This window comes from Hippoglossus stenolepis, chromosome 5, assembly GCF_022539355.2.
Source record: "Hippoglossus stenolepis isolate QCI-W04-F060 chromosome 5, HSTE1.2, whole genome shotgun sequence".
In the NCBI taxonomy this organism is placed as follows: Eukaryota; Metazoa; Chordata; class Actinopteri; order Pleuronectiformes; family Pleuronectidae; genus Hippoglossus; species Hippoglossus stenolepis.
In genome coordinates, this window is record NC_061487.1 from 14,721,449 (window position 1) to 14,843,344 (window position 121,896).

Sequence of the window (121,896 nt, forward strand, 5' to 3'; positions counted from 1 at the left end):
TCAGTGTTGTATTAGCAGCTTGTCACACTGCCCCCAAGTGGCCAATCAATCAGTTATTCCAAGACAGTCCCTATGAGGAGCGGTGCTGGTGTGTTGGTGTCAGCCTGTTCATCAAATCATTTCTGGGTCAGACTGGAGAACTGGGGAGGGACCACTGCTGGAAAAATTTAAATTCCAGTGGCTTTTTTTAGAAATACTTTTTTTGGGCGTGCCTTAAATATCAGTGGGGAACATCAGATTGTTGTATTGCTCTGACAAATGTAGAGTTTTGTTGTTACTCAGGGGCCATTGATCCTGGCTTATAAATTAGTAAATGAATTAAACTAAATCATGTTTTCTTCTTTCCCCACAGCTGTCGCCAGTGAACGCCACTGCAGCCGAGAGCCCAGTCCCCGTGAGCGATCCCCCAGTCGGTGCCAAAGCCCTGAGAGTCACCGACCTCACTCCTGGTGGAGCCTACTCCGCCAATAACCTGAAGTGGCTCCACACGTCACCCATCTGCTCCCCCACAGCAGAGCAGGCCCAGGCTGGCCCCAGGCACCTGCTGCCCCCCAGAGACAGAGACCTTACCCAGGTTAATGCTGTGTCCTCCAGCACAGACGCCCACACTAAGACAGACTCTGTGCCGCGGGGCCTTCCGCCTGGCAAAATCAACGCGCCCTGCCTAGAGAGGCTCCTTAAATCGACAGAAAGCATCATCACCCGCAGGGAGACACGGGGTTTGATGGACAGCAGCTGGTCCTAGTCCACACAGAGGGCTGGGTGTCCAGCTGTTAGCACTGCACAGCCCGGCCTTGCCTTGCCCACCTTGCCTGGAGCCAGTCAGCTTGCTTAGCCCATTCCAGCCTTCAGGGGAAAAACGGTAGCCTTCAAAAGGGACGTCACATTTTCCTCTTTAATGTGGAAGGAGTGTCGACAAACACGTTGTGCTCTCTGTATGGGAATGTGCCCACTGTGACATGACAAGTGTCTGCTTTAGTTCCCTTTGGTTGACTTCTCTTTGTTTTTTTTGTTTTTTCCCCCCCCCCGTTTGCACTCTTGAATAGCGTGTGTTAGAGTGGGAAGGATAGATTTCACCATGGCGGGATCACCGAAGCTTGTGATTTCACGAGTGAATTGTTCCCACTGGCTTGTAGATGCAATAATACAGCTTGACTATCTGTGAAAACGCCATTATGTCAGAAAGGGAAAGAGCTGCAGGAGTAGATGGTGCTTGAAGGGAGTATTTCAGATATCCAGACATGTCAGTGGTCTACATATTGTTGTGCTGAAAACATGGGTGAAATGTGATGTAATCCCACCCACCCACCACCCACTCCACTTTTAAGTTTATTGATGTGACTGTTACTCATTTGTATACTTTATAAATAAGTCTTTTGGTACAACTGTTCTACCTCAGTGGGCACCACGTCATGGTTATTGAGTAGGAATGTGAACGCTAGTTATCCGCAGCAGTGAGCCCGTCAGCCCCTGACAGCGAGGTTTGCCGTACGAGCCGTCCCGCTTGTACAAACAGAGGATGCTCTCTCCATGGGGACGCTATTGTGGCCTGACTGGTGCCATTGTAAAGAATGTCAACTGCAGATTTCGTTTTTTGAGTTTCCCAGTCGAAGGCAAACAGTGCCTGTAATGTCAAGCTGTGCCTGTAAGCTGGTTTGATAAAGAGAGAGAGACTTAACCGAGAGAGACTTAACCGTTCAGAATACCTGCTCCTCTGTGGGATGTACAAATCAGGAATTCTCACGCTCCTGCCATTTTCCTGTATCGATTAAGTTATTCAGATCTTGCCAACTACTTTCTGTGGTGGAGTAGAGCGATTTATAATTATTTTGCCACAGAACTGGGCAGTATGCTAGACCAGCAGAGAGCAACAAGGTGTTTCTCTGTGTAAATCTTACAGAAAGGTTGTCGATTTACCCTGAAAAGTGGCCTTTATAGTGTGAAATTTTATACTTTCAAAATAAATGTGGTTATATTTGTTTGATGCAAATTGCCTTTTTTTTTGTGTGTTTCCCGTGCGCAGCCTGGTCGCAGTTACCATCAATGTAGAGAACCTGCAATCGTGTTGCACTCAAGCTCTTTCACCTTTACGTTAAGCGTCGTGTTCAGCACCACTTTGTTACAGCATAAAAGGCACAATTCAAAGGGTAAGACACAGGGAAAAGACCCAACTGTGTCGGCAAAGGACATGAAAAAACCCCATTGTTAAGTCTCAACTATAAGATCTAAAGCCAGTCAATCCACCATCAAAGAACCCCTACCTGGTATATATCACAGGTAGAGCAATTATAGGGTGGGCTGACTGGGAACACTTCAAGCGAGGCTTAGTTCCCAAATGAATAATAGGATTTATTGTTGGTGAGGAGGATGTAATTTTCAGCACAGTTCTGCTGTAAGTGAAATGGTTTTACAGAAGTGCAGTGAAATATGCCAGCGTGGTATCACTTCATGTTTCTAAGAAAGTGTTGCCACTCGGGGGAGGTTGGCTTCGGTTATTTCCATTCTCACACAGGAAAGTACTTTCGTAAGCCTGCAGTCAAACCAGTCTGCATAGCTACAACTATATTTTTTAATTTTATTGCTATTTCTTTATTAGATTTTTGGTTAATCTGGGCAGAGTCATTGAGATTTTTTCTCTCTTTTTCAAGAGAAACATGAGAACAGGAAAGATTCACAATCAGAAAATAAAAGCAACACAACAAGGACTTAATTAAAACATGAATCTTGTAAAACATCAGATAACGAAGACTTAAAATCCACCAAGGGGAATGTTAGACTGTAGTCTCCAGTCTCCGTTTTATTTAAACGGTGCATAACAGCTGAACACAGCTCTGCAGACATTAGAGTGAGCGTGGGGGATGTCTAAGGTGCTGTAGTTACTGGATCATGTGCTGTAGTGACCAGATTTAAATGAGCGAAGAGAGGTGAGGTAGTTTGGAAGTCTCATCACTACACCTTTATAAAGGAATAACATGAGATGACTGTGAAGATGTTCAATCAGCCGAGTGACGCAGAGAACAATGATGAGTGGGAAATTTGTGATAAAACTTAATGCACTATAACTATATTATCTCCCTATTGAGATACAACACATTCATTTCTCTCATGGAATAATACAAATAGTAGAGGTAATGACAGATAGACAAGCATCATTTTCAGAGAAAGAAAACATTGGAAAACCTCTGCATGTATAAAACATGATTTAAAAATGTCTGCAGATTTTCTTTTGGAGAGAAGTGTTGGACTGTGCTCTGTGACCTACATTCGTTACAGCAGCAGCTAACTTTCCAAAGTTCAGTGTGATGAAAGAGACGACTCCCGCTGCCTGGAGCTGCACGATAAACTGCGCCTCAAAGAAATTATACCTTCACTGCCAGAAGAAGAAAAAAAGGGTATTTCTGCAAAATAGTCTTGAAATGACTGGTGTCCCCAAATCTAAAACCGAACACTGCCATCTATAGGTGAAAACCTCACAAACACAGAGTCCATCCTGTGTGAGAATACATTAGCATGAACTATTTTCTTCTTTTCCCAAATGAAGCTGCTTTGGAGTCACTCTTATTCTGTCAGAGGTAATTTGAAAAAAAAATTGCAGGACCATCCGTCAATGTCAGATATCTCAGGAGCTATGACTGAAGTTTGAGGGGGGGGTACCGTGGTCTGGGAAACAATTTGCGATGTCATTATGGAGATAGTTCAGGTCTTCCACTTTTTTCTTTCTTGATGTGTCGTTCTCTAAATTGCAGTGTATAGTCACGTGTCTCATTTTCCAGATTAAAAGGGGTGGCTGACTGGAGGTCCATTACCCGGGCAGCATTGTTTCCCTGCATTTCTGCCCCAGATTCCCTCTCCCAGGGCAGGGCTAATGGCACTGGACTCACGTGCGCAGTCGACCTGACAGCATCTGTATCAGAAGGCGGCTGGCACAGAGCTGCATCACTCTCGCCCTGCAAAGGGAAATTGTAATGAATGATAGAAAGAGCTGCAGCTACAAAAAGAAAAAGACACCTCTCTCATACGGCTCTGTGAAGGGAGTTGTTGTAAAATGGCTTCCAATGGTTCAGATGTGATGTGGAAATTGCACAGAAAACAAAGGGCAAGGGATCTTCAGATATGCAAATATGGGTGCACTTAAAAACACTCTAATTGTGAAAGATATCCAAAATAAATGCATTACCAGAAGCATGTACACCAAAAGAGGAAAGTCGGGCACAGAAAAAGGGCTACAAGGCCAAGCTCTTTAAAAATGCTCTCCAGAGGATACTTGTCATATTTTGTGAACATAAAAATACTCTGCATTACTAGAAGCATGCCCCGTGCACAGAAAAGCCAGCAAGTGCCAGAAACCCCCATAAGTGAATGTTTTTAATTTGTGAGTGGTCTCAGAATCCAGAATTATCTGCCGATGTTCCACCTGATGACACAATGGACCAGAAATCACATCTCCATTTTAAAGGTCCAGGGAGGTCACTGATTGATGTCAGCGTATTGTTACCTCGAGGCCCACATGTGGGAACAACTACAAAGCCTAATCACCACTGGAGGAGCAGAGATGGGAGTCTTTTGTTTGAAACATTGAAAGGCGAGTGGGAGAGAGAAAAGGGGAGAGAGGGAGGAGAACAGGTCCGCTCTTCCAAATTGCAAAAAAGCCGGAAGGAATAATAAATAGAGCTTAATTATCTCCAGCTACTCTTTCATTGTAAATCAGCCTTGATTCGAGCTCCAGCTGACTGTGAAATGACAAGGCAGCGCCACGCTGAACAGGAGCCAAGGTGGCGGCGCTTCTCTCTGCTGCAGTTATTTATATGCACTGTATCTATGTAATTCATTTTCTTCAAGTCCTCGCAGACAGAAAGGGGCAGATGTGAAGTCACCTCCCAACCACCAAGGCAAAAGAACGTTAGGTGTCACTTCAGGATGTAACAGGGTCTAATTAACCTCGGTTCAGGTAGTGAATTACAGGGAGATAATCCCAGCATCTCCCCTGCAGACCCTTATTCCTCAAGCTGTAAGACCACATTTCAAAAACAACATCCTCCTGTGATTCAACACTTAGACGCACATGATTGTAGTCTTTAAACCTGCGCTATGAAAAAGCATCACAAGCATAATTAAATGCTTGCGACCATAACTGAATTGCCATCAGCAGATTGTCAGCATTGAGGTTTAAAGCTTAATAACCACTTGAGTCGTTGGACGCAAAATCAAGGCCCATCGACTAATTTCTAAACGTTTCCACCAGAACAACAAATACTCGGCCTCCTCCACGATTTACCGGTTGTCAGAGCAGCAGGAGTTGCAGGGGAGAAGAACGTGTTTCAGAACACCCGGCAACTTCGCATGAGAATGTCACACATTTCCATCTGATCTCAAAAGTAAAGAGGGAACTCATTATGTTGTTAGGAAGCGTGAGGCCAATTCATTCACACCCTACAGAGATAATGGTCTCTCATCTGTCAGAGGACTGAACACCTTTAATTACGAGAGAGCCGTGAACCCAAAATACCCCCCGCTCAATTATTAGAAGAGCGGGTTACACAAATGATGACACAACCACCGCTGCAATCTGCTTCCCACTGAGGGAGGGGCTGGTCGCGTCTCCCATAAAACTTCTGAGCAGTTTGCATGAACACTGGCGAGGTCTGGTCTTGCTTACTTTTATGGCTTATTAGCTAAATTGTACAATATATTTATTAGGGTAAATCAATGCTACTTAAAGGAGGCTAGTTGCTGCTTCATCCTAATATTGCAGCAGGAATATCCTGGTCTCTGGAGCCAAGTGACCCCCCCCCCCATTGATCCCTGGTACAGACAGCAGTGGGCCTCTCCTCAATAGGTTATCCTCAGCCCTTTTAGCAGCAGAGATGTTCAAAGAGCACTGTTGCTGTTTCTGCGTGGCTCTTCCCAGCAACATTGAATTTGGATATATCTTCAGATCTTAGGCTTTTCATATTTCAAACAAATGCATTGCACAGAAAAAAGGTATGAGAAAAAAGCTTGATCATATGTAAGTGGATGTCCGACTATACCTTGAATACAATTTTAAACAATTTAGTAGCACTTAAATGGCACTTACTTATAGCACTTTGTAGTTTGGCTTTCTTGAAGAAATTGTACTTTCTTGATTCTTGTTGTTCTGGGTTTGTACCCTCATGGTTGAATGCACTTATTGTAAGTCGCTTTGGATAAAAGCGTCAGCTAAAGGAAATGTAATGTAATGTAATAATGTCCATGAGGCTATTTAAAGGCTTGTTGAATTTTTCACGTGTTCGCGGCAGAGATGATGATGATCACATTGGAAATTATTCACTTTCTCAGTGTGCTCTCATTGTGTGGTCAGCTGTCCCTGATTCAACATTGTCCACAAGCTTCATCTTCATCATGGGGTTTAATTTGTATGCAGTGTTTCAAGCTGTGCACCGCCGGGGCCTCGGGGACCAATTATGGGAGTGTGGCATCGTCAAGCCCCCCCACACCACAACCTGCCACACACTGCTGGCTAATTACCTGCACTTACTCCTGTAGCAGAGGAGCACGACCCGCTCTCCTGAGGCTTTTGATCTTCCTGGAATAAGCAAACTATCCCTTTTAAAGAACCTACAAGAGGCATTTTAGCTCGGTGCATCTGGCAGATCTCACATCCCGCTGGGTGAGTATATACAGGAGATACTCCGTCAGGACCTGGATGTCCTGAAACATGTACTGTATGTGCAAAACAACTACAGCATTAAAGCCAGTGTATGGACGACAATTTCTTCAACAACGACTTCACACAATCAGATAAATAATCAGACAATATAAGAAATCTACTGTTATGCTGTGATTAAGACATGTATACGTCTTAATCACAGTTACGTCCTGTTGGAGTTTTCACAGCATTTTCAGACATCAACATAATCAGTTACTAACAGCTTGATGTCAGAATCAGACTCTGCTCTGTAGGATGTAAACAGGAATAAGAATGGAAGATTCTTTCATAAATATGATAATTGAAATAATAGGACTAACAATAGTCAGATTGTATGTGTCCAGACAAACAGTCAGTGTTGCACTTTAAAGCTTTGCCAGATCCACAGTTGTTTGTAAAGCTGCAAAACATAACTTTGATGTCATCTAATGAATTTAACTGAAGGGGCGTCCTCCATTCATCCTCAGCATCCTGAGGTGCACCACCTGTCCCCTCCCTGGAGTCTCATCAGCAGGTCCAGGGGGCGCACATCGCTGAGGATGAAGCACCGAGGGGGCGATGAGACCCCCGATACAGACACACCAGCCGGTGACATATCAAGAGCCCAGAGCCTAAATATGGCCCCCCTTCATTAAATCTCATCTCCAAGAATAGGGAGCAGGCCGTGCTCTCGTAGGTATGAATAATGGAAGCAGCCTCCAGGAGCTCATTTCCAGAGTGATCATGGAGCTAAAGAATGGCCCGATGATCACACAGATAAAGTGAGAGGCTGACATACAAGATTAATGCCTCCAGGTCTGTTTCCAGAGATTCACGGCCTCCGCTGTCAGATCTTCTGACGCCTGTGTTCCCAGAGCGCCCAGGATCAGATGCTCATAGAAAACAAGATCCACTATGAAACACTAGAGACGTATTGTTGACATTTGTCAGTGTGCACACAGCAGCTGTGATATCAGACGTATAATATAATTACACAAAACTAAAGGGACGATCATGCAATAATAATATATGACATATGGTGGATTGTTGTACATAAATGAGAGCTTGATCTCACAGTTTTGTTGTTGTGCTGTGATAGTTGCAATATTTATGCAATGCTTTTAATATTCATTCATACACAATTAATATTTAGTTTGTCACATGTTTGAACAGGATTCATCTGGTTAGGTTGTGCTCAACTGTTTAATTACTGCTTCTCTGAACATATTTCTGATGTTCATTTAATGTTGTGGCTCATTGATGTGAATCCTTTGTTACTTAAAAACACAGAAGAAATGGATCATCAGCTCTTCGTATTGACCACTAGGTGGCACTGCTCTTCAAGGAAAACAAACTCACTGCTGTGCAGCTTGTAAAAATAAGATTAGATAATCCTTTATTATATATTATATAAACACAAGGAAATATAAATATAGGAATAGAGCAGAAATAATAAGTGCAGTGTGAACAGTGTGAGCAGAATATATACAATGTACCTGGGTTGCACATGAAGGCTTTAAATTCCACACATAGAAATGAACAATGAACAGTTACATGACTTCAACCTGAGTGAGTTAATGGTGCAGTTCCAGAAGTGATGTGTGTGGTCTACTGTGAGTAGAGCTACTTGATAACCCTCAACAGCTCAATGATAAGGAAATATAAATATATTGAATCACTTGTACTAATGGTGTGGTGAACAAGGGAATCCATTTTTACAAATAGGCAATCAATACGGTTATCAATACATTCCTACATGGACTGCCTAATGTTTATGATCTGTTTTCAGAAGTGACTTTGACAGCTCACTCTTCAGATTTACCTGTGTGAATATTTACTGAGGATCATCGTTGTTTGTCTGCCTCCTGCAGACGACATCACATGTTCCCGTGTGGCCTCCTGTCTGCTGCTGCTTCAAAGACATCTGTATCTCTGCTGATGAAGGACACGGTTTAGTGTTGCAGTAAATACATGCAGCGTCTGATATGTGACTGGACGCCTTATTTGTCTGTGTCAACGGACCACGCATCAGGTCATCTCACCGCGAGCCCGCTGGAATCTCATAAGCCCACAGCCCTGTGTCGCTGGTCGACCACAGAATTGATCCCAGCATACCAGCGGCGACTCTGTTACACGAGATGCTGCTCAGACCGATCTGTAATGACTGACTGGAAGGCATCTCACTTCACTCTCTGCCCATGACAAAGCTGCAAAAGACTCGGCTCATGTTGCAGTGAGACATGGCTGAAATATTTACAGTCACCAGCCCGGGGACTGACTCCATCAGGCCCATGGCAGACAAAGTGACCAGAGCGTGCTCTAAATCTTTTCCCTCATCTCATCCGGTGCCAGTAACTCACGGGTTGTCATCAAACAGGAACAGACTACTGTAGAGATGTAGTGTCACTATGCTCTAATAAGGACTTGAGATCCAGCAGTGTGATACTGGCCATTACAGCCTGACAGCTGCGGATTTAACACCTTCAACTTTTTATGAGAGAAATATTAATCCAAAGAATATGCAAACATGCTAACGTGTTGCAACAGCCCAGGCTAAAGCAGGCTATTACCAAGAGCCCCTGAGAACAGCTGATTACCTTGGTCCATAACAGCGTTTGTGAGCATCCCCTTAAATTCTATGATTGGCTACATACAGCAGAGAGCAAAGACTACATGGTTACAAACCTCCGTAACGAGGCCTCGAGTCAGTATTTTTCTGTTTTGAAAAGCATCATAACTTCAGAGATTTGGTTAAAGACTAGAACATTGAAATGCGTGTGTGATGTGTCCGGGGTTGGCAATCATTCAATTTACTACTTAACTATTATTTCCATGTACACACAATAAGTGCTTTGCTTTTTACTTTTGATAATAAAAGAACAGTTTGAAGATTCGATGATGTGTATTATGTGTTTCTGGGGTGGGGGTTCGCTATGGTTTGATGTAGGGCCAAGTCCCTTTTGCCCGGGGTCCCCCAAGTCCCTTTGAAACGCTCTTGATTCCATGACATGTATCCGGCTGTGTGTTCATTTTTATTCAAAATGTGAACATGAAAGCACATCTCTGAGGGGCCATTCGGGGTTCAGCATCTTGCCCAAGGACACTTCGGCATGGGCTGGGCTTCGAGCCGCAGACCTTCTGGTTGGAGGAAGGCCGCTCTACCCCCTCAGCCACAGCCCCCGCAATAAAGTTTTATATGTAAATCTTATGTGTGGGGGGGTTTTTATATTGTTTCTTAAACTCATGGCGACACCACCAACTTTACACACCTTGTCAGTTTAGTCATCACCAAGAGGAAAATGACTCAGCCTGTGAAAACGATTGTTTCTTCCATCACAACGGAGGAGCTTTTTCATTTCATTATTTTGTTCAATTTTTTAAATTTTTTGTGTATCAACACTGAAGCTACGTTGTCTTTAAAAATGATCTACTTGGCCCTGAAGACATTTTAACAGAAAGCCATATTGTTGATTCTTTCCACAGAACTTCATGAAGCGAATCATCCATGTGGACCCCCAGACCCTTTTCAAACTTTTATGTGCAAATACAGTGTATAAATGAATCAATGCTGTCATGGATCACTGAAGCACAAACAGGCCTTCAGATTTCAGACTGACCCACTTGTTGATCACTATACTTCTTTCTTGCAGTCTGTGGAATTGACCTATATTGTGTTGCTGCCAAAAATCTATTTAGTTCAGATCAAATGATGCCTCTGATCATTTTCAGCCCAGCTGAACTCAAACAACATCGCTGTTGTGAGACCAAATAACGGAACAGCGGCCAGAGGAAAAATTAGAAGAAGAGCCCGACTACAATTAGAGCTCTTTGATGTCCAGAGAAGTAATAATGAATTTATTGTCAGGAGCAACTGGTGTCAGTGCAGAACACTTTAAAAAGCCCATGTGAACATAATCTTTATTGTACCGTGATAGCCCCACTGATTCCTTATTTTATAAAAACTAACAGAACAAACAGTCACGTTTCATTAATTTATTACACAAAAGCTCCATTTACAATACATACAAGTGAACAGAAATACGTGTTTGTGACAGTGAACGTTCCTTTTGAGCTAAGATATGAGTAAAACTGAACTTAAGACATTTGGCTTACATTTATGTATATTTACACCATAAATATATAGATGTCAAGAAAGTCACAAGTGCATCATAAAGGTATTTATAAACTGTCTTATAATGAAATGCAACTATTTTCCCATTGGAAAGTAATTGACAGTATTTCAAATGTCCTATATTCAATACAACCTACAGATATGTCTGTATAGTGAACAATGCAGGTAATTATGATGAGGCAAATACAGAGGTCGACAGTAAACACTGTGTTCACACAGACATGGCTGTAATTTAAGCAGAACAACATGTAAACATTTGTTTATGAAGACCTGCTAGCATCTTGTCTTCCCACAGCAAGACAATGTGTCTATATACGTTGGACAATACAAGTCTTTCAGATCCTCACATGCACCCGACAATAAAAAGAGAGAAGGACTTTTACTGAGGCGTCAAACAACAGCCGAGGGACTTTTAAGACTGCAGTTATTAGAGGAAGCTGCCTACGCTCTTGTGTACGCGCCAACACCGGCGTCTCGGCTCCTGTCAACAATGACACATGTTACATCTTTAAAACCTACATTTGAATTTAGAAACAGCAGGAGGTCGTCTATCGTCTGCTGGTTTTTATGAGTGGAAAAAGACAAAGTCGCCTTGACCAATAAAAATGCTGCCTATTCAGCTGTCACTCAAACGGACACTGTGTCGGGCTCTTTGAGAAAACGTCAGCTGCAACGTAAAAAAAAAAGAAAAAAGATGCTAAGTCACTACTTGCAACCGGAACATGAACCAACAGACTTGACACTTGGGCTTGAACACGCTGGTTGTTGCTCTCAGGAAGTGTTACTTCTCTTTCTGGATCTTGGCCGTCTCTTCAGGACGTCTTCTTCGTTGTCACTTTCACAGTCACGCTGAGAAAAATAAAAGTAAAATCTAGTGTTTGAATTTAGAAACATTTCTGATTAATCTATGGGCTCATAACTGCACAGGTGGTACAGCTCTATGACTCCACACAGATTCAACCTCTGCTGCAATTATCACGGTTACATTTACAGTAACAGTTTAAAATACTATGAAATATGCTCTCTTGTTTTATTGCTGACAGTTGGATGATGAAATTAATTTGATTTTCACGTCCTTACAATAAATTAACGATGTATAGCTACAGCCAGGATCAGCTAATTTTAGAGTAAAGAAATATTTTGCCTGCTCTGTCCTAAAGTAACAAAATCCACCTACCAAACATCAACACCTTACATCTTGTTTGTTTCATTCAAACAAAAACTGGGGTGTAAAAATTAAAAAATTACTTAGCAGTGATTTCCAGATGTCTCAAGACAAGTCATCTGGCAAATAGCCCTCGTAAAAACACAACTAGTGGTTTTTATACTTCAGTTTTGCACGATTTCAAGATCCATTATGCAACTATTTTACCTTCAAACGATGAATGTTTGGTGAGGGGGTTGGGAAATACTCAGCAGGTTTACTGTCGGCATTAGGCCCAGTAACTTCAAAAGTAAGGCCAAACTGTCAAAAGCTACATAGTGCTTCTTTAAAGTAAGAAAATACAAAGTGAAATTGAATGAGCTTTAGAGGTGCTGGCAAGAAAGTTGTGTAAAATTCATGCAATTTGACATTTTACTCAAGTTTCCAGATTTGCCAGAAAGCAAACGAGCTTGTTGAACTATTGTTTTAACTCCTGACTGAGTCGTGGCTGTTACTTTTACAACAGTGTGTTCATACCCCGTCCTGCTCAGGCAGCTTGTTGCCCTTCTTCATGATCCGCGTCAAGTGGTTGCACAGAGCCACAATTCTAAATGAGAACTGTTGAACAGAACAAAAAGAGAATGAGTTACACCATAAACCAATGATATACAGAACTTTGATTTACTGTAAGGTCGTAAATACTGCACTTCACCTTCCACCTGCGTCGGGCGTACTGTCTCCTAAAGTTATCCAGGTTCACCACCGACAGCCTCTTCACCATGGCCTGTCTGGTATTCAGAGGCTACAAAGACACAAGGAGCTTTCATGTTAATTTCAAATTTGGAGAATGCTTGTCAAAGGAGAATCTCAGGAAATAAACTAAAATTGCTGAAAAATCAAAGCAGATTGGAAATGGGGATATGTAATAAATAATGAACATTTATTTCAGAGGTTTTGACAACAGTTAAAAATGTCAGTGTGCACATCAACGGCGAGACCAAAGATCTGTGAACATCTGTTGAGATGATGAAAAACACTGATAAAGGTGAAAAACTGATAAACTCACAATATCTCATCATAGATGCTGTTGTAACATCTCCAAGAAAGAAATCAAAAGGATTTTACATCAAATAAATAAATTCAACCTTCATTAAAAGTGCCCTTTGTTAATTAATAAGATCTATAAAAAGAAAGAAAAAATAACATTTATGACTACAAAAGTTATTTTACACATTTATAACCATTGTAAAAATATGTCTGTATAGTCTAAAAAAGAGACTGGGATAACAAAAACAATAAAATCAATCAGAAAATGTGAACTTCTAATACATTCAATTGAAAATATCTGCTGTCTGATTCTGTATTCATGTAAACATGACACAGTAAAAACATTCAGAACCATTATTGTCTTCATTGCTACAGTATGAGACACCAAACCTGCTCCATCAAAAAGAGCTGTGCGTAAATTTAATCAGCTTCTGTTAATAACACTTCAAGTTTAGTATCATTTTTAATAGTGTACCACATAAAATAAATGACATTTTGTGAAATATGAATATTTGCTCTCTAAAAAACTAAATGTAAATGTCGAGTTGGCATTTTACAGGAGATCTTCAACTGAAAAGTTAAATTATTTTTGTTTTCACAAATAAAGAAATCTAGAAATAAATTCAAAAAGGAGACTACACAGCTATACATTCAGAAGTTTGTGTCTCCGAAAACAAAAACCAATGTGTAAAACACGTTAAGATCTATAAGTTCAATGAAAGCGTGTCTTCGTCTGTGCGTGTTAACCAGACTCGCTGAGCGGCTGCTGGGCCTCTGGGCACAGTTCCCCCCCGCAGGACTGACTCAGCAGCTCCTTCAGCGCCTGCTTCACGTCCATGTTCAGACTGCTGCTGTGGATGCTGCCAGCGCCCTCTGGATGCAGGGAGCTCATCACGTCCTGCAGCCACTGCATTTCAGAATCCAGCTCCAGCCGCAGAGCGTCCATCTGGCTCTGCCTCTGGTTGTATTTCCCGCTGATGCTCTCCAGACCGGCATCTACGGCCTTCACGTCCTCCTGCAGCAGCCTCCTGGTGGCCTCCACTTTGCGAAACTCATAGCGGACCTGGGAGAGCTGCTTCCTCGCTGCCTCGCTCTCCTCCTTGTACCAGGCCTCCTTGTCGTTGTAGATGGAGAGCAGCCCCTCGATGTCCCCCTGAAGAGTGTGGTGGGCCCCTGCCACCTCTGACAGCCCCGTCTCCATCAGGCTGATGTCTTCCACCACATGGGCGAAGCGCTCAAAGTTGGCGTACGTGTTGTTCTGCGGAATACTGGAATGCAGCTGGATGGTGTACTCCTTCAGACGCTTAGTCTTCAGTTGCTCCGCTTTCTTCTCGGCCTCATGGGCGGCGCTGTCCTCCTCCGTGTGACCGCAGGACTTCAGACAGAGGGGTGGAGGAGGGGGAGGACACTGAGTGAGAGTCTCATTGTCTTTGAAACACACGAAGCGGGGAATATCCCAGCAGATGTGGTACTGTAGGATTAGTGTGTGACCCTACAGCGAAAGCCATGGCAGTTAGGAGCACCAAAAGGGACAGACATTGTTGTTGAGTGTGTTAAGTTTCCTGGTTTCATGCTGATGCGTCCAAACAGGATGAAGACTCCACTGCAGACACTGCTCCCATGCATTTCAGCAGCCGACACTGGAGTGGAGTCCTTTGACGTTACGGGTTGTTAAATGTCCATGCCAGTAAAAAACACGATTAGTGACATGTTGCTTCACCTTGACCTCCGACTGCGAACTACAGATCTATTAGATCTGTGCTGCTGTGATGATCCCTATTTAAATCTAGTTACTATCACCAATGCGAGAGAGAAATATAACGACAATCATATAAGCTCTGTCTTCTCCTGACCTAGAAAAGCTTATTCACGCCTTCGTCCTCTCACACCTGGATTACTGCAGTGCAGTATTTACTGGTGCCAGTCGATCCTCAGGGTCTTTGCTTCAGCTGGTGCAGAACGCTGCTGCTCGCATTTTAACCAACACCAAGCACAGGGCCCATGTGTCTCCTATTCATGCCTCCCTTCATTGGCTGCCAGTTCATTTTAGGATTGATTCTAACAACCCACTGTTATGTTATGGATCTGCTCACACCCTATGCTTCGGGCCATAATTTAAGATCTTCCAACCAGCACTTACTGGTAGTTCCTCAGTCAAGACTGGTAACTAAGGGTGACCAGGCTTTTGCCATCAGGACCCTGAGGCTCTGGAACTCCTCGTCTGAAGAGATGAGAATTGCAAACACTTTACATGTTCAAATTATTGCTGGAAACTTATTTTTGTAGGAATATGTTGAGTTGAGTTGAGCGTGAAACTGAAGCACTTCGTCAGTGAAGTGCAGAGAATCCTGGGATAGGTTGGGCTGCGAATGATCGACCGGTTGGAGCCTTCGTTTCTCGGGGATGGAAGGACGCATTTGTCGGCTGCATTTGAAGGAGACTTTGAAGTGGGACTGTCTATTTGTGCCACTGTGACAAAATCTGTTCTTCAAATGCAGCCTCAGAAGAATGCGGCCTCTGAATTGAGACACAGCTTATATAATGTACAGTCACTGTGATAAACTACTGTATGTTCCCAGAACATATAGAGTGAAGTTAGTGTTTGAACTCTCATGAGCCTGAAGTCACATTTTATTTTGTTCAAACAAACCTGCTTCCCTGTTTGACATGAGCTGTCTCGTGTTGTTTCACGTGTGTGGGTGGGGAGCTGACCGTAGTTATTAAGAACACCAAACACATGCTACAACATGGCACACATGTAGAGCATACCTTGATCCAAGGATGATTGAGGGTTTCTTGTATGGTCAACCGTTTTCTGGAAGAAGAAAATGCAGCTGAGTAAATACAGGAGGGGGGAGCGGGACGTCAGTCACACATTCTGCTGTGAAACATTCGGGAATACGTTCAGATGAGTTGAAAATTCACAGGAATATTCAGTTTCTGGGAGGGGGCGTTTTAAATGGAAACACTTGTTAAGCAACAGCACAGGACCACACGGTGCAAAAAAAGACAAGTATTGCACAATGGCTCGCCTGAAGTAATGAGGTTCCTTTGTAAATAATGTTTATTCAGCTTATCTTATTTAGTGTAACACAGTGTGTACCAAAAACAAATGTGCCCAAATCCTTGCTCTAGATTTCTGTGGACTGGCTGTGCTTTCATTTCCATTTGGATCAGGACTGCGTATTTAACGCACTTAGGATTTATGGCAGTGAAACTGAACTAAAGCCGGGCTTTGTACTGGCATTGTCGGGACTTGACCTTTGGCTTTCAGCTGTTTGCCAGCGACCTGTTTGGTTTACCTCGTGTCCTTCTCCAGGAGCTGTGTGATGAAGCTCTTGGCCAGCTCGCTCGTGTTGCTGAAGAACTCCTCGTCGAAATCGTAGTTCATCGCTGAGATGTTTCCCATTGTTTCCTGCTTGGTGTCACCCAGGAAAGGTGACGCGCCGCTTAACCTGAAACAACACAGCGATCGTTCACACACTGACTAAGACCCTCCTCGATAATCTCCAAAATTCCTATTCATAATCACGAATCGTGGCAACTTACAGTATATACGTGATGACTCCGATGCTCCTGTGAATAACAGCACAAGGTTAATCCCAAGTTCTGCCCTGCAGCCTGTTGTATGGAAGGCAGCAGAGTCAGAGGTAATTAAAGGATCTTACCACATGTCTGCCTCCAATCCCAGTTGCTCGTAGTTGACTATCTCTGGAGCTGAAAATAGACAGGACATGGTTGTGCACCACAATCAGGCCACCAGACACCACACTGTCCTGCGGTGAAAACAAATCTCTTACAAAACACTTACCGACGAACTCAGGAGTGCCAAAAATGTTTTTGAAATCTGCGCCAGCTTCTATTTTGTGTGCCAGGCCAAAGTCTATGAGTTTGATGCGGGGTAGAGGAACGTTCCTGTCCAGCAGCATTATGTTTTCAGGCTGAAGGGTGAGGAAACAAAAGAGAGACGCACATTTGTAAGCTGATTTGCTCTAATACAGAGATTGATTAATACATAAAGACAATAAATAACTCACGTTGCCTCTTTAAAGCCGTCTTTTGTGTAAGCATTAACGAAAAACATTGCAACTGTTATACTTGTTAGACATCTTTAGTGGTTTCAATTTTCTTATCTAACTCATGGCAAGAAAGTGAAAGTGCTTAATTTTTGCCAATTTAAGTTTAGACTTGTGTTTGCGTAAAACGCATGAAGAGAGAAGAGGTAAACAGGATGGTGGTTTTCAGAGAGCAGCGACGATGGCGACACTGCTCTCTGAAAGGGAGGAGATAACCTTGTGGTGTTTGTATCTGAGAATCTGGGCCTCAGCCAGAGCAAACAGGAAGGAAGTGTGATTCAGAAAAAGTGAGACTCTACTGACATGCACATTAGACACCTGCTATATATATTATAATGTCCTTGCATGTACAGTATGTAATGGTAGAGTTGCTGCGGAGGGAAAGAATTTCATCTGCAACCCCGGGACAAATGTAGTCTTATACGTGTGATGCACAGATGGAGCAGTTTGTACCTTCAGATCAAAGTGTGCGATCCTCTTGGAGTGGAGGTACTGGACTCCGTTCAGGACCTGTTTGATAAACTGAGTGGCCTGCTCTTCACTGAGAGACTCCTTCTGAGCCAGGAAGTCAAACAGCTCTCCTCCAGAGACCCTGAAACACACACACACACACACACACACACACACACACACACACACACACACACACACACACACACACACACACACACACACACACACAAACACACACTTGAATTTGATCTAAAGTGTGAATGGATGCCTTGTATACGTTTGTTTGTGGTACCAATTTAGCTCAGCTTTGCGTCTGTTTGACCAACTCATAAATGTTCCCCATTAACTTCACAGAGCGACATAAAGCATCCTTTGACCAGCTGGCATCCCAGAGGCATGATATTCTTTCACTGTCATACAAAGATGACATAATGGACGGATCACTGGATTACGCACACAGTTTGCGATCCCGCCGCTAACAGTCACAGTAACAGTTCACCCCTGCTTTAATTGGACCGAGCTTTCAATTAGTCCCAGTTTTCGGGTTCTCCATGTTCCCATGCAGGGGCTGGCTGGACACAGACAAGGTCCTCTCAGGACTCTTTTCAACACAACTATTACTGTCGCTGAGAGACATTCAGTTCTTTTCTGGAACAATGCTGGACAAAGGATTTCAGCAAACAAAACGTGGACAAAACTCTCAGGGAGCAGGACACGTATTGAATGTTAAAAAGTCTGTAAACACTGCTCAACATATTACACTCGATGTTAAACAGGCTGTGATCATGTGACTGCAGAAGAAATGGATACAAATCTCTACTGTGTGCAGATGTTTGGGGGGTTTTTAGGGAGAGGTTTTTTATTGTGGGAGGCGATTCTCCCAAAGGAAACAGTTTCAGGGGAGACTCAGTTCAATGAAAGTAAAAAAAATATTACATAAGTACGGTTGCTCTGAAGTGCAAAACACAAAATACGACAACAAATTACAAAACACTTGCAAACGATGGCGCTCATCGCTGATTGGATGGATGCACTGTCCACATGTGTTGTGATTTGTTGTTGTGTTTTCTTATTTGCTGTTGTGTTTTGTGATTTGTTGTGTTTTATTCTTTGCTGTTGTGTTTTGTGATTTGTTGTGTTTTCTTCTTTGCTGTTGTGTTTTGCCTTTATTGAATTAGTAACCGAAAGGATTTCAGCCTAAATGCTTGTGATTTGGTAAAGTTCAGAAACACAGCGTTTGTTGGGGAATGTTTCTGTTTTACAGAAACTAATAAACTCCTGTCTTTACTTGCTTGTACTTGTTAAATTCTTGGTTGGCCATTGGATCAAATAAAATAACCATGGCCACAGTCGGTTAAGGGTGTAGGGGGTGGACTTTATCCGGGTTGTTGAATCATGCGGCGACTCACAGTTCGAGGATAAGCACCACGTCTGTGCGGTTCTCGTACACATCGTGCAGGGACACGATGTTTGCGTGCTGGAGCTCCTGCAGGATGGTCACTTCCCTCTCGATCTCCTCTCTCCTCACGCCTCGTCTGCTGGCCCGACTCTGGCGCTTCTTGATGAACTTGGCGGCGTATTCGGTGCCCGTGCTCTTCTCTGTGCACCGCTTGACTATTGCAAACTGTCCACTGCAGACACAAAAAAAGACACAAAAAAAAGGACACTGACATTACTTAACAACGTTATTACTGGGTTTTTTTATGTGGCAAATGATAAAAACCTTGTACTATCATATATTTGTGTAAATTTCAAAATAAGATTCTTGGTAATCAACGACAGGATATAGCTGCAGGTGAAGAAAGCCAGGGAAGAAGCCGTGTATCACAACCAGATGAAATATCGTGGTAGTTCATCATCACTTCCTGTTTCCCGACCAGACAAAGAACAATCACGCCTGTGTGGACAGAGCTGGTGTCCTCCCACTTCACCAGCATTCCTGCCAAATCTCAAACTATCCTCCAGTGATCAGTCCACAGAGAAAATAAAATCCCAGGAACTCTGAATATTTCACAACAGAGGCGTGGCTCGGGGGGGAGCATCTCTCAGAGGACGATTGTTTCACTTTTCACTGAGCTCTTGTTTCGCGTGTTAGCCTCTGACATGCTCCTTCAGTGTCACTCTCCTCCAACATAACTACACGGTACTTTCACTCATAATTGACTCACTGACAGACAGATTGAAGAGTGTGAAAACATTTTCCAGCGTCGTCGCCCAGTTAAATATATGTGCAGAGTCTCTGTGATCAGAGCAGCACATGTAATCTCAGGCCTGACTAAGACAGATCTAGGACCTGAACTGCCAACACTGTAAATTCAGACGTCTTAGTCACTGATCCGAAGGCGACAGAGACATGAGGGTGAGTCCTGTGGTGGCAGAGATGTCGTTCTGCTCAAGGAGGGCGAGCATTGTGGCGACTTCGGTTAAGGAGGTAGAGCGGTTCATCCGCCAAACAAACAATGAAGTTGATGGTTTGATCCCCGGCTCCTGCAGTCAGCACGCCAAAGTGGGCAAGATACTGAACCCCAAATCGCCACTGATGATTTTTTCAGCAGAGGGAAGAGTTTGATAGAAACAATATATAGTATCGCTGTAGGAATTCGTGTGTGGGTGGGTGAATGAGGCTGGTCGATGGCAAAAGTGAGACATAAATACAGTCAATATACCTTTGTCTTTGAATAATAGAGACACTTTGTATTTTTAGACATTGTGAAAAAACGCCCAGAGGAGGAGAGAGATAATAACTGGCATTTCATATATTTCGGACATAACTGTCGGAGATTCCAGGGTGGCTGTGAGAAGCTGTCCAATCTGTATCCACTATCATCATGGTGTCTAGTGGGGCTAAGAATAGCTCAGCTTCCAGGCTCATTCTGCTGCTGTGGAGAAAGAGAGAGGCGTCCTGCTGAGCGCGGAGGAGTGGAGAGCGGGGATGAGTGGAAAAGAGGAGTGCTAAGAGGAGCTGCTGGATAAAAGACAAGAGTCTACAAACGCATGGATGCCCACTCTGCTCCTGCCACACTCACTTTCCACTTTCACTCTCAAGTAGCACTCACACAGAGCTCATCACAAAACAAACCTCCGCCAAGGCCCAACAGTCCCTTTCAATTCAATCAAGCTGCACCACATTTCACGCAGTCATTGATATCAGTCCACTTAACATGCCTGTTTTTGTTTTTCATAAACTATAATTAAAATGTATATAATTAATAACAATTAAGTATTTGCTCGGAGATTGGTGAAAAGGACCCCCCCCAAAAAATCTCGCAATGTTGAAAAAAATGCCCTAATCTGGATCCGCACCAAAATTAAATGAGTTCTTCCCTGACCTATACCACGTCCCCCCAACCAAGGTTTGTTGTAATTCATCAAGTCATTTTTGTGCTATCTTGCTTATAAACAAACATACAGACCAACAAACAGGGGTAAGGACAAAACCTCCTTGGCAGAGATTAAATACCAACCAAACAACAGTTATCCTCTTTGTGGTTTGAATCAACCCATACAGTGAGTTTAACCTTTCCTTAACCACATAAGAGCAGGACGGGTGAGCCCGTTTGCTCTTATGAGGCACACCCTGTCCTGCGCTCACTCAACAGTCACATCTGGGAGCAGCTCCACTGTACACGCTAAGCTCCCTACTAGATTTACCTCACTCAGAAACAATGAAACAAGTCACTGAGGTTTGCTTTTCATGCAAGCCAACAAAACTGTATTAAACTGAAGGGAAAACCCTCCGTTATGAAATGATAAATAGACGTCTCCCTGACAACAAAAGGTTAAAACTGAAAGTGGACAGAATTTTTTTTATGAGTCAGTATGCCTTCCGGATTCCAGAGCAGTACGTCGTCAACTGTAAAGCACAAGGTAGTTATTACGATTATTTCATTCATATCGGCGCAACTAAACGCCATCGGAGGGTGTGAACGTGTCCCGACAGAGAATGCAGAAGAGTAGGAGAGAGAGAGAGAGAATGGGGGAGAAAGCATCTTACATCATAACAAAGAGTCTCATGCTGCAGAGGTAACAACAGGGAGGGTGGGGTGATGAAGCAGAGCAATGTGGAGTCTCAAATTCTCCCCCTCTCTGTTCCATTCGGGCGACATCTACACCTCAGAGACGTCCCCGAGAGGCTGACAATGTTAAAGATGACGATGATAATGTGTGAACTGGAGAGGAGGGTAAGCCGTCCAATGAGATCTCTCTTGCCAAAAACAGGCACCCCAAGGGGAGGAAGAGTCAAATGGCAGGAGCGGCAGCAGTGTCCTTGATTTGCCTGTTAGAGCAAGGCCGAGCAGAATAACCCTTCGCGTTGATGGTTGTCGCCAAAATGTGAGAAAGTGCCCGACACGAAGGTCTGCGGCAGGCTTTGCTTTAGTGTGGCTGCGAAAGTCGTGTAGAGTAACAGCAGAGAGCAGTGATGCTGGGAGTGGTATTCCACAACGGGCCAGGCGTGCCGGCTGTCTTAGCCTCTAAGCCGGGGCCGGTGGGGCTGAAAGTACCATCTCTCCGCAGAGTTTCCACTTCCAACAGCTGAAGGTTATTATCCACAGCCAAGGTTGGAGGAATGCTCGGACAAGTGGCGCCGGCCCAATATTTAAACACATTTCTCAACTGAACAAGCTCGGGGGGGCTGCGATGACAATGAAAGCCAGATTCATAATTGGCCAAGCCCTGTCCACCATCTGTAAATCGACGGCTGGAGGAGCAGCTCGGACTTCTAAAATAAGGATCCTCACACTGCAGAAAACAACAATTATTTTGTATTTAACAACTTAGAATACAGCTTTGTCAGCCACCATGCTTTTGTTTTGAAATACTTCGACTTAAATGCCCTTTAAATTGTTCAGGATACTATAGATCCCCACTGGTTTTGAAGTGGTCCAATGTCAACAAATCATCTCCGGCTCAGCGAGGCTTTACGAGTGTTTGCTGACAGTAACGGGAGGACCCCTGTCAAACGGGAACTCCGGGAATGTCCAAGAGGTCAACGCGGAGTTCCCTCTGCCAGGCTGCGTTGAATAAACACATTTTTCTACCCACTCAACAGCAGGAATGCGTGTTCCTCAGAGCTGACTACGTGCATTCCCGACCTGCTCCGTGCACACCCTCCCTCAAAGCTATAGATAAACCTCGTACAGTAGATCCCATTGGAGAAATTCTATCACTTCACTGCATTCACCAGGAGCACCTGTTGCACCTCGCACTTCAACACATCCCAAGTGTGAGCGCTGCGGCCCCCACCGAGCATCGCCGGCCTCCCTGCGTCCTCGCCAAAGACAACAAACGTCTGCACATTTCCCCATTACATTTCCTTCTGCATTCGTTTTCATGTGTTTCTAGAAATGACATCAACCAGAGAGGAATAGGGAAACACCTTTGACGTCAGGTGTGGTGAGATCAGACCTCGTCAGTGTTTCTGCATTTGAAATGTGTCTAAATGAATCATGAGCATAGGGCTCTGGGAGATCCAACAAGATAGCCTGCTCATGTTTAGCCTTATGTTCACCATCTTAGCCATTGACTGTAAATGAGGATTAACGACATGACAGCTCCCCCCCCCCAACCTCCCTCGATTAAGACACCCTGCCTCTTCCATGTTAGTGGGTGAGACGTAGACCAAACTAAAAAGTCAAAGTACATGTCAATTAAGTTGTTCTCAAAGACGGTTTCTGTAATATCAGTTAGATCTCATCACACTGATGTTTGATCATTTTTCCAATAAGTTTTCAATTAGTTATTTGATGCCATATAAAAGGAAGGAAACATCATGATTGACAGCTGACACTGACTCTTGGTCGAGCATGTGACATAACTAATCCGCTGCTGCACAGACTGTGGATCCAAATGCACAAAATGGCAGCGTTCATATCCTGGATATTTTGGCAATTCATTTCCCGATAGTGGGAAGAAGTGGAGACATGTCGTCCATCTTTATTCACAGTCTATGATCTTAGCTTAGCATGTTTGCTAACATTAAGTGCAAAGTACAGCTAAGGCTGATGGAAATGTTAATAGTTTTGTTGTTGTTTTACTATAAAGATTTTACCATATGGTGGTGCTATCATGGAAGTGATTATAATTCATCTTGACGAGGACATAATAGATGTCATGGCACTCCATCTGTGGTTCAGTAGTTTTTTAAACAAAATGGTCAAATTCATGGTGGCACTAGAGGAACAATCTTTATGATTCAGCATCTGGGGACCATGAATGCAGATTCAAAACTTCTTGTCAATCCATCCAATACTTGTTGAGATATTTTAGTATGGACCAGAGTAGTGAGCCGAACAACTGACACATCAACATCCACAAAGACATGCAGCCAGTGTAGATAAACACCACAGACTCAAGGCTGTGAAACCTGCGTAGTAGACATCATACTCACATCCGCCATGGTGTCAGTGCAGTATTTACACATTTCAGTAATTAGAGGAAGTTTACAAGTCTTTTATTTGTGTTCAGGAACGCAAAGACAATGGCACTTCCTACCCAACGGTGCATCCTGTGAATTTTTGTCGTTACTTGCTGATGACTTACAGAGATGGTGTTTTGTTTAAATCAGTAAGCGCTGCATGACCAACACGGAAATAACATCTTGTAAATGTACTAAGGTTGTCAGACCGAACATGGTGCTGGTCACGACCAAACATGGACAAGAACGAGTCTGTTGTTGACAGGTAGAGTTCACATTCTTCAGCACCTTGCCTTTATGGTCACTTGCACAACAGCTCACCACAGGTTCGTCGGGGGGGCAGTGGCAGCTGTGGGCCAACACTCACACACTTCCTACTGTATGTCATCATCAGTGTCATCAATCGCATGTTAAGACTGGTACAGTTTCCGGTGAATGCCCCGTGTCTCAAGCACAGGGTTGTCCTACAGATAGGTTTACCAAACGTTCTCCATCAGTGGAAAGAAACAGCGAGTGCAACCGTGTGGGGTCCTGTGACTTTAGAATTTGTCAACAGTGGGGGGGCTGATATGATGAATGGACTTTCCTCTCGGCTCAACAGTTCCACAGAGCACAGAACATTTAAATACACCACATCGATCAATGTCTGGCCCCACTCAATTTCCCCACTCTCTTGAGAGGACGATTGAGCAACAGTTCCACTGTGGAGAGGTCTGAACCCATGAGGTCAACACAAACTGAGGGCGAACTCAAAACTCACCATAAAGCTGTCTAAACAACACAGAAGAGCTACGAGCGAAAGACTCCGGCTGAATTTGTGATTAAATTCTCAGATGTGACCTGTGACTGAAAAAACAAAGTTTTGTGGTTTCAGTCACAAACATCTGCAGCGTTAAAAACCACAGTAGATGTGAGTTTCTGTTTCTCACGATGGTGAAGCTGAACACGTACAAACCTCAGGTCTCAGTTCTCCTCTCAAGCAACACATTTCAGCTCAACCACAACTCACTGACGATTTTCCAAAACATTTAAACAGTTGCCAGGTTATGACGTGATTAGTCTTTAATTAATCAGGAAGCTACAATATTGGAAATTCATCTGCAATTATGAATCATAATTTGTCATTAATTTGTTGCAGTTTATAAATAGTTAATACGTTATTAATAAGTGCATTCAGATCTCTGCAGCTCTTCTCATAGAAAGTGGTCAACAAGTAATTTGACTGACTTACAACTAATCGATAAAGCATTTATGAGTAAAATCCCTATTTCCACCTAGTAAACCCTGAGTAATGGATGCCTTTTAATAATTGTGAAGTCATACCCAGTTTACGTCCAGTAAATTTCTGCTTTTCAATGCATTTGCATTTGAATGTTTAAATAAAAGAGGAAATATGTAGAATCTCAATGTAGCATACAATCAAAGTGCTGGACATGAAACCTCTCCTGAAACGCAGCTGAAGCACTTCCAGAGCAGATGTTGGTCTGTGCTGTCAGGGTGTGTCAGAGAGTCGGGGGCCAGCAGACACTGGGACACAGTGTGTATTTTGACAGGTAGCGAAAGGTCACAGGTCAGACGCTTTCCCCTCACACCCTCTCCGTCTGTTAACAAGTGCTGCGTAGGTCCGAGCTGTGCGTCCGTGCAAAAAACGACTCTGCAGCTTCCTCAGGCCCCAATGCAGTCTGCCAACTTCCTTTAATTTATTTCCCCATTAGACGCTGTTTCCTTGATGTCTGCTCTGAATTAACACCCCTCCTTAACGTATAAACTTCAACACATTGGTTCCACCACCGCCCAGAGTCACCTTTGGCAAAAATCACATTTCATTCTCTCTGCTGGACTGAACCCAGTTGGAGCTTGTTTTCATAGAGAGCTTTCACTTTTCAGACTTTATCTCTGGCTGTAAACTTCCACCTAGTTTTGACACCGTGACACTCCCAAGTCAAGCTTAAACAAGCCAGCTGTTTGCACACATAGAGGCAAGCAGGGGGCTCCTCTCACACTCTGACGCACACAAAGTTTTTTGAGCATTAGTAATAAATATTTTCTACTGTACTCACCTTCCTAGTTCCTCCCCAATTTCATAGAAATCATCCACATTCTGTTGCTTGAAAACCGCCATGCCAAGTGTCTTCATTGATGTGCTTTATCTGATGTGGTCTGTCTGTCCAGCCTGTCTTTTCTCCACCAGTCCGGCCCTGTGGATATACAGTAAGAGAGCATTCACATTGATTTCTAACAGGAGCACAGAAAACCCTTATTACGTGTTGCAGCTTGCTGTGGAGCATTCCATCTCAGAGCTGTACCTACTTTCACCTTCCTGTTCAGAAAGTCTTAACAACACTAGAACTTGACCAGCAAAGCAGAAAGTGCACTTGGTTTGTCTTTAATTTGTCTAAATACTGATTTACTGGCTTAAGATGCAACTGTGCCAAGCTGAGCCGAGTAACAGTGTTTCCTTCTTGTGATTATAACAGGATTACAAATTAAAAGATAAGAGCATTTGGGGTATTGAGGGCAGGGTATCTGTTGTGAAACATTTTTGTCTGACACAGGCCACAGCATATTCTTTGTATTGCTATTATTCCCTCTATGAATAGGAATGAATGAAATGAATAATGAAGTAATAAAATAGAATATAGAATAAAAGGCAATCTCATCTTTTTCACAATCTTAACTAGAACCAACTTCCCATATGTTAATCTTCATGTCCCACATTAAACTGAGCAGCAGCCACATCTTACCTCAGTGTTAAAGCTTCTGTCTGCTGATGAACTCACATCTGTCCCCACGTCTCCAGCAGCTGCTCTGCTCTCCTCATGAAACTGGCTCCTTCACCGTCTCTGTTGTTTTCTGTCACTTGTGGCTGCACCATCAGGCTTTTGAGTCTGCACAAGTCCCTCCCCCTGATGGCTCCACTATGAAACTGAAGCATGAGAGGGACAGGCTATGAATAAAGATGACTGACATGTCTGCTGTTTGGTCTGAAGTGAGGATTACTAAAGCGTTCCTTATAAACACCTACAGAGGGGACGACAAACTCAGTCAACCATTTTTTTTATTGAATGTGTGCTACGAAAACATAAGAGTGGCGTACGCTGACTTCAGTGACATAAAAGCTTTGCACTTTATACTGAGTAACAATGAACAAGGTAATTTAGAGATTTACAAACAAATCAATGGACTGCACAATAATATTCTGACACTTTAGGGATGTGAAAAGAAAAAGAGGACGAAAAGAAAAACTGAAGAGGAGAGGGTAGCTTTACATGTAGCTTATTCAATGTGAAAATAAAATGACAAAAACATGAAAAATGCTATTTAACAAGCATCAGAACAAGTGGCTGTGCATTGAAATAGAAGTGAACATTGACATTCATTTTTTAGCTTAAACTGAACAATTGCTAGAGAGACCTGCTCTCATGAGGATCATTTCATTTCATTTTAACATAGTTTTTTAAATCTACATTTCTATTTTAATAACAATTTTAACAAGGAAAAGAAAACATGGTCAATTTTGATGCAAACAAATGCTCTGTAAATAAAAGTAAAAGAAAGATAAAAGTTGTAAGTTGTAAACAATACATCAGCGAACAAGGGAAAAGGCTACGTGTCCAAACCTCGTAGATTTCAAACAATAACAAAATGTTGTTTAGCCAAATGAAAACATGGTTCTTTGTGTTTGTAAAATATTTTTTGACTGTAGTTAGTTGAACACCATGAATCATAAACCAGATGGTCACAGTGCTGGAGAGGAAACCGTCATGTCCTAGTACCTGGATGTGGAGGAGAGACAGCTGTTGCTCCACATGTTAAACAATCTCCATAGATGACAAATCATATCATCACTTCATTCTCACACAACAACCACACTGAAAAAGTGACTTCTCATCCTGAGCTGAAATCCAGCACAGTGATCGGTACCTGTGGACGCGTGTAAACACTGGACAGAGACCAATGTTGTACTGCCACACTGTGGACAACGAATGCAAATACATCAGCAATTTGAGATGAGGCTCAGAAATCCCAGCATTGGAAAGAAGTTGGGGTCAAATGTATGAAAAACACCCGAATCTTTGGGGAAAGAAGAATTACTGAAACCTAAATAATACATTAAGAGTAGAACTCTGAGGCAGAGGTAAATTACAATGCACATGTTTTAAAGAAGTTATGATAAAATACTCAGGTAAACAGGAATCCACTAATATGGGTGATACTATCAAATGTTCTCCTGACAAGGTCCAAAGGCTGTAACACAGTTTCACACAAGCTTAAGTGCAAATGTAGATGCACATCACTTTGACCTTTAAGACTTTTCTTTGGAATATGTAAATATTGAGTTGTATTTAATAATAAAGTAATTTGCAAGCATTAAAAATGAAATAATTCTGCCAAATACAGACAGATGATATTAAATGGACTTAACAATATTATCTCTTGTTATTTGAATCCAGAGATAACAACATTCCACCTGATTTCAAACTGATAAGACAGGAGTAAGATTTTGTTTTTGATCACAAGAGCTTCTGGACCACACACACACACAACATGGAATGATAAACACCCATTTATGATTTGAAGGCTCTAACACTTAAAGTTTAAGTTTTAGCAACATATTTCAGCATCAATAGTTCAAGTTCATCAACAGACAAAAATTGTGTTGTTCAGAACAAGTGGAAAAAAGACATTTCAGAGGAAATTTGAGTTGCGATGAAAAGAAGAGTAAACAATCATTTCTTCGACAGGTATAAAAATCTCCAACTTATTACAAGTTCACAGCCATGATTTCGAAAATACTGATTTGGACTGAAGTGAAAGTTTGAACTTGGCATTGGAGGATGAAGAGATAATAAGACAAACACAGTTTTGGCCGTCAGGTAAACACACAAGCATCCAGCAAATAAAGTATTTAGGAAATAAGGCAGGAATACTGATAGTAAGCCACACGGCCTTCAATGTTTTGGTCCTTTGACACGATTCCACCTCGACTTTGTATGAAGTCGATTGTTCCAGCATCAATGTGGAGACCAACTCCAACAGCTCTTTACGACAGAACATCCCTTTTACAACAGCGACACATCACTGGTGTGTGGAGGAGGTCTCTTCGTCTTCAGCTTCAGGTTAATTATCCTCCTCATCGTCGCTGACGAAGCTCCGTCCGTCCTGACTCGACTCCCTCTCCCTGAGGAAGGTCTGTCTGATGGCCTCCAGCTCCGTCAGCTCCAGACGGACCTTCTCCAGGTGGAAGGAGCGGCGGTTCTGGATTTGCCTCATGGGGAACGGGTTCATGTCCCCGAAGGCGATGCTCATCAGCTTCCTGGAAAAAAACAGAGACGGTGGAAAAACTGTTGTGTCAGTCTTGGATGTTTCATATTGTTGTGCAGACACTGTGCTGTGGATAGTACTGAATTTGACATCCTGTTGTCCCTGTGTTGTGTATTTGTTTTAGGTTACTAAGTGTATTACTTAGTCTAAAAGTGTATTAGAGTTAGAATTTTTACCTCTGCCAAGAAAGTTGTGTTTTTGTTTGTTTGTTTATTTATTTGTTTGCAGGATTACACAAAAACTACTCAACCAATTTCCATGACATTTTCTGGAGGGGTGGGGCCTGGCCCAAGAAAGATAACAAATTTTGGGACAGATCTGGATCAGGGAGTGGATCCTGGAATTCTTTTCACTTTGTTCAACATTGCCAGACGTTTTTCAAAATTGTCCTTGATCTCTAAGAGAATAATTCCTGGATCTTGATGAAAAAAATCTGGCACAAAAGAAAAAATATGAGATTGATATATATGAGTGTGCAATTTGGAGCAGTTCCAAATAAAATTCAGGATCTAGTGAATTTAAATGTGGTTTCATAAGGAGACTGTTGGGCCTTGGCGGAGGTATTCAGGCTACTGAGTGCCCTTCTGGTTGATTCTTGATTATTTAATGCTTAGCTACAGATGCAAACTCATACTGTAGATGAGCAGTATGAGTTTATATGCTCAGTAACAGAGCATGAGGACACAATCAGCTACTCCAGTGTAAATGACCTTGCTCCTTATTACTGCAGACACAGTGGTCTGTGTCAGGCTGCAAATACCAAAACAAACAGTTAGCAGTGACTGTACCTTGAATCCAGGATTGTTCCTGTGAAGTATCGGAGATATTTGAAGATGGTTGTGGAATCCTGCAACTTCAAAAACTCTTCCTCCTTGTACTTGAAGAGAGCGAGGGCGGAGCGAAATATGATCTGTAGAGGGGAAAGTATCAGAAGCTGTGAAATCGCCACTGGACTTTCCTGTGTGAACATAAACGATAATCCCATCATCATCTTTAATATGCAAGGTCCATTTAGAAGAATGGAGTTTTTATGACTTTTAGAGGAATGTCTGAAGGTAACAATATTTGATCAAAAAGTGAAGGTTCGCCATTGTTGCATTTGCTTAAATGTGACCGAACCTTAAAAGGTGGAAATACTCAGCTGTAGTGTTGACTGCTCATTTTACTCAAAATGTGTCTTTTATCATATAAAAGGTAGAAACTTGACATGTTAATATGTTTAAAAAGTCTCACCACGGGACTTTAACTTATTCGTTTTTTTGGACTTCAGTGTTTTGGGCCATTCTCACTACTCTGACTGCTTCGTTTTCAGTCAATGGAAAAACCCACTGGGCACTACACAGATATTGCCTCACAGTGGAGACTGAAAATGAAACAAAAATAAAGTGAATACTAAACATCGGGGAGCAAGAATTACTCCTAAAGACTGCTAATGTTGTCGTATATGCTGGATGTGTGACTATCAAACTGTGACCTAACAAGTTTACCATACAATACAAGAAGATAATAATAATATGCATGTTGGTGCTCTGTCCACAGTTTGGTTCTGTTGCCACCAAAGGGCCAAAACAAGTCCAGGTTTAATGTCGTATTCATTTATTGTGTTTAAAAACTGCAATGTAAAAACCACAGTGCCGACATGTAGCATTGATTTAGCCTGATACCAAAACTCCTTTTGGTTGGGGTTTTTTTTGGTGCTTTGTCAGAGCTTTTCTAACTGAACATAGATGTGTGATGTTGTCGAAAATGAGAGTATATTTAACTTGTAGATAATAGAACCAAAACAAAAAGCTAAAATAGGCTAAAAAGCTCAGCAGCTGGATAGTTAGGGGATAATTTCATGTGGGCTCCTCATAAAACTTTTTAATAACACAAAAGCATTTGACCCACTGTAAATAAATAAAGTCTATAAATAGATGTCTGGAGCTATACAAACACAAATGATTTTGAAGTTTTGAGACACAGTGAATTAATATGACAAGCAACTAAATATGCACTTGTGGGAACTTGTTTACACCCCAACAGAAAACATGCTATATATAGAAGGAGCATAATTTAAGCTCACACAAATAAACAGCTGCATCAGAAGTTCCAAGACGCTCACAGCATGCCCGGACAAATCCCAGAAATAGAGCGACAGCGTTTGAAAACGGAGACTCTGAGTTTTACTTTCTCTTTTGCCTCTTACCTTTGGACCTTCGTACAGGAAGGCGTCCCAGATCTTGAAGAGGATGTCGCCCACCACGCTGTCCACGAACACCACCAGGAACCAGTTGAAGGTGATGAGGGAGAAGTCGACCTTGTGCTGCTCAAAGTGGGCGTGAAGCCGCGGCAGCTTCTCGAACATCAGGTCCTTGAACACGCGCTGGTCAACCTGCAGAACCAAGAAAACAGAGGATTTTATTTTCACAGCAGGAGGAAAAACTTCAGAAAAAAGTCCAGCAGATAGAAAGACTGATCAGTGCACTGCATTCCTGCTCTGGTATGTCATGAGCAGCAGGCTCGGTCACATGAATATGACATCACCATCACAAGAAAAGAAAAAAACACTCCTGAGGAAGCAGCAACTTGTCCCGTGTTCTCCAGTATCACAGTATATCATTTCAGCTTGTTTACCTGTGAGCCAAGCAGAGTCTTGGTGTAATAGTCTCTCGGCATGAACACTTCCACAATAGCTATGAGGCTCCAGAAGGCGTCCTCTTGGTCCAGATAGAGCAAGGCAATGGCAGCCAGCCTGAGGAAATACATGCAATAAAAATGAATGGTTACAAGGCATAAGAGGAGAGAGGGAAGAGCAGGAAAACCAAATCCCCTCCAGTACCTGTTCAGTCCCTGACAGTAGCCAATATCTGGGTTCCTCCAGGAGAACGCCATCAAGACGTTCCTGAGTTTCTGGATGCCGCCCGCACTCGGAGAGGAGTAGTGCTTGTTGTTGGGCAAAGTACGCAGCAGGTCCAGCTCGATCTGCTTCGAGGCTGGGTTGGGCTTGTCCCTGGCTACATTCAGTAACGTCTCATAATAGTCCGGCGCCAGATGGTCCCGAAATTTCTTGACGTGGAAGGAGACACACCAGCGCCACACCTGGGACCGGTGCTCGTGCGGCACACCGCAGCGAATCAGGGCTTTGAGCTCAGGGGAGTGCACCAGGTCTCTGTTCATGGTGCTGGCCAGGTAGTTCTCCCACTTTACTCCTACGGACACCTCCTGGTTCGTCATGGACAGCGACTTCAGCTCCAAGGCTCTCACCTTCGCAAACAGCTTCTCCTCCTCCTCCTCTTCCTCAGGCACCGTCTTGAAGCCAAACACGTCGTACTCACTGAGGTTGATTCAAAACAGAGAGACAAAGTAGAAAAACTGTCAAGAATCAGTGACGCTCACTTTAATGCAAAAGATATTTAAACTTAGGCAACTCTGTTCTATCCAACATGATGTAAGGATTTCCTGAATTTATAATAACGAGTGCAGTGCCTGTTTGGAATGGGCTGTCCTGTGCTAGTGCTCCAGAGCTACTTCAGAATTATGAATTATTCCTTGTCATACGCGAGTCCTCCCTTAAACATGAAGTTTTTATAAAACAGTCTATGGTGCAGAGTGAAGTTAGAAAAATTGCTTTATCTGCAGTGAAGATTTTATAATCAGTGTTTTTCATCAAAATGAACCTGAATTTGCTTTAGTCCTGTTCACATGTGTGGCTTATATATAAGTTTGAAGTATTTATATAACATCATCCAATGCATGACGACTATTTCAGAGTCTGTTAAACAGTTGGCACAATCTTCAGTTCCAAGTTCTGTGGATGTTGTTGCAATGATGAAGCGTGGCACCTGTTACTTGTCAGATCTGTGTGTGTCTGATATGGTGAAATAAAAATTATCAAAATAGTTTGGTGTAGAGTTTGACCCAGTTACAGAAGTTTGCTTTAGTTTATGCAAGGACATAGAAGAACTTGATCCGTGGACTGACTATTAGCACACTGCCCCACCCCCACCTACTGCTACAGGGGCTGGTCGCCTGTTTAACTTTTTATTAATAATGAACATATCGCATGTACAAACTGCACCAGATCAAACACTGCACTTCCCTGGACCATTAAGAATACACATGTCAAGTGTGAAGTTGATAAGACGAATGGTTCTTGAGATATGCTTTACACCAACAGAGAGAGATTCATAGAGCACTAGATATATTATTAGACCCATTCAGCAGAGCCTGTTTTTCTGGTTTAATAAATGGGTGTCGCTGTTAATCAAGGTACAACAGGTCTTGTGACTCTCATGCAACAGTGTCTGTTAAGACTACTGGGATAATATCCGTCTCTCCTGAAATAGATTTTTCCATGATTTGTGAAGTCTACATATAACAGCATGTCCAGGGACTGACACATTTGCTTCTAATGTTTCCTAACATTTAATGTCCATACCTGACAGTGCTTGGTTTGAAGATGGGGTGCTCGTGCTGATCGGAGCCCTCTACCTGCAGAGCATCCTCTAACAATCTGGAAATGACGTCACAGGCAGGGCTCTGCTCCGAAGACGAACACACCGGGGTCTTCACTTCTTGAAGCAGCACCAGATATTTACTCTCCACCTGACACAACTTGGCCTCCAGGGCCGTACACTGCAGGAAAGGAAAAAAGCAGAGGATTACAATAAAGTTTCTGATTGTTTTGCACTTTAAGAATTAGGGGGCACCAGCCAAGCTCAACACTGGACTTCCCCTACCACTCAGACTTCCTGTTTCTATTAACAGGAAAATGCACCATTAACCACCAAAGACAAGGCAGTACCTTTGCTTCTAAAGCCTTTTCTCTATTCTCTGCATTTCTGCGCAACACTGTCAGCTCCAGGATCTCTTTGTTCAGGAACTTGTTCTGGGATTTGTAGCCTTGAAGACTGTCCTGAAAATAAAAAACACATAGTTTGTCGGGTTAAACAGTGAGAACCTAAGCACAAAAAGAAAATAATAATTGTGGATCATACACTGAAGCTAAAGAAAAACAAACTTTTCCTGGACTACCAATCAATTCCCACAGAATCAGTGCTCATAATCAGCAGCTTCATTGTCTCTCTCTAAAAATCAGGTTTAAGTGTTTTCCTCTGCACCTTCAGGATGTCCAGCTCCGGCTGCTCTTTGATTGGAGACAGTGAACTTGCATCATTTGGATTTCCACTGTCCTCAGGGCTCTGCTGCGACAGCTTCATGATGACTTCATCCTTAGCCTGGATGGTCTCCATCATCATACCCAGCTGCTCATTCATCTCCCCTACTTTAATCTTCAAGCCTTTCAGCTCCTGTTGCAGGCTCTCCTTCTCCAAGGCAAGACGCTCCATGTGGCCACACAGGGCCTGGATCTGTCCGTCTCTTTCCTGAAGCAGGTTCTCCAGCTGGGCGATTTCTTCCTGGGTTACTTCAGAGGCCTGGGCCTGGGCATGGGCCTGGTCTGAGGCTGTGGATGGATCAGGAGCCGGGGCTGGACAGCGGACTGTTGGCCGCTCGCTCTGAGACGTCCTGAGAGTCTGCTGCAGAAGTCTAACCAGCTCCTGGGTGATAAAAGGCAAAGTCAATTTGTCAACACATCAACTTGTAGGGTCAAAATTATGTTTTGAAATGACATTGCCTGGTTCACAGAAAACATGCATTTGAAGTCATAATATTACAAGAATAAAGTCTTAATTTAACAAGAAAAGAGTCATATTATGAAAATAAAGAAAAAAAACTATTTAGGAGAAAACCACCCAGAACACCCCTACTTGGCAGAGTTCCACTCTTTCTGGATCCAAAATCTTGATTACAGATCTCACTGTTTACGAAACCCCTTTGAATATCACTCAGAGGTAACCAACGATAACGTCACAGTCAACCACTAACACAATTTCCTAATATAGTGTGTAAATATAATACAGTTGCCTACATTCCTCATTTTAACACAGACGACAGGCTGTTCTTCTAATATTACTCCTTTAAAATTACACTTAACCTAATAATAACAACTTAATAATAAATAATAAACTTAATAGATACTAAATGTAATATTGTGACATTTTCCTTGTAATATTACATCTTTATTCAAAAAACTTAATTCCAAAAACATAACATAACTAAGCTTGCCAAATATTAAGGGTGTAAGTATTACTATTATGTAGTGTAATAATATGTAAAGTCCTACATTTTGCTCCACATACTAGTTGTATTCTAAATTAATCGCCACAATCTTGCAGCCTGTTACTGAAACTGACAACAAAACTCACGGAACAAGGAAGTAAATCTTAAAATGTCTTGACAAACATCAACTTGTTGTTCTAACCAAGCAGCCAAGTGTGAGTTAGTTCCATGAGTTTAGGGGCTGAAACGACCATCGTCTAATATGCTGCACTGAGAAAATGTGGCTAGTGTGCTTCCACAAACACACCCACATGTGTGCTCACACAGATGGAGACACAATATGTCACATGCAACAAATTTGTATTGCATTTCCAGTTACACAGAGACAACAACCAGTTGTCTCCAGAGTCAGTTAGAAATTCCTGCCTAAGTTGGAGCTGCTGACTCTTAACTACCTCCCAACTGAGGCGCACACACACACACACACACACACACACACACACACACACACACACACACACACACACACACACACACACACACACACACACACACACACACACACACACACACACACACACACACAAACAAACACATACACAAGCTAGTCTCTTAACACTAAAAACAAGAACAGGGAACAGCTCACCGGTGACTGTTTTGAGGAGAACTGTTGTTCCATCAGTTCTTGCTTTAGCATGACTTTACATTTTTTGTCTTCCTGTGTCAGTGAGAGAGTCAGAACTACTCATAGCTCTAACTCAAACACCACCACCACAGGCTCCAGCTAAATTCACTGAAATACTATTTCAAGCACTAAATTCTGTTGGGTAATCCCTCTGAAGTGGATGAGTCAGACATTATGAAGTCCTGACAATCTATCATTGTGAAAACCAATGAATGGAAAAATGTACACTTGATGTTTAATGATAAGAACTACTTAAACAAAAGAAAACATCTTTGAGAAAATATATTTGACATGTTATTGGACTTTTTAGTTTGGTCCATGTCCCATCCACTAACATGGAGGAGGAGGGGGGTTTATGATCTATATTGCATCCAGCAACCAGGGGGCGATCAAGATGATTTGGCTTCATAAACAGTCATGGCAACATGTTGATATAAAGCAATCAGAATGTTTACATTGATCAACAGAAGTTTTGTGTGTTTAGCAAACACAATAAACAATAAAATTCTAATACATTCCATACTCATTTGATTAATCACACTCCTTTTTGAAATGCTATTACATTGGGAGAGATAATGACAGTGTGTACCTTCTGACTGGCGAGCTCATCTCGGAGTTTGGCCTGTTCCTGCTCCATGCGGCTCAGTTCTTCCTGTTGGCTCTGGAGGCGAAGCTGCATCTCCAAAGGTTTGCTGCCGTTACACTCCACTGGCGAGCTCTCAGCACTGCGCGTCTCAGCACTGCGCCCAAACCTCCCAGAGGCCATCATGTCCCGAAGCAGCGGCTTCTTAGGCCGGGCCGAATTTCGCACAAAGTCAAATGTAAATGCAGATCCAAAGGAATCTGAGAGAGAAGAGAATTTTGTTACTTGTTGCCTGTAAACACAGTTTTGTGTAAGTTATGAAAGAGACTTCAGGAGCTGGATGCAAAAAATTGATACATTTCTTCTATGGGGAATGTAAGCAGATTATGAGTATTAAACCAGAAGTGTTTAAGGAAACATGAAGTGGACGTACGTCTGAGTGTGTCTGGGTGAGATTTCTGTTCAATGAAGTCCTTGGGCGGGGCGTCCACCAGCTCCCACTCCTCTGTGCTGTTGTTACCAGTGTAAAACACACTGCGCCTGTTCTCAGCTCCCTTGCCCTGCCGCAGATAAGACATGGAGTTCCTGACAGAACAAAAACCAAACAGCAGGGTGAGTAAGACCAGGAGTGGAGCTATAGTGACTGCTACTTTGTGCAAGCCGTTCAAATCCACAGACATCACGGACTAACTGCAGGGAACATGAAGTTCTACTCCTTGGTGAATAGTAACATAAGCACAAAGAAATCCTTTGTTAATCTATTAAGAGTATTGCCATAAATTCTGCTGCTGCTAATGTCTTTTTAAATTAAATACTAATCAATTATTTCATCGCATTGGAATAAATGGGAAGCTATGAATCATAGTTATAAAAGCATTCTTTAAAGTGAAAACAGCTGTAAAAGGCCACGACAAGTGTGACACTCAAGTTGTCGCCTGCCTCACACCTCGTCAGCAGACACATCGACCCCACAACCGTCACACATTAAGGACACAGTTTAACAAGTGTAGCTGCCCACAGAGCCCACATGATGAATCGCACTTCACTTTAGGCCTCAATAAGCATCTTTTAACCTCAGGGCTCTGCTGTTACAGTAAAGGCTAATTTATGCTCAACGTTAGATATGTGTACTGAAATGGACGGAGCCTAGTGTCTATCCTCGGCACTCATTTTGTGCTCATCTGTGCACGTCTTCTGAAAGCTTCAGGACACAGATGAAACAGACGAAATGTAGCAGTACCAGAAGTAATCCTGGGGGGGCAGTGTAGCCAATAGTTGAAAAGAGATGATCATAGGACACGAAGAAGAAATTTCAACAATGGTGGAGACTTTACGAGTTGGTAAATTGAAACATCGCTGCTTACAACACGGCAGCATTTGCGTCTTTCTTAAGAAGCACATTATCAGAACCTTCTCCACCGTCGCCAACATAAAGGATACATGGAAGTATGTGGGCAGCGACAGTTTGAAACCCACGTATCACTGTTCGTACGTTAAGGCAGCATAAATGAGCCTTTACACTTTTTAGATTTAGCCGCTTCTGATCGCATCATTAGTTCTACTCGAAAATAACACACTGACAGACACAAAACAGGTTCAGTTAGCAGCTCTACGCACCCCATTTCATAAACATTTTATTAAATTATCAGGACACAACTAGTTGCTCTGTATGTGTCTCAGGAAACACATTTTGCCTTTTGAAATACAGGAGGCTAAATCATCTTAGAGCAGACTGGTATGGAGGGATGTCGTGTGGAGTCAACAGCATCGCAGCTGAGTTGCTCCAAGATTACCAGAAGGGGAACTCTTGATGTCTCAATACTGGAGCAACTTGTGAACTGGATGTAACCATTTCCTCTCCTGCTGACAACTTCAAGAAGAACGGAGGAGGTGTTTTGTTTCCTCACTACAGCTCTCTAGGGGCACACGCTGCAGCGGACAAACTAGCTGCACCTGTTCAGCAGGGACTCGAAACAAAGACCTGATATGTGATATCTTTTTTCAAAAACTGTATGTACGATATAACTGAGCCTTACTTGAGTTCTGTACCAAGGTTTTTGAGCGAGAAGTTGAGAGGGTTGGTGGACACAGCGGAGGCTCCTCTGGCCGTCTGAATCCCCACCATTGACCCGCCCTCTGTCTCCGTCTCCATGGCAAAGTCGCTGCGGACCTTCTCCATGCTCTCGCTCAGCTTCTCAAAGATGAAACCATCTGAAGTGCAACACAGAGACGATGAGAATAACATCGGATCAATACGACAGCACTCGCCTCACCACTACTCCTTCTTAGGATCTTGGATTCATCTTGTTATTTTTAGATTAAATGACACCAAAGGATTCCAAAATAAAGCAAAGAAATACCCACAAAGCTATTTACAGCAGGATACATGCCTGTGGGTTCATGAGCAACTCTCTAACAATCACTGTGTTGCATTTCTAAGCCCAGCATGCTGACTATACATTTTCATCTTTGTATGAAATTAACTCGGAAGATGTGGGAACGTTGTATAAAAGGGAAAAGTGGTCGCAAATGTGTTTCACATGATCTACAAATGTCAACAATGCTTTGTATGTACTTGTGTGTTATCACAAATGTGTGTTTGTAATTTAAGCAATTTGAACACATTTAAAATCATTTCACAAATGCACACTTCCAAACCTGAATACATTTTTACCTACAGCCTTTTTTAACTTGGCTGCAACGCTGTTTACCCCCGAGACTCCAAAAGTGTTTTGTGGACTCAAACACTTCACCCACCCCTCCATCGGCACAGTGGTGAGTAGATAATGAAAGAATTGGGTGAACTATCCCTTTAAGACATTATTCTGAATAAGACATCATGTGAACAGCATGTTCTGATCTTATCCCAGATAAACATAATTCAATTTAGACATGTGGAATATTCTAATCTTAGATAATAACGTCCTGCTGGAGTTTTCACAGCATTGTGCGACAACAACATTCAACAGTTGCCAACTGCTTGAGGACGCATTGTCCTGAGTTCCAGTGTAAACAAGCAGTAGCCTGATCAGACTATGCTATGTAACATGTTGCTCTATGAAGCTCTATAAATGCACTGTACTGTAAATGCTAATGGCCTGGATTTATTCTGACATGTTTCAGCATCAGATGTTTGTGAGTAAACGTTGCAAACAGCAAGCCTGATCCACAACAGAGCACTGAACTCCCGAGATCCTCCTCCTACCCCTCCTATATGTGGACGCAATTTTCCAAATGAGAGCCTCTGGAGTTTCTGCGGACTTTCTCCGCCTGGCCTCCTAGTATAAAGTTTGCAGAAACTCAATGTGAGAGCACAGCAGGGGATCCTCCGCAGGATTCACCGCTCGATAAAACCACTCCTACATTCTCTTACTGTTAAAACTTGGGAACCTGGCAACAAAATAACTCAACTGGTGTTTGCAGCAGTTGTGTCAACATCAACCCATCAGATACAGGTGTTTACTTTCAGCTGGTGCCCGGACATGATGAAACAGAGCAGTGACGCGAGTGTCGTGTCCACAGCGTACATTCACACTGTGTGTACCTGTGTGTGTCTGCCTACCATTGTCTTTGCCGACAAGGCCAGTGGGAGGGTAGGCCAGGGTCGGGGAGCTCCAGCTGTCTCTCTGACCGGAGCTCCGAGTGCTGCTGTACTCCCAACGTTTCTGCTGCAACTGCTGGAGCCAGAAGTTCATCACCTGCCTGCTGGGGGCCTGGAGACACAAACACAACAACACGAATAAGAGCTTTCAGACGACCTGTGGATAAAGTCCAGAGAATTCGTTCCGCACTTTACTCGCCGTTTGCTTTTCACACATGCACAACGCAGCGGGGGGCTCTCAGCACCGACGCGTTCACAACAGCAACAAATCCTCCATATTATTCAGGTGAGAGGTCGTGCAACCGGGTGCAGCAGACAGGGGCAGGAAGTAACATTAATTCTGCTGTCGCCTCTTATCACCACAAACTCTCTAGACACCTTCGTCAGTGTCTTCTAGGTGTGTCACCGTTTTTTCGCCAGGAGAGATTTGTTTTCTTGTTAATTTTTCATCTGTTGCGTGTAAGAAGCGTCAACAACCCCCCACAGAGAAAGTCTGCAGATAATCCGGAGGCTCTCACTCGGACATTTATGCGTTCACACATGCACCTCCTGCTGAGAAAGTGCTGAGAATCTGCAGAGTTCAGTGCATGCCTGAAAGCACAAAGGGTGATTCATTTGCATGGATAAAAAACAAACACTTCCATTAGTCTCAGAGGGCCAAGTGTTTGCCCAGGAGGCGTTTTGAGTTCAAAGATTAAATGACAACTCACACATCAATAGTAATGGAACGACACCCTGTCTGGATGCAAGATAACAGCTGTGGAGGCAAATTAAACATATGAAACAGTTTAAATATCAGGTTACTAAAAAGATCTGTCAAGTGAAAGAGCGCAGATCCTGGTTTCAGTCTCTGTTCCTGCCTCAGGCCATGCAGGCGGGCCTGGTGTTAACCATTCACTCCATCTGCTTCAGCCTAGGCAGCAGCCAGGAGGAGTGAGACCACAGGGCCCTGGTTTGGCACTGACCCCGGTCACAAGTCACATGACAGCAGCAGAGAGGGCATCACATGAGACACTTTAAATACAGTCTATAGCTGTGACACTTTTATATAAAGCCTATGGCTGTGACACTTTTATATACAGTCTATGGCTGTGACACTTTTATATACAGTCTATGGCTGTGACACTTTTATATACAGTCTATGGCTGTGACACTTTTATATACGGTCTATGGCTGTGACACTTTTATATACAGTCTATGGCTGTGACACTTTTATATACAGTCTATAGCTGTGACACTTTTATATACGGTCTATGGCTGTGACACTTTTATATACGGTCTATGGCTGTGACACTTTTATATAGAGTCTATGGCTGTGACACTTTTATATAGAATCTATGGCTGTGACACTTTTATATAAAGTCTATGAGCTCATGTGCACTTAAATCTATGTTTAAAAGTAAACACACGGATCTGGAAGACATGACACTTGCAGATTTCCTTCACAGTGACTAAACAGTGTGCATGTGAGACTAGATGACTGTGTCCAGTGTGAATGGGTGTGTCTGCCTCCCCTCACTCAGAGGAGGAAGTGAGAAATCACAGCAACACAGCCTCAGCGCAGCCAGGAGTCATCACACCTTCAGCTCCTACCTTCAGGAGGAACTCCTTCCCGGCGGTGCGGATCTCAAACTGACCCTCTTCCCCCTCCACGTCGTAGCAGAAACACGCGTCTCCCACCTCGATGTGTCCGAGCGGCAGCCTGTCCTGCGGAGTCTTGAAGTAGTACAAGTAGCACTTCCTCGGGTCGTACACGAACCACCTCGGCTTGTAGCCCCTCAGTGGCCCCTTGCCGGACAGTTTGTTCAGGTAGCCGCACAGCCTGGAGGCCTGCTCCTTCGCGCCCTCCACCTCGGCCACGTCCATGGACCTGGCGGCCGTGATCCGCGGGGCCGCCGCGGGGCTCGCGTCGCTGCCATCCTCCTCTTCGTGCATCTTTCCCCAACTTTCCTCTTCTTCTTCTTCGACTTTTCTGTGCAGCGGCGGATGCCCACTGCTGCTTCCATCCGCATGACTGTCTGCCTCCTGCCCCGGGGGAGCACGGGAGATGTAGTTCACTTCAAAGTGTAGTTCATGTGTGAGGCAGGAGCGCCGCTGGGTGGTGCTGTTTCACAAGGAGAGCAGCAACGTGACTTTTTCTTATTTTTCTACTTTTGATTACAACCATGTGCAAAAAATTTGTACCAAAATAATAAATTCAATATAAATTAAATTAAATTATAGAAAAATATAAAAAAGAAGTTAAGTTATAATTAAATTTGTATAAAATATGTTCTTCCTTGGGTCATGGCCCACCCCTCCACAAAACGTCATGGATATCAATTGAGTATTGTTTTTGTGTAATCCTGCTAATAAACATACAAACGCAGGCCCAAACATGATCTCCTTGGCGGAGGTAATAATACACATAATACACAAAAAGTAAAAAAGAAAACGAATAGACTACATTGTGATGCTAGGGGATAACTGAAAGTGAAATAAAATATAAAATATTTATATGAAAATATTTAACTTGTTACCTGCTTTTATAGGTTTGATAGCTTTTTGTTTTGTGGGATGTCAAATTGAATCAGCGTATCATCAGAAATCCCTCCTGAGTGCTACAAAGTCTCCTACAGTTTGAGAGAAAAGTACCACTAATGTTAAAATGCATTGTGTCATTGGGCTGAACGAGGGATGTTTTTTATTCTTTTCAGAGTTTAACAGTTTAATGATATGAGATCTAACATCATCAAGACTTTGTAGTGTTACTGCACCTTCTCTGTGATAAAGTCTCAATCTGTAAAGTACCCCTGTAACTTTACAGCTATAGATAAATGTAATAGTAAAATTAATGTATGTATGATACTGGATGCTTTATAGTTGCACTCTTGTTATAACATGATGCATGTGGGAAAGAATAGTAGATGGGTGGTCTATGTTTGGAAGTGCACCTATACATTTTTCCCATGTAAACTCTTTTATATAACTGCAATGCAGTTTTACCCATGGTTTAAAGGAAAGTGTAAGAAAAACTGATGTGGTGCTTTTGCACTGACATTTAACAGGCATCAACACACTTGTGACCTTCTAAAGACCCACATCCTCCTCTTGGATATGTCGCCAGAAGACTTCAAAACGATCTTAAACCGCCTCCTGGCTGGCAACTGTCTGATGAGACAAATCTGCCTCTTTTTTCTACATATATCAGAAAATACTGTACTGCACTGCAACTGTTGAAAAACATGTACGTCTATGTTCCTTGAGCATTGTTAACAATTCATTATGTTCACATTTACATAGTATGCACAAATAGTGATTATATGGTAATTTACAAACACAACAGAGAAAGCATTTGACCCCAAACCTGTTCACACCCCCAGAGGAGCAGATGGTGACTCACAGAGACATTTAAAACCAGAAGACGGCACCGTTAAAGATGATGTTGAAATTCTAGGCCCTGGTGTGTTGCAATACTTAGTCATAGAGGGGAAATATGTACAGTATGTACTTAGTGATAGGGCTGGTATTTGTTTCCTCTTCATGTCATGATAGCATTGACAGATGAAGTCGTCTGTGTCCCTCGCAGGACTGTAATAAACTAAATAAATCTTTAAGTGTTATATGGCCTTAGCTTCGACGAGGGGGCCGATGGGAGGAGGATGGGAAGTTTTTTTCAAAGTGTGGCCTGCTCTTGACTTTTCCAGGATTACCTACCCTAGCTTTAATGCCGGCTGCATTGGTGGATCACGAGCCTCTAACTTAATTTGATTGTATTTTGTAATAATATAAACATAAACAAAATCCAAACCACATTGATCGCAGATGTTTTATCAGTTGAATTTACAGTAATAAAATCCAGTCTCATCCCGCTCAGTATGACACAGACTGTTTCTGGTCATTGTTCTCCCCCACGGGGGGTTCCTATACTGCTCCTCGCCATGGAGCTGGAACTGCTGGAGGTGACTCATGACGACTGTCTCAGCAGTGGAGGGTATGAGTATTTATTTATGACAAACACGGCTGGGAAATATCTGATTTAATTTGGGTTACGACTTCCAATGTCTTTGCAAGTTTTCTCAGATATTTCCAGTCCTTCATACCTGCCTCAACAACTATAACCAGAATGTATTGTAAAACCAAATGAGGAAACACAAGAGATCAACATGGTGACGCAGCTCAGCTCCCATTACTACAGTAAATCAAACAGTCTGTGGGTAAAACAACCTCCTCCTGCAAATGAATGCACCCGTGTGCACAAACCACATTTTCTGTACAGTTCTTTTTCCGTCTCTCTTCAGGAAGCTCTTGTTTGTTCAGCCGCCTCTTTCATGCAAATGAGACGTACAAACTGTTATTGTGTCGTTGCCGAGCATCACTGCTTTCCAAGCTGGTGGAAAAAAGTATGTAATTCTAAATGTCATCTGTCTATATCTCCTCATGTCTGGGAGTTGAACTCCCTCAGAACACCTTTGATAGCAGATCACAGGCTAATGAGAAGATGAGAGAAGGGTTTTTAATGTTTGCTGAAATGGCTCCAGGTTCAAACCCCACACGGTCAGTCTCAGGGGAAGGTATGAACTCTATCAAGAAACAACAGCATCAGAGCTTTATATCTAAACAAGAAAGAATCAGTGTTAATTTCTTCTCTTTTCCTAGGGGTTGAGAGGTGCGCACCGTACGGGAGACAGAAACCCAGATTGGAAAAGATCTTCTCAGGGTCGAAGGATCCAAAATCACCCTCCTTCAGGAATTGTCTGAATCTTTTCTTCAAGGTAAGAACACTGCTTTAATGAACACTCACTTATCTCACCTAAAGAAAACAATTTAATAACATCAGCAGGAGAGAAAGTCTATTATTACTTAAATTTTACTATTTTAAATCTACGATTATCATTTAAATTTAGATAGTCTTTGAACGAATAGGGAATACAGCATTATTTTTAAAGTCAGAGAGTTCTTTGAACATTTTGGATTCCGCATGGATCTGTGATTAAACAGTTAATACATGTTATACAGTATTAAAAAGTTGCACATGTGAGTAACAGTGAACAGTTTTTCCTGCAGCAGTGATGATATCATCGAGCTGCTTTGAATTTCTGGTTGACACCTCCTGGAAAATAAACAAATGAGTTCTGGATGTTAGGAGACAATAACAGTCTGTCGTCACTGAGTGTCTGTGTGGCTCTGATTAGGACCGAGCGAGGATGGAGCCCAGAGAAAAACACAGGAGTTCTCACGCTGAAGTGACCCAAGGAAAACTGAGGGAACTGGCATCAAAGTGGTTCCTAGAGACTCAAGTGCCCCACATCGTCCACAACGGTTTATTCCCCACCTGGTTCCTGGGCTTCATCACCAGAAAGTAAGTATCGATTGAGGAAAGCGTGTTAAATATTAAACTGCTCGAGACTACTCACTTTCTTTGGACATAAGCCACCTTTCTTTCTCTTTTTGAATCTACCACTCTGTTCCTTTAAACCATTTACATCATGCATGTGTACAAAAAAGTATTGAGTATTAAGTTTTGCGTCTTTTCTACTTTTATCTACAGGGATGCTGAAGACATACTCAGAGAAAAGGAGCCGGGCTGTTTCCTGGTGCGTCTCAGTGATAAGGCCATCGGGTACATACTCTCCTATAAGTAAGTAATGACTTAGTATGAACATTGTGTTGTGTTGTGTGGGTTGTTGTGTGTTTCTGTGTTATTTCAGTAATTTCCACTAAACTCCAATTCAAATTGTTATCATTTTACAATCAATAGAATCCAAGAAATAAGCATAAAGTTTTTGACGCAAAAATTTGATCAACTGAACAAGGATGTATTGTGCAGAGACTTGAGGCTTAAACAAACTGTTTTTTCTTGTTGCAGAGGCATAGATCGGTGTCGACACTTTGTGATAAACCAAAATGAAGAAGGGCAGTTTGTAGTCTGTGGGGACAGTAAGGGACATGACACGATACCTATGCTAATAAACTTCTACATGTCGAGCCCCATCGAACCGTTTGGAGAATTTCTGACATCTTCCTGTTCTGAGGTGAGTTTAAGTCACTTTATTGGGGTAAAATTTATCCAGAATGAATAGGTCTGACTTTTTTTGTTTTTTGCCTTCATGCAGGTGCTGAACGAAGAGCTTTACGATACCATCCAGCTCTCTCAAAAAGAAAAACCTGTGGCTTCCGACAGAGCTGGTAAGAATGTGCCAAAACAACGGATTGACTTGCCCGCTGAGCGGCCACACACTCAGCCAAGGCAGAGCAACAGGACACTAGAGGTGAGTACAGTTGAAGTAAATGTAGAAGAATCAGTATCTCTGAGCAGATTTTAACAAGATGGCTTGTTGTGTCAACCAGGAAGTACCACCTTTGCCTCAGAGGAACAGGCACTTCGACAACGGCCCCCTGCACAACCAGGACAGTGTTTTGTACGCTCAGCTCAGGAAGCAGTCACCCAGGGAGAAACCAAGATCCCAGCACGTCTTTCAGGGCCATTTACCCGGAGACAATCCAACGAGGCCCGAGAGATCCACCAGCCAGAATCAGACTGTCAGTCGGTGTAGTCCTCCGTCAGGACAAGGACCGTCTCTGTACCCCCAACTCAGCCTGCCAGAGAGCAGCAATAGAAGGTCTGGTCCGGACTACAGCTCTGACGGGGAGCAATTTTACAGGCTGACTACACCCCCACACACCCCACCAAGACTTTCCCCCAAGCCCGTCAGACAAGCCACGCGCAGTCTCCCACAGTCAGACCCATGTGGTCTAGGCCCTGCCCTTTATTACCTGGCTGGTAAATCTGGCAGCCCACACAGTGCAGCGCCTGAGAGCAGCTCACTGACATCAGAGCAGAGCAGTGAGTCACTGTACGCTGAGGTCCCTGGTGTGGCCCTCTTCAATCACCCCTCTGAAGACAACACATACGAGCTGATTCCTGTGCACGAGGACTCAGTTCATCCGAAAACCAACAATAACACTTACGAGCCTCTGGAGGACTTCAGACCCAAGGTAGTAAAGGTTAGCAATGTATTCAAATGTTTTTCATTCAAATTCTGAATTCTTCACATATAATTGTCATTCATCATATTTAATAATGATAATCTTCTGCAGAATGAGAAACGCAAATGGCATTTCCCTGAGGCCAAGTGGAAATGGTGAAGAGGCTCAGTAACCAGCCGCTGAAGGACATGTTGACTCTTGCCACTCTGACACTACTGTGCTACTAATATACAACCTGTGACAACTTATTTTATATGTTCAACGTAGACTTACGTGTTCATAGATATTCAAATGTCTTTTTGTTTTGAATGTATTTATTTAAAAATGATGATGCATTTGCATTTTCCAGATGAGCCAAATAAAATGCACATTGTATACCGAACTTTCCCAAAACCACTTATTTAACATAAATCCATACATGGATCAATAGGGAAATTGTGTTTCCTCAAGACCTATTTTATTTCAACAGAAACCATGTGGTCAGATAAAGATGACAGAGTCTGCCAGGCAGACGAAAAGAAGAGTTCAGGCTCTACAGTTTAATCACTGCCTGCTCATGACCCTCATTTCATTATTATTCAGCTGATACAGAGCTGGGTTCACTGCAGGGATTTAGGATTTGGGATGTGATCATTTGAATCCTTCTTGAGATAAAGGGAAACGATGTTCAGCACAGACCTAAATATGGAAACTTAGTGACTGTACAGAGGGAAAACATATGCTGTTTACCGTGCACACTATTGTGCAGTGCAATGTAGTTTTTGTTTAGGGAAATTTTCCTCATCTGCAGATACAATATTGAGCGTATTCAATGTGCTCTATGATTTTCAGATTTCTCCGAGTTTTGGGGATAAAAGGAGACATGTTAAAAAGTTAAAAAGACATCAGTATAAATATATTTCCTAGTAAGAAACAAAAATTCAAACCAGCTGCACCAAATTTCACACACTTATAAATTGCAGTTCCATAAACATGCCTGATTTTTTTCAACAAGATGCATGAATTATTCCCTGGGAAACTGATGAAATGTAAATAACACTGAGAAATAACAGCCTATCTTGCAATTCTAAAGAAAGTTATGCACCTACATGAAAAGTATCCTAGTAATACATGATTATGTCATGATGATAAAGGGGGAAATGGGGAAATTCTACAAAACCCTCATGTTTAGGTCTATTGTATTTACCACTTCACTAACGGGAAACTTGATTTGCATACAGTTTTCAAATGTCTGTATATGACAGCAATGGAGAGAAATGAGGCTCAAATGTCATTTATTGTATTCATCATTTACTGCTCTTTTCATTTCCAATTACAGTTTTTGTGATCTCAGTAGAATTTCCGTGAAGATAAAACTTCAATGACAATATTTAGATATTTCTGAAACTTTTCACAGTTGAAATCCTGATGATAAAGTATAGATGGGAAACAGAAGTTAGTGTTTCTTATAAAGACAAAGAAGATGCCATAACTACCTGATTATCTATAATGAGTTTGTGCGATTTACACAGTTTAATGCAAAATAAGAGAAACACTGAATCATATGTGCTGTGATGTGGAAATGTGAATTACAATAACTCAAGAGATTACAAACACATCAAAAAAGCATTTCCCCTACTGGTAACACTTAAATCCCCATAAATGTACCATTCACAAGGACATAAACATGTAGTTAATTGTGTTAACTCACTCTAATATTGTTTTTAACAGATATAAGGCTAGTTTATCAAAGTGAGTTAATAAATGACTGGTAACACATTTTACAGACTATTCTTTAAAATACTCATCCTCTATAATAACTTGATTTAAACTGTTTACAAATGTGTTAAGAAACTTGTGAAGCCATGTTAAGGTTGATTCTTGGTCTCAGAAATAGTAACACATTCAACTCAAAGGCCACTTACTGGTTTTCTCTCTGCACTTTCCATCACATGGCATGGCCTTCATCAGCGGGGGAGTTTGCTCAGTCATCGTGGAGAATGAAGAAGTACTTACGGATGAACTATCGTGGCTTTCAGCAGAGAACATACCTCCACCACATCCAAAACAAGCCTGCACATGATTACCTGGTTCTCATTGAAGAACTATAAACCTGATCATCTGAATGGTTTATTTGTCATAAAACATAGTTTAAAAAGTGAAAAAGAAAATTCTGTATCCGCCCTTTAATCTGCACCAAAATCCTTTTCTTTCTTTCTTTCTTTTTTCTTATTTGGTTCTAAACCAACCAACATCACAGACAGTGGTAATAAATATTTCCTAAATACTTCCTTCCTTCCTCCACTGTCGTCGTCACCATCTGAAGCAGCTCAAATGTAAATAAACAAGGTCCCGAGAAGAGAGACCAGCGTGAGGTTCACTCAGTTTCCTCAGAAAGTGTTGCTTACCGTTGGGGCTGCTTTACTGCCCAAGTATCACAGCGAGCCAGAAGCTTCTCTGCTGGAATCATAATTAACAGATGTTCTCGGTTATTTAATGAGGCCACACAATCAGCACTGCTCAATCCTTGATACTGGCCTCATAAAGGGAACTGGAGATAATGGAGAGAATTAACTGGCTGCCCTGCGGATTGCACACTATTTAACTGACTTCAACATCCGCCCTCCACACTTAGTACCAAGTCCTCTCTGTTTTAGCTGGGACGGTCTTTAAGATTGAGGCTCTGTTGTGTACACTTATATTTTGATGTTTGCTCAGAAGCTGCTTGTTTGTTTTTTTGTCTGCTGCCACATACAAGGTCCATCTAGCTCGCCATCTAGCAGGGATAAAGACAGTGGTACTATATTCCTGAATCTGCTCCCTGATCCAGATCAGCGCCAAAATTGAATGGGTTCTTCTCTGACCAATAGTGCATTATTCCATCAAGTGCTGTTGCAATCCCTCCAGTCCTTTTTGTATAATCTTGTTCACAATCCAACAAACATACAGGCAGGGGTGAAAACATAACCTCCTTGGCTGAGGTAACAATAGATCATCACAATCTGAGTGAACACAGTAGAAATGTTTTAATTATTTATGTATATGTCTTGTTGCAGTACATATTATATATAATATATTATTACAAAGAGCTTCAGGCAACTGGAAACAAACCTGAACTGTTTCCTCCCAACACACACCGCTGACATGTTGTTTGTCATATGTGTTTTTTTTGCTGTAGCTTGCGACCCAGTTTCTACTTTGTAAATCTGTCTGACTCAGCACCAACTAACCAGGTCACAGAAAGACAACTACAGTCAGACTCTAAGCAGATGCCTGGTCTGACCATCTGAGTGATTCATAATGAAATATTCTGCATGTACCCAGCGTCTGACTCCTTCGTGCATCCTGTACCAGAATCCTCCGCTGCACAACGACAACACTGTGCACTGTACCTGGTATAATATACCTGATGCAAATCTGCAACCAACAGCCTGGAAACCAGATCCCATTAATCATTGACCCACATGACAGAGGCCGTTTCCTGCAGCTTGCACTGAGATGAGGTGTGGGTGTGTGTGTGTGTGTGTGTGTGTGTGTGTGTGTGTGTGTGTGTGTGTGTGTGTGTGTGTGTGTGTGTGTGTGTGTGTGTGTGTGTGTGTGTGTGTGTAATGCAATCATGCCTGTGAATGCTGAGGCAGCTGGCTCTTGATCACATCCTGCTTAACAAGTTATTACGGCTCTTATGATGGGGAGGTGCACTCATTCATTTCCTGATCTTTACTGTGCACTCTCCTTGATCATCATGGGCGGGTGGGTTGAGGCAAACTGCTCGTAAGGACGTGATGTCGCTGCCAGTGTGGGCTCCTGGATTCAAACTATTCATTCATACCTTTTTTTCAGTGACAACAACAAATCCCACAGATGCATTGACACAAATGCAATTCACCACACAAACTACCAGTACACACAGGAAAAAAAGCATTTATCAAAAATACCTGAAGTCACATAAAAATACTGTAACATGTGTAGTAACCAAAGGATGGCTGTAACTACCATCTCATGATAATGGCTGAGGCAGATGAAAGATACCACAATGAGTTCAGAAGACAGAGCCCTTCATTTAACCCGGAGAACAGGAATATATGATTGTCAACGTGCTCGAGAAACACAACCTAGCATGACTTAAAGCAACACACCGCATGTACAAATATTGCATAGCTCAATTAGAGAATATCTGTATGCCCTTAATGCCAATGCTGTGCTTTCATTCACTTCAAGCTTTAACCTTATATCTACTGTGTCATTGTAGGAAGACATGTGCAATGTAGGTAGATAAGCATTTTAAGTATAAGCAGCAATCCGGAGACGACTGGCTCATTTTAGACTCGTTTCATTTCCCATTTTTCAAACTTAAAATGTGGAAGAATTAAGTTTTCTCCCAATGAGAGACCGAAGCAGGTCAAGCCCTTAATAAGTAATAGGAGGAAAATACATTTTCATCTACAGTCGAGAAATCCAGAGTCCTGGGAATCCAGCTTTACCCAATATCTTGATTTCTAACTCGGCAGACTTCGATGGAGCCAGAGAGAACTGATGTGTGATTTTCTTTTTGACAATGGGAATGGAGGACAGGCACTGTGCTGTGGCCAGGATACAGTTCAGGGTAGAGTCCTGAGGTTCATCACGCCGTCGCCCTTGGAAAGCTTCCACTTAGCCCTCTCAGATTCGTATATGGAAGGTACTGGAGTAACAAAAGAGACAATATGAGGGACATTGAAACAGTGAGGTCATTGCACATGGAAACTGATTTACTGGATATCTGAGTATAAAGACACCAGAATCAGGAGATGTGTTCAGTGGAGACAAACAGCGGCGAGGTTATTTACATATAAATAATTAGTAGTAATTAGTAGTAATTAGTAGTAATTAAGTAGCGAGGGACACAGAGCCCACATTGCTGCAGCATGAGGGGTAATGCATGCTCAGCCCACTTTCAAAATGCCACTGCTTTTCCTATAAAATGAGTTGTAAACAATATATTGCCACATGCTTTTATACATGCAATCTTAAAATGTTACTTTATGGTACATTTATTACCTTAAAAAGTCAGGTGCCCTAGATATCATATTCTCAAAGTCAGCAAAGGAGAGTTTGCTGTCTCCGTCCAGATCGGCCTCCTCGATGGCTTTCTCACACACCAGCTCCACCTCCTCAGGAGTCAGCTCCTCCTTTGTCAGCCTATTCAGAGTCTTTTCCAGGTCCTCTTTGCACAGGTAATTGTCCACATTGAAATCTGTGGGTAACAGCGGTTACAGCAAACAATGGCTGACTTTCATTTTACACCGTTCTGGGAACTTTGAAAGAAAATGAAAGAGTATCCTTTAGAAATGCAGCAATACCATATATTTTGAAGGCATATATGGCCTTGAGTTCTCTGGGAGCCATTTCACTGAGGACTGAGAACATGTCCACGAATTCATTGAAGCTGAGATTGCCCATCCCGTCTTCTGAGAAAGACTCGACGATCCTGCTTCGAAATGGATTTTCCTGCAAATGAGTGCAACAACAATTAAATATACACCAGTGCAAATATTAATGCGAAGGTAAGACTTGCTGCAGCGAGGAGCACATCACAATATAGAGCTCAGAGTCTGGATGAGAAAAGAGTCTTCCTCTAACGAACCATAGGTTTCATGACCATGTGGTTTTATATGCCGTTGTTTCACATATGAGCTGCAGCGGTTTTCTGCTGATCACAGGGTTCTTCTGAAAAAGGCTGACTCCTTCTCTTTGCAGATGTGGCCAAGCCAATATTTTCTCCTCTATTGCTCAACCGTTGCGACGAGTGGTTTTATATCCCAGGTAATTAGCTGATTTGGCACAATCTGCAATAAACTGATGCTGTCGTTGAGGCCATCAAAACAGACCTGTGTGTGATGTAAGGAAAACTGTTGTCCTGATCACAGATAGCATGTTCGAGCTCACTGCAAGCTCAGCCGCCATTTAGATAAACAGCCATCTAAAGCGATGCCATTTTTAATAGGATATGCTGAGACACGTCAGTGGAGCATGAATCAGGCCAATCGACTCAACACAGCTCATAAAAACCTAGTGAGACAGGAATGTATTTATGGGAATGTAGCTGCCCAGGACGTTGGGTGAGCATGTCTGGCCGAGGTCACATCGATCCTGCCTTGACTGGACTCCATCTTCTTCCTGCCACCCTCACACCCCTGTAATCACACGACAGTTTCACAGGAAAAGGTGCTAATTATACCCAGAGCAAGGACACATTTTGTCTGAGAAAAACCCTGGGTGACAAAATGCGACATGGCATTTCTACAATTTCTGGATGTTCTTTTTCAAATGGCAGGTGCTTCAAAATAGGGAGGGAATCCATCTGTCAGGAAAAAGAGGCAGAGCATTTCATGGCACGTTAGCTTTCATACGCTGTGTCATACAATCAGATGTGTGATGATGATGATGGTTAAAAATCAATTCTGGCTTCTAGAAGAGAGTGTGTATTGATTCGGTGTCGGCCCACGTGAGTAGTGGGTGCCACGTTTGTGTCCTTTTGGCATATGTGTTGTTTAAGGCCCAATGAAGAGCAGTGTCGAATTTGCTGCGATTTGTAGACAGGTTACTTAAACTTTGATTAAACATGCAAAGTGCCTTGCAGGCAGTGAGGGTCAACAAAGTAAAAGAAAAACATTTGTTTTGTTGCTGCAATGCTTTAAAATCAGGCTGAATTACGGAGCTTTTATTTTGACAGTAATAAAATATACTCAGTTTAATTTGATGAAAAACATTGACTGCAAAAAGACCAAAAAGTGGTTGATCCAGATGGACAACAGCTTCACCGTTAAACCAGGTAGGATGAACACAAAGTTTTCTAACTTCACTCTTCACCATTGACTGTTTATAAAAAGCTCTGCACACAAAGTCCAGCACAGAAGCAATAAAACAGTGACAGTATAGTAGAACTGTCTGAGGAGGAGTCACTAATAAACAAGGAATAATTCTGAAGTAGTACTGCACTAGTCATCCAAGTTACACCACAGGACCAAAACCTTACTGAGGTATATAAAGGATTATTTTACCTTTAACTCTGGCATGTTGACTATCAAGGCTAAAGGCACTTTGCAATCAGGCTCCTTGGTGTAGTCCATTGGTACAAGATGTGGAGCCAACTCATGGTATCTGCCATGTAACCTAGAATATAAGATGGAGACCAATTAATGTGCTGAAGTTTTTTACTCAACATAGACAGGTAAACACCTGAGACACAGAGAAATGTGTAGCATGATTGATTTACTAACATGAAGTTATCTTTTGATTTATAAAAAGCACAGGTAAGAGAGTAGCAATTAGGGAGTAGACAAACTAAACACACATAGCAAGATACACTGAAATGCTCCAGTGTTAATGCTGGATTTGTCATAAAGCCGAAAGGCTGAAATCAGTGACCTCATGGTTACCAGTGATAACCTGATGTTACATAACTGTGATGTAACAGCTGCAGCCGGAAACACAGAAACAAGCAGTGTTTTATGAAGGTCATAAAGTGCGGGACCCTATTACACCCCCTGCTGATTGTCAATTTGGTTTCCAGTCCACCGCTGACCACAGAATCAAGGTCAATTCAATATCACAAAGGAGAAACATGTACATGCATATGTTGATCAGTGATAAGAGGGTGAACAAATACTGAGTCACAAGAGAGAAAAAGGCATCTTCACCTTTCTTTCTTTTTTCAACATTTTCTCTGTTTCTTCCAGAGATCTTGATGAAGACAATCAGACATAATAAAGGGACTGACAACTATGACTGTGTCTAATATGGGGAACCTTGATGGAACTTAACGGTTCCATCAAGGTTCAAAAACCTTTATTGCACATTAGGGCCAAATCAGACCCTAACTCCCTGCATGCCTGGAATCACATAACCTTTATCCTTAACTAATGTTGCCCCACAACATTCTTGAGTATCTGCATTTAATTTCTTTAAGTTGCTGCTTATCTTCCAGCATCAAGAACCTCCTGACAAAAGACACTGAAACATGAGCATCACTGGTCAATTCAATTAAAGAGAAAAGCAGGCGTCTTTTTTTAATTTATGCACATGGTCCTGGGACTGAGTGACAGGTAGAGAGGAATGATGCTAAACCCAGTGAGCCATGATACCCAGTGCAATCACTAAGCGCACGTTCATATTTATTTCATTTTTTAGGTGTTGAGGATGCACATGTTGACGGAGGTAGAAACGTGACACTTCATCGGGCGGTGCTGAAAACAACACCACAGTCAAAAGGTCAAAGTCACTTTCAGAGGTTTGGGTAACATCCTGATAATGCTGCAGGACGACATGGGGAGAAGATGGAAAGATATGAGAAGATCATGAATGTATTGGAGAAAAGAATCATTTACTTGTGATTCTAAGAAATGTAGCAGCCACTAAATAATCATTGACAGTGTTTGACCGTTTTGCTTTATTTATTTTGCACATACACATTGAAAACAATGTAATGTTGTTAATTTGATTGTACCTTTTTGTACAATTTTTTTTATTAATTCAAGATTAATTCCAAACTATATTTAGGATTCAATAACACATGTAAATCAGTTGAATAAGCCAGATTGAGACATGTGACATTTGTGTGACAACGAGTCAGTGCAGCTTTGCTCTGTATTATTAAATTCTTCGTGAGGTAAATCTATAAACAAACCGGGAATCTTCTTGCTATGAGGCAACAGTGCTAACCACACTTTGCCACCCAAACATTTAAAAAATATTACACATAGTCTGCATTTATGCGAAAAAGCAATATTCAAGATGTAAACTACATAAAAACTTACCGCAAAATTTCTTTGCGGGTGAAAAATGTACAGTCCTGCAATGAGAAATACACATATGAGTTTGATAAAGAGCTGAACTGTACAACCTAATGTAGAAGGTACATGGATTACATACTGTACTCTCAGTGACACGTGTGTGAGTCATATATAATAACATTACTCTTCCTCTGACAGTCATGTTAACAGCCCTTACTGTAAAAGCGCTCATTGAGGTGTCCAGTTTCTCTTAAATGAGGAATGTGTGTGGGTGTTGTCACCTGCCACTTACGGTAGGAGCGATGAGGCAGGGAGGAACATGATCTGCCGTTGTCTGACATGCATGTACTGGCACACGCATTATCCAACAGCCCGACTGGGAGCACCTCAGTTTACATTTTCCCTTGTGCCAGTTGTGTCTGAGCTGTGTCTCCTGAGTGTGAGGCCAGCTGAGCTCCAGAGACAATATATGTATATAGGAAGAAATAAAAGGAAGGAGCCCTATTCACTGTGGCAGCTCGAGTCTAAAACAAGCCTACTGAGGATATGTGGGTTAATTAAAATGTGTGAGAATGTTTATAGCAATATCTGACAATGATATCAAAGACAACTGGTCTCCCTGATACAATATGATACAGTAATTGGAGCCTATACACATAGAAAAGATAGAAAGTGTAATTACAATATCAAGCTGTGAATTTCTTAGAGGAGAAATCTACAAAACATTGGTCAGTTGATTATGTATCGGGTGGTATATCTAAAACATTTGATTCTACAAAAATAAGAAGTCTCATCGGTCGATGTTGAAGTGAGGCTTAAACAAGAAGCAACAGTATTATAAGGAGGACTTTTAACAACCAGGAGTAACCAGAGAGGCTCTTGAGAACCAAACTGTCTCCTGAGAGTAGAGTTTCACAGCATATCACTCTGACTTGGCATCAATTATTGAGTCCACACCTAATCACATGATAAACCTGTGCAAATGAAGATGCGTTTCTTCACAGGACAAACCTGGATTATTGTTCCATTGAGAACAGAAAAAGGTCAGATGTTCTCAGATTATAACTCGACAGACAGCAGATCCTCCACTTCGCAGGGAAATCAAGACCTTCAGCTGTAAGACTTGATTTCATCTATTTAAACAGTGGAGTCATAAATGATAACACGTCAACTGGTATTTGCCTTTGATATCATTTACTTATGTGAAATACAGGACCACCTTCTTTCATTAGATTGATGTTAAGCGATATTGACGACCAATGTTGAGTAAATTCTTTCCCTTCTTACAAATTGTATTCCTGGTGGGTTGAACATGCACAGTATATGTATGATGCACGTACAGACCCAGACATGCACGCTCACCTGGTAGGCATCAAGCTGCTCGTCAGTAAATATAGTTTGTTTATTACCCATCTCGATCAAGTGATCTGCTGCTTGAACATCCGGAGCCTTTTCTCAATGAAAGGCATTTAGTCTCCTCACAGGACAAGTCCAGGACGCTGGATAAGTCTCACTGAAATGTCTCTGGTGTCCTTACAGCTGATGTCCTCCTTCACTGCTAACTGTAGAGCATGTAGTATAAATGAAGAAAAGGTCAGAAAGAAAAAGCATTGTACCGGATGTGTCCAGCTGTGTCAGTGGAGCGAGTGGAGTCTGACAGCGGAGTCCAGGGAGAGCAAACTGATCTGCTTCTCTTTAAGCCCCTCGGCTGCTCTGCACCGGAGTCAAGACTGACCAATGACAACGCAGGTAAATAAATAAATAACCAAACAAATAAATAAATAAAGACACAAACTGCTGCTAAAAGGAGAAGCTGTCCATATATTCAGGCTGAAGTATAACGTGGATATATAATAATAATAGTAATGATAATATTAATAATAATGATAATAATATATGATTGTTGTTATTTTATTATCTATTATTTGTATTCATAATAATGTGTATGATAATAAATAATATTATATAATAATATGTATAATAAATAATTGTAGTAAAGTAGTAGTAACAAAAAATAATTATAAAAAATATTTTAGATACATATATTTCTGTATACTATACTGTGTATTAAATCATTTATAACATGTAACACATTATTATTATTACTGCTATTATAATAAGCATTGTTACATTTTTATATCCAGTAATTCCATCTACATACTCTATTATCAACTATGTATATGTGTTTTGTTTTAGTACGGTAGTATGGTAATTGAAGGTATTAAACACATAAAGGCTAATATTTCCATCTGAGATGACGTTATTCTGCAGTGGATATATGTTCAACACGATAATAACATAATGTCTGATTCTACAGCACCTTAAAGACTATTTATAATAATCAAATGTCTAATTGTGCCTTTTTCCTCATTTACTTATGATCATTTTGATGAAGTCCTTATTTACAACCACAGTTTTCTGTTGTTGTTCATGCTGATCCTCACAGGGATCCTCTCAGTCAGGGCTCCAAGTTTACAAGCTCCAAACTTCCCAGTGACACAGAGGAACCTGTTGCTCCGAGGCAGCATCTCACTCACAGACTCCTGCAACACTTGCTCTCTGCAGACGTGTCTCCATCTTGCAGCGGCCTGGTGAACACAGAGCGTCCCCCTCCCCGTGTGCTCATCCCGGGCTGAAGCGCCGCAGACACCGAGGTCCGTCTCACCCAGCATCCACCTGCCTGTGACTGGCTGCGGTACAGTACCAGTGAGTGTGTGCGTGTGTGTGTGCGTGCGTGTGTTAGTGGACACCCCGGGACAGATGCATGTTTCACACTCACACCAGCACAACCACAGCCTCGTCTTGTCCCCGCGCTGCTTCGCACCCTCGCCCACCGCCTCCACAGGCACATTTACAGGCAAACTTTCCCGCGATGGAGTCGAAGCGCGATAAAGACCAGGGTGAGTTGTGATGGATGGAGCTTGTTGCTACGTGGCCATGCTAGGCGCTAGCGGCGTATGCTAAAGGCTTATGCTAGGGTGAAGCTAACATGGTGACGTTTGTTCCACAACATGTTTTTAGTTTTTTTTACGCGTGTCGCCTCCAGAGAGAGAAACAAATAATTAAACCGAACAAGCCCACGTTTCATCAGCTGAGTCATCCTCGTGAAAGCACGCAGCGTCACGGCGCTCTTAGCTGGGACACAGGTAGCTAACCCAACACGAACCGGTGGCCACTTGTACGGTGTCTGCAGCTGTCAACGCGATGTACTTGTTGTTTCCTCCATGTTGGAGTGACGCAAACGGTCGCCAGTGCACCTGTCATTGCGTTATTTACATGCAAAGTGAATGCAATGGAGTGTGAATCTGTTAATGTGACAGAATGGATAGGAACTGTGGAGCTCCGGCGTCGTTCCGTGTGGTTAACCAGATGAGTGTGCTGCTGCTGCTGCTGCTGTCTGCAGGCTGGTTGAACTCAGCAGGCTCAGGCAGCAGCATTCATGTGCACTCAAGAGTTATGGACTTTCTCCGCCTGAGGAGAAATAACCCAAATATAACCCCCATGCAACTGTTGAGACCGTGCATCACACAGTCATCCCACAGAACAGCACATCAGCCTTGTTTGTTTGTGACCCTTCCCCCCCACCCTCCCTGGAACTGCACATTTCCACTGTGCTGCCACATATGAAATCCACGGATTTGCTTGGATTGGTATTTGCCATTTGGAGAAGATTTGCACGAGCTGTTTTCATGCGCCACCATAAACGGAAGAGACACTGCGCCTCCAGCATTGAGCTTCTCCAGCGCTGACTCACAAAATAAGATTTCTTGCATATATAAGAATAGAAATGTGAGTGCTCTTCGCTGTTCCGCAGATGCCGACTGTGAGAAGATAACCGCTGTGCTGCTCAAGGGACGTACGGGAGAATTTGATCTGGAGTCCATACTCTTTCTCAAATTGAGAGGTCTCGGTAAGATGAAATTCGTATTTCAGTATTTTTTGTCTTTCCAAATTGCATCAATGTTTTCGTATTCTTATTTGTTTGGTTTGTCTTACAGGAATACATGATCTCGGATGCATTGGGGAGTGTGCAAATTTGGAGAAACTGGACCTCTCTGGAAATAATATCACAAATTTGGCTTGTTTAACATCGCTGCGGCTTCTTTCTGTGCTCAATTTGTCTGCGAACAGGATTTCTAATTTAGGTAAGTTTTCAGGAGCAATAGTTTTATTGATCTTTACTGATCAAGCAACATTCTTTCATTAATATAATTGTATTTATTTATTTTTATTTAATGTGATTACTTTTGCACTTCCAGAGCCCCTGCGCAGTTGTGACAGTTTACAGAACTTAAACGTGGCTGGGAATATCATATCCAGGTACTGCTGTAACGAATACTTTACCTAAATGAATGAGTCAACATGGCACTAATTACAATGTGTATTATGTACTTTAAAAACAATTGAATGTTTGGCATGAAAATATTAAGTATTGTATTTTTTGGCCCTGTAAAATGATCTTGTGTGTGTTTTGTTTTTCACCAGCATTGAAAGCTTTCACTGCCTTCAGTCTTTGAGAAAGCTAGAAAATATACGTTTTAAAGACAACACTTACAATTACACTAATCCAGGTATGTTATTCAGTGATTTTATTTATTCAGTGGATTGAAAATCTTGATTAGTGAACTCACATTGACTCTCCTTGACAGTGTGCAGGAACACATCATATAGAACCATAGTTCTGGAGATGTTCTCCAACATTAAGGTGCTGGATGGTAAGATGTTTTTTTATTTTTTTTATTCTTATGCATTGCAACTCTTATACTTGTGAATGTTTCCCAAGGTCTGTGGATTTGTTTGTTTGAACTGTAGGTGAACGAGTGGTCGGACGTGGCAGTGAATTGTACCAGTTATGCAAAGACATTGATGACACCATCAAAGGTACATTTTCTATAAACACTAAGCAAAGCAGCATTTTAGATATTTAATTTGCAAATGTATTAAAAAGGAATAACTAAAATATCTTCATGGGGGGCCTCCCATTTCTCTTGATCATTTTTGATCAAGAGAAATGAAAAACCAGATTGAACATCTCTGGAGACACATTAATGTCACATTAAACCTTATCCCAATGCAGCGAGAGCGCCAGAGGATTTGTAGAGTAGAGTGGCAGAACAGCTTTATTTGTGCCCTGAGGGAAATGCTAAGGCACATAGAGCTTGAACAAAAACAAGAAAGAAAACAACGAGGACATCAGTGCAATGTCCACGGACAGTTAGAGATCAGTGCAGTGTACTAACATTATAAAGGGAGAGTAGTGTATATGACTCTAAAAGGACGGTGAACAGGATAACGGCTATGAAACCTGATTGTAAGAACGTAGATAAAAACTGAATGATTAAATTGATCAGAGTGCATTGAGGTAAGTAATACAAACATAAATTATGTACAGTTAAGGTGAATGAAGAATATATGTGCAGGACCAGGTAGTAGCAGATGAATAAATACTGTAGCTATGAATAAATATATATGCAGCAGATAAATATATATACAGATTCAGTTAAGTTGAATACTAATGATGAAGAATGTATGCACAGGATATATTTAAGCATATGAATATTGTATGTATGTTTGTATGTAAGAATGCACTGTAACGTGACAGAGTCACATTAGATGTAGTATTTATATTACATACCTACTCTACAAGCATTACCAGCCTGTGATGTTTTCCTGGTAGAGTAAGATGTTATCAGATTTTAAAAAATGTTTTTATCTCTCTCTATGAATCTTTAGCTGGTTTATATAAGAATGGACAACTTGTTGAACGTCCTGATTGCAAGCCATGGGTGGAGGATAGTTACTGGGAGATAAAGCGATCAAACAACGCCATTATTGAAGAAGCCTACAAACAGTTTAATGGTAAGATATTTCCTGGGTGACTGTTTTACATGTGATCCAATCACCTGTCAACTCAACCTCTCTGTGTTTGCTGTATTGCAGTCTATGTACTCATTGTCCTTCATTTTAATCTACAGATGTTCTTCATGAATGCAGACTCCTCAACAACAGAGCCACACATGTCATTTCTCAAACTGAGAGATCAATGAGCTTGAAGAAGCAGCCAAAGCAGTATGCCATCTAAGTTGGGCTAACTTCAACGACCTTCCTTTGTATGATTTCCTATGTCTAATGTACTGTAGGCTTTTTAAATTACTAAGCTATATCCAAATGCTTGATAAGTATGTTTGCCAGATTCACGTTCTCTGTGTTGCAGTGCAAGCATTTGTTGAAACTTTATCGCATCCTATGCATTGGGTAGTGGACAATACATGCAAGTGTTTTAAAAGCCTTTATCCATACTGACACCCCTCAGTTTGGTTCAAAGATGTCTTTACTTGCACGGTGTGCATTTTGTACCATGTTGTAGCCTGAATTTATGCTGAGAGCTAATGCTGCTCAAGAATTAAGAGCTCTTTTCCATTTTACATTGCTGGATAAGTTTGGGAGTTAATGTGTCCCATGCTGTATGCTTTCTTTGTATGTTTAACTTTTGCAAAAAGTGAATGAATGATTGTTCCAGCTGTTTCTACTTGTTTTATACCATAGACTTTATTATGTGTACGACCAACTTGTAGAAAATACAGTGCTTATAAAGGTGTTAATGTGTACTTCACTATTTTTATTTTACAAATTTTTACAAACTTTACTTTAATACTTATACACACACTGTGTACACATCCAGAACCAAAGAAAGTGTATTAACAATGTGTCTTAAGTAAAGAAAGGAGCAACACACTGAAAGCAGCCATGCATGCTGGAATTCATAGACTCTCAGTAACAGTCTACTGGCGCCACCTGTTGGCGGTAATGTATGCTACAAAATTGTCAGAGGCACTCATATATTTGAATGCCACAGCTGCAAAGGACAAGTGTTTTGAATAAGTGCCATTCTCATAGATGAGTTAAATGACCCACAGACACATTAAACAGGATCAGCGGTGGCAGTGTCCAATCAACAGAGACCTGTGAACCCCAAACTGTTAGTATGTGCATGCTGTAGATTTGGATGCAATACTGGTTGTTGTATTGTGTGCTGGACAGACACCACGTTAGGTATATGTGAGGATATAATTTTTTCACATAAACATAATGAGTTAGGCACTAACAAAAGTCCCCTGATACATTCAAGAGTATCAGTCAAGCAGAGGAGGTCATGTTCATGTGGATTCCTGCACATTAAAAAATACTGAAGTAAACAATCTGCCACAATCTGAGTGTAGAAAATAGCCTTTTGGTAGCTGGGCTGTTTAAAGCATCAGGACTGGAAGAGAGACGTTTGACAGTTTGTTTATTTTGCAAAGTTAAGTTGGATGTTATGGATGGTTTAAAGTGGTGAAAGACAAATAAAAGCAATAATCAGTAAACAGTAAGTACTCTAAAAGGAAATCATCTAATCAGAGCACTTACTATTCAAAAAGAAAGAACAACAACTTAACAGATATCAGTGACCTACTCAAATAATGCATCTGATGCACAGTCAACTACAGGTAACAAAACTCCAGGCGGCATCACAAAACCGTTCACGTGCTGCAGTAAACACAGGGATGCAGGTTAATGATTGAGAAGACCTGGAGTCCTGAGGCAGGGCAAGATATAAGGTTTTCAAAAGACAGGGGAAATCTTAGTGAGGAGGTAAACTAAGAGTGGTGGCAGAATTTGGATTATAAAGCCAAACAAAGATATTATAGTAATAATAATAACCCTTTTATTATATGAAAACGTCCCAAAGATCATGTGTCAGACTCAAGAAGGAGAAACTGTACATGTCATGTCATGTCACACTGCTGAAATTTAGGAAATTGTTGCAGAAATTGGGGTGATGAAGAATTAGTTGGGGCAAAAAATGGCAAAGAATACAGAAGCAGTGGGCAGGAGGGAAGATTTCAGTTTTAATCCTAGACTTACAATTATTATTGTCATTTTTAATATTATTATTATTACAATTTTTTAAAGATAAAACATTATTAATCCTACCCCGGGGAAATTCCCTTATTACAGCAGCAGATAGTCAGAAGGATATAGAACACAGAAAAGTATAAAAATAGAATAACATTTTATGAAAATACAGAGAATGTGTATATGATATACGCATAGCGGCTAACGGACTAACACCAGCAGGTGGCAGTAATGTGACACTGAGGCTGCAGACAGTGAAAGCCCAAAGAAGAAGAAGCGGCTCCTCTCCTGCTGCAGTACAGGATCGACCTTGGTCTGTAAATTGATGATGGCGGGGAAAGCGTGGAGGTCAGGGGTACGTACCGTCAGTCTGTCAGTCTGTCACATGTGTTGTACCAAACCTCTGCGACTGTGTCCCAACAACGGTCAGTTGACTTCAGCCTGTTTGACCGACGCTCCTTCATTCACAGACTGACATCTGCTACCTAGCTAGCCATGCTACTTGCTTTTAGTTACTATAGCAACCTGATTCCTGACCGCCAGCCTGCTACTACGACATGTTTTCTATTGTGTGACAATGCATGTGGTGACAGTGTATTGCTGACTGCTCAAGTTTGACATGTTACTGTAAATCTACGCTAAGGCAACACGTGTTCATATCATCTGCAGATTCTTAATCTACTAAGAAAGTGGGGTTTATCGGTCAATGACAAGGATAAAATCAAGGCCCAGGAAGTAAGTTAAACATGTAAAGTTGACTGTCCCCGCTGGGTTAGCACGGTAGCTAGCTAGCAACGACCCTCAGTAGAAATGCTACTCAGATCAGATCTGAAGTTGACATGTTATTGAAACTCGGCGCGGCTAAGACACGCCCTTCCCTGTAAACTGACAGCTCCTCTACAAAATGAAACCTCTCTTCACTGTTGTTCAGCTACAATAGCAACGTTACATTTTCTATCTCATCTAACCTTTACCTTTAATATAGGTATTTGTGTGGGTCCTTTATCCATTGTCCTTCATTAAGACCAAAACATTGTATTTAAGGAGGCCTTGCAGCTCCTGCTGTAATGAGTATCCTCTCCAAGAGAATGTATCTATCTATCTGTCTGTCTGTCTGTCTGTCAATCTCTCTGTCTGTCAATCTCTCTGTCTCTCTATATCTGGCTATCTGTCTGTATATATTAATATCTGTGGGCTGTAAAACACAACAATGCATAATTTTTGAGTCACCCTTTTCCTAGTACGCTCGCTGCCCCAGTAAGTTCACTGTGCCCAGTCTTCTTCAGTTCTTAAAAGTTTCCTCAGTCAGAAATACACAGCATAGTATTCGGGACATATTTCTGCAATATAAGTGAGACGGTAAAATAAAAAGTATTTGATTTTTATATTTCTGATTGTCAGGTGTCGCAGGTGGTTGGAGTTTTGATGAGAGAGACTCCACAATCCAGGACGTTCATGCGTGGGGTATTTATCTTCTACTTTAGGGATTAAATACATTTTAAATTGAAGACTTTTTACATATAACTCATTAAATTGTGACTCTGAAGTGAGTAATTGTTCTATCATCACTGAGTGTTATTTGTCTTTGTTCTGCCTCACAGATGCAAACTGTCACTTTAATCCCTGGTGATGGAATTGGTCCAGAGATCTCCAATGCTGTCATTAAAATATTTGAATCAGCTCAGGTAAATACTTATATTATAAGTCGGTATTTTTTAATTTATTTTTTAAATGGCTCTGTTCAAACTAATCTTCTGCTGCTGTACACTTTTAAATTAGGCACCTATTCAGTGGGAAGAGAGAAATGTTACTGCCATTCAAGGACCTGGTGGCAAGTGGATGATTCCTCCTGATTGCAAAGAATCAATGGACAGGAACAAAATTGGCCTGAAAGGTACATATTTACAAATATTTATTAAAAGTAGGATAATTTGCCAATAAGTTATTGCTAATGGTGTTGATGATATTGGTACAAATTTTTTCTAGTGAGTATTAACTGATTCCTCTATACCTGTAACATTTTCCCCATTAATTCCTACAGCAGATGTTAGGGATTTAGATCATTTGCCAATGACACTACAAGATCAGTTATTTTATCCTTTGTGTCAGAGAAGGTGCTTTAAAGTAAATAACTGATACATTTCTGTAAATTGCTGTTAAAAATAATCATGGCACATAAATATAAGATCTTATCCATCGGATAGGTGTTTGTGTTGAAAGATGAACAAATAAATATTATTGATTTATTTAACAATAAACAGGTCCTCTGAAGACACCAATAGCTGCTGGTCATCCCTCTATGAACCTGCTGCTTAGGAAAACCTTTGACCTCTATGCCAATGTGCGTCCCTGTGTGTCCATTGAGGGATACAAAACCCCCTACACTGATGTGAACCTGGTCACCATCAGGGAGAACACGGAGGGAGAATACAGTGGGATCGAACATGTGGTAAAAATCTTCACACATTACTTGTCAAGTTTTCACATTTAAATTTTTTTTTTAAACTTGTTTTCTGTTTTGACCTTTTAATTTTACATAGACATGCATATAATCAAAATATAGGCAGTTTTCTTTAGCTCAAAACACTTATATTAATGTCTTTTTTAATTTAATTTCTCAGATAGTTACTGTAATTAATCTGTAGTGTGGTATTCACATTCACTATTGATAATATTCATTTCAGATTGTCGATGGAGTTGTACAGAGTATTAAGCTCATTACAGAGCAAGCCAGCCAACGCATTGCAGAATATGCTTTTGAATATGCCAGAAACAATCAGAGGGCCAGTGTTACTGCTGTTCATAAGGCCAATATTATGTAAGTTGTTTTTATTACAAATTAATTTTAGAACTTTATTTTAAAGCTGTTTGCGGAAATTAAAAGGTTGTCCTCTCTTTTTTCTACAGGCGCATGTCAGATGGGCTTTTCCTGCGAAAATGCAGAGAGGCCGCTGAAAAGCACAACGATGTGAAGTTCACTGAGATGTACTTGGATACTGTGTGTCTTAATGTAAGTCCCAGTAACTTGTATGATGAATTAGTTTTAGATGGATTCAAAGCAATATTTCACTGTAAATATTGTATATTTAACATCCAATTATGTTTTTACAGATGGTGCAGGACCCCACTCAGTTTGATGTGTTAGTGATGCCAAATTTGTATGGAGACATCTTGAGGTAAAACAGATTGTGTATGCATTTAAACACAACTGTGCATTGTGTCTTTTTGTTTTACTCTACATGTAGAAATGTGTTAAAACCAGGAGAGCAGTGCTGACTAGGTTGAATCAAGCAAACAATATATTAGCAGAAACTAATAATGTGTAACAATGACAAAAACGTTACTGTAGGAACAAGAAATCTAAAGGTAAACCCCATGTGTTTACTATTACAGTGATCTTTGTGCTGGACTTATTGGAGGTCTTGGAGTGACTCCGAGTGGAAACATTGGAGCCAATGGTATTGCCATATTTGAGTCGGTATGTTGTTTTTATATCCAGAAAATCATGGTGTGGGAGGAGTTATTGAAGACACATGAACCTTTTGTCTGCATGTTTTTTTTAATCTTCATCATGATGATTGATTTTGATTAATTCCCTCTCTCAGGTTCATGGAACTGCACCAGATATAGCAGGACTAGACATGGCCAACCCCACTGCCTTGCTGCTTAGTGCCGTCATGATGCTGCGGCACATGGGTCTGCACGGCTACGCCAAGAAGATCGAAGCTGCCTGCTTTGACACCATTCGAGACAAAAAGGTAAACTTCTTCTCAAGACATTAAAGACACACATGTTCATAAGTTCCCTTTCTGACTTATTATGTTTTTTGTCATCCAACTTCAAGGTTCTCACAAAAGACCTGGGAGGAAACTCAAAGTGCTCAGAATTCACAGATGCTATATGTCAACGGGTGCGTGATATGGACTAATAGGATCCTCATGTGGCTCTGAGTCGATCATTAGTGTTGAAGTCTATAAACTTAATCATGGCATGTTGTATCTGCACATTTTTAACTGAAATATGTATTTAAAAAATACTCAAGATTTTGAGATCCTATATGTTTTATTTTTTCCGCACTTTCCAAAGCATTGTCTTAAAACGTTGGACCAACATTCAACACTGTATATGTTATATGCATATACTCTAAAAGAGATTTATCTGTGGTGGACATCGTCTATTTATTGGCTGTATTTAGCCTCCTGTGTGATGTATTGGACCCTTTTATTTTATCATTGAAGGCACAATTTCAGCTTTTATAATTTGAACATTATCAGGCTCCTTCACATGAAACTTGAAAATGTTTTGCACTCGTCTTGTTGTTCAGGTCTTAGTGTTATTTGCTGCAACTATCATGAATGTACAATATAAAGAAAATGAGTATTACATCAGAACATGTCAGACTCTTTATTTAATGATATGCTAATGACTATTCTTGGCTTTATTAGCGCCCTCCACTAACAGCAACAATCACTATGATAACTTATATGTTTTTGGGGTTGTTGTTTTTCATTTGTTCACATTGGTAAAAACCATGTACTGAATATTACCAAATAGCAGCACAAAATATGTACATTTTTAAGATCCTTTCAAGGAAGCACCTGTTAAGATTTTGACTGAAAAATGAATTATATGTCAATCAGGACATTTAAATTGAAAGATGAACAAAATGTATTGCCATGCTGAATAAGAGATTGAGTAATGTGATATGCACGAGTCTATTTGATGCTGAGGTCTAGACACTGGTGGTGGTTGATGGAATCTAGAGAATGTTGTGGATGTGAATGAGATGAGATTAGTGAACTCAGTCGAGCTTGACCAGACTGCACATGAAGACTGGAGGAGGCTCACAGTAAGTCACTGAAATTACAGCTGACAGACGCAAAGAGGAAAACAGATTTAAAGTTTGACTATAACAAGACGATTGGCTGATTAAGATCATGGCAAAATCTGATTTGATTACTATAAACATCCAACTGAAAAGAGAAAATAACATTTGTACATAATAAAAACATTTCACTGAGGAAATATTGTTTGTATCAAAATGTAATTGAGTAAAGTGCAGTGGCACAGGAGGATTGCACCAGGATGTTGGTTGATTGCACAAAGCAGGCATGGCACAAAAATTAATATGAGTATGCAATGATATGTGAATATATATATATGAGGAATAATATAATGTAATATGAGGTTAATTTTGAACAGTTTCCTATTATTTGCCTTCAAATTTTTTATGGTAACTTGTAAAGCACCTTGTGTTATATACATAAATACAGTTTTTATTTGTGTTTGTATTATTATTGTCATTGATTATAATTATAAATGATTATTGTTGATATTGTTATAATTGTTGTGACGTTAATATTGATGAACTCCCATCTGAAGACCTTGAGGGGATATTTTACTTGTTTAAACTACTTTTAAATGAGCTGCCCGTGTCCCACTAAATGCTTTATAAGCCTCGGACCCTGGCACCACGGCTCCAGTGTAATTTAACCCGAGGCAGAGAGGCAGAGTCCCGGCCTCCTCTGACCACACCTCCTTCGTGTCCCTGCGGCCTCAACCGACGAAACATCCGGCGCCTCTCCTGGAGCCCTCCAGAAAGTTCTGCACCGTGGAGCGGTCATAAGAGCCGGCCATCTTCCCCCAGCAGCCTCACTGTGCACCGAGGGAAACACGGAACCGTAACACCACAAGGTAAAAATATGTGAATTCATGTGTATATGTGAACGAATGCCTTTGCTGCGTGGCTGCTAAACGCTGGTGGTTCAACGTAGGAGAACAAGAGCGGAAGGAATGAATGGTCCCTGAACGCCACATGTCCTGCAGCTGTTACCGTGTTTTTCATATTTAACGTCACCTTTGTCGCAAGGTAACATCCGCAAACGGTCATTTCACATTTACTGAAGAGCGATATTGATTTTGTTTCCCCCTTTTTCTTTTGGGGTTTGTTGTAGAGGAGCTACCATGGTTCACGAAACCGGCTTCTACGACCTCCTGGGTGTCAGCCCCAAATCCACGCCGGAGGAGATCAAGAAATCGTACAGGAAGCTGGCCCTGAAGTATCACCCCGACAAGAACCCCAGTGAAGGGGAGCGGGTGAGTGACACACGCGGAGCCGCTGCAAATGTCTCTGCTAATTTTAAACACTTGACAGCAGGAAGTTTCTGGAAAGACCGACGCCATCTCTGGCACTGTGTTAAAGCCAGGGGTCGATATGGTGACATGTCCTCGTCCTGACTCATGAGACCAATCCATCAATCACATTTCTTTGTGTGGCCCATATTCACAAATCACCATTTGTCTCATAGGGCTTAAAGGGATAGTTCACCTAAAAATGAAAATTCACTCATTATCCACTCGCCACTTTGCCGGTTGAGGGGGTGGGGGAAGTGTTTGAGTCCACAAAACAATTTATGAGTTTCAGGGGTAAACAGCCACTACTCAACTTATAAAAACCATGAAATGCCTCCACACTGCTGCTGTGGTGTCTGTAAGGCCCGACATTCATGTTTGACTTGAAACAAGGTCATTTACACCAAGTATTCGGCTTAAATGTCCCCTGTGATCCTAACCCTGTGTTCGCACATGGATCACAGCGGACATTTACTTTAATTGTATAGACTTTGGCTGCATCGCTGTTTACCAGAAGTGTTTTGTGGACTCAAACACTTCTTCACCTACCCCTCCATCTACATAGTGGTGGGTAGATAATGAGTAAATTTTCATTTTTGGGTGAATTATCCCTTTAACAAGGTGTGACGTCCTCTGTCCTTAACCCTCAACAAGAGTAAGGAAAAACTACCAAAAAAACCTATTGACAGGGTAAAAAACATAGAAACCTCAGAGAGAGCCAGATGTTTAAAGTATTTGTACATGAGAAAATGTCTGAAAGAGATAAAGGGAGCAGCAATGGCCGATGAATTGAGGAGTTATTGTCAGTAATGGTATGTGAGTAGGTAAATCCTGCACTTAACTTTTTTTTAAAGGGCATTTAGTATTCTTCCTCAGTAAGACGGCTATCGAGATGTATCATTATCTTACTGTCTTGAAAGGTATGGATATTGCAGAATCTCTGTATCGTGATATTATTGAAAAATTGCTAATTGTTAAAAGGGAAGATTGTTTCTTTTTTTTCTTTGCAACTCGTTTTCATTAAGAGTGATTGTTGGAATGCTATTACAGTGCGAGGCCAGTAGAGGGCTCCAGCACTATTTGCATAGAGGGGATTAGATAGTCATGTGCAGAGTGTATGTGACCACAGCAAGGAGAGGCTGTACTCCTATGTTGGTCAAGTTGTATGGTGGTACTTGCAATGAAGCCAGTTCACTAGAGGTGGAAGTCTCTGCATCTGAAGATATCACAGGTAGTTAGTCTTTCTGGTGTTTATTTGTTTGTTTTTCTTCCTGGTGATTCATGTTCGACGTCACAAACTCACTGGAAACCGAAAAGCTCTCTCACTTTGCTGTCTTGCCAGTGTTGCATCTTGCATATATTGCAGATATTGAGTAACAAAATCACACATTATTACCAAGATGTAAAAACACCAATTACACAACCATTCATTCAATGCACGTTATAATGTTGCGCTGGGAAAGGTGCAGCATCTACACTGCCAAAATAAAGAATAGGTAATTTGTGCGTTCACCCGGGGCCTCATGGCCTGTGTCTACTGCAGAGTTATTTGAACTGGGAGTGAATCCTGATTGCATCTATTGCCATGGCAGAAAAAAGTGAGGCGTAAGTGGGTTTTTGTGGGATTTTGGCTATATAGTGGAAAATAGACTTTATTGATGAGCGTGTAAAGAACTTTACACTGATACCTACACATTTGTTTTGTTTTTAGTACTGTCATCATGAAGTATGCTAACTAGAACAGCACTCAGTAGAGTGCATACCTTTGCCAAACCACATTTTTATATTCACCAAATCAACATTTTTGATCATTTTTATCTTAAATATTAGTCCGCTAAAGAGGCCTGAAATTCACAGTCAAATTTAATGGGTTCTTCCCTGACCCATACTGCAGCCCTCCACCAAATTTCATAATTAAACTCCATGTGTACATCAAATAAATCTGAAAGATCCTATTTCAGGAATAATGAAACCATTATCAGTCATTAAGACTTATACTGAAGTATGTCAATTATTTATTTATGAAATGAATGCAGTCCTGTTTTCCAAAGTGAGGTAATGTTTTTTTTAAATTTTTAATCCACAGTTCAAGCATATATCTCAAGCATATGAGGTGCTGTCCGATCCAAAGAAGAGAGACTTGTATGACCAAGGTGGAGAACAAGCGATCAAAGAGGGAGGCATGGGCGGAGGAACATCGCCAATGGACATTTTCAACATGTTCTTTGGAGGTGGGGGACGGATGCAGAGAGAGAGAAAAGGTAAGATTTGTATTGGCTTAATAAGTAATCTACTTGCAGACTGTTTAAGTTTATATATTCCAAATGCATAATGTCTTTTAACCTACATACACCTATTTTTTTTATATTTTCCTACAGGGAAGAATGTTGTTCACCAGCTTAGTGTTACTCTAGAGGAAATGTACAATGGCGCCACCAGGAAGCTTGGACTCCAGAAGAATGTGATTTGTGAAAAATGTGATGGTACGTATTGGTTTGTTGTTAATCTTGTATCCAAACAAGTTTGTTCAGAAGTAACAAACTGTCATTATTCTCTTTATGGCAGGTTATGGTGGTAAGAAAGGTGCCCTGGAGAAGTGCTCGACTTGCAAAGGAAGAGGAGTACAAATTAAGGTGCAACAGATTGGGCCCGGCATGATCCAGCAGATCCAAAGCATGTGTTCAGACTGCCAGGGACAGGGGGACAGATTTAACGCCAAAGACCGCTGCAAGACCTGCAATGGACAAAAAGTAGAACGCAAGAAGAAAATTCTTGAAGTTCACATTGACAAAGGTTCATTTTCCTTCCATCTGAGATATTCTTATTGCTTTAAGAATTGTCGTTAGTATTAAATGTGCAAAGCAAACCAACCGGAAGATAAATGTGTTTCGCAGGTATGAAAGATGGTCAGAGATTGACATTCCAGGATGAAGGCGACCACGAACCTGGACTGGAGCCCGGGGATGTGATCATTGTGCTGGATCAGAAGGAACACTCTGCTTTCCAGAGACGAGAGGATGTTTTGACAATGAAGATGAACATCAAACTTGTTGAGGCCCTGTGTGGTTTCAAGAAAACCATTCAAACCTTAGACGATAGAACGCTTGTCATCAGCTCACAGCCAGGTAACTGATCAGCGGCTCTCCAGTCTCCCTAACCCTTAAATGGAGTATTTCAAATTCAGAGTTCATTTAAATGTCTTTTTATCAACAGGTGATGTCATCAAGCACAATGACATCAAATGTGTTCCGAATGAGGGCATGCCAATTTACAAGGATCCCTTTGAAAAGGGAAAGCTTATTATTCAGTTCCAGGTAAGACGTTGAACAGTTTAACCAGTGTTACACCGGACTCTGGATTCAAATCTTTCTTCGGTTATCTTGTAGGCCAAAACATTCAGATCAGGTAATTGTAATTTAACCCCTCAGGTGGCATTCCCAGAAGAAGACTGGCTTCCAGAGCACCTCATGTTCCAGCTGGAAAGACTGCTTCCTCCCAGGGAGGACGTGATGATTACTGATGATGCGGAGGAGGTGGATCTCTGTGAGGTGGATGAGCGGACACAACAGAGAAACTACGGCAGGGAGGCTTATCAGGAAGATGAGGAGGGTCCCAGAAGCGGAATGCAATGTCAGACACAGTGATTGTACACTATGATATCATAGGTTGTAGAGCATGTGGGGTTTTGTTGTGAAATGTTTTTGTTTCTTTAAAGTTATGATTTTGAAGTAATGCACAGCAGATTGTTCACATTAAGTTTAAAACAGTAAACAAACCATTTGTGTGCTTCTTTCCTGAAACACGAACATGCAACTGGGGTTTTTGTATTTCACATTTTAATTGTGCTCCCAACGTTATCAAGTGTATGTTGTTGTTGTTGTTATCTCTTTCTCTTTTGTGGACGTATGCTTCTGAAGAAAACCAACGCACAAAAGATTTCTTTTCACTCAAAAGCTGAAAGGACTACTTGTATGCTTTCTGTGAAGGTAATTTCAGCCATGACAAACATTTTATTATTTCCCAATAAAGGTCCCAGAATGCCTAAATCTTTGGTTTTGGATTTATTGAGATCTCGCATGTCATATTTAACATTTTTAAAACTTTGCTAGCAAGTTAAAACATTTGCACAGAAACAGAACTGTGGAAAAATAGGGTATTTATCTTAAGCATTGCTGAATTACAGACATGATTGGGTATACAATCCCTTTTTATGTGGCTTCCTCCTGAAAGGGCAACCTGAAAAACAAATGAATTGGACTTCTAAGCCCCCCAGTTCCAACCCAGGAGATGCAATATGTCAGCTATGTGGCTTAATGCTCACCAGTGTTCTAAACATGCCTGTTTGGAATGAGCAGTTAGCTTGTGGTAAAGCTGGTTGCACAGTTTACTTCTGAAACTGTAAATGTGATCTGCGGTGATTGAGCAGTTGCAAGCAAAGAACAGCTGCACTTATCGGTTCACAGAAACCTGAAGCTATGCCACAAATATTTGTGACCGATTTTTTTTGAAATAATGAGACTATTGAAATGCTCTTAACAATGTCTGTTTATCCCCCGCTTTGCATATTGGTTCATGTGGGTTATGATTTCAGATCAAAACGACAGCGACACGGGTTCAAATTTGCAAGAATAAGTATGAATGTCCCTCTTGGCATTTAAAATGCGGTCAGGAGTAATTCACTGCTTGTAAAAGCCTTTAAAAGCCTCTCACAAATTTCTTGTGAGGTGTCTATAAAATGAGGGGGAACATTTCTACTTTGTTTGCAATATGGCACTGGGGAAACAGATTTAAAGTAGCTAAAAGTCCATCTCCAGCGCATGTATAAATAGCCTATCTGACATTAATAAATGGATGATTAATCCTAATTAATGTTTCAGCATTATTTTTAGAGAAAAACCTCTACTATCACACATTATCATGTCCTGTTTTACCTAAGACATGAAAGCATAACAGCCATAATGATTTGAATATATTTTATTGAAAGTGAGAATGGCAAGAACATTTGGAACTGTTGGGATTTATTATACAACATACGTATAACCATAATAAGCATTAAAACACGATCAATCGAATTACATTTTCATTTTTAAATTTGACCTGGAACAGCCTCAATGTACAAAAGTTTCTATCACCTGTACGAAAAGTATAATATATATATATCAAATTTCAGGCTAAGAGAAGACATTTAGAGTATTTTTACTGCTGTCAAATGTCACAACGGGACAAATCTGACCCGAACAGTATGTAAGGGTTAAACTGATGACTGAGAAACACACACAGGCCTAACTCTTAAATCTCAGAAGTGTGGCTTTGTCCAGGATGTCCTCTCTAATTCTTGTATAATTTGGATGAGCGGCCAGAACCTTATGACACACAGCTATGGCATCGTCATGCCTCTTTGCCATTAAGTAGTTAAAAGCAAGCTTGTATCCAATAGATGGGTTAGTCTGAACCCCATATTTCCAAGCCAGTTCATAGTTGTGTGCTGCATCATGGAATTTTCCATCTTTTTCCATCATATAGCCCAGATATTCATAAGCTTTACAGCATGACTTGTTATGCTTGAGGCATCTCTTCAGCAGGTCCCCAGCCAAGTCATACCTCCCTGAATGGATGTAGATGTCTGCCAGGAGCAACCAGCTCTTTTCAAACTCATTGGCATCAACAAGGCTCCACTTCATCTGAGCTACTGGTTGGAGCTGGTTCCTGGCCCGCAGAGGTTCTTTGAGCATCATATAAGCTATCGCCACGGCCAACAGTGCTGGGACGTTGTCTTTCTCATTGTTGGCAATCTCCATGAAAACTCTGAGGGCTATTTCCATGTTGGCCTTCTTTTTGGTTGCCAGAAGGCAGTAGTTCTTCAGGATGCGGTGCTGTAGGTGTCCACAAGGTGTGTGAGGCTTTAACTTCTTCAGCAGTTTCTTAGCTGTTCTTATAGCAAGGTGCTGTGCTTCCCGCTTCTTTGTGGAGTTCTTCATTTCACTATCTAGATTCCCAAAGATTTGTTCTCCCATGGAGTCAATGTCATGGTTAAGGTAAATTTCAGTCATGTTGTACATAGCGTTTTGACCCCAATCGTTGTCTGTCCGAGCTTTATTAAAATGGTGTAGGGCATCATTAAGTTCTCCTGTATACCAAAGATAAAGTCCTTTGCAGTAGTTAAACCCAGGGTCAAACGCAGTCCTGGAAGAATTTTTTTCTGCCATATCAAGAAATCTGGGCCCTTCTTCCAACTTCCCAGCCCTCCTCAACAAGTCAATAAGACATGACAGAGTTTGGTAGTTGTCTGGTTTGCACTTCACAAGTTTTCGACAGTGGAAAACGGCCTGTTCAAAGTCCTGCTTCCTTAACATGATGTCAGCCATCATCATAGTTGCGTCCTCATTAAACTGGTCATTCTTCAGAATGAGGCAGCATTGCTCCTGGCACGCATCAACTTCATCCAGAGTAAGGTGCAACCGAGCCAACTCCAGCATCACCTTGCAATCATTCTCACAATACACAAGAACTTCTTTGTAGAATTTGACTGCTGTCTTATAATTCCCCAGACTTGTGTAGTGTTTAGCGATCTCAGCGCAGATCTCTGCAGCAAGCTGCTTCTGCATGGGGACAGTGTCAGGCTGCTCCAACTGCACCTGATTAAGTACCTTTCCCTGCACATTCCGGGCTCTTTTTAGGCAAACTAAAGCTTCCTCATTTTTGTCAACCTTGTTCTGGACATTTGCTAATAGGAGAAGATATTGGCAATACTCTGAGAGTACCTTAACTTCATTCATTGGTTGATGGTCCAGCGCTTCATGCAATACCCTCTCACAGTGCTCATACTTCTTCATCCTTATCAGCAGCACAGCCAGGTCATAGCGTAGGAAGTTCTGTTGCTCAGTTTTCAACGCAACTTCATAGTAATGTATTGCCTTGACATAGTTATTAGTCTCAACCAGTGCTTTTCCAATTTTGCCGGCTAAAGCACCATCTTCTGGGTTTTTCTTCAGAACATGGTCATAAATCTTGATGGCTTTCTCGTGTTCTTGAATCGTCACATAGGCATCACCTAGCAAGAGATATGTGTGACAGCTGGGCATCTTCCTCACTATTTCTTTATAACAGCTTGCATACAATTTTTTATCTTTTCTGTGGTTCAGATATATATCTGCCATTTTCTCCTTTGCTTGGATGTAGTAGGGCTGCTTGGGACAAATACTTCTAAGCATACTAAGCGCCATCTCAGAGTCACCACGGAACAGGGCCAGGTCTGCATCTGCAATAATGACACGTGGCTTCTCAGGGGTCCCAGAGAACTCAATGATGGCATCTTGTATCACCTTTGCTGCTTCATGCTTCATTCCCTTGAGCCTCAGGGCCTCAGCCAACTCCAAGAAGACAGAGACACAGTCAGAAATGCTCAGCTCAATCTTATTACTCTTGGACTTGGACAAGGATCCAGCTCTGTGAACACCTGGGAGACTCATGGCCATCTGCAATGTTTGAATAGCCTCTGTCAGTTTGCCCATTTTCTTCTGACACTGAGCCTGGATCAGGTGGCACAAAAGATGTTCTTGAATCTCAAAGTTATGGTTGAGGCAGGGTTCAAGAGACTGGGAACACAATGTGAAGTTACCCTGCAGCAGATGGATCTGTGCCATTAGTAGATGAGCTTCTGCATGAGAAGGGCACTTTTCCAAGCAATGACGGAGAATCCTCTGAGCAGCGTCAGTGTCGCCAGACAGATATCTGACTTTGGCTAACAGGAAGACCGCTTGGTGGAGACCTGGCACAATCTTGACAACAGTATCCAACAATTTGTCACATTGCTGGAGTTGAGGAGCGAGAGTCTGGCCCTGGGCCAGAGGCTTAGCAGGACAAAGTGCAAGATACTCTTTGACTATCTCCAAAATGAAGTCAGGGTTGAGCTTCTCCAAGTACTCTACTCCCAGAGGCACACCTTGCAGTTTGGAGAGGTGTATGTCCACTGCCTCGTTCAGCAGATTGGTAACCTCTTCTTGTGGTCTGCACTTTTTCACTGCCAGTAAAGCATGTAGGTACAGCAGCTCTCCTGATTTTTCAATAGATTGTTGATTCTCTGCGAGAAATTCCAATTGTTGTTTTGCATCCTCAAGGTGGCCCTCGATCAGCTGGCAATGAATTATGCCAGTCAAAGCAGAAACACTGGTCTCATCCAAAGTCATGGCAATCTTGTACCATTTCATAGCCTCCTTTATACTTCCCTGAAGGACCATCTGGTAGCCCAACTCTGTGGCTAAATATGAGTTCCTGGATGCCACAGAGAAGGCTCTTTCGACCATCCTGGACGTTTGCTCAATCACTTTCTCATTTCGTCCACAAACACGAGTGAAGGCAAGAGACATTCTGTAGATTAGCTCGGGGTTGTGGGGTTCCAGATAATCCAAGTTTCTGATTAGGGTTGAAAGCTGTTTCACTGACTCAGTAATATCTCCATCTTTACATAAAGAATGCAGAGCTAACATTCGTACTGCCTCCAGGTTATTTCTATCCTTCTCTAAAAGCCTGCGCGCTACCTTTATGGTTTGATCCCAGTCTTGAAGGCTGAGCACCAGTTTCATCTTCTTGATGAGCGCAGGCACAAACCCAGGGGAACTCTCAATGACCTGGTTGACCATTATTAATGCTCCAGAGTAGTTCTGAAGATATTCATGGTATTGTGCCTTCCCCATCAGGGCAAAAACATCTGCTTTCTCTTTCAGTCCCTCATCAAAGTATTTTCCAGTCTTCCTGGCATAGTCATCTTTACCAGATGTCACATCTATCCAGGCTTTTAGGATGATCCCCTCTCTAGAGCCATTGGAGAGTTTGATCATTTTCTCTGTGTACTCTCTTGCCTTATCATTTCGCCCATATAGCCAAAGAAACAGTCCAGCATAATAAAGACTCTTGGGGGATGCACTTTTACGATCCTGTCTGATCTTAGCAGTAAGTGCTTGAATGACTTCCCTGTCTGGGTTTGTCTTTTTTCTCTCAGCATAGACAAGAGCCATAACTGTGCAGAGAGATACATCTTGACTATCTCTTAATGTGTCCAACTCCACTGAAGCTTCTTGAATTTGGTCTTGCATCATGGAACCATATGCATGGAAAAAACTGTAGATGGGGTCATTGCCAAACTTCCTCTGAGCACCTTCTGCTGCATTTACAGCGTGATTGAAATACTTTTCATAGCAATAGAACTTGATCAAAGCCAACATTGTCTCTTCATCCTCTATGTTAGCCATCTTCCAACAACTTATTGTCTGGTAAAATGCAGCCAGTTCTTCTTCTTTGTTCGGTTTATTGGCATAGGCAACCAACATCAAGGATCTGCCCTTTCTTCATCTGTGTGGAGTCATATGCTTATGATGCCTCTGATCTGACTTTGAAGTTTTATTAAAGGTCTTTCTCAGATTTTCTAGAAAAACTGTATTCTCTTGTAATATCCTTTACTTCACACATATGGCTCATTTTGTAGATAAATGCACGCATGCACTCTAACACTGTGGTACTGAAGTAATAAGACTTGTAGTTTTCTCACAGTGACACTAAACAACCAGATCAGCTTTTAAACCACCCATTTCAATGTTAACAGACCTCTGCAACTTCAACTTCTATCTCTCTATTTCACATTATTTACACAAATCTTGAATATCTGTGTTAGTTTTAGTTTTTGTGTAAAGTCTAGTTGTTTGAGGATTTCCTCTGTGGTGATTTATCGGCTATTAGTGCTTCCGTAAATGAAGATGACTTTAACAGCTGATTCAGTTCATTAAATACATTCTTTACTTCCCCCGTGGAGACAACCCATTCATATAATACATATACACAGTGTCATATTTTGTGTGGTTTATTTATTCAATAAATGTTTGCACAAAAAAACCAACTGTTAAAAGTGCCAGTGCCTGGCTGCCCATGCCCGCCAACCCATATATATATAAAATCACCGGGTGCCAGGTACCTTTAAAACATAAGCATAGACTACCAAAGTAGATAAAATAATAATTATATGGGCATAATTTAAATAGCTGCATTACACAAAACAAAAACAACAATACAGGAAGTTGCTCCAACACTGAATTAAAAATAAATTTCAGCAAAAGCCATGACAAAAAGTGTTTGAATTCTCTAAACGATAAGGAAAGAAGCTTCCATGATTCCCATCATAACTCCTTTAGCTGAGTAAACAATTGACCATACTTAATGAAAGTAAAGAACAAAATGCTGAACCACAATTCACTGCGGGCAGCAACATTTAAAGCGAAGCAACATTGTAGTTGTACCTGGGAAGAAACATAAAAATTATAAATATTTAAAATAATTTAAAAAACCTGCAGTTTTGTTCTCGTGACACAACACAGACCTAAATCTCCCATGAATGAGCTCCTGATTTCTCCTCTGTCACATCTGTTTATTCAGGAGTCAAGTTGAACAACATGTGAAGAAGAAGTTTTCCCAAATATGACCTGTCATTTGAAGTAGTTCCTTTCACACTAATGTTAGATATGTTTTGGTGTTCATGTTTCCATAAGGTTTGTTTTTAATTAGTTGAAAGATTGTGAATATGTAAGCTTCCTGAAGGTAATGAATATCATGTCACTTGTGCAGGTAGTTTGCAGGGTCACAGATCTCCTAGCTGGTGTCCAAATTCAAACACCATTGAGCCATTGAGGTCACAATAAGTGGGTGGATGGATGGATGATTCTTCTGAACAATAAACATAAATTAATTAATTACCTTGCATACCATTACTTGACAAAATATTAACATGTACACAAAGTTGCTTTCATAAGCTATGAATCCAGTAAGCCAACAAAACATCTCGTCTTCATCAGGAACACATATTTCCCTCTTTTGGGGGCGGCTGTGGCTCAGGGGTTAGAGCGGTCGTCAGAAGGTCAGTGTTTCGATCCCAGTCTTCCCTTGTCCACATGCCGAAGTGTCCTTAGGCAAGATACTGAACCCCAAATTGCCCCTTCTCATAGAGAAAGTGCACATAGATGCAATGTATGAACGCGTGTGTAAATGGGTGAATGTAAAAATGTACTGTAAAGCACTTTGAGTGGTCATCATGATAAGAAAAGAGCTATAGAAAAACAGACCATATATCAGCTATGGTCTCAAACACAGGAATGGGCCTTGGTTGGTATTCTTTAACATTAGTTTTTTGACGCTATGAAAATGAGGTGAAACATTATGATTGACAGCTGAGACTGACTCGTGGTTGGATGAGTGTGTATTGGTGGGCTCTTGCTACGGCTCCATCTCCGATCCCCTCTGCACATTCTCTGGCTCCAAATGTACGAGATGGCAGTGTTCAAATCAGGTTGGTTCCAGGAAAGTGGGAGGATTGGAGAAATGTGGCCCATCTTTGTATCCAGTCTTATATACAACACCGCAGGTTATTCACATAGTTTAAAACAGTTAGTAAAGCCATTTTTGTCTTACTCTCCTAAAACATGAACATGCAAGTAGAGTTCCTTTTATGTTCACATATTTAAGATACATATCTTTGTTGATGTATGCTTCTGAAGAAAACAAACAGTGAAGATTTCTTTTCACTCAGAAGCTGACAACTTGTATGCTTTCTCTAAGGGTAATTCCAGCCATGCCAAACATTTATTCCGCAATAAAAGTCCCTGAAGGCCTCAGGTTTTTATAACAGCTTTATTTATTGAGATCTCTCATTTCGCATTTTAAAAAACTGCTAGCAAGTTTAGAAACTCATCTTAAAAGTTGAACATTTGTACAGTGACAGTATCATTATTGAATGAACTACATTGTAATCAATGGAAAATGTTATCAACGCCATGGCTGAATTACAGACATGATTGAGTAGGCAATTCCTTTTTAATGTTGCTTCCTCCTGAAAGAGCAACCTGTAAAACAAAAATGAACAGGAGTTAGAAAGCCTTCTAGTTTACAACACAGGGGATATGTCAGCCAACTGGCTGTTGATTGTGACTGTTAACAAAGTAAACAGCTCTATCTGTACACTGGAATTAGGATGTTTTACCCTCTGTCAGTCTGGCCTTTCCTCCTTTTGGCTGGCACAACACAGTTGAGCATCCCACACAGAGAACCACCGTCTGTGCATGGCTGAACACAGTGGTGATCTTGTAGCAGCCTGCAAAAAATATGGTGTTAAAACTGTGAACAATAGATCAAACATGTGCTAGGTAATAGGCCCCTCTTAAGGGCCGCAAGATATATCTGAGGGGTCCTAAGGTTATAAATACTACAGAAATTTGAAGCCAGATCTGGTTAAGTTTCTTTTTTTCGTGAAACATTGGATAATTTTACCTCTTTGGTTCTTGCAATAATACACATTAACCATCTGAGAAGTTTAAAGTGGATAAAAGTAAATATGATGGAAAAAGTTCATATCACATCATCAAACTAAATAAAGAGTTGTCTTTGCTAACAGCTAAGACAACAAGACAGTTACTCTGTGCAGTTAAATTCTGCATTTTACAATGATATAACCGCTTACATGCGTAGGATACAAGCTATTATTGGAGCAATCTGCAACAACTCCCGTGTCCAGAGGGATGGGCTTGCCTTCCTGTTTCCACAGCATGCGCATGCCCAGTGTATGTGAGGGGTCATGGACGGAGATCGTTTTAGTTTGAAAAACGCCATTTTCAAATTAAAAACATAGTAGTATGGATATAGCCTGAATGTCATATGTAATGTTATCTACACAAGGGTTAAATCTGTGCATAACAATGACAGGCAAACGAGTCACAGTGTGACTTAACAAAAACACAATATCTGACCTACAATGAAACTAGTCTTGTGAGTAATGTACTGTATAGCTGCTTTTCAGACATGGCCTCGGGAGGATGTCCGGAGAATTGGGTCCAGACTTTCTCCACAGTTTGCCTTTCACACATGCAAAGTGAAGCAGGAGATTCTCCGCACAGACACGTTCTCAATAACACAGAAATCTCTGGAGCGTTCAGGTGAGGGGTGGTGCAGCAGGAAGAGGCAGGATGTCATGTATAAATTCTGCTGAGGTGATGTTTTTGTCTACACCAGCGTCGGCCCTTCTGACCAAACTCTCTTAACATCTTCGTCTTTGTCTATTACTTTTATGGCTCCGCTTTTTCATCGTTAAATAATTTTTAATATTCCTCACTTGCGGAGGATCTCCCCTTCTGTGTATTCACATCTGCTCCTCCGGACTTTCTGCACTTTCTACAAGGGAGCCACATGTAGAAAGTCCACAAAAATGTCCAGAGGCTCTCAGTCGGACATTTCCGTTCACACACACATACACGACCCCTCCACAGAATGTCTGGAGAATCTTTGGAGTTCAGATTATGTGTTAAGACCTGAATCTATTCTACCATCACTCACCTGGACACTTCACATCCATGAAGTAGGAGTTAGGACTCTGAACAAGTCTTTTCTTCTTGTGTTGTCTTCTCTCATAGTCGATAGCAGGGTGGAGGAGGTCTTTGGCCAACTAAAGTCAACGACAAATACAAATCAGGGGACACTTGACAGTTTTCAGGACATCCAGACCCGGTTGGTCAGATAAAAGTAAAACAGCGGATTTCAGTGGATTTGTAATGTACCAAGTACTTTTGTCTGGTCTCGCGTTATATACGGTTTATGAAGATGACTACATCTTCCTCTCGAGGTAAGTTGTCATTTGTTCTGTTTTAAAGCTTCAAACAACATGAAAATAGCTGATATTAACTCATATTGAAGCACTGATAACAAGACACCGAGAGCACACTGTACTTTCTCCTTTTCCCAAGATGAATATTCGTGTTAGTAAAAGATGTAAATCATCTGGTTAAAAAACACGAGGGTCTTGTGTAAAAGCTTCGGGTGCGGACTGCTTCTTGGCCGCCTGTGTCGCACACGCCATTGATACCGCTGTGTTTCAGCAAATAGTCGCCTCCCGTGCCTCACGCAGCTACGCTAGCTAACCTCACGTAGCCCCATGTGCTGCGGCTGCTACGCGTCCACAACACAACTCCGAGGCTTCGCTAGGTGAGAAGTCGACAGTTAACAACACAGATAGCCGACATCACTGCACAGGAACACGCACAACACACGGAGCGGGGAACTTTTCAACTTACAGGCATTTTGTCCGTGTTAGCTTTAGCTTCCCTGCATGTACGTGGGGCTGCTGGGCAGAGACAGGAGGAAGGGGAAGGGGAGGAGGAGGGGGTGGGGGTGTTCATTCTGTCCACAGCGTATCTTCAAAACATGTTTACTGTTCTGTCAGACATCATGGAAAAGTCTGGCACCTTCCATGCCAAGTGTGTAAACATGTTAACATTTTATATTAATGAATTCTGTGCAGTCTTTCTCTGCAGTGATTGGGGATTTGATCCATCAGCCATTAAATCATAATAATAATAAATAAACGTTATTTGTGTAGCACTAAACGAGGTTACAAAGTGCTTCACAAAAAAAGTCCATGGCAAAATGAAGAATCAATTGTATAAAAGATATTCTGTTCAGTCCAATGTAAGATCCAAATCATAACATGATAAGGTCAAGAGCTTAGGTTTATAGAGAAACCCAACAGTTCCCACAATTAGCTAAATGTGTGAATATTTCTGATTGCAGGTGCTTTAAGAACAACATTCCTGGAGCTATAGAGGTTCTAAGAAACCCACAATGATGTTTGCAGTCTCCTCACAATTAACCTTAGTAAAATGCAGGAAAGATAACGGACAAGTCCAATACACAAATACAACTTTTTGTTCATGTGAAGTGGTTCAATAGAAGGGGGGAAAAAAGCAAATATTATTAGGCTACGTGTAGTTCTGCAGCACTTTGTCCTTTTTTTTGGTGCCAATTTACAAAACCCAGCAATAAATCACTACACCATACAAGAGAGCACAACATATAAATAACCCACAACAAAAAAAAGCCAAAAAACTAAACACAATGGCGAAAAAGAAATTCCCAACGTCAAATAAGAAAACACAATAGCAAAACAAAACACTACAACAAAATACCAGGGTAAACTAGAATACATAATAGCAAATAAGAAATCAATAAGGCAAATAAGAAAACACAACAGTTATTAAGAAAACACAATGGTAAATAGGAAAACACAACAAATTACAAAACGCAAAGGCATTAAAGAAAACACAATGGGAAAACACCACAGCGAATAAGGAAACAACCAGCTTGTGATTTGAGATTTGTTTTGTAACATTTGCTGTTAAATAATGAACAGTTTGTCGGCAGCAGCTGACTTCCTGTTTAGTGTGAAATTAATGTCGTTATGTTTTGGGCTTTGTTGTGTGTCTTTGATGTGCTGTTGCGATTTGCGCTTCGGGGGCCACCGTACCTCAAACTACATTGCCCACAATGCAACGCGGGCAGTGACGCCACAGCACCGGTCTGGCGCTCTGTCACACACAGACAGCTGAGGGGGGATCCCGGAGCGTCTCGGCCTGTTTCACATCGAACACGTTGGACTTCATGCTGCGTTCAAATGGCGAAGACGTACGATTACCTGTTCAAGCTGCTGCTGATCGGAGACAGCGGAGTCGGCAAGACATGTCTGCTGTTCCGATTCAGCGAGGACTCCTTCAACACCACCTTCATATCCACAATAGGTGAACACCCCTGCAGCCGCCCCTCGGGACACATCTGCCGTAATGCATGCCCATATTCACAGGTTGCGCTGCTTTGCTGCCATTGCTCTAATGTAGGTTGAATGTATGCAGAGACAGCAACGCATTTTGATACTAGCACAGACGTGCATCGTTAAATGCAGCATAAGACTAAGACAATGGGAACTAGTGATGAGCTCCTGTCCTTGATGCTTCAGAGGCATCATTAGACCTGGATGTAGAACGAGATCAAAACTGTAGTCATGATGTTCAACCGTCGGAAACCTTATTGAAATGTGAAGCCTTTGAGAACAGTTTTGATGCCGTTATATCCTCGTTAGTTTCGTTGCAGCTACATTTGCTGTGAAATTAAATTACGTCCTTCAGCAGGCTGACATATAGGATGGATAATTTGTCCCTAAGCATCATAGACATGTGACCGTTCACGATCATTAGTTGCATCCTTCATGCAACTAATGGATGCAGCAAACATCAACTCATGCAGCGCTGCCTGTTTGTGTTCATTCTATTACAGGGATAGACTTCAAAATCAGAACAATAGAGCTGGATGGGAAGAGAGTCAAACTTCAGATTTGGTAAGTGTCTTTGTAAATGCAAGTGTGACGTGTATCTGGCTAATTTGATAACTGACATTGTTGCTTTGGTGTTCTTAGGGACACTGCAGGACAAGAGAGGTTCCGCACCATCACCACAGCTTACTACAGAGGTGCTATGGTAAGTCCTCCCTTCATCATCCCACACCTCCTCACTGTGTGTCTACCAAAAATATCAGGGTTTGGAAATTCTTTCTGAGGTTGTTTTTCTTCACAGGGTATCATGTTGGTCTATGACATCAGCAATGAGAAGTCCTTTGAAAACATAAAAAACTGGATCAGAAATATTGAAGAGGTGAGCTCTCGCTTTAAAAGGGTTGTATGTACGGTTTTGCTTTTGCTAGATAGCAATGTTACAGCATTAACAGTTGTGTATCTACCAATCTACCAGAAACATGGCAAGTTCAGCATAAAATTGTATCCCTTTACTCACAAAATCAGTTTCTATTGATGGATGCTGTTGAGGGATGTGTGCTTCTGCTGAAGTTAGCATTTGAACCAGAGAGTCTTGTTGCGGCTTGTTACTTTCTAATAACGAGTCACTGTAGTCTGAAGACGTATCACAGTTCACAGGGTATACCTCTTGTCCATGTAAAAGCTGGAACCAAAGAAACCACGTGTGGCGGAAGAGAAAACTTGCATATAGCACCATTACCTAATATTAATAGTTAAACAAAATCTTTTGCAAAAAATGTATTTATTTTTGTTACAAGTGCTGTTGACATTGTCCTTGTTCTGAGCAACATACTTTGCATAAATAATCTTTTCATTTCTCCCAGCATGCCTCGTCTGATGTGGAGAAGATGGTCTTGGGCAACAAATGTGACATGAATGACAGGCGACAGGTGTCGAAAGACAGAGGAGAAAAAGTGAGTCTCTGCAGCCGCTCATTACTAAAATCAGTCTCAAACCAGTAAGGTGCACTTTTCCAGTTTGCACTGAGTGACACTAACATTGCAATTTTTTTTCATCTCACTTAGCTGGCTATTGATTACGGAGTGAAGTTCTTGGAAACCAGTGCAAAGTCTGGTTTAAACGTGGAGGAGGTCAGCAGAAATGTTTAACCCTGGAAGTGTCACGTAACATGAGTGATAATGTATTTGCAGTTAACATTTGATCTTTTTTTCTGTCACTCAAGGCTTTTTATACCATGGGAAGAGACATATTACATAATCTGAGCTCAAAGACAGTAAGTGATTAAGAGTTTCTTTTAATAGATTCTACAATGTGTGAAGGCTCACTTGTTTAATACTGTATTTATTCAATTTCTCCCCGTTCTAGACTGACAACGGTGCCGGAGGGTCAGGCAAACTGGTCAAGATCTCAGAGAAAAAGTCAAGGAGGATTAAGTTCTTCAAATGTTCGCTCCTCTAGGCTGCTCCTCTGTAGCGCTCGCAGCTCACAGCCTGTGTGACTTTGCTATTTTGGAGCGTCACTGCCCCCTCAATGTCCTCACAGCAGCGGCAGCACTGGTCATAAACAGAGAGCCTTACTGCTGTCATGAAGCTCCCAGTGTAATGAGTGGTTGAGATGCCATCGTGATCTGATGAGCAGAGGAGCATCACAGAGGAATGAGGCTCGATACTGTAATTGGCCTCGTGATAAGACTTGTGCGTGATCATCAGCAGTGGTTTGTAGCTGGCCATCAGTACCTGCTCACAGGGGGCCGTGATTCTGTCGGCATTCATGATACCTCTGGTGGAAAATATTCATTACAATATCTCAGTTACACATAGTTGTCGTAAAAATGTAAAACGATGTGGGAAAAAAAATCTTTTTTTCATATACTGTAGCATCATTTTATCCACGATACCTACTGTCTTATTTAATATGATGATTGTGTAAGTCTCAGCACTGATTGTATTTGTCTGTGTGAATTACTGTGTATTAATAAGCTTGGTCTCCTGTTGCACTTGCAGCATTTCTGCTTGCTCATGTGTGCCTATAGAAGGACTTACAGTATTGTTTAAGAAAAGACAAAAGTATGTATACATACAACAACCTACTGTATTCTCTCAATTTTTATTTATTCTTTTCAAACAGAACCTTTATTTATACAGGTTTGTGTGACAAAATGAAAGGAAAAGGTTCTTTGTTTCTTGGAAGATGTACTTAATACATATTGTTATGCAGTTGTCAGTATTTGCATGGAAGCTGTAGGGACGCCTCAGAGTGGGACATTATTGAGCACATTATACATTATATCTCAAAAATGTTTACAGACTGTATTTCAAAGTGTCAACCATATATAGGACATTCATGTTTTTGCTGTTCACATTGTGTACACGTGATTATTAAGAGTTGTATATATCCTTTAGTTTCACCTAAACTGTAGACATCAAACATGTTGCCCTTTTCGTCTCTACAGTGAAAACACAATGACATGGGAAAGCTGTAATGTGAATGATTGTCTTCGTAAGCTACTGTATGTTACACCAATGAAAAGAGACAGTAAAGAAAGTGGATCTTCAAAAGAGAATATTATGTTGGTTTTCACTATTTTGCAACAACGGTTAACATTTACTGCAAGATTGGAGAGTTTAGTAATCATTATCATCAAGTTTAGGTCGTGGTTGTGAACATTGTTTCATAGACATCAGTGGCCTCTGGCTGTAACACGCCTCGCAGTTCCTCTTCCTCTCAAATACCTTCCTCATTCTGTTTTTTTGTCCCCTATTTCTGCTCTAATCAACCTCCTCTCTTTGTAGCTCTCATTTCTTTTCCTGTGCTTCATCTTCGCTCTTCTCTGCCTCCATCTTCTTCCCCACATCTTCCCCTCCGTCATCTGCCACCCTGTGGACTTCAGTGAGGTCTCTCTCGCTGCTGGAGGCTCCGGGCTCCTTGCAAACCATCAAGCTCTTTGTTTTCCTCAAGCTTGCATTCCAGCTCTGTGACCTGTTAGATGGCAAGTAAGTTGCATCAGCCACAGTCAGATACTCAGTGGCGTCTGAGAGGTTTCTCTTCGCCTTCATCTTGGTTTGATCTGGCATGGGCTCTGCCGCCCGCTCGCTTTCTGAAGGACTTGGATCAGTCAGACTTTTCTCCTCTTTTTCAAGCACTGCAGGGGCGGCGCTAGTTTGAAACTGCTGGGCAAGAGTCCTGACTGTTGATACCTTAGGCAAATGCCCCAAAGTGCTGGGGTGCACCTGATACTCTAAGTTTCCCGGCCACTGATTTGGCGCTTTAGTTACTTGCTCCACCAGTGACCTGTAGTCTGCAGTCTGCAGCACATGGTCACCTGCTTCTGCTGGGTTGTAGATAATGCTGCTCATTGCCCTCTTCTTTGTGATAGGAGAAGTTTGACTCTGGGTTTCAGTGGGGACGTATCTCAAAGATTCAGTTCTCTTTGGAGAAGAGGACGCTCCCAACAGCATGGAGCCTTTTTTCGTTTTTTCAGCTGGTTCATCAGGAGGGCTGATAATGATGGTGCTCATAGCCCTCCTCTTCGTCAAAGGAGATGTGGGTTGGTCTTCAACCGGATAGTACCTCAAGGATTTGGTCCTTTTTGGAGAGGAAGAAGGTTTTAGTCTATCCTTGTCAGTTAGGCTGTCTATCAGCAATGTGCTGCCTTTTATGTTGGTTATGGTCTCTTGACTTGATGCTGCAGAAGCAGGCTTTTGTTCACATGGAGATATGAGAATGTCAACACAAGAGCTGGGCCTCGATCTCTCCAAACCTGCAACATCTAAGGTCTGACCACCATCCTTTGTGTTGAGAGCACTGGAGGCTTGCCGCAGACTCCTCTGCCTCTCTAGACCAGTTTTGGTCATCTCATCGGTGTCCTTCTGCTTCTGTGCAAACTCCTCCATGTCCATGTTGAAACGATAAAGGCTGTAACCATCGGCACTGTTAATACTGCCCTGACGAAGGAGAGAGGACGGGTCGCACACTGAGGAGTTTCGTGAGTAGGTTCTGGTCAGCTCCAGTCTGTCCACACCTGCAAGTTTTTCAAGGGCGACTGCCATTCGTCCGTGGATCTCTTCCAGTTGAGCCAAACGCAGATCCACGGTCTGAAGAGAGGCCTTCATAGTGTTCTCCCTCTCATTTACCTCCTCCAGACGCATGGACATATTCTCAACTCTGCCACAAAACACAAACGAAATGTATGTATGTATTTCCTGGAACTGGTGTTTAGAAATGTCTGTACACAAAGGAGGCTCACCTTTCTGAGGTAACCTTGATGCGTTCGTCACTGGAGGACTGCTGCTGGTCCTCTTTTGCACGGAAATATTCCTCCACACACTGTTCTTCGAACTCGTAGAGACTTTTTAACTCCTCTGGATTCAGCCTGAGCTCTGGTAGAAACAAAGCCCAACACTTTTAGTCAGACTGAGGCTACATCTACGCTACTATGTTTTTTTTGATAATGCATCAATTGTGCTACGTATATGCCTTGCATCCATACTACTCCGGAGATTTAGAGCTACAAAAAATAAGTTTTGTCCAGGCAAAAACACAGCCCCAAACCGCTTTAGATTGGGGCTGTGTTTTTGTCTGGACGGGCATAAATGGAGAGGTGGGACACTCGTAACCGTTTGCTAGTAAACAATCAGCATCAGCCTCGGGTACCATTGTAGAACGCAACATGGATAATCTATTACAAGCGTTGCAGACCCTGTTATCTTTGTTAACAGCTGTTGTGCAGTTAAATTCTGCATGTTACAATGATATAGCTGCCTTCATGCATCCTACAAGTCTAAGACTGATCTAAATGTCAATGAGCTAAAACATGATCGGATTAGTTTTATTGAGCCAGGATAAGATTAAGATCTTGATATTAAAGGTTAAGGGATACGTTTTTTTAATTGTTAAAGGAAACTAACTGAGGCCTCGGTCCTTCTCATCCAGCTCTCCCTCTTGTTTCTTCGTGGCACACCGACGACACAGCCGGCTGAAGATGATGTAGAGGTGGCTGAAGATGATGAGAGGCGGAGGAAGGATGGGACGGTCATGAAAGGTCATGATCAGCTGATATCTCTGGAACTTCCATATCTGGTTGGAAATGGACTTGACCTCAAAGAAGGTGTTGCTGTGGAACAGGAAAAAAAGTGAGTATATAAAAATGAGTATAAACCATAACTGTGCAGTTGATGTTTTATGTAAAATACCAGAGCAGTCAGATACTGGAACATATACTTACTTAAAGACTGCAATGAGCAAGTTGACCAGAAGAATGTTTGCGACGAGAAGGTAACAGGCCATAATAGCAGGTGTGAGCCAGGCACCCGGGATGCAGGGAGGCAGTTTCTTTCCATCTTCGTCATATAAATGTTCACCACACGGAGCTGTGGGGAAGGGAGGTTACAGCTGTTGAATTTATTCCGAGAACTTTAGATAATTGATTGGAATTACATAAGTGACTTAAAAAGAACTTACGGTTGATTTCCATTGCATAGACTAGAGAAATCCGAGAAATGCAGAGTCAAGCAAAAACACGTAGAAAGCGTTAAAATCAATAAATGTTGGATTTTCATATCTCGCTTCTGTCAAGGTCAAGCTGACGTGCATCATCAAAATGTTTCTCCAACTTTCCAGCGAGGCAAGCATGTTTTTTCACTTTTTCACAAAGATCCAATTTCATATTTCACAGCCTCGTTGACATTTTTTTTAAAGCTGTGGAGCATTAGTCTTAAATACATGGAGCATCAAACATGATTAAATATTCATATTTATATAATAACCCAGATAATTCTGTTTTTTTTTAATTGCTGCGTATTGCCTTCACCCTGACAGAAGAAACTGACAGAACTTGAAGGCAGATGATCATTATGCCGGGGCATGAGATAATGATACCTATTCTACTCTCCCTCAATGCAAAATTATGGACATGCATTTAAGACAGAGCCTATTATAAATCTACCAGCAGAGGGAGACAAAGTATGAGAGGTCCTAGCATAACATATTGTTTCACAGAATTAGACAAATACATTTATCTAACGCTGATCATCTGCCTAGAATCAGGAAACAGAATCTTACTATGAATTCTAGTCTTACGGTCTATCGAGTCCGCAAAAATCTCTCCATAAATCATCCAGTAGGGCATGTAGAAAATGTTTCTGGCCAGGCGCCAGGTCGGCTCCTCATCTGGGTGAAGGATGGCCTGCCGAGCCACCCCGAAGCTCATGAGCACCACCAGCATGATCACTACAAAGTACATCATATCAATCATCTGAAAATAAAGAGGAACAAACATTTGAACTCCATGAGAACTGCTGTTTATTCTGTTAGTTATGTATCATGTCTGTCACGTGACTTTCATAGGATTTAATTAAAACACTTAAGGTTATTACCATCTTCCCGATCATCATCACATAGGGTCCCAGGTATTTGTTGACTCCAAAGATGTCCAGGACACGAATGTACCAGAAGATAATGTCTATACAGTAGATGACTCGGCCATAGCCCATGTAAGGCTCATGCTGCAGCCGAAGCATAAGCCCAAACAGGAAGGTGGCAATGGCGACCATGTCTGTTATGTTCCAGTACTCCTCCATCCACACACTTATCTTCTGTCTCAGCTTTCCCGGCTCTGACATCAGAATCTAGACACAGTTCAGAGACCACAAGTGATCTTTAACACACATAGTTACTTGAACTTGATCAGACCATAAACTGTTCATAAATAAAGATGTCATGTCTCCACTTTCTCCTCTAGTAGGAAAATTTAACTTAAAATATCCTGCATAAAGGTGCCGCCATCTTGTGCTTTTGATGTCATTTGGAGTCAGAGTCTGCACAGAGGTGATAGTAGTGTGGAGCCCAAGTATTGAGGTCAGCTGTCAATCATGACATAATCACCCTGGCTTTATAGCACCAAGTAACTAATCAAAATTAGTTTGGCCCATGTCCCATCCACTAACATGGAGGAGCCAGGGTTGTTTGTTGGCCTATACTGCAACCAACCACCAGGTGGCAATCAAGAGAATTTGGCTTCACTCTCATGTCGCTCATCTTTATATACCGTCTGTGGATCAGACTGACAATATCTTGTCCTTTTTACCTGTCTGACTTTTTCAGCGCCAAGCGTGATGATGTATGCAATGACAGTCCACTCCTGTAAACATGGCAATCGCTCCATTTTCACCAGGATTATGTAGTTGTACAGCATCAAATATCCCAGATAGCAAATCTATTGGAAGAAGACAAACGTTATAAGTTAGACATTTTTTATTGTAAGTTAGACATTTTTTGTAAATGCTCACTATAATTTGTCTCATGCACCAAAAGGGAACTCACCGTGTTGAACCAGAATTTGGTGAAGGGTGCGTCGTAAAACTCAAAGATCCTTTTGCCAATCGGAATTTTGCGGACGTGCGTGCTACCCTCCTCTTCGTCTCCCTTTCGGGAAGTTGCATCCGAATTGGGATCCTATAATGCAAGAACAATCTCTCAGTTCATCATCTTTCATCTTTGACAAAAATGGCTTATTAACAAGATGTAAAAACTGATTAATCTGACAAGTGCAGCATGATCCTGGACCTTGCCGGATTTTGCGTCGTCGTCCTTGTCTTTTCCCTTGTCTTTGCTGTCAGGTGCGTGATAGGATGCATCATCGCCAAGACGGAAATCCAACAGTAGAATCATAGGAGGAAAGATGATTCCCAGAATAACCTTAAAGAAAATGTTCAGTTTTTACAAGACAAAGTGATTTTTTGTTTTTTTCTTGTTTACAGTGATATGTTTTACTCCAATGTGATTCCACTACTGGGAGAAGTATTACAACTACTGATGTCACTGCTATCGTTCCCTCTGCCAAGGAGGTTATGTTTTCCTTTTCACTGTTTTTCTGAGAGCAGAATTACACCACAACTACTGTACTGATTTTCTTGAAACTTGATTAAATTTAAAGGGGGATTGTTGGGCTTTGGCGGAGGAATGAGACCTATTGAGTCTCATTTTTAAAAACTTTTTTATGATTGCTTGAAAGGAAAAAAAATTGTGTTATCAACCTTTAGGCCTGGATTCTTGCCGAACCTTAAGCAACCCATCCACATCTCAGTGAGCAACATCTGGCTGCAGGTGTGGGCGATGAAGTCGCGTTGCTTTGCAGCCACAGCCAGCTTCAGACAGGTGGAGTTACTCCAGTTTACCAGCTCGTATGTTAAGAGTTTCATGGCCACCTGCTCATCATGCTTGTAGGATTGATCTAACATCTCATACGCCAACTGGCCAAATTCTCTGTGAAGGGGAAAGAACAATGACAATTATTTCAACTCAGCACTTCTCCAAACAGTTTGAGTAATATGCTTTATATGTTATATAGAAATATAGATATTTTAATGCAGACTTGTGAGAGGCGAGAGAGAAGTTAGAGTAGTGGACTGGAAACCAACATAAAGGTGTTAAAATGAGAGTGATAGGCACCTTTTTGTTTTTAACCAACAAGTGAACCATATGTGAGAGACGTTATCTGTACTGACTTGGAGTTGTTCTCCAGGTCTTGGGAGATGTCATCCACCAGTTCACTCTCAGAGCAATCATGAGCCATGGCTTTGTATAGTTTACAAGCCACCAGGGCCTTTGCCATGGCCTCCTCTCCACGTTGCCAGAGGAAGAGCGCCATCTTCTGGCGCTTCATCAGCACCCCCCACAGCATCAGCTCGTGGAAGGGGAACTTGAAACGACAGACCTCAGGGTCATCCGCGTCGATTTCAACTTCTTCCTCTTTCTTCTTTTTTGCCTTTTTCTTGCCTTTGGTCCTGGGTTCATCGTCCTGATAAAGTTTTTGAAAATAAAATGAAGATGATCGATTATTCTGCTGTATGTGTGAGTTGTTGTTTCAGCTAACTGACAGAGTTGTAAAGGAAACCTCACCTCCATTCCAAGGAGCTTTAGAGCTTTTGGCTGCAAGAGGAGGAAAGAAAACGTGATAATCAATATCAGATGTCACTTAATATAATGAGCAAGTCATTGTCATTTATTTTCTTCCAACCACGCGTACCCTTTTTAGTCCATACAAATTATTGTAGAGGTTACGGAAAGCCTTCCTGGTGTAATTGCTCCTGTACGCTCCACCCATGAGGTACTCCAGCACCAGACCAATGTCAATCAGAGTGATCTGATAATCTGGAGGAAGGTTTCCCTGCAAATTCACCAGAGTCATATTTAACAAAACTGCTGTCTGAAGATGAAACCTGATATGATCTAAATAGTCAAACATTATGCATTAACGATTAATGCTCCAGGAGAGTTCATTTGTACCTTTTTGACGTCCCTAACCACAGCATGCAGGGTGTTAGCCGGGCCTAGTTTCTGAGAGAAGAGAAGAGAAGAGGAGGAGAGGCGAGTGTCAACCTGTTTCATATTTGTCAGACCTGCATTCAGATTTGGTTTCTTTTTATTTATTGAATTTTTTCGCTGCGGTGTGTCATCTCCACCGTGTTGTATAACTCCTCCAGTCTGGGAATGGTGAGAAAGTGGTGAATATTGACACCATTCTCAAGAAGCAGTTTGACAAAGTCCACTCTGTCCAGCACCAGAGCATCCATCATCGCCTGCTCCAGAGAGTTCACCTGGGAGAAGTCAACACGAGACACAAGCCGATTATTATTTACACCACACGGCCTTCAATCTATTTACTCACATTTCAATCATGAGTAAAGTTTTTGTTGTGAACCCTGCTCTTACCCAACGAATACACTCCAACTTCCTGGGGTCTGTTTCTTCTGGAGGCTCAGGCTTTGCCTTTCCTTTCCCTTTGCCCTTCTTTCCCCGGGTCTTACTGCGAGGAGCGCTGGCGGGACTCCTCTGCTTCTCCTGCGTCATGGCTGTAGATGTAGTGGAGGTCATCATTCCGGCAGGCTGACCACAAGGAATAAGAGGGGAGGAACGCTATATCTCTTCTTCAAACAAACATTCACAGAACATTTCAATCTTCGCCTTTTGTTATAAATATTTCTTGTTTATTAAATCATTGAATTTTTGTGTATAAGAGAAACACCATTCAGTTCAATCAAAGTTCCTCTGTCTTTCCGCCAAAGTTTGAGAACACGTTGGAAGCATTTGTATTCTATTTCAAATATAAAACAAACAAAAACAATCATTGATGACTTTGCAGTCATTTGGAATCATTTATTCACATTATTCAGATGTGATCACCACTCACGGGTAAATTGTGTCCGTAGACAAAGATGTGATTGCGTGCGATATCCACTCTGTTCCAGGCCAGAGCCAAACTGAGCTGATCTGCTGCTGAAGCATTGGTGCCTGAAGCAAAAGGAATGGAGGAACAGAGGGAAGACAGAAAGAAGAGATGGTATGTAGTACGTGCTGTGCTGCAATAGCACCAATATTGTTGTGACGTATCACCAGAAAATACCTTTTAACAAGGCTGTGAGAATGGCCATTTCAATATCTTGTTGTCCCTCAGAACCCATTCGAAAAACTGTGATCTACATGTGGGAGAAAAATTAAAAGAGAGGAGGAACGGTTGCAGCAGTCATGTGACGGTGGGATATGTTTCTTAACAAACTGGATAGACGAATTGGTGAATCAATGAACAGATGAATGTGTATAACTGTCAGTATCGCTCACAAACATGTGGAGTGAACTGGTGGGACACTGTTTCAGCAGGACCTCTCGCTGCAGCACTCTGTGGCTGACCCCTCACACGCTAACAGCTCCTTTATTCGTCAGACACAGTGATAGTGCTTTCCTTGTTACAGGCTCGACTATATCAAATGAAGTTACGCTGACGGCCCTGTCACATGTGCAGCCGTGGTGAATGGAATTAGCTTGGCATGAATATGCGGCACTGTGCCAGAGATCTCCGAGCTGGTCTCGAGATGTGTCTATAACCGGCCGTTAACGTCAGCATCAGGACTGAAGACTTGTGTTGCTCTTCCAGACAGATGCAGGATGCAAACAGGGAGACAGTGAACTCCAAATTCAGTTAAATGATGTGTCCTGGTGTAACATCATTGCAAATTTCAGCTCTCTAAGTCTGTGTTTTCAGTTTGTCTAACCCAGCTGTTCACATGCATTTAGGATGAGAGGATTAAGCAGGGCCTAGACAGTGACACTGATTCACCTGTAGGTTAGTCATGGCACTTTAGATTAAGAGCAGGCAATGATGGGGCCTCTTAGTTGTGTATAAAGTTCTGCCACATTGTCTGGGTCGGGTATCAGTGAGAACTAAATGGCACATGGGGGGAAAAAAAGGCCGCAGCAGCTTGATCTTTGAAAAAAAAAGCTGTGTAAGTTGCTTATCTGAGTGTGTTGGAGCATTAGGCAGACTAATACACCAGGGATAGAGGACACAAAGTCACTGGTGAAGAGATAGCACTCTGGGCCCTGAAAAAGAAAAGCCTGGGGAGTGGAGAGAAAGAGTAACCTGGCTGAGGATTAGGGAGATGGATCCTCTCCTCCATCTGTGTGCTGCATGTTTACCATGAATGGATGAAGTAAGAGCCTCTGCTAAGCAGTGGTAGTGTGCTCTGATCTTTCCCACCCAAATGTATAGAGTCTGGAGATTATATATCCCGGGTATTACAAACTACTAATCACATCACGTGGAAATCTGCTGCGGATCCTCAAATGGCGCCGCTATTTATGCACCAAGGTCTCCCATCAAACACTTCTGAGAAACACTCTTGGCCAGGGGGGTTAATCTGCTATCTGTGGAGACCCATCACTTGCTTCATCATATGAGCGCCGAGCTGCATTGTTTACATCAAAATAAATACTCTAAACTTGGCAGAAATCGAACATCAGCCACCACCTCGCAGCTTTGCACTTATGCATGAGCATTTATTACTGGTCGGCGGTGAAGCTGCGAATGACCCGGATTACATGCCATGACCACGACAAGGAGGAGAGATGACAGGCAGGTTGTGGGGATTATGTTTATTCAATATGTTAATGGAAACACACAGATGAGTGGAATGGATGAATGACGATGGAGACCAGATGTTTCACAACAAATGATTTATTTATTGACACAGACAAGTTATTTTTCCTATACAGGATAACTGTGAAATACAAGGAGCCTGGAGATATTAACACATCATCCATCGCTTGTATTCTCCTACTCACCAGCTCCCTTTTCTTCATGCACTCCATTACCATGAGCAGGATTTGCTGCGATTGGCTTTTGGTGTAATTGAAGGTCTTCTGAATAGTCACCAACAGTTGGTCTCGGACGTCATCATTAACCAGGCTGGAGGGTGTGGGGGGGTGGGGGGGGAGAAGGAACATTTCAGCCTTTTAACCAGAAGAGTAATGTGAACATAAAGAAGGAGAACTCATCGTCTAAAATCTCACCCTCCATCCTCTGAGAACCTGTGCGCGAAGGAAATGATGTCAGAAGCTCGGCCGCTGCCGTCGCACACCACCACGGGGATGGGAGGATCGTCTCTCAGGCTCTCCAGGGCGATGGAGATCACGTTGGGGCCTCCCTCCACAATCAGACACACCAGGGGGACGCCCTGACCCAGACCTGGAAAACAGCAAAAAATAAATAGTCTGTCGCTGAAAACCCATCCATTTGTTTTTATCACTCAACCTTATGATAACAGAACTTTGAGAGTCAAACGTTGAGCAAACAAAACGTCGATGTGATGTGTCAACAGGCAAAACCTTAGGAGGGAGGTGGTGAAGTCAGTGGTGACGGCTGAGCATCCCTTTGCTGTCCCTGCCTTAACCAAGCTCCAGGCATAGGATGACAAAGGGAAGCCCACAGGTCACAGAGGAGCTCTCTGCCCACGCGTCCAACAAGAGTGTCTCACAGTCACACAACAAGGAGGATGTAGGAGCATGTTTCATTACGTGTGTGCAGCACCGTGTGACTTACGAGTGTTAATCTTCTGCAGGGAGATGTGCTTCTCCAGCAGTCGACGCAGTTTGACTTCAGAGCCATACTTCCCGCAGGTGCCGTTGTCAGTCAGGATGAAGTGGGAGTGGCTGTTGTTGAGCACAGCCAGTTTGCTCAGGGGGTTTGCCATCGTCTGATAGGGTCTGGTTACCTGCAAACGAAGGAAGAAATCTGTTTAAAAGAAGAAACATTTGCATGAAGGTTTAAGAAATGAAATGCAGCTGCAGATGTTCTTACATCTTTCCCAATGAGGTCCTCTTTGTTCTCCAGGATCCCCCATGGAGCAATTCCAATTGCACACACCTTCCCTCGTGACTTGGAGGAGTGGTCCTTCAAGGCATCTCCCACATGACGGATCACCCCTGAGTTGTAATAATATAATATATTGTTAAACACAGCCTCATGGATAATGACGCTCTCAACTGCCTAATGGGGCTGCATCATGGGACACACTGGAAGACCCGCTGATTGTCTTTTGCGCTCAATTTTTCCACAGAAGCTTTAATTATAGAGCTTAAGCTGTGACAATAGGCTGGTCAAATCTCCCCTAGGAAATTGCAGAATTTGTATTATGTAATGACAATTTAGAACAAAGGTAATCTTCTAATGTCACAAATGGTTTGTTAAGGGAACATTAAAAGCATTGTCCTGAGCCGTCAGTGTCCTACCCGTGTTGACTCCGCCCGTGAAGATCCACGCTCCAGTGGTGACCGCAGCTTTGATCAGGCCTTTGCCAAACACCTGCTTGAGTTTGGGCTGGAGGTCGAAGTTCTGGAGGCCGCCATGAACAGAGATGAGCAACGTGGGCAGCTCCAGCTGCCAATCCTTCACCATCAGATGCAGCAGGTTGTCAGGCTTCGTGTCGTAGGAAACCCGGATGTACTAGTTTAGGAAAAAAAAGTATTTGATTTGTATTAAAACATATTGCATTGAGACTTATTTGAAATGAAACCACATTGTCACTTCATCTACTCTTGGCCACATCACGTCCACTCACATCTCTTAGAACCTCTTACAGCGCCATCTACATTCAACACAGACATTATTTTCCATTAGCTGAGACTCACCATGGCCTTGTTGATGAATCCTCCACCCTGGAACTCAATTAGGCCAAAGGCGTCTGTTGGGTACGTTCTGGTGTATTTTAACAACGTCCATTTATCCTTTGGGGTGTCGAGCTGCACCAGCTGGTTCGTTTCCTCTACCGAGTTGGCACCAGGAGGAATGGCCGCGTGCTGCGTTGTCAGCTGACCACAGGCACATCTAGACATCACAGAACAACAATCACTCTGTTAAAATATCAGAACTGATCCCTGATGTCTAAACTTAAATAAACTGTCTTTGTTTCTCATAGAAATCCCTGAGCGTTACACTGTCAAGTGTTGACTGGATGAGAATGACCTGAGTCAAAGAATGTTGTTTCGTGTGCCCATGCGACTGTGTCTTTTCCTCGAAACACACATTGTGCAGGCTCTTTCATGACTGTGCCCATTTCTGGGAAATAATGTGCCTCATCGAACAAAGGGCTGCGCTGCCTGGCTGCTCTCAGCCTGTTCTCGGAGCCCAGCATAGTAACCATGTCCTACAATGAACTCTGAAAAACCAGGTTTAATCTCAGTAAATGGTTGATAACCTGTCATAGGTCTCATGATTTAGTGAATTACTTAATTAATTAAAAGGAAGAAATGAAACATTACTCATAATGAGTATAAAACATGATTAATATTTTATACATTATTAACATTGTCATGATTCTATAAAAACTGATCTTTCTATAGACTTGCATGACATTCACATTATTTTCATATTCTACTCAATTAATTTGAGTGAAATTAAAATAATTGACCTAAACTGTTTCAAGTAGATAAATATAAGTTGGTTTGGGATCATGCGCTTAATGTAAACTCTCATTATAAATGACTAAAGACAAAGCTGATGTTGCAACCTGACCTGAGTTTAGCACAAGTGACAAACAGTCATTAAATTGAATTACCTGGTTGGGTCCTTGGTGGGAAATATGTGAACACATTCTCTTTTGAGAAAGGTCCTCTCAATCCAAGCTTTCTGTGCCTGTCAAGAGAAACATTTTGAAAGAAAGAAAGAAGGTGTTAGTCGACATAACAAGTTGTCATACCACAGAGAGATCAGCCGTCTGTTTTTTTTTAGTTACACTCTGGAAATCCTCTTAGCGGTAATCCTGGCTAAAAGATGAGGACTTTTTGTATCTTTCCCAAAAAAAAAAAAAAGAATAAATCAAATTAATAAAATGACAGAGAAGACAAATAAGACTTGTAATATCAATAGGCAAAAATATCTTCTGTTATTCCTGAGATTATTATAGATTGATGATACTGTGGTATTAGACACTTTGTCATCATCTGCTCAAGTTTGATGAGCAGCGCTGAGTTCGAAGCGAGCGTTGCTCTGAGAGCCGCTGTCGTTGACAGTGTTGACCAATTAAAACTGAAGCATTGGAGGCAAATCTGTCCAAACAAAAGCTGAAAAGTTAAACAAAAAAAAAGAAGGTATTTAACAACAGTAAACTTTATTTAACTTGATCTATAAATCTGAAGTCATATGAGCATAAATGAACGGACATAAATAAATTCCAATGCAGTCTTGTGACCAGTGACACCAAGTGCCCACAACACAGTGGAGTTACTGTTTTCTCTCTCTCTCTCTCTCTCGCTCTCTCTCTCTCTCTCTCTGGAGGTACTGCAGGAGGGTTGCTGCAAAAAGATCAACTTTGTCATATATATATTCCGCACATACATTGCAAAATCTTTTCATGAACTATAACTATAATATAAATCTTTATATCATACTCTGATTTCTTTTGCTGATCTGCGGCAGAACTGCAAAGACACACTTTTGTGTAAATAAAGAAATATTAACCATTATATTGTTTATATTGTAGAGCTGATATTATACAAGATTCATTCATTTGAATTTGTCTTTATCCCAAACAGTCATCTAAAAATGACTTGGTTCTGTAGATTTAATTAGTCAGTAATGATTTGCTAAATCAGAAGATACAATTAATTTAACTAAGAATATTAATCTACACAATCCAAAGTATTCTTTAGTCAATAAGTGTCATATATCAATTTAAACTATTCCTTTAAGAACACAATAATGCTGTGTGTATGTAAATTACAAATACTGCCCATCAGGTTTTTGTAAAAATACTACCATCCTGATGTATTTTTTTAAAAGACCAACTGGTTGTGGTTGTTTCCGTCTATTTTGTGTCCGTCTTGTCTCAGCAATTTTCCATCTCAGTGTTGTCGTGCATCATTGAGCACTCACAACTCAAACTGTGCTGCCCTGCTGACATTCACCACATCTAAATTCAGATTCAAGGTACCATAAATCGAACAACATCTCCTGCCACTCGCCAGCATCGAAATAATTCTGTCACAAAAGTGTTAAAAATAAAAAAAGTTGCTGCTGTAGATTGTAGATGCACTTACGGATAGTCTTCGGTCCGAGCTGCGGAGTCCTATCGTTAAGGCTGCTGGAGTTAAAGCCTGGAGAGTGGAGAGGTCTAGCGTCTGCTGAGTCTCTGCCAGAGCTTTCTCCTGCTGCTGCTCTCCCAGTCAAGTGCTCTTATTGAATCCCACAGGACATGAAACTTCTTCACTTTATGAGGGCCAGTTAATATGATGAGCATGTGAGCAGGGTCTTTGTTCGCCCAAGTCTCATGACTCCAGTTCAAGGTAATCCTTTTGGGAGTCCCATGACCAACCTCTCCATGCCCACAGGGTATTTTCATCCTTCGCTTGAACAAGGCACAATAAATCTACTTTGATACCCGGCCCCTAATCTCCCAATTTGTTGAAACTCCTTTCTTTGTGTTCACTTCATAGTGTGGAAGATCTTTAGTTTGTGTGAGAAGACAGAGCAGAGCGGCCGACCACGCAGGGACTGCAGTGTCGTTCAGAGGCTCTCCAACTATTAATTTGAAAGTTTTTACCCCCTCCAACTACTTTGATTTCAACCCAATTTGCATAATTGAGAGAATTGGATGCAGGCATTCTTTTGGAAGGCGCCTTGTTAAGACATGACTGGTCTCCAGTTGGGGGCAAGGTCACTCGCTGCTAATTGCAGTTAATCTCCATTTCCACCCACCTTGTTTTTGTGGTGTCAAGGAAAAACTCAGCAGAGGAGCAATTCAATACTCTTTTAATCCTCAAAGAACGATAGTGTTAAAGAGATTCCAGTACACATGTATAATAAATACCCAACCAGCAGGGTGAATTTAACAAACAACAACATTACATTTAACATACAGGCAGCAGTTTGACTTTCAATATTTTAAAGCTAAATGGGGGGGGGGGATTAGGCTTCTTTTTTATAGGGGAATGTCCACTCAGATCTTTTAATGAGTTCAAACTGAATTATGTGTATTGTACATGGTGAACTTCAAGTTTTAAATCAGTTTAAACTGAATTATGTTTATTATACATGGTGGCCTATCAGTTTAAAACTATTAAGGGCTTCAGGTACGTGCTGAAATAACCAGAGGAAGGCATTAGGTGGGCTGGAAGCTGAGATGGAGTTAAAAAGCTCCGAGGTGGAGATACTCATTTAAAACCTTCCTCTTGTGAAAGGGTTTGATAATCGCTCCTTTTATGGTTGAAAGGAGCAGTTTGAGCCCGACTGTAATAAGTCTTGTTGGTGAAAAAAGACGAGGGAGGTCGGTGACTGATGTCTCAAGGAGACAAAGAGAGAGAGAAGCCTGGCACACACACACACACACACACACACACACACACACACACACACACACACACACACACACACACACACACACACACACACACACACACACACCCACCCCAACTTGCCCCGTTTGGTCCTGGCAACTGGTAGAAAAATTTGAAAAAAAAATTGCACATGGGCCACTGTTAATTATAGCTGGAGAAAACAAAGCGCATTTCCAGAAGGGTTTGGCCAGTATGACGCAGTTATTTCAGCTTACTTAAACTCATTAACCACAGCAATTAAAACCAAAATCCAGTCAGCAGCCAGCCGCCTCGTTACGAGCTGCCTCTGAGCACTTAGCAGCAAAAACCTTAAAGAATTAGATACCGTGGGATCAGATTGTGTCACGCCAGGCATATTAACACGACTTAAGACAAGCCCCGGAACAATAAACAACATTCATTCCAACGTGCTCCGTTTTCTGAGGAAATGCTGGTGGAAAACAAAAGGCAACTGTGTGAGATGAACATTAGAAGTGGTGCGTTGCTGAGGAGGACACAGGAAACAAATTCATGACTATTTCATTAGCTGTACTTGATGCAATGTTCCTTCTCTTAAATATTAGGCCACTGCAATACTGCAAATATGCATATCATTCGGTATGTTGGGGAAAGTCATTCCACCAGTTTCACAATGTTGTAAATACCATGTTTGTATTAAGTGAAGACACCTACAGTCCACATACACTGTGTGCCATACATTAATGCCTCTCTGCGCTGGAATCACATGGTCCCGGTCTCCTGACCCACGGCTTAGCGAGCAGCTAAATCACAGCACATTTGTTCCAGTTCAGCTACAATTACATGGACCATTCAGCCCCAGCAGTTTTAAGGAAAGGGTATAATGATGCCTGTATTTCTGTATGCTGATATGTGACCGGGATGCACATGATGCATGGTTTCGAGTTGGTGGCTTTATAAAGTAGAGAACGACGAGGAATCATTCGTTCTGAATATTGATTTCAGTAACGACGGAATTCGAACAACAAAAGCCTCATCAGCACAAGTGAAATAGATCAGAAAGGATTTGGGGGTCCTGTGAGGAATGTGATGTCTCCAGGGTCGAAGATAAAAGCAACTAATTGCTCAGCTTTGGTATTGAATGGCGACGTGCTTCGAGTTTGATGCTATGTGACAGGAAGGAAACCCATGAAGACTCCCTCACTGGCGAAAAAAAAAATATTCCAGACCCATGGTCCATCTCACGTGAACCGAATAAAGCGCTGCCTTTTTACGTATTTTCACTTGAGGGGAAAGATATTTGGAAGAAGGCGACACAACTCGAGTTACAAGCTCTGGATAGGCAAATTTGCCTTAACTGTGAAGCTAACTGTTTTCACTCTGCCCTGTTTGTAAATGCTCTCATTGTGCTTCTGAGTTTGAAAATCCAGTTAGCCATCACATGAGTCCAACATGTCACTGATTATCCCCGAGAGTTGAGGGAGTCATAAGACGTTTTTTAAAGACACTGTTTCCCTGTGTTTTTCCCCTAAAGAAAAACCCTGATAGGAAAAGAGAATAAATGGAGATTTTCATGGAATCGGCGTAGAGATAACACCTGGGCAACGGACGGTTATTTATAAATCTGCTGAGGTTTGACGGCCTTGTCACATATTAGAAGAAAAGTGTTTTTTTGACAGTGGTTGTTTTATTAAACGTTTGACTTGCATGCTGGGTTATATTTAAAAAGAACTGTTTTTCAAACACTCTTTGATTCTGCAGCATAAATATAAAGAGAGTCATCCTATTGCTAACATGTCACCATGTTTAGACGTGTTAGTGTATAGGATGTAAAAGTTTTACCATCTACAGAGCAGAATCAACAGATTTGCCCTTCGCTAAGACCACAGCTTTTATATTTTCCACTTGGTCTGCTTCATAATTTAATACAATAACTTCTCTATGTTTGTCCTTCAGTGACATAAACCCATTTAACTTGTCTTTGCTGCAACATTTGAGGCTCTTACTCCTTTAAGTCTTAGTTTTCACCAAACTCAGAGCTTCAGCCCGGCTCTGGTCCCACAGCCCCAGTATAATTCATGCTCAACCCTGACCTGAATCCTAAAGCTTTTTAAAGATTCTTGGCCCTCACCTGACCTGAGCCTGATGCTTACATCACACAGTCATATGATCTCACACAAAGACAAAAAGCACTGTGAAAAATGCTGAATTTCTCAGTCCGATTTGTATTGATTTTGTTGCTTGAACAGCTTTTATTAATTTAGTTAATTTGGTTTTCTAATCGTCTGAATACAAAACTTCTCTCTGATCAGTCAAACCCGTTAAACTAAAGACGCTTTCAGTCCATTTCTTTCCTCACTATTGACATATTAGATATAATATCTCAGTAAAATAGGTAAAAGGTCAGTAGTCAGCTGGGTAGATGGGACTTTACAGGCAGCATCTTTATGGCAACAGACAAAGTAATATCATGTGAACGTATTTAACTGAATGTGCTCTCTGTTAGAGACTTTTACCCTCAAATCTAATCTGTCCAAACACTTCCAAGGGATATTGCCTTCAATTTCTGATGCACTATACCATGGATGAAGAGTAAATCCTCATCCTTCATACCACGGCCCACTGTAAATAATGAAGTATATCGTTTAAATAAAGCAGATAAATCCACGATTAAAGACTGTCATGCATGACAACTATGCATGATCAGAAAAAAAAGGACAATGTTGGCTGTCAGCCGTCTGGTTTGTGCTGCCAATGAGTTTATATTTAGCAACATATCCGATCTCATAAAAAATTCAGCGGAGAGCCATGACATTGCTGGTTGCTTGACGGAGTAAAAGCTCATATATATAAAGAGGCTGTGGATTGTACACAGAATATTAATCTCACCCAATAATGCCTCCATTAACGTATAGAAACCCTCTCCCACTGGATACTTTTAGGGACGCCAGTGTCAGATGTGCAGCTGAAATGTACATCAGGAGCTGATTTAGCCACATAGTGAAGAATCTGCCCTAGTAATAAACTAAACGTTTCAGTACAGGAAAATTTTGGTGATGGTTATAGATAGGAGGTACATTTAATCAACAAAAGTTGAGTTTGAAACGCATTATGTGTTTTATATTTCAGTATATCTTCCATCTTTTTACATTTTAGAGAAAGAAATTTATATATATATGCAGTTCTATAGTAAGATGTTTCCACAAAACAGACATCAAGTGAGTGAATTTGTGGTGTGTGTCAGCGTGTGTATGTGTTGTGTATGTGTGTGTAATCCCAGCATACACTGCTCATTGGATTCGAGCTAGAGGCGAGCATGAATATAAAAATCACATCTTTCTTGCTTTCAAGGACATGTTAATAGGAGTGTGTTAATCACATGAAAGCAGACTTTAGAAAGATATAAAAGTCCTTAATCTGCCGAAGCCATGGTCTTCCATACTGGGCCATTATGAAGGATTAAAGTGGTGTACTGGAGTGAGCTGCTCGCTCGGCTTCCAACACCACTTAGCACTAAGTTTGCAGGGGCTGGGAGTGCAGACCATGTGCTCACTAATATACAGCCCACAGCCCTAAAGGATGCATGTCATTACGCTGTGGGCAGAAGCTCTCAAATGATTGGTTAGGCCCTAATATGGACTCTGGCTATAGTAACGGCTCCATGTGACACAAGCTGTGCAGCACCAGTCATTCTCAGAATAATCATGTGGTTTCACAAAAAGCCGCCAAGAGTTCACAAAAAGCAGCCAAGATAAAAATCCAGTTGTTTGTCATTGATATTAAACCTCTACTCTCTTTATATAATTAAATAGAACTCAAAGGGTAACATAAAACAAACTCTTAAAGACAAATAATTGCACTCCAGTTTGGAGCTAACTCAGACAGGGGACACTGAATCACCTGCTGAATGTGACCTCATCTTACCTTCTGCGAGCCAGATGTGGTTCGTTTGAGCGAGGACCTTTTAAAGGTGGAGCCCGGGCCCTTGGCGTCCATGTTGACGACGGACAGTTTGAGTCAAACTGACTTCGACAGGGATCCTTGGAGAGCGGCGACAGGTCAAGGTTCAGCAGCAGCGTCAGCATGAGAAACACACAGAAACCCCTGGATGTCCACTAAAGGAGCCAAGGCATGGCCACAACTTCTGTGTTCACACATTAGAGAAAAAAGAAAGCATCAAAGTTTCATCAGCATCATTGAAGGCTTCGGTGCTTCGCTCTCCTCTCCGCAGCTTACGCCCGACTGACAAGACAGAGATCCCAGCCAGGGATATAAATCACTCGATGACACACTTGACACATAGACCCTTTCCCTCTGCCGGGCATCCCATAATCAGGCTTAATGCAGCTGGCTCTTACGAAGCCTCAGAGTCTAATGGATAGAGATTTAATAAATGGTTATTGAAGGTAAATCTACTTTGGCACACCACAACCCCAAAAAAGGCTTAGAGAGAGAGACCATGAGAGCTGCAAGGCTAAAGTTAGCCGGCGCAGAGCCAGAGGTTGTCCCAGCAGATAAGGCTCAGTGTGTCTGACAGGGGGACGACAGGAGGGTCCCAACAGAAAGGTGCAAACACACACACACATACAAAATGTGATGCAGAGACAAAACACCAGAATCAACACACACACACCCTGAACAACAGTTGAATCTAGAGGGACAGCATCAGACTCATCACTCAGTTTGATTACTACAGTTATGAACACAGCAGAATTTAATGAACAGTGGAGTTGTCTCATTTCCACTCAACAGCAGAATTTTACATGGATAAAGTCATATCACAGCACAGATTCAAAGCAGCTTGATATTAAGTATTGTTAAGAGTTGTACCTGTTACATAAAACCAACGAAATTAATGGAAAATAAAACTAATATGGCCTACTAGGAAATTGAATTTAGCCAACGCTTACAAATTAGAGCAATTATTTTTGCTTTTAAATAACAAAGCTTGAAAAAAACCTGAAACCATTAGCCGTAAGGTACTTTAATACAGAACTTGTTGCAACTGCTCATGCAACATCATTTAAAATCATTTTGCAATGTTTTATTTTATCAAGTTTTTACCCTTTTCTCATCTGTAACATTTTATTATTTCTGTATTTGTGCACTATTGCTGTGTGATATTCAAATTGATTTAAAACATTTACCTATTGTTTATTTTTAACTGTTTCCTTTTGTTTACCTTAAATTTGCACTTTGTTACTGTGTCATTATCTGTATTATTATTATTATTGTTATTATTATTATCGTATCTAAAAAAGAGACTATGATGTGTAAGTAACCTCGACCTCTACATTTAAGAACCCGAACAATATATTGTATATATTGTAATGTAACAGATCTATCACATGATGCTGCATACATGAAGAAAATGTAGACATGTATAAATGTATATATATATTTAACAATATATAAATATTTAAACATTATAAATATATATATATTGATATATATATATATATACATTTATACATGTCTACATTTTCTTCTTTTCTTCATATATATATATATATATATACATTTATATTGTATACATGTATATTTATAATCTTTATATGTTTATATATTGTTATAGATAATCTGAAAATTATTCTAAAACCTCCGACCTCCTGAGCCACAGATGGAAAAAGAGTCAGATCAGATAAATTAGAAATCCAGTGACTCCCTCTGCTGGTTACTAAATTGAGCTGTAGCTGGAGGCAAATAAGGAAAATTTCCATGGCAACAGTCAAAACTGTCGAGAAAACATTTAGAGAAAAACAAATCCACTTCTGCTTGAAGCAGGGCGGTCTATGTCTATGTCAGCGCCTCAGATCAGATAATAATCCTGTAAAACTGTAATGAAGCTCACATAAGCCTCAGGAAGCAACTGTACCTGTTGTGGCGAGTGAAGAAAGTCAGATGATGTTTTCTTGAGGTCAAAATCACAAACGATCAACAACAACAACCACCATGCATCTTTTTTTCTCTTGTCCATTGCAGCCATGTGTCTCAGTGTTGTCTGCCTGGATGAAGGATAATGCGTAATTTCTCCTCGTAAGCAGACACAAATGAGCTTTATCATCTGCTGGTGGCTTTGTGTGTGTGTGTGTGTGTGTGTGTGTGTGTGTGTGTGTGTGTGTGTGTGTGTGTGTGTGTGTGTGTGTGTGTGTGTGTGTGTGTCACTGCAGGAGATTATTTATCTGCAGGAGAAGGTGCAGCACTGAGCTGAGCAGAAGCAACGAGAGCTGCTGAGTTTGAAGTGTGGTGTTGACCAAAAATACAAAGGGGAAGTCAAAGTGCAACAAAGTACATTTACCCATTACTGTACTTTAGTACATTTTTCATGTATCTGTACTTCACTACATATATTATCAAGCATTTGTACTGTCTACTCTATTACATTTTTACAAAGCATTCCGTTACATATTCACATAAGTTTTTTGTGTATTGTTATAGAGTGATCAATAAGGGGAACTGGTCACATCTGACTCTGCCTGTAGCAGCAGCATCACTTGTATAGAAGAAACAACTAGAATGGATTCAGAAGAGGCCGAGACTCAGCCATAATGATGTAGTAGACAGTTACATTATGGAAGAGGATAAGAGGATAGTACTCACTCAGTAAGTACTTTTAATACTTAAAGTATATCTAAGAGGAAGTACTTACTTCTCCTCAAGTAGAAAAGTCAATGTTGTACTTTTACCTGTACTCATATTTTGTATATTTTGGCTATTTATTTGTACTATTACTTAGCACTGCCGTCCCCTTAGATCAGAAACAGATGGATGAATCTACATGTGGACATGACACTGAAGCCTGAGGAAAACGGACAATTTGAAACTACGGGCGCATTGATCAACAAACGATGGATTTTCAACAAACTGCAGTGAATGATATAGAGTACAGAAGATATTGGAGCCCACAAAAACAGGATGTTGATATACTATCATCTCTTCACTGGTGGCAGGTGACATCTAAAGTAAATCCAACCTGACGTGAAAGCATCACTGAAGAGGTTGTTGTTGGCAGAGGAGGTTCATTGATTTTCCTTCCTTAGAAAATACATTGTCCCCTTTGCCCAAATTCATGTGAGAAAATAAATAACGCCTTATAAAGTTTAATTAAGATTATGTAAATAATCAGTACATTCACTTGTCAACAATAATAATGAGCTGGAAGCTTTGTGAATTTAAGGTATAATCTCATCAAGTATTAATATGACTGTATCTCCGTGCAGTACACAATGTACAGACTACGATGCGGACGACACAGAGCATGTAATTCCCAACTTCGGCCACAAGATAGCGCTCTGAACTATTATATGACCTGGGGATTTGTGCATCACTGTGAGTGTGGGGGGTCACACACACAGAGGGATTGACCTGCCATCATGACAGTCACTGTGGTTTTAGATCTATCTGGTGGTGTCTATATGAGATCCACCAGCAGAGCCACAAGCAGAGATGTGCAAACAGAGGGGGTGCTTCCTTTGTATTCAATACTTTGTTTGGCATCAAGCCCGATCTACCTGTGAGTTGCTTCACTTGATAACTTGTAAATATCTGGTGTGACTAATTTCTTCTATTAAGCCAGATGGGATGAAGCCAACAACTGGAAGGCAGGTCTAGGCCGAGCCGACTCCAACGTGTGATTCTCTGGAAGGAGACAGTGTTCATGAGAAAGAGAGGACGTCTCACTGTGTGCAGCTCGTTGAAGCCGTGGAAGAGTTTCTTTGTTCCTGTGAGGTGCTGACAGGCATTTCAATTCATTTAAACTTACAGAACCAGAGCACTGCAGAAACCTGACGGAGACAAACACCAAACTGAGGGAATTACGTCAGCTTGTTCTCGCACATGCTTTTTTTTTTATCAAGGTGATCTGCAGTGACCTAAGCTAATAAAACAATAATAAGTAGTGTGTTTTGTTTTTTTTGACTTGGTGAACACCCAGTGTTTCTGCTGGTTGCTAGGGAGACGGACAACACCCTCACCTGAGACCTTGGTGCTTCAGGTGTGTTCAGTCCCTCAGTACAGCGGGGGAGGACAAACACACCCGGCTGATAATAACATGCACGCAGTTGGACTGATAGATTACAGAAACGCTGCTTTACATGTGTCGAGGGAGATAACACACCACAAGGATGTGTAAATGAGTGAGTGTTGACATTTCATCTCTCTTTACAGACCAAACACTGAACATGAACCTGAACTGAAGGGCAGGAAACGTTCTTCAGTGTTTTGTTATGAGCGGGTCGTGTCAGGACATGTTCTCTCTGCACTCTTCGTGTCCATGTCTAGCATCCTGAGTTCCCCGCACAATAACCGCTTATTTGACACGACACGAGTAAAAGCTTGATTTGTACGTCTCAAACCCAACGGAAGGTGCATTTAAGAGGTGTGCAACACGGTCCTGAATATTGTTTAACTATCATTTCCAGACAGACGATTTCACTTTTTATTATTTTGAAAGAAATGTCAGAATTGTGCTCTTGAAAGCTGAATTTATGAGCAACTCGAATGGCACACTGTAGAGTTCATATCCCTACTGAGGCCCAACAGTCCCCTTATGAAACCACATTCAAATTCACTAGAGGACCTGGTTTTTATTTGGATCTGCACCAAATTGCACACACTCATAAATATCAGTCCCCTACACGTGCCTGATTTTTCAAAATCAAAATCCATAAATTATTCTAATTTGAGAAATCAACAAAAATGCTGCGAAAAGCCCAATCTTTCGATGTTATTTTAGAACATATGACAAGATGGAGGATATCCCTTGTACGTTTGAAGGTCTTCCGCACTAGTTAAGATGCCAGCCAGCAGTTAGTGGATGTTAGTGCTAAAGAAGAACTCCCTATCTGTCAATGTCAAAGAAAGTTGAAAAAATAATCCTGCATCCACACTGAAATTGAATAGATTCTTCCTTGGGTCAAGCTCCTCCTCTAGTTTTTGCGTAATCCTGCTAACAAACAAACAAGAGGAAAACATCCCCCCTGGGCAGAGGTAATAAGATGCACTTCAGCAAACTCAGGAATTAGCCTGCTACAGCTTTACTTCTGGTACTCGGCCGCCTGACTACAGTTCAAGTTACTAATGTTTGCCTACAAAGCAACTTCTGGGTTTGCACCCATCTATTTCAACACTCCTTCTAAAGGCACTGTGTTCCTCCCAGGATCGCGTCTGGCTTTGCCCTCCCTGCAGACCAGGCAGTCAGTCCAGACTGTTCTCGTTTGTGGTTCCCTGGTGGTGGAATGAGCTGCCAAATGTGATCAGTGCAGGGGCGTCCCTCTCTGTCTTCATGAACCTCTAAAGACTTGTGTCTTCTGAGAGCTCTCCTGACACCTCTAACACCCAAACATGCGCCACTAGCACTAACTGTGCACTTTCACTTCACTTCTTCACCTGATCTCATGCACTTTGTCCTTTTGAACAGACTTAGTACTTCAATGTTTCCTCCTGCACTGTGTTTGGTGTTGTCCCTCAGTGCCCCTCAGTTCTAAGTTCCCAACGGAGTTAATGTAAAATGTAATGTCACGTCCAGTGGCTTATTGTGTCTAATGATAGCAAACTTATAATAGATATTGTTGTGTAACTGACATTGTTATTTGTTAGTTTGCTGACTGTTGTCTGTAAAACATTTACTAAAACACAGCACAAAATGCAACTAGTTGTTTTTAAAGCCATGCAACATGGCAATATGGTTTTGAAAACTTAAAATATTGCGTCTGTTTTTGTCACTGTGACAATTGTGAAATCCCTGAAATTATCCACATTTCTGTATATCGAGGTCTTACAAAGATAATACCAATATTTCTGAAGTGTCTCATATTATGATTTATCATTTAGTGACCATATTCAACTGCTACTACATGTAGTCTTCTTTTTACACTGTTTATCCTGTATAACACATAATTCGACTCATTCTACGCAGTGGACAGTACATTACATTCCATATATATCATCACCGTATATATACTTTTACTATTACTACGCCAATGGTATCATTGTTCTTGTGTCCATTTGTTTATCTTTTCATATATCTACAGTAAATGCACTGTTGCTACTTTGTGATGCCTTTGTGAACATGTTTGTGTGCAGTACCAATACGATATAATCCAATAGTCAAAGTTTATGGCTAACACTTGTTCACTGTATTGCAGAAAAACAAGCTAATCTAACACTACATCTAAAGATGCACAGGAAAATAAAAGCAGATTGTTGTCAGGAGCTGGAAAGCTTAGATCTTCTCAGGTTGAAAAGGGTCAAGGGTTCTTCCTCTCAAAAATAATAACTTATACAAATATATAGTATACATGTGCGTAAATGATAAGGAGCTTTTTTTAGAAGGTGAAGGAGGAAGAAGCTGAGGGGTGTGTCCACGCATGTCAGAAAAAGGATGTTTACAATGTCTGGGGCTCGAGAGGGGGCAGAATTGGCTGAAGGGTAAAATTGCGGACGTGTTGAGCCCTTGGTTTTTCCTGAAGGTTGCAGCTTATGAGGATAACACTGATGATAAGGCATATGTTGAGAGGAGTGGTCGCTCTGTACTCCACCGTCAGCACAAAATGGGTTTTAGGGAAGTGGATAGGAAGCAGGCGTGGCAGAATGTAGGTCTGTGTGCACAAGGCTAACAGCTCCTCTGGTGAAACACCACGGCAGGCTCGTGCACACCCAGCTCTGCCTGCCTCTGCTCGCGGAGTGGCTCACTGCACACCACTTGAGCAAAGCTGTTCCTGGAAACCTGTCCCCTGGGAGAAATGCATTCCATGAATCTCCTGCTCGGAGCGGTTAATCGTCTAGCCTGTTTATGTATCTCTATTCTGCCTGCTCAGTGATTGCATGCTGGCATAAGGCATTTCCGCGATTGACCTGGGGCCCCACACAAAGGTTAAGAGGGAATCCATGTGCTGCAGTGGAGCTGTAAAAGTGCCGCTCTCTTGACCCGCAGGAAGTTTCTCCAACCCATGACTCCATTTCACGATATCTGTCAAAACGAACAGAACAGTGGCTCCTTCCTATGATCAGAGAGGGGTTTCATAAACCTCCGTGTTTGTGTTTGCAGCGTCTGTGCTGTCAGGGGAAAGCACATAAGCCCTTCCCCAGCAGCTCTTTCTCGCTGGAGGAGGGGGGGGGATGTCGAGTCCTGTGCTCAGCTGCGTAAACTTCCAGAATCAACTTGTAGTCCAAGATCCAAACAACCAGATGTGGGATTCACACTCAGAAGCCCTTTTCCCCCCTACTCTTTCCCTGACCTTTTAAGGGGCCGACATGTGATGGACTGACGGGTAGAAATATTTAAACTGCATTAACACTCTGGAGATGTGAGACGGGAACAGACAGCTAGACTGACAAAAAACACAAAAAGTGCCGATCAGCACTTTTCGCACCAGGAACCGAAGCCACTCGACACAGTCACGGCCTGCGTCAGACGTCTCCAGTCACAGAACACAGTGTAATAGATGCAAATGAATGTAAGAATTGGATGTAAACAAGCAAAATCAATAGTCATTGCTGTGCTTGTTTGATTTCCTCTACAGCCCAAGTACTGCTGTGAGCGAGATTACTGGGAATTACGAGCCAAAAACGGTCAATATTTTTAGAGCTTCATCGGAGCCACAGGCTGTTGTTAATGCCACGCCGGCTCTGTATAATTCACAGAGATGTTTCTATGACTGGGGCATACAGAGAAACACAGTATTATGTGGGAAGAGAGAGCCATGAGCTTGGACTGTTCCAGACTCCTCCAGCCTCAAGTGACTCAAACATCAAGGCGGACGTATGTAAATATTATTCACTGGACCTAACTGCTTAAATGAGAAATAGAAAACTGGGGGGGGGGGTGTTCTCAAACCTTTGACCGTCAGTGCAGGTCTGCAGCTGTGACGTGGAAGAGAAACACCCGTTCGTTAAAAAGGAAATAGCATTGTTTGTGTGTCTGAGCTTCAGACAAAGAGCCAGTGAGGTTCTCATCTCCTCATTGATTGGGCACAGTGTTTTACAGGGCGGCCATAAAGGCCCAAGTCAGAGCAAGTCGAGCATGTGTCTAATCCTGCTGATCATAGCACCATTGTCATTATCTATGGGCTCTTGCCTGTGACTGTAATTAGAACTGCCTGTGGATGATCTGAAACACAGATGGTGCTGGGAGACTATGCAAACAGCAGTAAGGTAATCGGTCGGGGCTGCAGACAAATCTTTAAAGACCTCAGCTGACTGAGGCTAAAGGCTACGTTCTCTTACGTTCTTTGGGGGCGTTTTAAAACCAGAAAGTTCTCTGTCCACACTAGCGTTTCGGCTCATTATCTGTTTTAATCCCCGTCCATGCTGACAGCCCCACCAGAAAATGTGAGTTCAGTAAATGTCTGAAAGCAGCTTTACTGTCATGAGAAACCTCTTCAGCCATGTGACAGCTGTAAAATGTGAATGATGGGTCTGAAATGAAACTCAAGGATGTGAAATGCAATTAATCAAACGTTGCCGCTGACGATTGATTCACACCAAGTCATGTCCTCGTGTTCATTAACCTTATCAACCGCGCCACACTCCCACATTATTCATGCACCTGCTGTGAATCCAGATGTTCTTCAAAGCTCGAGGGATTTTGGGGTCTTGAAGTTATGCTGAGGTCTTAATGCGAGCACCAGCCCGCTCTCGTCTTGAGCAGCATGTGCAGGTACGTGTCTCTAAAAGTCTGTAAATCAAATCATTGCCCTTAAAGTCAAACTGTTTTCTCACACCCACACAGGAAGTGGGGTTTGACTGAGACACAGCTGCTGTGACACAGAACCTCCCCTGCAGCAAAGCATGTAAGGTACATGTTTTAGTTGCTTTCATGATTCTACACGAAACTTCAGGAAAAAATGTGATTCTCAATCAAAAACCAGCAGCTGCCTGCTCAGGACACAATCGCTTCTTCACATGTATATGCTCACGTTGATTCTCAACAACAACAGCAGATGACGAAACAAATATGACTCAAGGGCGATTTAATTTCAACTTTATCTTCACCAGCAGACTGTGTTTTCATTTGCTCCCGAACCTGCAAATTCACATTCTACGCTATCATTCATCAAAAAGTCCGGAGGCTTCTTAAACTCATGCAAAGTTAAGCTGTTTTAATGGGAGCTGAAGAAGCTCATCTCACCGATAAAGCTCCGCAAAAGTGGATTCTACTGCAAAACTCCCACTTCCCACATCTGCATCATTTGAGTCACTTTACAGGATGTTTCATTTGGCGTCAGGAAACATGCATCTTTCCAGCGGTGAATGCCTTGACTCATGCGCTTGTTGATGCAGGTGTGGGGCCGCTGTGCAGTCGCAGTATCAAAGGGATGAAATTAAAAGACATCGGGCTCAACACAAGAACCACCCTCACGACAAGACTGGTGGAGGCACAGGCCCAGTCTGTCCGTTTACAACCATTATGTAAAGATTTGCACTGTGGCGCTGCACACATGCACGTTGCCTGTGTGCTTTGGGGCTGCCTGAGTTACTTCACTGTTGCTGACCTACATACACACATTGCCATGTCAGCCCTCAAAATTCAGCCTGCCTCCATAGATCCTCCAGACAGGAGACATCCAGAGAACATAGCAACAGACCCCCCCACACACTATTAACCCACCCCCTCCTATGCAGCTATGCAGGCCAGGACATGGGGGAAGGGACTGAGTTAACATATGGCTTATTGTGCATTGTGGGGCTATGGCTTTCAGCTCATCAACAACACTGGCTCTCCCTCCTCCTGTCACAAAACTGTGTTGCACTGTCGGGCTGGAAAATCACTATGCGGAGTTGTGTTTCTGAAAGAGTGACTCATTGTGTGTTTATACATGGACACAAAGTGACACTAAAAACTCCCTGAACGCGCACTGGCTAAACTTATTGTCCCCCTCTCACCTCCTTAATAACAACGTGTGTGTGACACTTAACAAGTGGTATAATCACACTGACTGTGCGCGCCAGGCGCAGACAGCTGCCGGGGAATGATGACTACCTGTTTTATAACCATGTTTGCTTTGGAGCAGAATGTGTTGCTGGCACAGTTTGTGGCTCCGTTGCGTGTCTAGCAAAATGGTCCGCCACAGTTTGGTGACGCAAGGAGGGCTATTAATATCGCAGGAACGGGATGTTCTCGCCCCGGCATTGGGGTCATTCGAGGATAAACAACGTGCGTCCCCTGTAGATGGTGTTGTTACGGCGAGGAGCGGGAGCTGGGAACTTTGAGAAGGCGAGACGCTGCCGCAGATGCTCCCCCTTCTCATCTCCAGGCCTCCAGCGCGCACCGGAGCGCATCCACGCGATCCGCCTGGTTCATGCACCGAGCAGCAGGGCTGCGTGTGCACCACAGTCTGCGTGGAGCCTCGCCCACTTGTGAACCCGCTGACTTTAAGAGCGCACTCGGGTCGAAGCGGTGAAAACAACCATGTGATGCAAGAGCACCTCTGTGGAAAGCGTATGTTTTGAAATTAAGCCTCCCTATTTGAACTCTAGCTGCCTCACATAGAGTTGAAGGCGGTGGTTCGTGCGCCCTGCTCGCTCCAAACTGACCCATAACCGTGCGTAAAAGAAAGTGGAAGACATGTAAGGAATTTGCACCAAACACATGGGCAAAGGGGGAATGAGGTCACATCATAAAAAGTCATGGACGCTTGTTTATGTCACCCATCTATCTATCTATCTATCTATCTATCTATCTATCCAGGAAATATTTTTTCACTTTCTTTAACAGTGCTGAATATATATTTTCTGGTTTTCCCAGGAATAGTCTTGGATCGTGATGGAAACAAATCAGGCATGTTAGCAACTGAGTTCTATGAGTGGGTGAAATGTAAGGCGACTGTTGGGCATTGGTGGAGGTGTGCGTTCACAGAGTGCCATTCTACTAAAACAAAAGTCATCAGCAGATAAATCATTGATGAAAATGATCGCCAGTTGGAGCCGTAATGTCTCGCATCAAGTTATATATGTCTTCAGTTGCAGTGTTCAGTGCTGTCACAGGCCATGTTCATTCCTCGTGGATGACATGCCATATAAGTGCCTCTGTTGAATGGCGCTAGAAGAGATACCCTCATCCCCACAGCATCAGCACAGTGGATAATGCAGCGCCCGCGGACTCACCACCGAGCTGAATGGTGTGTTTCTGAGCCACTTCCCCTCACCAGTGCCTGCGAGGCTTCCCCCCCCGCCACTGCACTGATCAATGCATTCTGAATAGGGCCACTACTGACCAGCAAATGGGAGCAAAAACAAAACTGTGTCCGCTTCACTTTGCTCTTTTGAGCTGTATTGTGTGCAGCAGACAAAGCCACCACGCTGTGATGTAAAGGGACAAAGATGGCAGTACATACTCATGGCTCAGCGTTAGCCTGGGGTCAAGCAATGACGTGGAGTTTGAACTCAACGGCACATACATGGCAGTCATCGCTTTCACGTCATAGGATAGAGTGGATTGTCTTGAGGAGGCTCTTCTGCTCTCATATTTTACAACGGACGATTCAAAATGTTCCACCGATGAGTGTTGGGCCGCACTCTGTCCTTTGTGGTGCTGTGCTGGGGAGGCAGCACCAAGGCGGGGGAGGCAGGCAGGATTAACATACTGGTGAAAAAGGCTGCCTCTGTTGTGTGGCTGAACGTGGACGGCCTAGAGGCACAGGCAGAGGGAGGATGACGACCAAGCTGAACTCCTTCTTCGACAACAAACACCTCCCACCCTTCTGTGAACTGATGCAGCCACCCCCCTTCCCAGTGTGCACCCTCTTCGTGCAAGGTGCCTCACAGAGCACCTTTGAGTTCTCTTTTGTGCTACACTTCCTCATCTTTCTTCCGGTCTCAACTTACTAGTTGTTGTTGAAGAGTGACACACCTGCGGGACAGCATCTACACAAACGGCCCTGCACTGCTTTTGTGTGTAAATCTGCATGTTAACTGCCCGAGCAGGTAATTTCTACCTCAACCCATAAAATCATTTCCTTATGTGCACAAGCAGCTTTTACAGGCGTGCAAGTTGTTTACACAAGGCATTTACTGTCTATGAACTGCATATACTATTGTCTGACCTCGTTAATGTGAACACTTTATAACACAATAAAGCTGCTGAAGGCAAGATTCAACTACCTCCAGGAATAGTTCGATGAATTTGGAAAGAGTTTTACCTGGTTACTCACTTTCTTGCTAAGAGTTAGTCTACATCAATACATTTTCGTTTTCATTTGAAGACCAGTTTTCAAACTAAAACAACCTCTGTCCACACAGCAGTTTTGGCTGCTTATTAAATTGAATCTAATCATATTAACATCATGTGACTGCTCACGTACACCGGGCATGCATGTGCCGGTGTAAACAGGAAGGCAATCATGTGCCGGTGTAAACAGGAATTGTTGCAGACTGCTCAAATAACAGCTTGTCTCCTATGCATGTGAGCAGTTGTATCATTGTAAAATTCAGAATTTAAGAGCACAACAGCTGTTAGCAAAGACAACAGGGTCAGCAACTTGTAATTGATTATCCATGTTGCGTTCTACACTGGTAGCAGAGGCTAATGGGGGTTATTTTATTCCAGAACGGGGTCATGTGACATGAGCCTGACGAATCAGCGAGGTCTACTTCATGACAGAAAAGACCCAGTCAGCAAGCGAGTGGGTCTACTTCATCATTTCCAACATGTCTGTTTCTGCTCGTCCAGACTAAAACGCAGCCTTGGAGTTTTCAAACTAAAACGTGGCCAGCAGCGTTTCCAAACTTAGCAGTTTTAGCGGCTCTAAAACTTCGGAGTAGTGTGGACGGCTGGTGAATCTGTAGCAGTGTTGATGCGTTTTCTAATGAAAGGACAACAGTATGGTTGTAGCCTTAGATGACAAGTACAACGCCACTATCCTGTTTGCCTGCTAAATCTGCGTAAGGCCTGCATGAGGACAATTAGCTTAGCATCAAGACTTGAAGCAGGTGGAAACAGCTAGCCTGTCTCTGTCTGAAGGTCACGACAGCCTCTTAACCTCATTACAACATTATTTTGTGTGTTTAAAAGCATGTATACATGACAATTTGTGGATTCACAGAGAGTTATGTGCCAGACCATGTCATGGATATATGGATCCTGTTATCTTGACTGAGACGGGCTGTTTCCCTTCACATCTTTATGCTAAAATAAACCAACTGGCTGCTACCTGTAGCCATGTATAGGCCTATATATCATTAATATATATATTTCATTAAGATCATGGAAAGAAAGAAAAGAAAAATGTTATTTTAGAAATTAAGCTCCACTCAAGATACACTTTTAGAAAAAACAAACTTTCGAATAAGTTGACTGACAAACAGCACTTTGGTAATAATCCTTTCTTAATAAAACACGAGAACGTTTTCTGACCAGCATGGAGAGGAAGAACAGACGTGTGGGCTTGTTTGGTGCCAACTCGTTATTTGGCTTTCACTTTTGTCCCGAATTCTCAGAAGTATTTGTTCAGTCTCCTGTTTGCTCTATGCGTGTCTAATGGAAATGTTAGGACAGTAGAGGCTTGATGATAAGGACCCAATAAAGTAACCAGTATATCCTGCTCGACAGCAGCCAGGCTGCACTTTGTCACATTTACACATAGTTTGGACTTGTTGCACCTGACTGACTCATTTGGCCTCATGTGATCACTGCGTTCATATATATATATACATACATGTACATATACATGTAATCTTAAATCGTAAAAACCTTGAAACTGCGGTTCATGTGGTTTGTTGTTACAGTGACCTACAGAGGGAGTGTGTCAGACTCACACTGTTGACTTATATGATCATGTTTACCCTCCGACACCTATTTAACGTCTTGTGCATGACTAATCCTCTTTTCTTCTATACAGGTAAAATCGCCACCTGTTTTGTCAGTATTAGTCATGAGGCCCGACTGCTCGTGTGTCACTAAGGATGACTGAGCTTTGTAGAGCAACACAAAGAAGTGGCAGCATTGTGGGGCTGACGCCATAGCACCTCATGTTCTGTGTCTGTTCTCACAGCTCAAATAACGTCATACGCTGTTTTTTTTATCAGAGAGTTGTGGTATCTGATTTTTACTTGTCGAGTCGGTAACAGATAAGGCACATGACATTTCCAGAAAGACTGGCTCCGCACCAAAACATCCTTAAGTGCTGTGCTTTTTTCAGTTCTGATAAGAGCTGGCTGATTTTCCATTTAAGG

General features: G+C 41.8%; 12 protein-coding genes across 19 annotated transcripts in view; 6 read left to right on the top strand and 6 right to left on the bottom strand.

Annotated features, from left to right (window-relative positions):
• The window catches only part of LOC118109846 (circadian-associated transcriptional repressor), a 9,498-nt gene extending 7,508 nt beyond the window's left edge, over positions 1 to 1,990 (top strand). For both annotated transcript variants that reach the window (XM_035157270.2, XM_035157271.2), the window contains exon 6: positions 353 to 1,990. In XM_035157270.2, the coding sequence (XP_035013161.1) occupies positions 353 to 745 (393 nt within the window). In that variant the 3' untranslated portion in view covers positions 746 to 1,990. The remainder of the gene's footprint in view (positions 1 to 352) is intronic.
• Positions 1,991 to 10,645: 8,655 nt separating this feature from the next.
• Positions 10,646 to 26,854, bottom strand: dapk2b (death-associated protein kinase 2b). Of its 2 annotated transcripts, XM_035156181.1 has the most exons (12): positions 26,679 to 26,836; positions 25,995 to 26,132; positions 18,929 to 19,150; positions 17,520 to 17,658; positions 16,802 to 16,931; positions 16,659 to 16,707; positions 16,540 to 16,566; positions 16,293 to 16,445; positions 15,760 to 15,805; positions 12,656 to 12,745; positions 12,481 to 12,561; positions 10,646 to 11,648 (listed from the first exon to the last, which is right to left on the bottom strand). In XM_035156181.1, exons 2-12 carry the CDS (start codon positions 26,069 to 26,071, stop codon positions 11,571 to 11,573), a joined length of 1,092 nt encoding a protein of 363 aa, XP_035012072.1. In that variant the 5' UTR covers positions 26,072 to 26,132; positions 26,679 to 26,836; the 3' UTR covers positions 10,646 to 11,570. The 2 variants fall into 2 exon arrangements, with proteins under 2 accessions (XP_035012072.1, XP_035012071.1); XM_035156180.1 differs by lacking the exons at positions 10,646 to 11,648; positions 12,481 to 12,561; positions 12,656 to 12,745 and adding an exon at positions 12,862 to 14,365 and having other exon boundaries at positions 26,679 to 26,854.
• Positions 26,855 to 26,974: 120 nt separating this feature from the next.
• tbc1d2b (TBC1 domain family, member 2B) lies at positions 26,975 to 42,487 on the bottom strand. Of its 2 annotated transcripts, XM_035156179.2 has the most exons (13): positions 41,824 to 42,480; positions 40,192 to 40,342; positions 38,666 to 38,840; positions 37,063 to 37,214; positions 36,636 to 36,889; positions 34,362 to 34,799; positions 34,046 to 34,156; positions 33,680 to 33,876; positions 32,081 to 32,575; positions 31,876 to 31,993; positions 31,448 to 31,633; positions 30,048 to 30,169; positions 26,975 to 29,251 (listed from the first exon to the last, which is right to left on the bottom strand). In XM_035156179.2, the coding sequence occupies exons 1-13, from the start codon at positions 42,163 to 42,165 to the stop codon at positions 29,056 to 29,058; spliced, it is 2,937 nt and encodes a 978-aa protein (XP_035012070.2). In that variant the 5' UTR covers positions 42,166 to 42,480; the 3' UTR covers positions 26,975 to 29,055. The 2 variants fall into 2 exon arrangements, with proteins under 2 accessions (XP_035012070.2, XP_035012068.2); XM_035156177.2 differs by having other exon boundaries at positions 31,876 to 32,575; positions 41,824 to 42,487.
• Positions 42,488 to 44,359: 1,872 nt separating this feature from the next.
• LOC118109785 (SH2 domain-containing protein 7) lies at positions 44,360 to 47,581 on the top strand. Of its 2 annotated transcripts, none has more exons than XM_035157167.2 (8): positions 44,360 to 44,783; positions 44,869 to 44,984; positions 45,405 to 45,571; positions 45,761 to 45,850; positions 46,079 to 46,244; positions 46,326 to 46,481; positions 46,561 to 47,217; positions 47,311 to 47,581. In XM_035157167.2, the coding sequence occupies exons 1-8, from the start codon at positions 44,627 to 44,629 to the stop codon at positions 47,356 to 47,358; spliced, it is 1,557 nt and encodes a 518-aa protein (XP_035013058.2). In that variant the 5' UTR covers positions 44,360 to 44,626; the 3' UTR covers positions 47,359 to 47,581. The 2 variants fall into 2 exon arrangements, with proteins under 2 accessions (XP_035013058.2, XP_035013059.2); XM_035157168.2 differs by having other exon boundaries at positions 44,363 to 44,783; positions 46,561 to 47,208.
• Positions 47,582 to 51,083: 3,502 nt separating this feature from the next.
• On the bottom strand, positions 51,084 to 58,616 carry cib2 (calcium and integrin binding family member 2). Its single transcript, XM_035157822.2, has 7 exons — positions 58,487 to 58,616; positions 57,312 to 57,511; positions 55,974 to 56,008; positions 54,219 to 54,330; positions 52,518 to 52,665; positions 52,216 to 52,411; positions 51,084 to 51,859 (listed from the first exon to the last, which is right to left on the bottom strand). The coding sequence occupies exons 2-7, from the start codon at positions 57,360 to 57,362 to the stop codon at positions 51,838 to 51,840; spliced, it is 564 nt and encodes a 187-aa protein (XP_035013713.1). The 5' UTR covers positions 57,363 to 57,511; positions 58,487 to 58,616; the 3' UTR covers positions 51,084 to 51,837.
• A 97-nt stretch (positions 58,617 to 58,713) lies between these two features.
• On the top strand, positions 58,714 to 62,557 carry lrrc61 (leucine rich repeat containing 61). Its single transcript, XM_035157819.2, has 9 exons — positions 58,714 to 58,849; positions 59,764 to 59,859; positions 59,948 to 60,094; positions 60,209 to 60,269; positions 60,435 to 60,520; positions 60,599 to 60,664; positions 60,762 to 60,830; positions 61,683 to 61,808; positions 61,925 to 62,557. The coding sequence occupies exons 1-9, from the start codon at positions 58,714 to 58,716 to the stop codon at positions 62,029 to 62,031; spliced, it is 894 nt and encodes a 297-aa protein (XP_035013710.1). The 3' UTR covers positions 62,032 to 62,557.
• A 1,518-nt stretch (positions 62,558 to 64,075) lies between these two features.
• On the top strand, positions 64,076 to 68,236 carry idh3a (isocitrate dehydrogenase (NAD(+)) 3 catalytic subunit alpha). Of its 2 annotated transcripts, XM_035157872.2 has the most exons (12): positions 64,076 to 64,200; positions 64,515 to 64,580; positions 65,247 to 65,309; positions 65,447 to 65,530; positions 65,625 to 65,739; positions 66,107 to 66,294; positions 66,530 to 66,663; positions 66,753 to 66,855; positions 66,957 to 67,021; positions 67,239 to 67,323; positions 67,451 to 67,603; positions 67,690 to 68,236. In XM_035157872.2, the coding sequence occupies exons 1-12, from the start codon at positions 64,171 to 64,173 to the stop codon at positions 67,771 to 67,773; spliced, it is 1,170 nt and encodes a 389-aa protein (XP_035013763.1). In that variant the 5' UTR covers positions 64,076 to 64,170; the 3' UTR covers positions 67,774 to 68,236. The 2 variants fall into 2 exon arrangements, with proteins under 2 accessions (XP_035013763.1, XP_035013764.1); XM_035157873.2 differs by lacking the exon at positions 64,515 to 64,580 and having other exon boundaries at positions 64,079 to 64,200.
• Positions 68,237 to 69,338: 1,102 nt separating this feature from the next.
• dnaja (DnaJ heat shock protein family (Hsp40) member A) lies at positions 69,339 to 74,023 on the top strand. The gene is made up of 8 exons (XM_035157665.1): positions 69,339 to 69,539; positions 69,802 to 69,941; positions 72,064 to 72,238; positions 72,356 to 72,460; positions 72,543 to 72,770; positions 72,872 to 73,102; positions 73,191 to 73,291; positions 73,406 to 74,023. The coding sequence occupies exons 2-8, from the start codon at positions 69,810 to 69,812 to the stop codon at positions 73,619 to 73,621; spliced, it is 1,188 nt and encodes a 395-aa protein (XP_035013556.1). The 5' UTR covers positions 69,339 to 69,539; positions 69,802 to 69,809; the 3' UTR covers positions 73,622 to 74,023.
• Positions 74,024 to 75,259: 1,236 nt separating this feature from the next.
• Positions 75,260 to 79,225, bottom strand: LOC118109450 (tetratricopeptide repeat protein 21B-like). Its single transcript, XM_035156573.2, has one exon. The coding sequence runs from the start codon at positions 79,223 to 79,225 to the stop codon at positions 75,260 to 75,262; it is 3,966 nt and encodes a 1,321-aa protein (XP_035012464.1).
• Positions 79,226 to 81,633: 2,408 nt separating this feature from the next.
• rps27l (ribosomal protein S27 like) lies at positions 81,634 to 84,218 on the bottom strand. The gene is made up of 4 exons (XM_035156687.2): positions 84,077 to 84,218; positions 83,343 to 83,451; positions 81,997 to 82,107; positions 81,634 to 81,859 (listed from the first exon to the last, which is right to left on the bottom strand). The coding sequence occupies exons 1-4, from the start codon at positions 84,179 to 84,181 to the stop codon at positions 81,831 to 81,833; spliced, it is 354 nt and encodes a 117-aa protein (XP_035012578.1). The 5' UTR covers positions 84,182 to 84,218; the 3' UTR covers positions 81,634 to 81,830.
• Positions 84,219 to 85,241: 1,023 nt separating this feature from the next.
• Positions 85,242 to 88,666, top strand: LOC118109527 (ras-related protein Rab-8B). Its single transcript, XM_035156686.2, has 8 exons — positions 85,242 to 85,576; positions 86,109 to 86,169; positions 86,248 to 86,308; positions 86,405 to 86,482; positions 86,967 to 87,056; positions 87,168 to 87,233; positions 87,326 to 87,376; positions 87,469 to 88,666. Exons 1-8 carry the CDS (start codon positions 85,453 to 85,455, stop codon positions 87,559 to 87,561), a joined length of 624 nt encoding a protein of 207 aa, XP_035012577.1. The 5' UTR covers positions 85,242 to 85,452; the 3' UTR covers positions 87,562 to 88,666.
• On the bottom strand, positions 88,194 to 109,735 carry LOC118109525 (transient receptor potential cation channel subfamily M member 1). Of its 3 annotated transcripts, none has more exons than XM_035156684.2 (28): positions 109,601 to 109,735; positions 107,650 to 107,866; positions 100,992 to 101,068; positions 100,066 to 100,261; positions 99,667 to 99,880; positions 99,236 to 99,360; positions 98,978 to 99,149; positions 98,449 to 98,623; positions 98,221 to 98,344; positions 96,506 to 96,578; positions 96,293 to 96,393; positions 95,815 to 95,988; positions 95,565 to 95,699; positions 95,389 to 95,439; positions 95,129 to 95,269; positions 95,002 to 95,031; positions 94,608 to 94,900; positions 94,137 to 94,365; positions 93,667 to 93,798; positions 93,424 to 93,555; positions 93,188 to 93,316; positions 92,478 to 92,729; positions 92,164 to 92,356; positions 91,564 to 91,584; positions 91,328 to 91,472; positions 91,011 to 91,216; positions 90,350 to 90,482; positions 88,194 to 90,267 (listed from the first exon to the last, which is right to left on the bottom strand). In XM_035156684.2, the coding sequence occupies exons 2-28, from the start codon at positions 107,719 to 107,721 to the stop codon at positions 88,899 to 88,901; spliced, it is 5,094 nt and encodes a 1,697-aa protein (XP_035012575.2). In that variant the 5' UTR covers positions 107,722 to 107,866; positions 109,601 to 109,735; the 3' UTR covers positions 88,194 to 88,898. The 3 variants fall into 3 exon arrangements, with proteins under 3 accessions (XP_035012575.2, XP_035012574.2, XP_035012576.2); XM_035156683.2 differs by having other exon boundaries at positions 107,650 to 107,869; XM_035156685.2 differs by lacking the exon at positions 109,601 to 109,735 and having other exon boundaries at positions 92,182 to 92,356; positions 107,650 to 108,068.
• Positions 109,736 to 121,896: the final 12,161 nt, after the last annotated feature.

Coding starts and splice junctions, on each gene's coding strand:
- dapk2b (XM_035156180.1), bottom strand. CDS start 26,071: ATGAAGACACTTGGCATGGCGGTTTTCAAGCAACAGAATGTGGATGAT. Junction 17,659..18,928: donor GTGGTGCTTATCCTCGAACT/GTGAGTCGCCGC, acceptor TGTGTGTTTCAG/GGTCTCTGGAGGAGAGCTGT. Junction 16,932..17,519: donor TCGCACACTTTGATCTGAAG/GTACAAACTGCT, acceptor CTCACCCTTCAG/CCTGAAAACATAATGCTGCT.
- tbc1d2b (XM_035156177.2), bottom strand. CDS start 42,165: ATGCACGAAGAGGAGGATGGCAGCGACGCGAGCCCCGCGGCGGCCCCG. Junction 40,343..41,823: donor GGAAGGAGTTCCTCCTGAAG/GTAGGAGCTGAA, acceptor TTGTGTCTCCAG/GCCCCCAGCAGGCAGGTGAT. Junction 37,215..38,665: donor AACCTTGGTACAGAACTCAA/GTAAGGCTCAGT, acceptor TTGTTCTGTCAG/GAACTCCATGTCTTATCTGC.
- LOC118109785 (XM_035157167.2), top strand. CDS start 44,627: ATGTCATCTGTCTATATCTCCTCATGTCTGGGAGTTGAACTCCCTCAG. Junction 44,985..45,404: donor GTCTGAATCTTTTCTTCAAG/GTAAGAACACTG, acceptor GGCTCTGATTAG/GACCGAGCGAGGATGGAGCC. Junction 45,572..45,760: donor CTGGGCTTCATCACCAGAAA/GTAAGTATCGAT, acceptor TTTTATCTACAG/GGATGCTGAAGACATACTCA.
- cib2 (XM_035157822.2), bottom strand. CDS start 57,362: ATGGGTAATAAACAAACTATATTTACTGACGAGCAGCTTGATGCCTAC. Junction 52,666..54,218: donor TCAACATGCCAGAGTTAAAG/GTAAAATAATCC, acceptor ACTCATTTGCAG/GAAAATCCATTTCGAAGCAG. Junction 52,412..52,517: donor ATATGCCTTCAAAATATATG/GTATTGCTGCAT, acceptor TGTTACCCACAG/ATTTCAATGTGGACAATTAC.
- lrrc61 (XM_035157819.2), top strand. CDS start 58,714: ATGTTTCACACTCACACCAGCACAACCACAGCCTCGTCTTGTCCCCGC. Junction 58,850..59,763: donor GAAGCGCGATAAAGACCAGG/GTGAGTTGTGAT, acceptor GCTGTTCCGCAG/ATGCCGACTGTGAGAAGATA. Junction 61,809..61,924: donor AGCCTACAAACAGTTTAATG/GTAAGATATTTC, acceptor TTTAATCTACAG/ATGTTCTTCATGAATGCAGA.
- idh3a (XM_035157872.2), top strand. CDS start 64,171: ATGATGGCGGGGAAAGCGTGGAGGTCAGGG. Junction 66,664..66,752: donor GTTCATAAGGCCAATATTAT/GTAAGTTGTTTT, acceptor TTTTTTCTACAG/GCGCATGTCAGATGGGCTTT. Junction 67,324..67,450: donor GTATTGCCATATTTGAGTCG/GTATGTTGTTTT, acceptor TCCCTCTCTCAG/GTTCATGGAACTGCACCAGA.
- dnaja (XM_035157665.1), top strand. CDS start 69,810: ATGGTTCACGAAACCGGCTTCTACGACCTCCTGGGTGTCAGCCCCAAA. Junction 72,771..72,871: donor TGAAGTTCACATTGACAAAG/GTTCATTTTCCT, acceptor TGTGTTTCGCAG/GTATGAAAGATGGTCAGAGA. Junction 73,292..73,405: donor AGCTTATTATTCAGTTCCAG/GTAAGACGTTGA, acceptor TTAACCCCTCAG/GTGGCATTCCCAGAAGAAGA.
- LOC118109450 (XM_035156573.2), bottom strand. CDS start 79,225: ATGGCTAACATAGAGGATGAAGAGACAATGTTGGCTTTGATCAAGTTC.
- rps27l (XM_035156687.2), bottom strand. CDS start 84,181: ATGAACACCCCCACCCCCTCCTCCTCCCCTTCCCCTTCCTCCTGTCTC. Junction 82,108..83,342: donor CATGGATGTGAAGTGTCCAG/GTGAGTGATGGT, acceptor TATTTTTTGCAG/GCTGCTACAAGATCACCACT. Junction 81,860..81,996: donor AAAGGCCAGACTGACAGAGG/GTAAAACATCCT, acceptor TTTGTTTTACAG/GTTGCTCTTTCAGGAGGAAG.
- LOC118109527 (XM_035156686.2), top strand. CDS start 85,453: ATGGCGAAGACGTACGATTACCTGTTCAAGCTGCTGCTGATCGGAGAC. Junction 86,170..86,247: donor AGAGTCAAACTTCAGATTTG/GTAAGTGTCTTT, acceptor TGGTGTTCTTAG/GGACACTGCAGGACAAGAGA. Junction 87,234..87,325: donor CTGGTTTAAACGTGGAGGAG/GTCAGCAGAAAT, acceptor CTGTCACTCAAG/GCTTTTTATACCATGGGAAG.
- LOC118109525 (XM_035156684.2), bottom strand. CDS start 107,721: ATGGACGCCAAGGGCCCGGGCTCCACCTTTAAAAGGTCCTCGCTCAAA. Junction 101,069..107,649: donor CCACATCTGGCTCGCAGAAG/GTAAGATGAGGT, acceptor TTCTCTTGACAG/GCACAGAAAGCTTGGATTGA. Junction 91,217..91,327: donor TTGCTCATTGCAGTCTTTAA/GTAAGTATATGT, acceptor CCTGTTCCACAG/CAACACCTTCTTTGAGGTCA.